This window comes from Anopheles bellator, chromosome 2 (genome assembly GCF_943735745.2).
Source record: "Anopheles bellator chromosome 2, idAnoBellAS_SP24_06.2, whole genome shotgun sequence".
NCBI classification, from domain to species: Eukaryota; Metazoa; Arthropoda; class Insecta; order Diptera; family Culicidae; genus Anopheles; species Anopheles bellator.
Window position 1 is genome coordinate 30,428,537 of NC_071286.1, and position 109,452 is coordinate 30,537,988.

At 49.5% G+C, this 109,452-nt stretch overlaps 3 protein-coding genes across 7 annotated transcripts; 2 read left to right on the forward strand and 1 right to left on the reverse strand.

Annotated features, from left to right (window-relative positions):
- The first annotated feature begins 1,154 nt into the window (after nucleotides 1–1,154).
- LOC131212346 (microtubule-associated protein Jupiter) lies at nucleotides 1,155–35,096 on the forward strand. 5 transcript variants are annotated; one of them, XM_058206178.1, is made up of 8 exons: nucleotides 1,155–1,247; nucleotides 2,993–3,190; nucleotides 28,189–28,322; nucleotides 29,195–29,230; nucleotides 30,544–30,825; nucleotides 31,793–31,810; nucleotides 33,847–33,966; nucleotides 34,552–35,096. In XM_058206178.1, exons 2-8 carry the CDS (start codon nucleotides 3,129–3,131, stop codon nucleotides 34,695–34,697), a joined length of 798 nt encoding a protein of 265 aa, XP_058062161.1. In that variant the 5' UTR covers nucleotides 1,155–1,247; nucleotides 2,993–3,128; the 3' UTR covers nucleotides 34,698–35,096. The 5 variants fall into 5 exon arrangements, with proteins under 5 accessions (XP_058062161.1, XP_058062162.1, XP_058062163.1 ...); XM_058206179.1 differs by lacking the exon at nucleotides 31,793–31,810; XM_058206180.1 differs by lacking the exon at nucleotides 29,195–29,230.
- A 2,372-nt stretch (nucleotides 35,097–37,468) lies between these two features.
- On the forward strand, nucleotides 37,469–39,574 carry LOC131209487 (D-aminoacyl-tRNA deacylase). Its single transcript, XM_058202567.1, has 3 exons — nucleotides 37,469–37,568; nucleotides 37,646–37,736; nucleotides 37,806–39,574. Exons 1-3 carry the CDS (start codon nucleotides 37,526–37,528, stop codon nucleotides 38,212–38,214), a joined length of 543 nt encoding a protein of 180 aa, XP_058058550.1. The 5' UTR covers nucleotides 37,469–37,525; the 3' UTR covers nucleotides 38,215–39,574.
- Nucleotides 39,575–46,132: 6,558 nt separating this feature from the next.
- Nucleotides 46,133–88,302, reverse strand: LOC131207357 (GATA zinc finger domain-containing protein 8). Its single transcript, XM_058199968.1, has 5 exons — nucleotides 88,291–88,302; nucleotides 85,228–85,787; nucleotides 48,648–49,527; nucleotides 46,527–47,097; nucleotides 46,133–46,236 (listed from the first exon to the last, which is right to left on the reverse strand). Exons 1-5 carry the CDS (start codon nucleotides 88,300–88,302, stop codon nucleotides 46,133–46,135), a joined length of 2,127 nt encoding a protein of 708 aa, XP_058055951.1.
- Between the last annotated feature and the right edge of the window lie 21,150 nt (nucleotides 88,303–109,452).

The following is a 109,452-nucleotide window of genomic DNA, read 5'->3' on the forward strand; positions in this document are numbered from 1 at the left end:
CCTGTTTGCTGCATATTCGTTGCTCCACCGAAAGATGTTCGCTCGCTTTCCAATACTCCATCGCCTGGCCATAAAATTGATGCACCAATGGAGCCGCCCAGTGTCAAGCGACCGAAAGGAGGGCAAACATAAGCCGAAAGCAAAACACAAAGCCGCGCGCCGGATGTTCGGCGACAGACGGCTTGAACCCCCCGGCCAACGGACGTCGGCCGATTTTGTTTGGATTCTTAGAAAAGGTTCTTCGTTCTTTAAGCTCTTGCTTGGTGGCGGCACTCTTCTTTCATCATGACGAAACGGTTTCTCTTACACTGCTCCAACTCCGGTGTTAATTGGAACCTGAGAGCAGAACCGTTGCCGGCTTCTTGCTCTCTCCGGTGAATTACACCAGCTCTCCTTTTCGATTTTCCTGGTCTAAAAGATCTGGAATTGATCATTCATAAAGTCGTCGGTCTCCGCAATGTTGTAATAATAATTGGTGATGGAATCAAATTGGTGTCCAGGTTTAGAAAAAAACAACTTCCAAATGTTCGATGCACTTCTGGTACTGGAGAAGAAAACTCTCAATTCTTGGAATCATTTTCCGAATCCCATCACGACGACGACGACCGGGTGCTCTCTGTGGGGTCAGCTGAGCTCTTCTCTCTTCGGTCTCGTTTCGCTCCACAATTTCCACGACCGGCCGGCCGGCTCTCGGAGGGCACTCACCACACAGCTGACGAGAGAATTTCCACGGAAAAGAGAGAGAGAGAGAGAAGCGGCCGCGCCAACACCATTTAGTACTTCTTCTTCACATTCCGACGGAGGTGCGTGAGTTACCCCCCTTTGGGGGGAGTCGGCCGAAGAGAGCTAGAGAGAGGATTTTCCCGTTGGATGGCGGATGGCTCTCTCGGGGTGCCCATCTCTTTCCATTTCACCAAACGGCGCTCCGAATCACGGCAGTTGTTGGATCCGTCGCCGCAGACCTGGAGCTCTGTTGGGGGGAAATCCAACCCATTCGGGGGACTCGGGACTCACGATCGCTCTCTCTCGCTCTCGGGCGGGCGGGCATCCGCCTGGTCTAGCGTGGCCCCGCCAGTCCGTTGGACGCCGTATAAAATGCCGCTGGCATCGTAAATAGTGTCTTAGTTCCGACTCCAGTTTCGTACCGTGCGCAGCTCCCGTACTCGTGGTTAGTGTCCCGCTCTCGCTCTGCTTCATTGCCGATTTCCATTTCGCTGCACATTTCGTTGCAATCTGTGTCCGTGTTCGTATGTGTGCGTACGTGGGTTTTTCGTGCAATTTTCCACGTTGGACTTTGGGACTGTTGGACTCGCGCGACAGTGTGTTTGGTATAGGATTCTAGAAGTTGGACGCCGGCACCGGAAAGTGCATAACAAGGACTTAGGGCTTACGGCAGACAGGATTAAGAATGGTCGCTGTTCTCGCGAGTGTGACGTGGTCGGGTCGACGGATTGGCCTGAAAACATAAAACGGAACAAAGTGCCACACACCACACATAAGTGATGTTCTTTTTGAGTGGTCGCCGTCTAACAACGGATTGACGCGACAGGCGATTTGTTGTGGGGAGCAATGAACTGCTGTGTGCCAGTGGACAATAGCTAGGGACGTCAATGGCAAATGGAGAATGGTAGTTAATGACGTGGAAAGCATGGCTAAATAAATTACGCGGAGAAGACTACTGGGCACATTTGATATGCGCGGCACTGATGATGATGAGGAGATACAAAATAATTCGATTGGGCTCAGGAGATAAAATACCCTCAGAGTGTAATGATGAGATTCAAGGGTTTCTATTTTCATTCCTTGAATGTTCGGAACGGAACGACATCAAAATGATACTTTTTTATCATCCAAACTTGCTTGCGGTTTAGACAATTCTCAGGTTTTGCAATTTTGCACAGCGAAGTCTAGAACTTTTGTGACCATGAAATCGTATCGATTTTCCACGAACGAGTCCCCAAACGGACTTGCTGGCACAGATAACCATGATGATGATGATGATGATGGTGGTGATGATGCTGTACATTCCACACACGTTGCTAATGCCTGTGGCCTCGGTGCCCTCTCTCGCACGCAGCATCCCTAACCTCTGCCAACACGGTTTGCCTTGTTTGAGGCTAACGCTCGAAAAGTCCTCGCGCAAAACTTGGTCAGCAGCGGCTGTTACGGCGAGAACGCTCTTTCCCAGCTGCTCCAGAATTCGCCCCAGCAGTGTTCCCGAGTGCGAGAGGTGGCATCTGGCTTTCTCGTTTTCGGCTTACAACACAAAGTTTTCGGACCGGTGGATCCATCCCCCCATTCTGAAGTCCTGCTCGGCGCATCATCAGGTTATTGGCTCTCCCGGTAGGGGGCGACACTTGTGTGCCATTTCATTGATCTCTTTCTCTCTCTCTCTGGGCGAGGAGTCTACATTCCGATGGTCTGGCTGGCTGGTTGGTCCTTTTCCCAGCATCCGCGAGCAGCGATGAGTCACTGCGGCATTCCTCGGGACATGCCAGGAGAAGACACTAATACCACCCTAACCCGTACCGTGATGCGACAACTCTGCGTGTGCGGTCCAGTAGACGGTGCTCCATCTCGTTCTGGTGTTTTGCCGATCGAAAGAGACCGAAGCCCATTGGGAGCCATTGGGGCAATCCTTTTTATGGTGAGACGCTGCGGCTCTGCTGCTCGGACGGTGCCGGTACTAATACCAGTGGACGTAACTTCGCCGTCACCAGGAAGCAATAGAGAATCGATTTTTTTTGCAATGCAACAGATTGGATTGTGGTAGAGGAAGTGGGTCCGTGGGATCCTTAACTCGCCACCTTAACTCCCACAAACATAAACACATGTGCCTAATCCATATCCAATACAAAGTGTGTTATCTAGCGTTTCGTTTTTTGTGTGGCCCTCATACAAAATTTATCAAAAATAGGTGTTTGACTTCGCTTTTTTAATCCATGCTTTTTATGTCCGCTTCTCCCCAATGTCCGTGTTGTCGCGCGCGCAGTTGTCGTGTTTGTAGTGCTGTTGTTGTTCCCTTGGCAAGAGGTTTTTGTTTTTGGTTTCCGTTCAGAAGTGAAGTGATTCTTGTGACAAAAAAACACAGCCGCGCACAGGCAAACTGCAGAACTGACAAAAACAAAATGGCCACATACGCAGCATTCAAGCACGTCGAGCTGTACAATGTTGGAAACACGAAGAAACGGTAAGTAGGGTTGGGTTGGCAATGTGCAAAAAGTGCCCAAAAGTTACCCAGCGATTCCCACGTCTCAATGGGCCACACAATGTTTTATGTTTATTTTTTCTGCATCTGCTGTGGTCATGTATAGTAAACACTGGGGGCCGTTTACTAGTCCATTCGGAAATCGCACAATGTCCGCGGGCAACTTATTGATGCCATAATTTGGCGTAACCCTTAAGGGGGAGCCGTCACATTGCTTCGAGCTTCGGTGCCGAAAAGTGGCGCAATAGGGATTGAGGCTCCGTTCGACTTGGTGTACGTCACTGGCGCCTGCGAGAAGCGGTCAGCTGACTGACCTTGAGGTCAATTTGATTTTTATGTTGATAAAGTGGCGCTATAGCCACCACCGCAGGTAGATCCTGGCCCGCTTGGCAAGAGACCGACTGGCTACCTGGCTGGACAATGATTGACTTCGTAATATTTTGGGAAGCTATTCCGGAATTGAAATGCGCTCCGGTTGGGGGCTGCCCGCGGCGCCCCACATTGTCGAATAAATTAATTTGTAATGCAGGGTCACCACCTTCGGGCGACTTTCCAAGAAATCGATCTCTACTACGCGCCCGCCAGAGAGAGAGAGAGAGAGCCACGGTCCCTGCATCCTGCTGCCGCCGCCTGGCCATGTTGGACCGAAGCCGAAGAATAATGTTGATTTTATTTATCTGGAACCATCGACGCAAGGACTCCCCGATAGAACGTCCGAGATTATTGCGGTGGAGGCCAGCGAGCCAGGCAGCCACAATGAAGAAGGAATGTAGGCCAAACGCGCGCGGAGGTAAAGGATTCGGCTGGGTTAAGGGCACAACCCGGGCTGGCCAGTTTGTGGGGTGCGTCAGCGTCCCCGGGGGCTGCGTGATGGGCTTTTGGGCGGAGTTGGGTGGTAGGCTTCAGTTTGGTCGATTTGGCCCATTCGAGCGTTTCCTTTTTATGTGCCCCCTTTCCGGCGGTGGTACCTCCTCGAGCCCCCAGGGTTAGCAGACGGCCGACAGCCATTTTCTCGGTGTTTTTATTTTATTTTATTTCATTTGGCTAGTCCAGCCCCGGTACGGCTTGCCAAGCATGGATTAACGCCGATCTAGATCGGTGTGGGTTCTGGGTGGGCACGATGAAGGGTGGTCACATCGCCAGTGGCTTTTTCCTGCGGACTGCTGCGGGTTGGAAAATCGGTGTCATGGTCAACGAGTCCAGTCGAGACACGAAATTCGAGTGCGCCACTTAACATCATCCTTTTAGTGGGCCCCGAACTTGGGCCCTCTGGCTCCGGGTACTGGGGCTTTCCTCTTGAGTCCTGGACTCGACCTGTAATTACACGCACATCGTGCCACGCAGCCAGAGCCCGGCCCGATTAGAGCTGATTACGTCTGCAGGGTTTAATGGAAGTACCTAATTCCGATTTCGAATCTTAAACGCTCCAACCAGAGACACATCGTAAAGTGTAAATTATTAATTTTCCAATCAGTGGCCACTTTCTCCGACTTTTCCGTGCGGGTGAAATGGGCTTTTGGGCAGGCTGGCCGGTGCCTGGATTTCGGTTTGTGGAACAACTAACTAAAACCCCATTGCTGTGCACGCGAAACTAATCGAGATGGCACGAATCGTCGACGGACGGCGCTGGTGGTGAAATAAACATAAAACTGTATTTTTTGTACGCGCACACGGTCCGGCCCGGCTCGGCCCGGCCGGTTGCTTCCGTTTGCTTTGCTATCCGATTTTTGATCGATCGGCTTCCGGGGGCTGACGGTGTTATATGTTTGCCAGCGCCCGATGCTCACGGTATGCTGCTCATCACGGTCAGTGGGTCTGCCCCAGCCCAGCCCCGGCTGCTTTTCTCCGCCGGACCCGTATTTTGGGCAGGTGGATCAGCTGAGCAAAGGCAAAGGAGGTAACCGGCACACAGCGTACAACAACATCTGACCATCCGGTGGTGAGCATCACGGCGATGATGATGATGATGATGATGGGGCTACAGGATAATCCTCGTGCAAGTGGAGAAAGTGGTGCAACTACAAAGGAAGATATGCGCATTTTTGCGCATAAACCGTGCTGCTGGCCGTAAGATCAGTTATTAGACAAGCGGTGCGCGGTGCGTGTATAAACGTGCGCACTTTCGCTGTTTAACTTCTTGGGCCCGGCTAAGGTCACGCTCTGTTTGCTCTCGAGCGATGCAGTTTACCGATGGCCACCCCCCCGATGGGCGAGACTAACATATTCACCCACCGAAGGTAACTCTTTTTCCATGTTTTCGGTGCACATTTTACACAGAACGAAGCAAAAAGTAATCGAGCTGAACGGGGCAGAGTCAATATTTGATAAAATTTCTATTAAAACGGAAAGCTTAGCAAGTGGCCAGCATCGTGGGACCGTCGTGCATCAAATTATGTTGACTATGCAGCTAGCGCTCCCGAGTTCCGGTCGGCTGTTTATCAATTAAATTGGAAGACCAGACACCGGCACACATTAATTAGTTTCCTACGGGCCGAGGGGCATTCAGTCGTCCTTTAAAGTTGTGCAAATCTTATTACGTGAAAATTGCGATGCGATTATTATTGCACAGTTTATGGCCGTTCTATGTTCTACGCCATTCATTCATCCGTCTTTGGTGGGGCGGGCACTATGCCTGGCGTAGCATAACGTTTTTTGCGTGGAAAGTGGTCGAGGTGTGCGTAATTCGATACCAATGTGTAACAAAACGCTAATGGGACGACGATTAACATAAAGTGGTGAAGGCAGAAAGGGCAGTAAGAAAGACGATAAAATGCACTTTTTATTTATTGTGTGAATTAAGACCGCATTTAGTTATGTTGCGTGAGTCCAGTAAGTAGCTGGGTTAAATGTTTGAAACTATGTCTATACGAATAGAATTGAGTCGATGATACTTGAATTCATGCTTAAGTGGCACTAAAGTTAATGTTTTAGCTTTTTGGGAGTTTCGGGTTTAATTTTTCGTCCAAAGTACTTTCTAACCAATGTGACTAACATTTCTTTTAATTCAAGTGCAATTCGAGAGCTTGAGTGACCGTGTGACAGAACTAGGAAAAGCTCGGCCAATGCTCTCTCTCTCTCTCTCTCCGTTTCCTAACGACGCATGAAGAATTGGGAACATACATTTCGTATTTCGTCAATTACGGATAATTACAAAAGTGAGCTCTACTATGGGGGCAGGTTGATCACCGGAAGTGGAAGATTTCCGTTTGGTCCGCCTCGCCTCCCGTGGCCACGTGGAACCGCGACTGCCGACGGTGTCGTTGACCACATCGCGTAGGTCTCCGATGACGACGGCGTCGGACGTAACCGGAGCCGATCAGAAACCGACAACCCCGGTGTGATCCGCGTGTGGGGTTGCTATGTCCACGCCGTCCATTAGCCCGGTGGTCACCACCGGGGCGGGAGAGCTTTCATCAAACAAAGCGACGAACCCCGTTAGAAATGGCGGCGCGAGCAAAAAAAACTTTATTTTGTCTCTGTCGGTGCACACGCGCTCCTTTTTTATGCTGTCCGCCAGTTTCGGTGGCAGACGAAACACAATGAGTAGATATTTTGGGGAGCGGAGAAACAAAAATAGGAACAACAACAACATTGCGCGGGCCTCTGTCTCACATTAACCGCCAGTCAGCTGATCAGGTCGCGCCGGGCTCCATGCAAATGGGGTTATGATTGTAACTGTCATACAGCTTAATGCGCGCGCGAGCATAACCGCAGCATTTTTGGGGCCGCGCCCTTCCACGAAACGGGTTTTTCGGCGCTGATGGCGTTGTGTTGTACGATGAATAATTAAAAACGTGCCTCGCGCTGCTGGGGTTTTACAATTAATTATGGTTGCTCTCGGCGATCTCCGGGGGTCCCCGGGGCCGCCAGCAAACGCTGATCGCTTATCGCGTGTTCCGTGCACGTGTTTCGATTTAATCATCACGAGAGAGAGAGAGAATGCCTATGCGCAGAATGCCCATATGTCACGGTGGCCTCTCATTTCGCGAGATCGTATCTCGCGTGTTGGCTCTTAAGACCGATATTAGGGACCACCGTGAGTTCGACAAACCGCGTTGGGCAAACTCTGGAGCTTGTAACGTTTCTTCTCTGCCTCTTTGGTTTTTCGGAAGATTAATTTCGGGGGGTCGCCAACGATTCCGCCAGCGAAGTGAAAGTGTGACCCAAACCATTTCTCATTTCGGTTTTTGTTTTTCGATTCGAAACTGTCAAAATAGTCCAAAATTATTGCACCAGAAAGCGGCCCTCTCGGGTGGGCATGCAAATCCACACCAAGCTGACTCCTCTTTCTTTCTCTTTCCAGGTAAGTGGTCGCTACACGAAAATGATCTCAACGATCGGTCACTTCCTTCCGGGACACGCCACAGTCCACAGCCCGCAGCCACCGGACAAATTACTCTCGTAGCTGTCAAAACTTCCACCAACATCTTCTCGATCGCTCCGGCCCCGAAAACGGGGAACCAAGAAGAGGTTCACCGCTTTCTTGATCGCGCTTTTATCGTATCCACCGGCGAGGACCACGGAGAGCCGAGCGACCGAGCTTGATGTGGGTTTTAACTGTCTGGTAACTGCTATTTCCTCACCTCGATGAAAAATGTGATCGTCGCGCCGCAGCGGAAGAGATAGCCTACCCCAAAGGGGTGCCCCCGGCCCGTTTATTGTGATGAGATGGCGTTAGTTTGTTTCTATTTTGTTCCTGCTGTAACCTTGTGTGGTTGGGCCTTCTCTTGGGAGCTGCCAGATCAGTGAAGGTCTGGGAAATGGCCCCGGGGAGGCTTCAGGTAGCGCGACAGTAGTGGAGCGGTTAGAAAACACGTGTGTGCCACACCGCCACCAGACGCAGACGGAAGTCCTTCGTCGTCCGTTCGCTTTTCTTGGTGGTGCTCTTTAATGTTTGGAAGGGTTTGGTGGAAGAAGTTTCTCCGTGTGACAGTTGGTGGCGAGGAAACGGTAAATTGGATGTGGAGTTTAGAGAAACGTTATGCATGGTTCTCTAGAACTTGTGACGGCGGCTTCCGGCTCTAATGGGTTACGACTGCCGCTGCTCTCGATGGGTGTTGCCTAGGGCTGATCTACATTTTATGGGGCAAGATCTGACTAGATAGCTTGGCATCTAGCTTAGCAAGAATTAGTTCCTTTGTAGAATGGTCCAAAACAACAGTACAAACAATACCATTGACCGTATTACAATACCCCTAATGATTTTTCCTGTGGAGGGTCGGATTGACTACCGTCCAATGTCTAAGTTTCATGTCCGGTTGCTTGGAAATCTATGAACCATACCTGATTGATAAATATGAACATTTTCCAAATTATCCAAACTATGACGTGCAGACATCAATTTGACAGTTGTTTGTGAGGTCCAAAATTATCTTGTTTCTGAACCATCTCATGTTTGAGGATGGATTTTGGTTCCTTTTTACTTCCAACTTAGACGGAAAAGACCAATTTTTTACCAAGAAAAATCGCTGAAATCGAGAGAAGACTTAAAGATTATCAATATTCAACTTCAGAACCAATCGATCTTCTGGGATGTTTGAAGTAGTTTTCACCGAGCGCATCTAGTTTCATAGACGTCTAGACGTGATCCCCGATATAGCATGCGATAAGGTTGTGGTGACTCCAAGAGAATAAACCAGACAATTTTATTCTCCCTCGAAAGACCTCCAAACTAGTAATTTGACTAGTAATTTGAAGATCACGATCTAGATGACGCCCTGGCCCTCCCAAAAAACGAAAAGTTCCGTTACAAGATCGCCCCGACCAGAATGCCGCCGTCAACTCGAGCGAATACTTCAAAGGATCGTGGTTCGGACCTCGTCCGAATTTAGAGTGAAATGCTCCCGCATAAGTCGTGACCCTCGCACAGACAGTTGTGACATGGCTGGCCGTGGCGTGTGCGCGAATCACTGTTGATGGCTAATTTAATTAAATTATCCCAACACGATCTACTTCTCGAACTTCTGAAAGGAGCTCCAGGGGAGTGGTTAGCTGGTGGTTGGTGGTTGGACCCTCAACAAAACTCACCATTGATCGATTCCGAAGGCGCGCGGTGGTCGGTACCGTTGCGTGCTGCGATGTAAGCTAAGTGGAAGCAGATCCGCTGCGAAACATAAAAGCATTGCTCGCCGGGCACGCAGTTGCCCCTAATTAGTCAAGTGATCTCTCGCCGGCCCCGTCTGACAGCCGGACAGACGGGCGGCCGACTGACAGCGAATTTCCATAACCTCAGCCAACCAACGCACATGCCCCACGTCGCACGATCTTGTATTTTTCATCTTCATCCAGGGAAGAATGGCGGCCACCGGCGGGTCTTTGGGTCGATCAATCATACGCGCATAACCCACTGACGACTGCGACTTTCACCCGTTCTCGGCTACAAAGCGACATTGGTACATTCAGCTCCTCATTCGGCGTGGGCTGATGAATGATGACAATGCTACTACTACACCCGGCCAGCAGCAGCGGAATGAGGGAAATTGAATTTTTGACAGTTTTCCTAAACGCTTGAAAAATGGTAGCGCGCGAAGAAGGTGGGCGACTCTTCACACCTTTCCGCCCGACACACCACCACTGGGCTGCCATTTTGCTGCCGGGTTTTTACCGCGCTGCTGCCTACCCCGTCCTTCACAGGGATCGGCGCGAACATGTTCATCGCCTTGTCGCGGTGGGCAGCAGAAAGTAATTCGAATATCGCGCCCATAGGAGTAGTAGAAAAACCAGACGCGCGCACTCACCGGTAATGAAGTTGGCTGTCGATTATCGGCCAAAGTGCTTTCGCCCGCAGTGCTGCACGGTGGACTGTGGCGAGGCAGAGGCAGAGAGAGAGCGAGAGATTAGAGCACGCAGTTTGTGCTAACATTAATCATAAGTTGCAAGCGCGCTGCCAGGTAATGCACTCTCGAGGGCGGCGGCGTGTGCAGTATTGGCACGACGCTGCTGCAACCACGAGGGCTAACGACGAGGAGGGCCCGACATGATCAAAACTACATTGAAACTTTCCACCTTAAAACACACCGGCGGCGTGCGCAGCCCCTGATCTGATCGCGCCCGCAGAGAAAGTCTGAGAGTTGGACAGTAAGAAATTATTATTTGGATTGCTTTCAGGTTGCACGGCCGGGCGGGGCCTGTACAAAATGAAACTAAACTGTCTCAATGTGTCCGTTCCGGGGGCCTTTGTAGGTTGCCTTGGGATTCGCTTGGGAGCGCTCGTGTAAAGGGCGGATCCACACGTCACCCGGGCACACCGGGGCGGGATCGATCAACTGCGATCGCCGTGGACGTGACTTTCGTAACGAAAGGCGAGTTTGATTAATTACGTTGGGATCCTTCTTAGGGCCCGAAACTTATCGGCCGATCGAACGAAGATTGGGGGGGACCCTGTGTGAGTCGCTTTGATTGGAAAATTATGAAAATCGTCCCCTTTTTCCCGATGCGCTGATTGTGTGAGGTGCAAGCATTTTTCACACGAAAGTCGTTAACATCGTCTGGTTGGTTTTTCATTTCTGTCTTCTCGGCCGCTCGGATTTATAATGGGGTTGACCAATTCATCGACGTCGATTAGGACACTTTCGCCGATTCCGCCCTGGGGAGATGTCTTAATTAACCGGAAACGATAGTCGATAGCCAATGGGGCCCGACGGTTCACGCTTCGGTGTGGAATTCGGTGCAGGTGATGAATGGCTCTGGTCCTAGCCTCAGCCCGTAGCGATAAAGCCTCCAGAATATCCAGCTCTGCCAAGACATAGTGCCGTTAGGATGCGCACGGCGGCGGTGGCACATTCATTGGTTTATCACCCAAACCTGATCTTCACGTAAATTTTTTCTTCACGGACATAAAAAACGTTCCCGATGAGGTGTGGAAAGTCCAATTGGCGCCCTGTGAAAACTCCTGCGCATGTGTGTGCATCGAAATGAAGCTGCAATAAAATGTTAATCATTTATTAATTTATTTATTGATCACCTTCTGCGGCACGCTATTCGAAGAAGGAATTCGGCCCCGGCAAAAGTCGAAGGTCATCGTTTTCCATCACCCTTGGAAACCGTTGCGCCCGGTAGCAAAAGCTGCAATCGTCGTCCTGCCAAGTGACGGCATTTATTTGCCGGCATGCGAACAACAGCGGACAAAACTGCCCAGTCAACGTCCCGATCTCGCTGCTCCGTATCTGCGCGCGCACCGTTAATTAATTGTCCTCTGAGGGCGCTTTTCGCCAGCATCACGTAGTAGCGGCGCACGCCTTGGCGTACGACGCTCGCGAATGCAATTAATTAAATCGGAAAATTTACATACTTCGTCGCCGACGAACGGACTGCAGCAGTTTTCGTATCGTAAAGTTTTATCTCGCGCACCGCGGCCTCCACGGCACGCTATCTGTAGGCATTGATCTTCGGCCGGGTCTTGGTCGTTTTGTTAGCGCTTTGGAGTCCGATGGTCCCCGAAGACGGGTCCGCGCTCTGTGCTCATCGCCTCCGGAGTGTAGTCTTATGGCACCATAAATTATATGCCACTTTGGTTGGTCTCCTAGCCTTCCCGATCTAGGGTTCCATCAATTGGCAGCCCAGTCTAACGTTACTAAATCGTCGTCCACAACCCGTGACGATGCCGGGAATCAAGTAGCGTTATAGCTCCCGATAGGGAGAGATAGAGCTGCAGCAGAGAGAGAGAGCGATCGAGAGTTCCCCTTTGGCCGAAGCAAGGGCTGGGGCACTTCCAATATCTGCATTCGCTGGACTAGAGCGCCCCATAAAAGTCGGTTAACCGATCATCAGTAATTCCTACCAACAGTAGTGTGATGACTAATCATCTGATAGCGGAACGATGCTTCCACGGGGAACGAGATCACCACTTGTGGTCACATTATCGCACACTGCAATTGTGTGTCCGGAATTAGCATTGGTCCTCTCCCTGATTTGTGTGGCGCGCGCGCGCGCGCCCGCGGTTTCTGTGGTTTTACTCGTGTCTGCGGTTACTGTCCAGGTCCCCAACCAGGTCGGGTGCCCGTCGATGGCAGGTTGGTGGCGGCTTTTGAAGCCGCCTTCTCCGTGTCCAACGTCATGTTTAATTCTGCTGCTTTTACCGTTCTTCAGCTACGTCCCAGGGCCTAGCGAGCAGTGCAGTGCCCTTATTGGTCGGACTCATTTACGGGGCTAGAAATTAATCTCCCAGTTTCCATCGGTATCACCTTAGCGCCAGTGTCCGTGGCCTACGAATCGGAAACGTCTAGACAAACGGGCTGGCGTTATTCCGGAGAACAAGAAAGCCTCTGCTATCGTCGTGTCTCGGGCGGGCATATCAGCAGCGGTGTTGTTACTGTCAGGAGAGACCGACCGACCAGACAGACCCAGCGAGCGGACCGCGTTTGTGTCGCACCAGTGGACAAGATAAATGGACGCCAGTCGAAGGATAACATTGAAATTCATTCGTCGGATTAGCCAGTATCAAATGTCGGTTGACAAACGTCGTGTCCGTTGCTGGCTCCGCTGCCTAATAAATGGAGCTCTCATGTTGTTGATATCTGGAGCGCCTGCAGCGATTGGAGTTCAATTAGGACACTCTATCAACAGTAGCCAGCCTGGGCTTTGAAGCTTTGAGTGGCCTTCGCGAAACTCTGCAAAAATCCAGAGTTCCCTCGAATTCGCGTAGTTGGTGCTATAAAATCCACATCCATCCAGGCATCGTTTCGGCGGCTCCACAGGCAAACCTGCAACCTGAAACCCGCTCGTTCAACGAACCTTGGCTAGTTTGTTTACCTTTTGTGTTTCGGGGGCTGGCTTCTTTACTGCAACGGTTCAGCGGGGGGGTGTACTGCCTGCTGAAGCCACATTAATCCGCTTACGTTTGGTTCTGGTGCGAGAAAACCGACAGGAATGAGCAGAGGGAAAACTACGCCGCCTCCAATCCGAGTGCTGAGTTTGGGTGCTTTGCCCGCAAATGAGCTATCGAACCCCAAAGTGTGACGAAACGTGTGAGGTTCTTGCTGGGCGGATCGCATGGCCTCGTGCGGAACTATACGCGGGCATGACTCGTGTGGTAATACGATTTCCGAGCCGTGCCCAATGCTGACCTTCCTGTGTCAGAAACTTTTGCCCATATGTTTTTGGGGGTATTTTGGGAGCTTAGTCCAGGCCGCGTCCCGGTCTGTTCCCAGGATTTCCAGGGCCACCGGACCCACTTCTCTCGGAAGTGATCCATTCCAGACCAACTCTCCTCCGGTGCGCTCTGATGCTTCGTTTGTCGAAGTCCCCTTACGTTCCCATGTTGTTGGGGTCCACTTTTCACACCCCACTTGCCCTCAGTTCGGCTCACCAGTTGTAACATAAATAGATTCCTGCATGGCCCCTCTGTGGCGCGATGCTCGGGATGCGATGAGACACCCAACATTACGATGCCGTCAACACTTTGTTGTGGCTCCGGCGATGAGGATCGAAAACGATTGTGAATTTTTCCGAGAACACCTTTCAAAAGGATTACGCGGGCTGTGATTTGTTTACTCACCCTCACCACCACCACCACCACCAGTGAGGGAACGTTCCCGGAAACCGTCGGGAACACGGTCTGTGGAATGTTTGCGGTGAGAAATGGGGCTAACAACATGTCATCGGAATGTTTTTAATGATCCCGGGATGGGATCGTTATGCGGCCAAAGTTCGACACGTGATCGCCGTAGTGTTGTTGGGTGGAGTTTATGCTCTACAGGCTTTGATTTGATTTCGAGGCAGCTCTTCGAATTACACCACTCACTGTCGCGGTGGGAACGGGTGTGCGTGGTTTATTTTAAACACGAAACCATAACACTTAATTATTTATATCACACCGCAGCATTGGGGATGAGTTATTGAGGCAATGGGCAACATAAATAAAAAGAGGCTCACTTTTGGTGGTTTATAATAATGGTGAGGGGTTCTTTGGATGCATCGATTGCGAAGCGGCTACTCAATGAAGACCAATCCAACGAAGAACGTTCGTGTCGTAGACCAAAGTACGAGTAACTAGTGAATGGTACCTTCTGGTGCTTCGAGTGCTAACCTCCAGCCAAGCCAAACCAGAGCCCGTAGAAGTTCATTGTCACGAAAATAATACGACTTGCTGCACCGCTTCCGCCGTAATCTGCGAAAACTTCCCAGGGAATTGCCGGATGGGAGGGGTCCGTCTTGGCGGCGTCCATGGCCGTGGCCGTCTGTTTGTGTGTGTTGGTCCACCGACGCCGGTCAATCGCCGGTCGGTCCGTAAATAACGCTCAAAAGTAAAATTACCATATGGCAGCATGCAACTCCTATGTCTGCTCTGCAGCGAGTCTCGCATGGCCGGGCCAGGCCGGGTGCCTTGCGATGCATCGCCGGCCGACCCGAGCCAACCCGATTAGGCCAACTTCCCTGCCTGACACGGACCGAGCACGCGCGCGCGCGCCTAGAGCGCGAGCGAGTGTTTAATGTTTGGCCGACGAACGGACTATAAATAAACGTGTCACGTGTGGGGCCCCGTGTGACAGGACAGGACTTCCCCTGACCGCCGTCGACTGCTGGGCCCGCGGACAGTGATGCCACATCTTAGTTTGTTGCAGCCCGCCGCTGTTTTCGGGGGGATGATCCGACTGCAGATGATTGGCCGCGGCTGATCCGGGTTTTCGGTTGATCCGGGTTCACCAATGAGAGCGAACTGGAGTTGGGTTTGAGTTTTGGAACGGGACCCAGTTTCTTATCGCACCTCTTCAATCCACCAGGTCCAGGCCGTAATGGCGGTGTGCCAGTCAACACCTTCTTTCCATCGGATCGGTGTTTCGGTGGCCCGTCCGTCCATCCGTCCGTCGTGGGGAACCGACCCGTGGGGGCTGGGGGTCGGCCGTTGCATCGCGGGTTGGCGTGTCGCTCGAAAATAGCTCTGGACTGTAGCGTGCGGACCTCTAGCTGGCTGGCTGGTTGTGGCCCCTTTTCGGGGTGTGTTGCGGCAGTCCAACCGCGGCCAGCCGGCGGACCAGGCCGATTGCATCAGACCAACTCCCGCCGAGAACGGCCGAGGGGCCGAGGTGCCGAGGCCTGCTGCTGCTGCAGTAGTTCATTGAACTGCGCACCACACGAACACGGGCGCGCCGCGTTCGGATAGTTCTATTCTATTTCTTTCACCACAACCGCAAACCGCTATGCTCCGGGGTGTTGTGGATGACTAAAACAACATGCGCGGGCGCGTATGTGTGTCTGTGTTGGCCTTTCGCCCGTTAATTTCCGGGTGGCGGCAGCCTTGTGAAGGTGGCGCATCAATCCCGACGGGGCCGCCCAGGCCTTGGCCGGAGTTCGAGCAAACATCGCGGAGGCTTATCGTTTATTGATGGCAGTTAGAATCTATTTAGATACGAAATTGCAGTGATAGTCAACGCCGGAACCTAGTACCGAGCTTGATTGGAGGCACCGTGTGCCGTTTAAGATGGGTAGTGATTAGGGTAAAAGTCGAACAAAACTATGTTGCAATAAGAAGGAAAGTAGATTTATTTATTTCAGTTTGTTGTAGCTTGTTGTAAAAGATATGAACCTTACAAAGCGATTCGAATCGACGATGTTCGTTTTTTTTTTATTCAATCCAAAAATCTGGATTCAATCAAATAAAATTAATTACGGTAGCCTGCTAATAGGCCGCCTCTCTTCCCGTAGGTTGGTGTGTAAATTCGCGGAAATGCGAAGATAAACATAATCTATTCTCGATAATCAGCCGTGATTATCAACCGATCAGACCCCCACGAAAGAGCGGGTCGGTCCCGGTCGATCATTGGTCACAGGCGAATTCACCGTAAAAGTCAAATCGCCACGGCCACGGCACCAAATCCTCCCCGTTCACATCCTGTGTGGCGAACACGAAAATCGATCGAAACGACACGGATGCTTGTCGAAAATTAGTCACTTCCCTTTGGCCTGCCTTTTTGGCCCACGTGGGCCCTGATGCGCAAGGGCTGAAGAAATCGCGCGAGGGAAACCCACACATTAATCTCCCACGGATTTTGGACTTTGGATCCCGTTTAATCCGTGAACAAATCATCCCATCGGGCGGCCAGCCAGAGCCACAGCTCTTCTCCGGGGTGGTCCTCGTTTTGGTTGGATTTCCCGTTGCGAAAGACCTTCGTCGACGTTAGAAAGGTCTCCCACAATCGCTCCACACGCAGGAGGGTATATATTAATAAAACGGAGAGATTGTAATTGCGGTTGGTTCTTGGCGGGCGGCGGCAGGGCATTATGTAATGGGGCGAGCACATGCTGCGTACCGGGGGGCACATAGGATCTGAAGTTTCGCCGGGGCTATCGGACTCCATCATACGGAGCTGTGGGCTAGAGCTGTCACTAATCAGCATCAATTAAAGCTAACCTCCAACGCTCTAACGATCGGCCGCGGCCAGCCAGTAAAAGCTTTACCTCATTGCCCACCGAGAGTCGAGTGTTGGTTGCCTCAGTTCTTCAGTTCTTCGTATCGGAGGGAGCCGGCAAAGAAAAGGGCGGAAACCAACGCCACACTTTGTGTCGCCTGCCGGGCCCAAGTATCCCATGGGAGATGGGGCTCCGTTGGTCGGCGCAAATCAAATCAAACGGAAAAAAGTGTGGAACCAAACCGCAGAAGTGCGCCCCTCGGGCGGGTTGTTAAAATTTAACAACCTTCGTCGAAGCCCTTCGGAACAAATCCCGCGCGAAGGACGCGACGCTCTTGGGAGGGGAAAAACTTGAAACAGATCGCGCGCCGATCGATCCGGAGCAGCGATCCGGCGCCGCCCTGCGAGAGAGTCACATTAAATTAAATCTAAGCCATTTGCAAGATGACGCCCGATTTGAGACGGCGTTGGGCAGAGGGTGCCTTGGGCTCCGCGTCGCGGCACCACCGCGATAGGGACTTCTGACCCCGCTGGGCCGGCGGCTGCGAGTAGACGATCAAACATTGTGATCTGCTTGATCTCTCTCTCTCTCTCTCTCTCGGATACACGTCAAGTCCGCCTGGTGCAAGCATCGTCTGGAATGTGCCGACGCCCCGAGCGCTCGTAATGGAGTATCAAATGGCCCATCGGCGCGCAGCGTTCCATGGCCCCCGGTGAGTTGGTCTGTTTGGTGAGTTACGCCTGTTGCGTTTATTGGCAAACGCGGCAATAAATAACGGGGTCGGCGAAGGGAGATGGCTGTGCGAATACTTTCAGCGAGCGTCATACACCCGAAACGCATTCTAACCAACATCAACTAGTGTTCCGGCCCGGGTCCCGGAAGTGTTTTGTCGTGTTCTAAAAACCCCAATGTTTCCTCCAATTCACCGTTGATTTCGGTCGTTTATTGGTTCCTGAACACGGCCCGGCCACCGCGTGTGTGAATGAGCCAAAAGCGAACGTCGTCAGCCGTCAGTCGTAGAACCCGTAAATCACCTACGGGAAGATTGCTTTACTGCAGAGACTGGTTGCCTCCTGCCGGTCACGCTTAGCTTAATGCTGCCATTTTCTTCGCAACAGCGAGCGCACCGATGATGATGATGATGGTGATGGAAATTGGATGATCTCTTTGGACGGGTCGGCTCAAGAGAAAGTCTCAAACCGTACGTTTTGGTCTGCTTTGTTGCCGAGACCGACTGGGCAAAAGCGGAGCGATTCCAGACAAATTTTAAGCGGAACACCGACCTGTGGGCGCTTCATCGGCCGCTCAGAAAGGATTAAAGAACGGGATGGTGTGCCGGTGGGGTACATGATTTAATTTTCCAGTTCCACGAGCAACCGTAACCATAAATCCTATCGAAAAGAAAAGCCGCGTGATGGTAGCGCATCTCAAACACAGTTAGCGTCAGCAACGCGTCCGACAACCGTGACAACCGTTCACCGCTCGCTTCACCAGGTTTGCGACTCCGCAAGCGCCATTATGGCCGACGTATTAGCGAATTAAATTTGGCTTTTTTCACCCGTTGCTCGTGCACTTTGTTAATGTGTTCCCCACATTTTACTAATGGTTCCCTGTTTTTGTCTACTTTTAGGTAAGTGGAAACACACACTCTCTCTCTCTCCCGCAAGACCCCACGGAAGGAGCTAGTAGAAGCTTAGCGGGACCCCATCATCCTGCCCCGAGGATTATCGATATAACGCCCGAGGAGCTTTTTTTGCGCTGGTTTCCATTCGTCAGAGGCCATTAGCATATATTGGACTGAGGAGGATGGCTGGGCACTGCTGGAACAATGAAATCATAAAACGACGTAAAGCTTCACACAGCAACGGCACGGTTCCTAGAGCGCAACTTCTATGCCGCCGTGTTCGTGAGCCGCCAGGATAAACATAAATCGCGTTTTGCGTTCTGCGGATCGTCGAAATGGCGAAAAAGCTCCCGGAGAAGCCCGCACGAAGCGCTCCGACCAACGAAAACAAGACCTCGCAGACAGTGTCGTCCCCTGCTTGTACCTTTACTTTTAGGGGGCCGGTTTGTTATATCGATCTTCGGAGGCGTGCTATAAAACTATTCCTTCCGACCGCAGCCCGCGTGTTATCTGGAGGCAACCACCTCGGCAGCCAGCGAACATTCCGATGAACTAATTCCTTGGGTAGTAGATACCCAAGGTGAAATACCTTCGCGGGCACCAGGTTTTGGCCAGCCGGTCGGCCCTACCGCACACGCCCGGAAGGTATCCTTTTTTCCATGGCGACAATCGTCAACAAATAAAGTGTGCATCTTCACTCTCGGTTCGCCCCAAAAACCGCTCTACGCTGGCTTTGCCTCTCGGGTCCAGGGAGTTTGTTTGGACGGAAGGCAAGTCGTTCGCGGTACAATTTCGCAACAGATAGCGTCGATGTTGTGGTGTAGTTTTATTTTGTTGTAACTACTCCAAACCGTACGAAGGAAGGCATCACCATTAGGGTAATAGGGACGGCCCTAAGCGCGATCAGGCAATGAATCAACTTTTGGAATTGGATCACGCGCCTCACGCCGAGGCACAGCCAAAACTCCCATTTCCAATTCCATCCGATGGCGTGGTGGGGTAGCATGTCGATGGCCCGTTTCGTGTTTAACCAGCGTAAAAAAATAACCACCCCACACGGGTGGCTAACATTCTCGGGGTTCTCGCCATACCAAATGTTGGTCACAGTTTGGTAAGCTTTGACCAAACTTACGTGACCCGTTTTTCCTTCCCAAAACAACATAGAGGCCGCACGCGTGTGGCGGCACTCAATTGAAAGCGATGCTGCTGCTGCTGCTGCTGCTGGAGCATAAACTGTGGGGACTAGCAAAAGGGGGTCTGCCCACCGGAAGGGACTACCTGTATCCGCACTCCGTGTGCCTTCCGATAAGCGGAAGAGGCGTTTCCCAGCTAACGGCGGGCGCCCACGGGAGATTACGGGAATTTAGATAAAACTAGTAATTTAGCCAAACCCGGGCTCCCGGGCCATGCAACCAGCCAATCGGAAACACGAAACTTCCCGAGCAGAGCAATCCCGAGAGCTGAAAATTGGAAAACAAATTAGTGACTCATCTTTCGGTCTACGGTGGCGTGGTGGAGCTGAAGAAATTGCCGCAAGTCGGAGGTCTAATAATCGACTTCAGTTTTATGGAGGCGTCTTTTTCCTGCGCCGTCTCTTACGTTATCTCCGCATTACATTCACTTACACGCCACGGTTGACGTGTGTTCCCGTTCTCCGTGGTTTGGGATAATTATAGAACTAATATTGTTTTTCCTGCGGGTTTTTTTTTTCGTTGACTCGCTTGGTGAAGAAGTAGTTGGGCTCTCGTTGCGGTCGAAAGTGTGGGTTCCTATATTAGGCAGCTGCCTTATTAGGCTACATTAGCCGATTGTCAACCGTCGGACCTCCGTCGTGTGTGTTTTAAGTTTGCGCAAAGTGAATAAGTACATGTGTGCGGAAATTTAACATTTCTTCTGAGTCACACACTATTATTCGGTTACGGACGATCTACGAACGAGTCGCAGTTACACATAAAAGTGTACATATTTTTGAATGTTTATTATCGATGTGTGGCGTAGCAATGTTGATTCGATGAACCATTTTCGTTTGACCTATTTCCAACTCAACGACAGCCTGTGTGCCATTATTGATATTAATTAATAATGGATTTCGGTCGAACTCGGGGACGGAGCTTTGCATTATTTTATCGATTCGTTTAACCCCCCGTGGAAATACTTTAGCATACTTTAGCATACGTTTTTTGCCCAGTGAAGCATAATTTTCAGCCACCTCCCTGTTATGCGCCGACTCGATTGGCGCTCTTTATTGCAGTACAGGTAAACACAATGCTGTAAACAGCCATGAAAATAATATTCGGAAGTCAATTGTGTACCCAACCCATGTTGGTGAGCATAAAAAATAGCTACGACCTCCACGGTCAAATCGTTCACGCAACATCCGGGAGCAGGTTTTTCGTATCCGATTCAGGGCTTCACATTTGCTGGGTACGGTTTTTCTTCTTCTGAAACGCCTATGTTTTGGATCGATGATTTTGGGCTCGGTTGCCGGCACCGAACACATTATTCCTGGCGGACTGGTTCCGGAACATAAAACGGCTTTTTAATCGTCCCACCTGCCAGCTGTGGGCAAGGTTATGGAAGATTCTTCTCCGTGGCGCCCGAGAGAAAGTGCAATCCGATTCCAGGCAAATGAATGCTAATTTTTCCTAAATCACCACTAAACGGGCAATAAATATTCCGCACTCAGCGCAGCATGTGATACGGTGGTGTAATCATTCCCGAGAAGCCCACGGAACGGCACAAAGAAGTGACAGAAACGAATCGATGATCGGTTTCCGTGTGGCGGGATCGAAATTGAATCTTTACACCGGAAAGTGGGGAAGAAAAAATTAACTGTCATTCTCAGTGCTAATGCCACGGAAGGCCCGCGGAACGTGAGCTCCCTCTCCGTCTCTGCCTCGCGGGGCCAAAACACACAAATCAAGATGTCGTGCGGCAGGCCGGGGTAGCATTTAGATGGCCATGCGTGTAGCGGTAGGACTCCTCAGCCCGGGATGGTTTAGTAGTGAGACATTTTCCGGGACTTGTCGTGCGCTCCTTCGCGATTGGGCCGCCCGGCCCGGCACCGATGTAGAGAGATAGATAAATCGAACGCGGCTCCCGCTGCTTTGCGGTGGGTGGCGAAACCAAGAGGGGGTTCCCCAGTGAGCCCCTACATAGTTGTTAGGTGGACGATTTATGACATGGGGCTAGATACAATTTCATATCCATTACCGCTAATGATCCAAATTACACTCTCGCGCAGCATAAATGCTGCTCAAACATGGGAACATGTTGAAAGTGCAACGGTGGCGGCGATCGGCGTCGTCGTCGTGCATGCGTTCAAATTATCGTTTGGAAACAAAAAATGGAGGGAAATAAATTAAACCGCGGACTCCTAGGGGGACGATTGGCGTCGTTTGGCCGCAGCGCAGCGCGTCGCAGAGTATTCCAAACATTCGAGTGAATTAATTCATGGGACCCCTGTTACCCTGGAACACACCCGGCCGGTGGGACGCAAGGAATGCGCGGCCATTTCGCCGTGGCGCGACCCCCAGAGAGACACGGAATGCTAAAGGCAGATTTGTCCGATGGAGGCTCGGGTGGCTCGAATTTCCTTCTCATCACCTTCCGATCACCACCACCGGAGAGCCGTGTGAAAGCGACCGGCCATGGGAAACGCGTGGCGCGCGTCTTCTCGGATGCGCGCGCTAATGAGTTGCATTGATTTTGTGAGCTCTCTGTGGCTGAATAACGAAAGCAAATTACCCTTCAATTTGCTGTGTTGTTGCTGGCGTAACTAAAGCGCGGTGGCTAAATTAATTCGCAAAGCAAACACCACCGCCGTGTGCAATTGCACCAGACAACGAGTGAGAGAGCAAGTAAGAAAGATTTTTTTTTTCATTTTTCCGGCCTCATCATCGGGGAGGGCCCAAGGTTTTCGACAAAGAAAGTCGCCGGGAAAACAACATACGGCATTGAAATTGTTTTCTAAAACCGCCGGCCCGAAGCATCACACGCGATTTGGTTGCGATCCCATGAATTTTCTTTCGGTTTTTTTCCACACCGTGGATTGACTAATTATGTGGTATGTGCTGCATTAGTTTCTCATTTTAAGCTGTGCAAATAGCGGAAAAGTTTTGGTTCGGCGTGAGATTTCTGCACGCAAATGGTTTCTGGTTTTCACTTCACTTCGACTAGGAATAAAGGTCTAGGTCCAAAAACTCTCGCCCGCTGCTGGCTCGCCGTACTGTGCCTTAGAGGCTGACCAGAACCAGAAGGCAGTGGGGATGCGATGTAAACTAATTCCACCTATCCGGAAGCAAAGCCCCGAGTTACTCCCGACGTCGGCGGAGTGTGAATAAATGAAGTAACTGTGCACTGTGACTAACCGGTGCGGCGTTTGCATTGCTGCATACCGATGAAGGAAGAACCATTCGCCTCTGGTGACCAGCGGACGGAGGGCAAAACAGCTTCCGAGGTCAGAATGTTCCACTGCGCCAAAGAAGCCGCCGCGCGTCAGGAACAATTGCAGCCGCCGCCGTTGTCGAGTATTGTGGAGACTTTTTATCTAAGTTAGCATATTTTTTTATGTTGACTCCGTCGTTGCTGATCGCATAACTCTTCTCGCTTTCTTCGAGCACGCCACCCCACGGTGGGTTGTCGGGTGGTGGAACCCCTCTTTTACCCAACAAATACCAACTCTCGGGAACTAACGGGACCGCGGACCGCCGGGCCGGCGATGGTGAATTTCTTCTTCGACCGCCACGCCACAGCGAGTGGGCCTTGTGCAATGCTCTGTGAAAGCTCTCTTCGCGGTGTGACGGAGTCCCAGAATGGTGGATAGAATCAAGGGCGGCGGGGGGAAGGCCATTCTGCTATCGGGCTGGCCTGGGTGTTGTGTGTTTGCTTTTCACTACGCGGACAATTGTTGCATTCCGCGGGAAGCGCCCGCTGAACATCGTTCTCATCATCCTGCTGACACCCCCACGAGGGGGAAGGCCAATCGAAGGGCGGAGTGGCACCCAGCGGGACCCGCGGGAGCAGCTGATGTGATGCAAGGCGGCGATGAGGAAGAATAGAAAATGTGGATTATTCTTTCGTTCGTTCGCTCGCGGATCATCTTCATATCGCTGCTCGGCACGCTTCATTCACTTCACTTGAGATCTCACCAAACACGAAAGATCTTGGCGTCTTGGCGTCTCATTCTCTCCCTCTCTCGCTCCCTCAATAAGATGGCGAGGCGAACTGAATTGTGGAACTAAATTTAATTTATTTTCTTCCCACACGCGCCCGTTGATCGAAGCACAATCGACGGCGGACGTGCGCTGTTACGGAGCTCAGGCCAGGACAACCAGCAGGCGGGTTGGCGCATGCAGCGTGTTGGTTCACTGACTTGCGCTCTCGGTTTACAAAAGTGTTAATATGCAACAGTGCAACGCGCGTTTATGATCGAGTTAATTGTCTCATATTCACGAACGGTCCGTCGTTTTTTTGCAAGCGGAGCATATTGGCGGGATGCTTTTCCCAACCACAGACACACGACACGGCAACGGTAGCTCATCTTTCGTCTCGGTTAGGCGTGAAATTATGTTATTGTGCTGCGCGTTTGGAACGACGACGGGCAATGATATGGCGCGCAGAGACATGTCGCGTTTTTCCCAGGTCTTTGTGGTGAAAAAGTTACATCAACGCCACGGTGCCTGCCAGGTTACGCGATCTCTGCCTGGGATTGGTGGGAAGAATCGTCCACTAGAAGCCGGGCGTAATCGATCGGGATCTGGCGAAGCCACCAGTGAAAGACGTTCCAGTTCCGATTCCGCAAACCGATGCGCGCTTCCCGAATTAAAACTGTACTTGCTCCGGTTCGCGATTCCCCGCGTTGCTGCGCTTTTGGCGTGCACTGCCGTTGTTGTTGGTGAAATTTCCACCCGTTCCAGCCGCTTGTTCCGGACTGGACCTGGGCCGGGATCGGTTTGCTTCCAATTTGTTCCGAATCTCGGCTCCGGTGTTGGTGGCCGCTAATTGAAGATGCTCGCGAGCGTGTGCGCGTTCGGCAGGTCCATTTCCAAATTCCTTCCCAAACTCCCGTTGGTTGCGATTATTTGTTTGGTGTTGGGGGTTGGCTGGCCACTGGTGAGTTATCCGTTTTGGTCCAGTGAGTCAGCAGGTGGTAGTGGGCAATAAAACTCCTTCAACCAGATCGGTAAACCGTTTTCTCTCCGGGGTCTTATCAAGCGAATAGAGTGGATTTGCGGCAGTCTTCTCCGACAACTCCCCCCGACTGTGGTTGGTTCAGTTTTCAATTACTACGAGCCATCCAAACATTTACGGGATAAAATTTGCATTTTAATCACTAACGAGGCTCGGCGAACCCAAAAGCTCCCGCGCTCCCGTAGCCCTTTCCAATTTCACTCGATCGTTACAAATTTGGCGCGTCGTCCACACGGGGCCGCACGAGAGGGGTGTCCATTTATGTGTCAGCCCCGGATCGGTCGCGGGAAAGGTGCCAACTAACTAAATTCCCGATTATTCGCGCCTAATCCGGGCGGTGGGTGAAGAATCCGGTCCGCTAACGACACACGAGGAACACGTGTTTGTTCGTAATCCCCGATCCCGAGAAGGGCCCACTGGTCGGTCTCTCTCTCGGTCGGGGTCGACCTGTTGTGGTCAATGTTTTGATCGAGTTCCGAGAGCTCTCCGGGGTGCGCACCGTAATTTATGTAAATTTTGTGAACCACGGACCGGGGTGCCCTTTCGATGGTGGACCCCAGCATGTCACCGGAGAGAAAGGGTTCCCGTCCTGCTGCTGCTGCTATGTTGTCCCTGCGCATTCCACATGTTCCGTTTTATCAGATCCCAACCGTTCGGCCGGCCGTGAACGACTATGGGAATCACGTTGACAACAACACAGTCCAACGCCAGGCGACCACGAAAAAGGGCGCAAACATAAATTGAGCCGTGAAAACGGATGGTCGCGCCACCAGGCAGCCCGTCGGCCAAAGTCAAGTGTCGGGTCTCGGGACTCGGCACTCTGATCGTTCTGATTTAACCGCCCGCGCGTTAATATCTCGAACGCCTGTTTTGCTTGCCTCGGAGGCTCGGACTTCAACATCTTCCCGAAGGGTGTCACATCTCAATTCCCTCCCCCACACTGGTGCCGTGTCTCTTCGGCCCGAGCGTGAGCAGCCCGCGCGAGGTGGCTGTGTTTTATGGCGCTGTTGTGGAATTTAAATCTCGTTAAAGAAATCGGGTGGCGAGGCGATGTGTGAATGTTCCACAGCCCATGGGCCAGTTCCCACTTGAGCCACTCGAGCCGCGCGCGCATCGTCGAATGGATAAATTCCGAAAGGACGCTTTCGTGGGGTTCGTTCGATTGAATGCCTGCCCTACGGCGCCGGCATCGTTTGGGTGCGAAGTGTAACCGGCTTCACGTTCAGACTGGTCTGGTTTTCTAACGGGGCCATCAATGAGCTTTATTGCTGTTAGTTAATCGTCGGGATCCGGATTTAATCGTTGGTTTAAACGTTATCGATTAAATCGACCATCAATGTCGCGCTGGCTGTTGGTTGGGAAGAATTGGATTGGATCGGGAAAAAGAGAAAATTATTAAACAAAGTCACAGGGGTAGATCGAATAGGCCATACGTCTCGTTATAGGCGCTCCGGTGTGGAGATCATGTCATGAGAATGGCGAATGTCAATTGATTGCATCCGGCCAGGATGAGTAATTAAGTGAGAATAAATGAACGTAAATGTGCAAAACTAAGTCCATCAACTCAGTAACAAGAAGAATCGAGAGCAGACAAGATTGGTGATCAGCCGAAAACAGAGAGACCAAAAAGTAAGACTATAAAACGGTGCAAGATTGTAAACCAAACAAACCCTAGCAATACAACTCCACAGTAATGACGAGGAAATGGCACAACCAGCAGCCGTCATTAGGTAGCGCTTCGCCTAGAAACGGGCCCCGTCGTCGTTTGCGCAACGATCCCACACCGAAGCGGAAGTGCAGTTTTATAACTCTTCTGTAACACACTTCTCACAATCGATCGATTCGCGGCGAGTATCGGCTCCAGCCCGTCCCAGGTATCCGGGAGTCCGGGTGTGAAAAGTGAAGCAACGACATCGCGGCCGGCCGGCCGTGAGAAGGTTCCCATTCCGATTTTCGCAGGCGACGATTCACCGGCTGGTGACCTCATTGGGTGCCTGCGGAGGGTCCAAATTTTCAGCACCCCTTCTCGCTGAGAGACCCACATATTTTCACGGATCATTCAGCGGGGACCAGACATCGATCGATCGATTTAGTTCACGGTCCCAGCCTCTTTCCGAGACGTGCTCGTCGTCTCGAAATTGATGAATGTGAGTCGGCAAATTCTCAAAACCCCGTCCTTCCCTTCAGGAGAGCCGGATCAACGAAACGTCCGCTCTAGTCCGGGCACTGGTGCGGGTCCAAAATTTCTCTCCACCGAATCGCCGGATCGGCCGGTGGTGAATCCACAGGGTTTCCTGCTGCAGGTGCGCACGTCCATCGAGAAGTCTCCGGAAACCTCTTTTCTCACGTCGATTACGTCGATGGCGCGAGGTCTCTGAATGAGGTTACAACCAACCCCCTCGTTACTGCGGGTCCGTCTGCTGCTGTGCGGGTCGTCGTCGTCTAGGTTCGGGTTCTGCTAGAATCGCCCCGTACCTGGGCTGGACGCGTCGAAACGTGTCTAGGACGGGTGACCTGCGTGGGCTTTTATCAGCACACGAAACCACCCTAAATGGCCGCCTCAAGGTCGCCGCCGTGGGCCGACACACTTAACCCAGACACCGAAGCCGCCTTTCGGCGCGCCCTGGACACGGGTGACAAATGGGCCACAAACATGGCCGTCGGTGGTCGCTGCTTGCTGTGGGTGCGTGACTCACTATTGTAATTATATTACGCCCCCGAAAAGAGAGGTGCCCTCTGGGTGCGCTTTGAGGACCTACATTTACCTGCCGTTGGCGCGGCGCTGGCTTACCGACTTCTGCCACGTTCGTAGAAACATCTGAATCACAAGCCTTGATTTCCGTTTCCTCTATCGCGGGTAATCCTGCTACGAAGCGGGGGGTGTCTTCTCGCCGAGGATTTTGCCTGGCCGTGAACACGTTGCGAACACGTGTGCCCGAGTCGGTCCTGGGGTTGTGGTGGACGTGGCCGAAAACCTAAAATGTAAATACTTGACCTGAAAATCGTCATTTCATTACCGGCGCTGCTGCTCACTCTGTTTGCGTTGCGGACCAACCACTTCATTGCGGTTCACGTCGAAGTGGTGGGACTCCTAGTTAGACCCTCGGCCTCCGCTTACCTGTCCCGCTGACTGTTTGGCGGTTGCCAGCCCACGGCACCAGCAAAACAACCAAACGCGAAGCAGTCACCACCTTGGTGGCCGCCTAGCAATTAGCAAGGCGACGCGCGGTCCGATCCTGCCTGCGTTCGCTAACTCCTGCCCTCTTTGGTAGACCTTTGAGGGGGTCCTTTACGATAAAAGTGCCGCTTTGATGTGTTTGTGTATTCGCTTGTGTCGCAGCCAACATGTCGAAGGGACATGAAAGAGAAAGAGAGAGCACAGGGCACGCAGCGCACACCAATATATCGACACCCCGACGGCCCAGGCCGAGTCAGCGTCGTCGTCCCCGAAGGCTGCGATATCCTTTTTACCGTTACGGCGCGCCATACCAACGAATCTAGTCAGCCTGGTCAGTCAGTCAGTCAGAGTGTGTAGTGAGGTTTGTTTGCAATTGATCGAAGCAACCTTAGCCAAGTCAGTCGGGACAGTCGAGAGACATTCTCCAGCAGAGGTTTAGGCAATTGGTCAGTGGGTCGGAAGAGACAGACGTGTTCAGGAAAATTCGAAGATCTTTCTTGGTGGATAACTAGCCTGCGGTCCGACTGGACAAAGTGACACTTCGCTGTAAGAAGCCCTCCGTGGAATCGTGCATCGTCTTCATATCGTACTGGTGAACTTCCTTAATTGATGTGTGCCCTGTTTTTACCCTTTTTGCAGAGTTCTGAAACCACCGGGCGGTGGCAGCAGTGATCTTTTCGGTTCGGACCTGGGAGCTACTCCGCGCACCATGAGCAAGAACCGCATGCAGTCGAACATCTTCGCAGCCCCATCATCTGGCGCCCAGAAGAATGGTAAGAGATCGATCAATGATTATAGCAATTTGCCTCGTGCCCTAGAGGACCACCGGAACCTCAAAAAGAGGTGCCATCATGGCCGATGATATGGTTGGCCGTTTAAAGCATCAGAATACGCCGTTGTTGTAGCAGCGAAAAGTGCGTTTGTAAGCCTTCCGGGGTTTTTGTTTTTCCGTGAGGTCCGTACGTGTGCGTGGTGTTCCCGGTTTTCCCTCCTGCAACGGGAGCATTATCCTCGGAGAGGGTGCGCATCCTGTTCGTCATTCATTACCCTACCAATACAAAGGTACACCGACACCCGGATCGACGATCGCATTCAGCGAGGGGTCTGCGCCGGGGCTTTCGAGGACGGCACTTGGCCACAGGAGGAAGGACCACGGTGTGTGCAGAGTACAAACGGCGGAATGTGTACCCCTTGTGTTTGTGCTGTGTGTGCGGATGGACGCATTTTGTTTACGGTGTGCGCTACCTTCGGGTGTGTGTGTTGGTTTGGTGCCCAGGTCTGGGGTGTCCTGGGTATAATTTTGCAAAGTTTTGTGGCCGTGTTTGTTGGATGTCATCAACACACGGAAGAATAGTATGGTTAGAAACGGTGTTTGAAAAACAAACTTTGTTTACGATGCCCAGGGGAATGCCCCCCGCGATTGGTAGCATAGCACCACAGATGGGAAGGACATCGAAAGAAACGAGCGAATAATTTCTAATGAAACGTGCCAACATTAACCTGCTGGGATAACGATATGACAAAAAAGGAAACAATGTTAACCGGTTACGGGTGGATAAACACTCTAACATTTCTCTTTGCTTCTTATCATCAACTCCCTGCTTCCATTTGATCCGATGGAACGAATAATGACCACGACATGCAGTCTTCCGCCAAGGAGTTCACCGATACTACCTGCTTGGTACACATTTTTGAACACTTTCTTGTTCTTTTCCTCTCCTTTAACGTTTTAAAATTCATCACTAGAGTCCGTTCGTTAGTTTTAATGCCTCCCAAGTACTCCGAATAATGCTTGCCAAATCGTGCTTGCTCGCTTCTCCGCCTTTTGTTGTGTTTATACATTTAGAAATAGTACCTGGCGACTGTTTTATAATGTTTCGTGTATATGTTTATTTCAGCTCGTAGCTGATGTTTTTGGCTATATTTTTTCTAAAGCGTTTACCCTGTTACATGTAGTTTCTCCAATTTTCATCTGTTTTTGTGACTTTTTCACAGTTTATTCTTTCCCTTTGCAACTCTAATGTAGTTGTAAAATGTACCAATCATTTGTCGTATTTGTTTATCGTACCAAATCAAGTGATTTTCTTTATTATATTAAGGGGTTTCTTTTTCTTCTATTTCCCCACAAGATGGTTGTTAATCTTTGTAAATCCATCATTGTTCCTCTCAAACGCCACTCTGTGGCTGTTTGGCCCCTCCAGTTTGTCTCGTTGGCATTATCTTGATCACACGTTTGAAGTAATAATCATCTTGTAAAAAAGGTGACAATTGTTTCGGCGAAAACAATGGCCAAATTGATGGTCGGGCGACGGCACCCATTCTGTGATGCCGATGGACCAATTTTCCGTCGGTGGGGTACGTCACGTTATTATTTGTCGTTAGCAGGCAATCTTACCATCCTGAGCAGATAATTTGGTTCCGCGGCCGCTGCTCCAGCCGGGGGTAACCTTATCTCTCTCGCCGGAGTCTTCAGCTTCGGTGAAGGTTATTTTCTCGTTTCCGTAATGTGGCCATAATTTTGTAGGTAACTCCTTCGATGTAACCTATTGGTGCGATCTGTCGTGAAAGGTCGGTTCGCGGTTCCTTTAACCAGGGCCGCTCAGGTAGAAAATTGGCACCAGTTAATGATATTTAGTTTACGTTTTTTGGTTTCAAACTGTTGTAGAGAGCGCTGTAGAGAAAGTACTTCCCACAGATATCCGTCCCGGCGATCGGTTTACGTTGCAAAATGGCCTAGATTTTTACTCCCAACCTTTTTCGATTGAATTGTTAGAAGTTGTTTCGCTTTTAGCGAGTGCCTTTGAGAAGATGAGCACGCTAGTTGTTCCCTCCGTTTTGTTAGTTGCTGCTGCCCCCGAATCGTTCACTCTTTTGGACGCATGAAGATATTTGATTTCGATTTCGTTTGTTAATCGTCAACCGAACGGACCCCGCGACAGAGACTAATACTAACAAGTGGTTTTCTTCTTCGCAACCTCCCGGGCGGAATGATAGGCTCAGAAACTCCACGCCGTACCGGCAACGGCGGGCAGGACTCGCACAACCGGCTGTTCGGTGAGCTGGACCGTCCGTTCACTCCGTCGAAGAACCACATGAAGAGCAATCTGCCGATCGGTGGCGATCACACCGATGGCCGCAAGCCGCAGCAGAACGGCAAATCGAACGGCGTGGCACACCAGAACGGCAACGGAACGGCCAACGGACATCACACCAATGGACACAGCAACGGCAACGGCCACATCTCGTCGGCCTCTTCAGACAACGGATCCAGCCACAGTAAGTGCACCCAGTAGTTGGCCACATTGTAGCGTAGAAGGCGCATCTCAGAAGACGCATCCGTTCTGAGGTGCCGTAAGGTTGTTGTTGTTCGCATCGTCCTTGTTCTTAAGGCCCTAATCCCCAAGGTGACCCCGTAACGACTGCGCTGGAGCATCGCCAGACACAGTGGTGACTTCAAATCACCGGCATCAGATCCAGTTGAGATCCATTTGTCGTTTATTTAGAATCATTTCCAATGAGTGTGACTCGAAAGAGAGTTTCACTTGGTCCATTCGTCCATGCAGTTTTGTGTGCGAAAATACACGAAACCTCGTGACCGTGAATTTCGGTACGGCCTCTCTCTCTCTCTCTCTCTCTCTCTCTCTCTCCCGGTGGTGGTTGTAAAAAGCGATACACAGATTTATGGCGCCCTGGCATATCGGTTCCGGTTCCCTTCACGGACTCCCCGGAATGTTGTGTCGATCCACAAAGGCGACGACAATTGCATGAAAGACCTGCCCGACCGCGTGGAACGGTTTCGGATCGATGAGAATGACACTGCCATCGTTACACTTCCCGATCGTCACCTTCGATTACGCGATCATTAGCCACGGCATGAGACACGACCGGCTGGGCCCGTGGGTTGGCCAATGTTCGCGCGGGAGTGACATTCAAGATTCGCGTGGAAGTGCTCCGGCGTGGAATGGCGTCGAATTTTGCTCTCCATCCGTGCGACGGCGCCATTCGTCGGCGGTGGCCATTGTTTTGCTGTTATGTTTCGCTTCCTAATTTACCTCCAACACACTACAGTCCTCCGTCGGGGGACTTTGGCTTTGGATGGGAGATGGCAGCTCCATCATCCCCATCCAGCTTGATCCATTAGGGCCCCTGGCGTAATCTCGAAACTCCAGTAGGAGCATGTAGTTGTTGTTCTCCGCCAGCGGGAAGGTTAATCGATTTCTTGTTCCGTTCTTCTTCCACGCAGTCTTCCTGAGGAGATTAAGTAAGTTTTGTGAACGCGGGAACAAACGGCACACACGGTTGTTCACTCGCTCACTACGGGCGGGAGTAGATTTTGTTGTTCAGCTTTTCCATCCACAAATCTTAGAGTTGTTGAATGCAAAAAATCATTACTTTTATGTCACGTCATTATTGTTGACAAAATTCTTTTCAAAATTCACAAATTTTGTTTTACTCTTTTGCCCTGATAACTTACGAGACTAGTGGTTTACATTTCACCATGGGCCGAGGACGATGCATGGAGTTGTCGTTACATCCAATAGAGCTTCTTCCCATACTCCCGTGCATCCTAGACAAATTAAGTCCATATTTTCCATCGAACATAATGCATGACCAGCACGCGGACAACCTTCGAAGCCAACCGGTGGCGATCAGTTTCCGAGAGCCTTTCATTTGGTGCGATCGTAACATCAAACAAAATTAACCTCATTCGCGAGCCGTGTCTTCATTCCTACCGCGTGATCCGGCGCAGCATAATTTCCCATTATTGGACAAATCGAAACACTAGACACAGTTCGCTAACCTCCCGCGAAGCTCCCGGCTCCCAGATAATCGCTGACATCAACCACCTACAAGTTCAATTCTTGTGCAACTTCTTTTCGAGCCCCAGTTCCGCTTGCTTGACGATCTTGACTGAGAGAAGCCGGAGAAGTCTCACTCCGTCTTCGTGAGAAGATCGCAGGTGGCAGGTTGATGACTCTATCCATGGAAGCGATTTCGCACAGCACCTTTAATTAGTTCTCGATCTTTAGAACACTTGAAGTCGCCTCTACGATGGAGAGCCTAGCCCAGTGCAAAAAAGTAGCCCCGGCTGTGCGGTGGATCAAACATTAAATTTTTTATGAACGAGGGATAAGCATTTCACACGATCCAATTTTTCCATCCAATTGATTTTTCACGACCCAAGAGTCAAACAATTGTTTTATTAGTGAAGTAAATTGAAAAATTCCACACCAACGATCAACGATCGTTGATCACCCCGAATCTTTCGCGCTGTACAGTTTCCTTTCGCGTTAATAATGTGCACCTCTGCTACATGTGATGTAAATTATCGGAACACATGATCGTGATCATCCCGCCTCGGAGCGTCATTGCATCGGATGCACCACTCTCATCCTTGCACGCACGTGTGTGCTCTCCAAACCAGCCCTGTCTTTCTAACCAGGGGAACCTGAATGTTTCGTTTCTTCCGGTAACTGCTTAACACCACGGCTCGATCCCTCCGGAATGCGCTTGTTGTCTACTGCTCGCCGGATGATTGGCCTGCCTGTGCCATGTCCGATCTGTGTTGCCCTCTTTTTCTTGCTACCTCCAAATGGCCCCGCGCGACCACATAATAAGGTAACGAGGATGCATCGCCGGATTCAGCCTATTCGTCGCAATCACAGTCATCGCAGCAGCAGCAGCAGCAACAGCAGCCACCCCAACAGCTGCACCTGCAACAGTCGATGGCCGGTCCCGGCGGTATCTGGGCCCCGTTCGACGGTGGCCTGGCCGTGCCGGTGTCGCCTCGGCGCCATCTGCAGCAGTTTTACCCGAGCGGCGAAACCCTGAATCCGACCTATGCGTCCAACATTAATCTGTGCATCAGTGACGATATCATTATCAGCGTGACGGAGCACGACGAGGACGATGCGGCCGGCGCATCGTCCTCGCAGCTACAGACCAGCTTCACCAACGCCAAAGGTAGCCCGAGAGAGAACACTCACGGCGAACGGCGAACTCACACTGGCCTTCTTCTTCTCACCTTCTTGAGTTCTTGTTCTGTGTTGATCGATTGGATTCAAATGTTGATTGGACGTTGTTTGTTTTAGACTTCTTTTACTGCATGTTTTGCAACATTCTCGTTGGTGTGTGACGTTTTGAGTTTGACTGGAAAATGTTCCATTTACTGCTTATGCTTTCGCATGCTCTCTTACGCTGTTACTCTGCTCGCTTTCTGCTTTCACTAACCCCCTGGTTCGAACGAACTTCAATGCTTTTCTTACAACACACCACCCACCACACACACATCTCTAGCATCGCCGCGATCACCTCGCTCGCCACGATTTGCGCAACGGAACCCAGTTACCGGCAACGGAGTCGAAGACTACGCCGACAAGCCACGGAAGGCCAGCTCGAGACGTGGAGCAGTAGGAGGTAAATTTGTGCACTAATTCTGTTTTCCCTCTGCGGGCACAGCGGTTTGTGGTGTTTGAGTGTTTGGAAGATTAATCACGCGCGCGCACAAGCAGCTTAACCGAAACTAAATGATCATCGACACTATCTCTAACTAACTAACGGCACCGCGCGTTCGGGCAATGGTTCATCATTTAATGGTTCAGCAAAGGGCACAATAATTCAATTCTTTGAACATAAAAAATAACGATCCTTACAAATGGTGCTTGTGAATAACTCTAATCCACATCAATCAACAGCGCGCTGCTAACTAAAGTTTTATACTTTCTTTAAAAGAACACCTTATTTTGATGTATCCCACCCAAGACAGGGGCCCAGTGTCCGGTTTGGCGTGAATGTTTAGATTAATGTGATGAAACACACCGACGTACAACTTTTAACCTTTGCTCCGTTTCGAAAGGATAAATGAGGTACCGGAAGGGACGAAAGAGACGTCCCATTCGGGAGTACTAGAAGCCGATTGTTTCCGACACCATTCCGACCTACTAGTAGTGAACGCGCGTCGTTAACATTTTCCTACGATTGTTTCGCTTCTCCGCTTCGCAGATGGCAATCCGATAACTGGGGAAGGATACAGCAAATCGAACGGTGCAGCCGAAATCAACACTACGGTGCCGTCGCTGAACAGTGGAGGACACGTGATCAACAAGAATCGCATCCCGCCCGGTGGCTTCTCGTCGGGACTTTGGTAAACAACGGACGGTATAGGAGAGGACGCCCCGGGGAACCGTGAATGTGTGATGTGTTGTCGCCGTTGTCACCGTCGTTTATCAATTTTTGTTTCCTTTCCAACTACGTTTTCGAATATTTTTTTTTAAAACCGAGCATCCTCCGGTGTCGTTAAAAAGCCGCCGCAGTAACCAAGAGCAATAATAATACTAGCACGACAGGTTTGAAGTCTATTCCATCAGACGCACTTCTCGTCCTTAAAATCGAGAACCTGATCGAGTCCGTCGAACAAGAGCGAGTTACCGGGGGAGCCGGATCGAGTTTTGTCCCCCAAAAAGAAATTACAGTTGGATAGGAAATGAAACCAGAAATGTAATATCGATATGTAATAACAATAGAGATCCCACTATGTGACACTACGACATACACCAGTAAGCGTGTAATCATTTGCATTTTCCCAGAGAAAATGGAAATAGTCCGTAGCCCAGAAAAACAGTAAGCCCCACTCAGTAAGCCCTTTCGATGTACTGACGACACCGCAATTAGAACCCTGCAAGTCTCTGGGAATGTCAGTCTTCTGGAATAGACAAACCGATTGCAATCGAGATGGAAATCGAACAGCGAAAGACAAGGCCCTCGAATCAAACGAACGATTTATGTGAAACGACAAACAACAAAAAGAACTTTGAAAATGTTGCAACATAACACAACACCGTACCGCAGATAGTTGGTGTGCATCAAACGATACGGATAGAGAGGGAGCACAAGTTTCGGAAGCAGCGTCACTGAAGGAGCAGGAAAGTCAATTTGTAAAAAGAGAAACAAACACAAAAATTAATAGGTTCTGAGTGCGGAAGCAAAACAAAAAAGAAACGAGATTTCCGGAAGCGAAACGAAACGAATGTTGTTGTTGGGTGGGTGGGTATTTAGGGAAAGGGAAGAAAAACGAAAGCTCTAACTAATGGCACTATATCTCCATGAAGTAAAACAATTCTTGGTATTAACGAACCCCTTATATAACCACACACGCAAGCAAGAATCGAGAATTGTTGCAAGTCAACCCGACAAAGCGTAGCAGCAGCAATCGGTATCGGTAAAGATCTAAAATAATCGTTAGACACAGCCCCCGGGCCGGCAACCGTGGGGCGGGGGGACCGGCATCAGAATGCGTAAAGGATGAAAGTTTATACACAAACACACGCATATTTATCAGAGTGGCAGGCAAAAGATGTAGTTATTGTGAAAAGTTGACTTTAGTAACGAAAGATTAGTGAAACAAAAAGAAAAACTATAAAAACATAGTAAAACCAAAAGAAGAAAAGAACGAAATGAAGCAACCACATTTCTAGCGGTAGAGACGAATTCATCCAGCGAATTCCGGCCAACCTCGTAAACGATACTCAAAGAGAGTTGGAGCAAGCGATTTCTCCACAAACTCCTCGTTTTTCGTTTCGAATTGAGCCCCGAACGAGCGCTGCGAGTCGCGCCTGAACGTAAGGATTGGTAAAAAAAACTTATCTATGATTGGCCTTAACACAACACCCCCCTCTGGTAGGAGTAGCACCCTTTTCTACTTCCAAAAAAAGCAAGTTTTGATAATTGTTTACGCATATTGTTTGCCATTCGAAAAGCATTATATTGAGTGTAGCGCGTCGTCCTAACGATTATTGTAGGTTTGGTAAGGCAACCCCCTTCAAAACACACACATGTGTGTGCTGCCTTTGCAGTGTCCTGTGGGAGAAGCTTTGCGGATCCGACCGAGTCCACCCGAGAGGGTGAAAGAGTACGAGAAAGAGATATATATAAAGAGCATGCAAGGCAGCAGCAGTTGAGACCACTACTGATGGTACTTCACACGTAACTGGACACGGTTTCGGGCGTATGCCCCTGTGCTCCTCGTCACAGGAGCGAGCACCCCGCTGCTGCCGGTTTGGTGATGAAATGTGCATTCGATTGCAACTCTGCTTGCTAGTATATAATTTTTATAAAATTATCAGCTATATAAAAGAATGGAAAGCATAGAATCCCCAGGAGAAGGCCCGAGGCGGACCGCGCGCGGTGGCCCGGACAGCAAACCGCGAATCGCGAGTCATCGCGCTTGCAGCGATGCACAAGATCGAATGGGAACAGTTTGTATTAATGCATAAAGTATGGAAACATCATTTAGAGTTGCCTTGTGTTTTTCTTTTGTTTTGTGTAGTATCGCGCGCTGTCTTTGCCTGTATACTCTTTTCACACACATAAAGTTTCTTCGTCCTCTTTTTTTGCGTTTCGGGTTTTTTCTCCCTACTGCACACGACTTGTGCTAACGTCCGATAAAGTTCTATTTGCATTTATGCAGCGGGAAGTGTGAGCTATAGATGGGAGGGTGCACGCGAAAGTAGTGTGCTGCAGGGCGTCGGAAATACTGTTGCAAGTTGCACTATTTAATGACAACAATAATGTGTGTATCTTCGTAACCGCAACTCCCTTGTACCACCCGTGGTAGCGAATTGAATTCTTTTGTCTCCTTTTGTAATAATACATTTTAATTTAATACACTATCGTGTTTCATTTATTGCCATCCGAACGTGCCATCCGAAAGTGATTTCGGCTCCGTCGCACAAATCCGAAATTAACGGTCGGTTCGAAATCCCCTTGTTCGTAGCTGGTGCTTGCGGTCCATTTTTGTTCAAAATTATAGCAGCATGTAAGCAAACGTCACAATTATGGTACCACACGCTGCCATAATTTTGACGCCGGCCCGAATGTCAAAAACGGCTGATCGCTGCGACGGCGCCAAAATGCCGGTTTGTTTGTGCCTGGAAAACGTGTGGTAATTGAGTGCTTGAAATTCGATGAAACTAAGCCAATGAAGGCAATCATTCAACGTGTAACATCGGCCAGCGTTACGGGTAAGTTGGTTTGAGGTCCGCCAATGTTCGCCAGCTCCTCTTCCGTTCGCCGATACGATTTCGTGCGCTGTTTTCAGTTTGCGATGAATGTGTTAGCAGCATCGGCCGAGGGCTGTGCGTTTTGGTGGGCATCTCGACGGACGATAACGCGAACGATGTGGACTGGCTGTAAGTATTCTAGTGAGTACGCATTACGCGGCACACGATGGACTAATGCAGTTTGTACAATCCTTCCAGAGCCCGCAAGCTGCTCAACATCCGGCTGTTCGAAGAGCCGGCCACAGGCAAACGGTGGATGCAGTCCGTGTCCGATCAACAGCTGGAAATCCTCTGCGTCAGCCAGTTCACATTATACCACCGGATGAAGGGAAATCGTCCCGACTTTAGTCGCGCCATGCAAGGACCCCAAGCGCAAGAACTGTACGGAACGCTGCTGCAGAAGTTGCGTGAGCAGTACACGGCGGACCGCATTAAGGACGGCGTGTTTGGGGCCATGATGCAGGTGCACATCCAGAACGATGGACCCGTCACGCTGGAGATTGAATCACCGCCGCAAACGGACCAAGAGCGACAGAAACTGCAGCGCTCGCAAGGACGCAAGGCGCAGGTGAAGGACTTGCAAACGGCACCGGCTGGTGGCGAGTGAGTCGTGCCGTGAAAAGCGACCTGAAACAGTGCCCCCGGTTTAACCACAGCTATTCTTTAGGACCCGGTTACTATCGGGCGAAACGTAAAGTAGCCTTCTTTGAAAGGGGAACTGAATTTGGTAGGATGGTTTGGTGCCTCGAACGTTCCTCAATCGTTGTGTTACTGAGCATCATGTTCAGTCGAAAAATAGGTCAGCAATCTTTTTATGAGGTACGAAAATGCAGCGCCTCCGTAAATTGGTAGGGAACAATATGAAACAAATCCATGATGCAGAACTTCAAATTAAGAACATCTCCAATTTGGCGTGTCAATTAGCCATCGGACCACACGAAAAGATGTTTACAATTTATGAGGAGCATAGGGATCTTGATAACAGCGAAGAGTTGACGGTTTTTGCTCTGAATACGTTTAGTTTTCGATTTTTAGTAACTGTTACGTATGGCCGCAGGCAATTTGTTGCAAACACGGCAAGACAAAGAATTATTTTGAAGTCGTTAATCTTACCTTCAGTGAGGATTAAAAAAATATGTATTTCTTGTGTTCTTATCGACCTCGTTTACACGTAGATCAGCTCGCGCACTCCGCGCTGGGTGAACTTCCGCTCCAGCCGATTTTGCCTCCTTTTAGCCGAAAAAGCCGTGAAAGAAGCCAAAGAAATAGGATGAACCACTATTGTTAATTCAATAGGTCCAAATTCTACTACCAAGGAAGTTCGGAAAAATGCCAATTATATAGTTGATTCCCTAAAAGATAGATATTTTAAAGTCAGAATAGGGCAAACGGATTCAATAAGAAAAGTACAAGAAAACAGAGTTCCACAAGGAGTTATACTATCGCCTATATTATTCACGATCAGTCTACAGTCCATTCCCAACACCTTCCTTCACTCAATTCCCAATAACATACAGACTTTTATGTATGCGGGCGATATAACTCTTGTCTCTACCCATAGAAAACATCTTCAAACAGCTCTCCTCTAGATCCAGAAATGGAATAGCTTAACAGGATATGAAATCTCAGCCTCCAAAAGTAAAATCATGTTTCTATGCGATAAAAAGACTTTCTCAAAAGAGGTAGACAACTAAAATGTAAAAATATCCAAACACGTCTAGTAACGAAAATTAAAACAATATGAACCAACCTATTTCGTATGTCAGGATGTGGGAAATACAGAGCAAATCGGAAAACCCTTGTTAGCATTCTCAACCAATCTATCATAATGCCGTCAAAAAAATGCCGGGTGCTTTCTGCACCACCTTGTCGTGTTCTCTACGTTTCCAGTGGATGAAACTAATTTGTACTGCTACTTTCGGCTCTTCTACTGCTCGTGCTGCACGTTCTACCTTTACTTAAGACCGGATTTAACCAAAAAATAAACCCTTCCGTACAAAATGCTACGGAGTATTCAAAAATAAACTACCTCAACGAGGTATTAAAATAAATAATTCACGCACTCTTGGATTTCCTTTATTTTTGATCCGCAAAATCTCGTATTATTACTATTAATTTGTTTGAGCTTGAAAATCATGTCCACTCTTCGAAACGGAACCGGAAAAAAATATCGACAAAAATTTCTGATTGATTGATTGAATTTCTGACTGATTTTCTGAGTTCGGTTCCAAAAATCCAGAAATCGAATAGGGGAGCATGATCAGGCTTACTGGCAGAGGTAGCGTAAAAGCTGGTCTCTTGCATGCACCAACCAAACAACATTACATACAAGCTTGCATGTCATTTTGTACACAAAATTTTGATGAAAATCTTGTAGGTAACATTGCATGCAGGTAAAAATATTGCATGTGGGGCGGTGTGCAACATGTGTGCCAGCGGCGTTCGGGAGACTCCAACGGTACCTCAAGCGAGGAACACGATTTTTCGAAGAGCTACCTCCGACCAGCTCATGCTAGCCTATTACTTTGGCCGGAATTTTGCAAACGAAAATTTTGTTCCCGAAATTTGTTCTGGAGGAAGAAAGCAAGTTTTTACCTTTTCTATTTAATACCATTTCGGACCGTTTTAAAGCAAACATGAAAGTGCAAATTACCATTATGTTCAAAATACGAGCTATTTTATTGAATGGGCACCATATTTACAGTAGAAACGCAGATTCTTTTCTATTGTACACATCACTCAAAACGTTTCCACGGCTCGCCAGCGGGTGAGGAATCTTTCCAACGGTGGTCGCTTGTCCTATAGAAATGGAAAATGAAAGAAAAAAAACACGAAAAGAATCGTTCAGTGAGCTATTCACTTTCTCGAACCAACAGGACATGGTTTTTACTTACCACGTTTCCGCCCGATACACAATATTGCAAGAGTTTTAGAGACCGCTTTGGCTAGAGTTTTATACATTTTAATAAAACAACGTTACAAAAACCATGCAGACTAGTTTCAATAATATTTTCTCGTATATTTCCACTCAAGTGTCAACTTCTGCCCCTATAAATCGTCGTTTGTTTTTTGCTCTCGTTATACCAAGCATTCGGCGTGCCCGGGCCTCGCTGCAACGGTCTAAAACAATCGACTAACTGTATCAAATCCCACATCGTGCTGGGCCGTGCGCGTGATAAATTCCTCATCTCTCATTTCTCGCTTACAACTTAGAAATCGCACAGAAGTTACTAAAATAAGAAGGCAAATCAATTCACTACTTAAAGTCTAGTCCAGGGAGTTAAAATTATTAAATTAAATAAAACCATCTACAATGTGTGGTTGTGTGTCCTTGGGGATGATCGCCATCTACCGTCGTAACTAAAATTACACCCTAAAGCGTGTGGTTTAACATGCTCCAACGATCACCTGAGCTGAGTGCTTCTCGTCCGCGTGCTCTGCGCGTTCCTTTTTTTTGCAATATTCAAATCCTTGTGTTACTTTATCTCTTACATTTTTCCACACCGTGTCACTTGTGTCGCGAGAGGGAGACATTCCCTAGCGCAAGTCAATTCCTTTGAGTAACTTTTATTAAGTGAGGGAAAAGTTAAAACCGAAACAGAAACGATAACATCACGCCACCCACCACCAGAGCGGCCTCAAAGGGACCGACTTTCGGTTCTTTTGCCTTCGCCCTTTGAGATAAAACTCTCCCTCCGCCGGAGACCGAGCTTTCCCGAGCTGCACAGCGCAAAGTTTATCCCTTTTTTAACCGTGTTCTATTTTTTTCTTTTACGAGCTCCGAACGCTCCACAAACTCCCACGGACCCTGGCCCGGATTTGAGCTTTATTTTTATTTCCGTTTGGACACAAGCGCTACCGGGCGTTTGTTGATCTAAAAAGTGGCCGGCCACCAACACGGGGTGGTATGAAAAGCGAGAATTAATGAAAATCACCCTTCGGGGAGGTGAAGAACACACTTCTCAACAACGACAACAACACACGGCGGCGGAGGCCCCTAATCTGGCGATCTCTGATTTTGAAGCGTTTTTCTTTAATTCTTCCATTACAGTGGTTGACAAAACAAAATGAAATCGCCTAGCACCTAGAGGGCCGACCGGGAAATGGATAAACAGACGGGTACCGAGAAGCGGAGTCCCGGCACAAGAATCAACTTTGCGTTCCACGAACACACAAATTGCGAATCGTTCATGCTCTCTCTCTCTCGCCCTCTCTCGCTGTGGCCGATTTCAGAGGGTATGTTTCTGGGAATCCGTTGGTATCCGTGCTCGGGTACAATTGCAAACATTGCTTAATCGCCCATCGAAATGAATCCATTTCGAGTAAAACAGCAGGACATCATGTTTTGAGCCCACGCAAGGAGCTGCAGACAGATTTATGAAACACATACGCCCTCGTCTATGGCAGCCGCTTTGTGACCAACGAGGTGGGCCAATAAGCAGTGTAGCTAACTATGATTCCAAATGCCAAATTAGAGTTCCATTAGTTATGCGATACTTTTGCAGCAATTGGACCTTTTTCTGGGGGTGGCCTCTAGACAAAAGGAGCATCAGGTGACCTTTAAACTAAGAGAGCAAAATTTACAACTCTTTTCGTCAACCTGAATTTAAGATAATTGAATATCAGTTGATTTTTGGAAACCCCGAAGAGATCTATTTTTGAAAGAATTACACCAAAATGACTTCTCTACCTAATAATGCCACTGAATTAAATTTTATATGCGACAAGAAACTAGCTACCTAGAAGCAAACGCTCATTAAAAGTTTTTAAATTAAACTAAAAAACGTTAAACGAATGAAACGATCCATGCTTCTCTACTTATTGATCGCTGTCGCCGATGCCGTGCTGAGTAAAAGAGGCACGCAGCGAACGGGAGGAGCGTGCACCCAAATGGGTCATAATGAAAATTAAAAATGCATTATGCTTTTCTGTGGGCCAGCATAAAAAAACGAACGGAGCAGAGGCATTGCAAATAGACAAAAAACGTACCAATTATCCCCGGTCCACCCAGCGCCCAGAGGACCTATCTGAAACGTTACCTCATCCTCAGCATCGAGCGGCGCTCGGTCTCTTCGGAGGATAAGTGTCTTCCGTACGCCGGAGCCGGAGCAAGTAAGGCACTCGGCCAGCGGCTACCGTAAACACCGTGCACCGGGAAAGGAAAGTGAAACGCAGACGGCAGACGCTAACGGCGCACGATGATAAAGTTTCACTCGTCAAACTATCGCTCCGGGGTGCATCATCATAATAATAAAGTTTTTCCGTCCGTTCGTTCGGCTCGCTCGCTCGGTTTATGTTGAAAAATGAAAAATCAAACAATCAATCCAAATGTTTGCACACCAGCAGCAGATTGATGTAACTTTTCACCCGGCCCTGGGTGGTGACGATGATGTTATAGCTTCCTCATTCTATGTAAGCAGTAATATAACTTGATCAAAGTAATCCTTGCCATTCGCCTTACTTAGCTCGCCTTTTTCTACCGCTCTCTACTCCGAGTTGGTGTGTATGTGTGTGTCGGTGTTCGGGTGTTTCGAGTGTTTACATTTGTTGTTAATTGTTTCGTTCAATATATAAGCTCATCATTTAGATTGATCAATTATACGCGCGCGCAACGAGATACTTCGGCTTCGGCCACCCCTTAACACGCTCGGTGTACGTACCGCGCGTGGTGCGAAAATAGTGTTCACTTTTGCTGCTATTTGATTAGTATTTTAAGTATTCTTTTCGTTTAAATAAATTCCTCTCTAGCAAGGCTGAAACGGGGGTCTGTTGCCGGTCTGTTTTTGGCGCGCCGGAATTTGTGATAGTATAGAATTGCCATCGCGCCCTGTAAATATATAATATGTATATCCATCTCTCTCTCTCTCTCTCAGACTCACTGTGTACCCAAATCTAGCATCTTTCTTCGTTTAATCCACGCTTTTTTGATTTTCCATTTCCCGCTTGGACACCAAACCAAAGGACATCTCATCAGTATCGTGTGTGTGGGGTGAAGGTGAAACAAACCGAACTGGAGTCGTAAATTCTCGTGTGCGGAGTAAAGTGCAGGTTCCTAGCAGCTATCTTCTTTGTAACCGTATTGTCAAAAACTTCAATTTCGTGTCCAGGACGCGCCGATAAAGTTAGTGCCGCGAGCCCGCTGGAGCCCGGAGTTTAGTTTTAGTGTTTCGACATTCGTTTCTCGCAACACGATACACTCCACGTCACTCCATTCACGGTGGCGCACCCCACACACGTGGGTACGCAAAACGGTCGGATCGAGAAGCCTTCGGAGAACCCCGGAAAGAACTTTATCTGAGGCATCGTCTCTCGTTGGCGGCAAGATTGTAGGGCCCGGCACCGTTTTGCACTGCCTTTTTCTCGGTACTGCACACAAACTGTACGACGAACACGATGGCGGCCGGTGCCACAGGTGCACCGGCCCGTGCGTGAGCTTCTTATCGGAGAGTGGAATGTTTTCTGCATAACTCAACTGTTCCGGTATACCACACGCGCCACTGGTGCAAAGGGTGATTTTATGCTTCACTTTGAGTGCTCGGTGTTTGCGTTGTTACTTTTGCGCCTCTTCTTTTTTCATCCTTCCGGTACACTTGTGCGCGCTGCTTCTTGAGGCCAGGCCCCTTGGGAGGCAGCACCAGCTCCCGGCACTAATAATAGTTGAAGGATACACAGTCCTTTCCGCTTTCGTTTCGCGGCTCCGTCGCTGGCGTGTTGGTGTTTTTTTTTTATCTCGTATGCTGCTACTCGTAACAGGGTTTGTTTTTGCGATTTAATCGTTAGACATTGAAAGATTTTTGTGTTTTATTTTTAGAAAAAGTAAATACCTTAGTCTCGTTGCTGCGCTTTCTTACGATATTTTGCTTCCGAGCGGAATAATGGTGACGGTAAGGCGAGTGAAGCCGCGGAATGGAATGTGTCTGTTGCAAGTAGCAATGTGCACTTTGATTGCACTATAGAACGGTTGTGGTGGGGCTACCGAGAGTATAGTAACTAAGTTGGCGGTGGTGCCGGTATTCCTTTTCCACCACAACACAGTACGAAGAACCATCACAGTAGACATAGTTTGATATTTCTCACGATGTGCCACGAAAAAAAGGATTAAAATTTAACAGACGAATGTGCGGATGAAACCGTTTCTTGAGCAAGACGTTCGATGTGAGTGGGGGTCGGCGCCTTTCGGTTGGTGCCTTCGTCGAAACAGTGAAAGCGTCTGTTTAAAATAAAACCTCAAACACTACCGGTGGATTTTGGGGTTCGTGCAATGGGGGCTGTTGAGTGGTGGTCTCTCCATGCTACTCGCGAAATTCACGGAAAGCTCGTCTTAAGCGCATTAGTTCGTTTTAAGTATGTCATTTTGTTAAGTTTGACCGCAGTCCTTTGCATTCGTTACCGACGTTGTGTAGGGTGTGTGAAATCTGCTTTCGCGTATGTGGAGAGTTGGTTACACTTCAAACGTAAAACCTTAAGTAACAAGGACGTCGTGGTATTGCCGTTGGTTACTAATCATTGCGCTTTCGCAAGTCGTTTGCACGAATTCCCAACAACGAACGTGTGTCGTGAGGACGGTATTGCAGTTTTCTTTAACGTTGCACTAAAGTTAACGGGGGGATTAAAATTTAAATAATGTACAAAAAATATTAAAACAAATTGATGTCCTACTTTACAACATAATAGTGCAGGAGCTGCGGTGTCCTTGCACGTGGACGTGGGTTTAAACCTATCTTCTTAAGCTTATGGATGTCTTTACAAAGAATGTTTTCTTCAAATCGATGGCAATTTGGGAGGCATCTCCTCGAACAGCATAGGATCGAGGATCACTGAGGAGCATCGAGGAAGGTGGAATAAATAGAACTGAACGGAGGGCGTTCGATATTGATGAAACAAATGAATGGCAAACGGTGGTTCGTCCAAAAGTACACAGAGCTGCTCATCTCGATTAACACAGAACTAGAAAAGGACAAAAATGATGAAACAAGTACAAAGAGACATCCGCAAACGGTGTGCGGGATTAGCGTAGCATCGTAGGTCCTCACCGAGCGGAGGGTCAGACATAGACCTAGCGTAAGCTTCTAACACCCTAACAGTATGGGAAAGGCAGCACTTTCATCATTCACATCGCCCGATTCCTCCGCTTTTTTTCGTTTGGTTCCTCCGGTTGTTTCAATTTTTAACTAGTCCCTGCCTTCCATTTAGCCACCGCTGCCGCCGTCGGTTCCATTTCGCCTTGCTTTACAAAACATTGGACCCTGGTACGCTACATACAAGTTCTACATTCCGTTCGTCCGTTCCGTTCCGTTCCGTTGATCCGTTTTCCGGCTTATCGTTTAAAGTACATTTCCGCTTGCATTTCCTCGCGGCCAGCTCCACGGCTCCTCTTACACAACGATTATCACATATTTGAGAATGGTTTTCCATCGGGTTTTGATTTGCCCGGGGGTTCTCGTGCGGCCCCCCGTTTCCGGTTCTGGTCACCTTACAGCTTGGTTTACCTACAACAACGAGGTGTCCTCCTCCGGGCGGCTGCTTCACACCCAGACACCGTGAGGGTTTTTGCTCGTCGGCACCGCGTTCTCTAGCTGCCGCGGGGAACCGATCATCCGTCGGGTGCTGCCGGGTTTGACGGAACCAACTACAAACATAGAAAGGCAACGGGAACGGTTAATGTCAGCGATTGTGAGGGCACTGAGTGCAGCGAGAAGGGGAGAAAGATGACAGCGATGAAGGCAACTCAGAGGGTGATTTAAATCAAAGAGGAAAATAATTAAAAAGAACTAAAACAAACGAACACCAAACCAAACTACATGAACAGTAACCGATATGAAATGATAAAGAAAAGGATAGAGGAGTGGGCGGAAATGAGGCGGATAAAATAGCAGCAAAAAAACAAAACAAATGGACGATTCTTACACTCGGACTCACCTTCCAGCAGGTGCCGGACCTCGTCGGCCGGCGGCACCACCGCCAGGCTTTGCAGGTTGACCTCCTTCATCTCGTGCACCAGCCGCTCGACCTGCTTCTTCTTGTCCGCGATGGCCGCCTCGAGCTGCGACACCTCGGTCCGCAGCTTGTCGTGCGCCTTGTTCGCCTGGTCCGCGCTCTGCACCGCCAGATCGATCTCCACCTGGAGCCTGTCAACTTCACACATTAGATGCCGTTCCAGCAATTGCTGTCGGTTCGGATCGTACTGTCGGCTATACTTGCGCTGCTCGACCAGTATCTCGTCCATCAGCAGCCGGATGCGGTTCTTGCACTGCAGCAGCTCCGTCTCGCTGTTGGCCAGCTTCGACCGCAGCAGCGTCAGCTCGGACTTGAGCGTTTTCTCCTGCTGCCGCACCAGCTCGCTCTCCTCCTCGACGTACTGGAACGCCTGCAGCTGTTCGCTCGTCTGCCGGTACAGGGCGTCCGTCTTGTTGATCTCCTGCGTGATCACGTCCAGCTGATCGAGCTGGTCGCGGCTACGGCCCTCCAGGTACAGTATCTCGGAATCGTACTGAAATGATCAGACGGAGAAAATTAGATCGACAGTCACTATCAACAGTCAGCCATCCCGATTCGGTGCGAAGCGACTAGCACCACCTGAACCGAGGAGCACCTGCAACGTCGGACCCTTCTCCCCGGAGTTCGCTATCAGCACAAAACGACGTTAAGTGCACGCCATTGGCACGCTAATCGGACCGCTGGTCTACGATAAGTGGGTGAAGTGGATTGGAAAAAAAGCTAAGCCATTTACAACACTACACACCGCAACCGCCGTCAACGGTTGGGTTGGTTTTGGGTTGGAGAGGCCAATAAAAACGAGGCAACGGAGCATAAGAGGGAAAACTTAAGGTGAGCCACTACACAAGAGTAAAATCATCGTCAAATCGGCATAACGAAGCGCTGGGGCTGGGACCACTTGACGAAGCGCCAGCCTCTTGGCGGGTCGTCGTAAGGGTCATTGTAGCGACCGCGATTATCGCTCTTCGGGAGAGAGTGAGAGATACCTCCACCGCTCGATGCGGAGGAAGTGTCCTGGTGAGGGCGGACAACAGCACGGTTTAGCTTTCATCTCCGCTGTGCAACCGAGGGATTGTTGCTAGACACGTATTTTATGATATTTTTTCAAAGCAAAGTAGTTGTCGTCGAAAGAAAGATTGGGGCAAAGATTCCTAAGAATCGGAAAACAAAAAAAATAGGAGTGCCGTTTGTTGACGATGGAAAAGTAATAAAAACAGGAACTCAGAATCAGAGCAAATAAGCATTAAGGTTTGGCAAATATGTTGCTTGCAAAAATGAAAATAGAAAAATGAAAATAGTGCAACCAGTCATGAAAAACACATCCATTGAATGTTGTAGAAACATCATACAACAAAATTTGTTTAATTGAAACGTAGCTATACTCAAGTGGACAACATACACGTATTAAGTTGAAAAAATGAAAAAAACATCGCAATAAAGCATTAAAAATACTATGAATACTGTAATACACTATTAAACAAACAACGACAACAATGACAGCAGCAACGTTTATCAAGCAACGCATACGCAAAACAGGTTAAAATAAATAGAAAAAAGAACATTTAAAAAACAGTTTACAAAGGACGACCGAACAAAGCCTGTAAAGCCTATAATGGATATAAAATAAATTAAGGCAAAACTAAACCTCCAAAATGTGGCTAAGTTAATCGGTTCTAAGCGAGCAAATGAATCACTAATTTTGTGCTACAATAACCGAAAAGGTTCATAGCTAATTTCCAACAACCAACCAAGCGGTCCGTACCCGTGAGTTCTTCAGCAAGCGTGGAGCCCTCCGACGCCGCTAACGAGAAAGGAGAAAAGATTAAGACTTTATGTTGATAGTATCGGGCAACGGCCACAAAACCGCCGGAAATCCGCCCCCCCGCAGCCAGATGCAAGGATCCGATAACTCGGGCTCGGATCGGAAGAGGAACCAGGGGGGCCAATAGAAACATAAACAGAGGGCGGTTACTACAAACTAGCTGAGCCCACCCCAAACCGTGGCCGTTAGGTAGGGCCGCGTGGGTAACCGAGGTAACCCACCTTCGAGATGTCCGCCTGCTGGGTATTGATTTTCTCGCGCTGTAACTTGATGAGCTGTATCAGTTCCCGGTAGCCGGTTACATGCTGTGGCAGGGTCTCGGAGGACCCACCGCCGTTCAGCAAATTGGTCTCCCCGGACGGACCCGGTTGGTCCAGTAGGGGCGGCGCCGCCCCTGACGGTGACGACGAGGATCCGGCACCGGGGTTGCTGCTGTCCTTGTCCAATTTCCTGCCCGTGCCGCTACCACCGATACCACTTCCGGCACTTCCGGTGCTACTGAGGCTGGTCAGGGTGTTGCAACCGCCGTTCGTGGAGTAGCTGCCGCCCTCGAGCAGCCGATGCGACAGGGGACTGTTGCGCGGTGGCGGTGGGTCACGGTACGGCGGTGGCACCAGGGCCCCGTTCGACGAGATGCCCACGATGGGCGAGTTGGTGGTGGGCCCACTCCCAGTGCTTGAACCGTTCAGCAACAGGTTGGCACCGCCGCCGCCAGTCGAGCTGCTGATGCTGCTGATGCTGCTCGTGTCCAGCTGATGATGCTGATTGTCCGCGCAACTAAGGCCGTGGTGATGGGGCTGCGGTGGGGTGTGATATCGCCCGAGTGTCCCGTGATGGTGGTCAGCCGACTTCATGGTAGCGCCGACGATAACGCTCGACCCGCCACTGGAGGGCGCCACCGGACCGCGCTCGTTGAGCCCACTGCTGAACACCAGGACCCCGTTCACCTTCCGATCCAGCGAACTCCTCAGGTCGGCCGCATTAAACTCCCCGACCACGTTGCTCCCGACATGCAGTGGTGGTGGCGGGGGGCCGCCCTGCGTCGCCGCCGGCGCCTGTGTCGGTGGCGTTCCGGTGGAGTTTCTGCCACTGCTGCCTCCGCTGACGGATGATGGATGGGATTTGGGTTTCTTGATTACGCTCGCGTAGGTCGCTTCCACGGGTTGTGGGTGGTGCTGTAGGTGATGGCCACTAGCAGGCGCCCCGCCGACGCCACTCCCGGCACTGGCTCCGCTGCTTCCGCCGATCCCGCTGCTCGTGCTCGTGTGGTTCGACGACGCGGAACTGGCACTCGAGGTGGAACTGGCACTGCTGCTGCTGCTGCTGCTGCTACTGTGGTCACTCGTCGTCCCGGTGGCCGTCGTCGTCGTCGTCGCCGCCGTCGACGCCGCCGTCGTCGCCGCTCCTTTCGTGGAGTTGGGCGAATGCCGGACGTTGTTGACATTGTTTAGCTTTTGTTGTTGCTGCTGCTGCTGTTGCTGAACGAGGGCCCTCACGATGCCCACGGTTTGGTGCTGCTGCTGCTGCTGCTGAGGGTGATGTTGTTTCTGCTGCTGTTGCGACTGTTGGTGTTGCAGCAGCACATGGTCCGGTGCCGTTGTCGTCGTCGGCCCCGTCGTCTTGCCTTTCGATGTCTCGTGAGACGATCTACGGGAGATAGTGAAACGGGGACAGTAATTAATTGTTTGTGATTGGTTTTCGGTGCGCAGTGAAACGGCCCAAGGGGGATTATGCGGCGGGTGCGGTAGTTCGGAGCAAATGGTGCATCCTGTTCCGGCCGGCGGCAAAAGCAATTACGGATACTACGGATGATATAGAGCGGCTTCGGGAGGGCCGCACGTGCCCAAGACACCGACGAGAAGCAGCAGTCCGTCTGTCCGGCGGTGGCAATAACAAGTCCCATCTACGAGTCCTTGTTATTGCCGTCGAAGCGTAATCGGGCATCCGGCATGATGCACCGAGAGTGGACACAGTCAGCACACAACAGGCAACGGAGAGGTGCTGCTTGCTGCATCGTTGCAGCCGGAGCATTCTGGATCCACAGACCGATTGCTTCGGTTAATTTAAAGTCCATTTGCTGGCCCTTTGTTGGTTTGCCATTTCATCACTTTTGCGTTCCATTCAGTGGTTTCTAATTGAACCGAAATGAACTGCTCGAAAGTGCTCGAAACTGCTCGAAATTTCTATTGCGATTGGGAGATCTGTCAAAGGTGATCCCTATTTGAAGCGAGCGTAGTTTCCTCCAACTTTTAACGCAAAAATCGTTAGATCTTCTGCTGTGGCAGTGATAAAACCACTAACACGGTGCACGTAAAAAGTTATTACGATCGACCCGCGTTGCATTGGGCGTCGGGCCGTCTCCCGACGCAATGCGCCCGTTAACAGCTCGTGTGTTTGCTCCAATTTGTCTCCCATCCACGACACGGCTCAAGCAAAAACCATGAGAGAACGAGAGAGAGGGTAGACATTTCCGGTGAGCGATTAAAGCGGAATTAAACAGCCCGGTGAGCAGCCCGCGGCCACGTGTTTTACGAGCCACGCGCGGCAGATTCCTGGACCCCTCCCAGCCACCGTTGGATTCCTGCTCGTCCCTGCCGGTAATAAATCCTTCGCTCTCTCGGATCCGCTTCGCCCGCTAAAGCGCCTGGAGTGGTTTTAGGTTAAGTAACACTCGAAGAAACAAGGTACAGCGCCCCAACCATCGGCGGGGACCACCGACAGGAAGTTGCTGGCACTGAAATGAGGTGTATGGGTGTGTGTGTGTGTTGGGCCGGTAAGACAGTGACACTCGAAAGCGTCAATTTGTTTACCGGGAAGCCGGCCGAAATAAATGGCGTCATGTAGGGGCAGCAGCACAAGAGGCTGGCCGCGTCAGTTTGACGTTTTTGGGTCGCTTCAAAAGTTTTCACGTTTCATTTGAATTGACGAAAAATTTAAGAGGTCTGCCTAAATAAACAAAATTGTAGGTATTATGCTACCGAAAACCCTCAATTAATCCAAGGTATACGTTTAGAAATCTAAGGTTTTCGTTAACAAGCCCAGAACTCTGGCTGCCTGCCCAAGAACAGTATTCCTCAAGAAATTGCCTACGAAACATTGACACATGTGATGGAAAATACCAAAAAGGACACATTTGGTTACCACGGCCAGAGGTGGCCATTTGGCACATTTTCTTGGAACAAAATAAAAGGTTTTTTAAATGAACAGCAAAAAAATAATTTTGTAATGCATTTTTCTTTTAAGAAACATATGCTTCCTCTTCCAACATCGATTCGTTCTGTAATATCTGTATCGATTCTGTATTGCTTTGTGCTGGTTTGCCCTTGCGTTTGAAACAAAATATGTATATTCAAGTATTAATTTGGTTTAAGTCTTAAGGTCGTAAAGAAAGATTTGGCATTAAACCATTAAAAAAACTCATTACCGAATCTTCTTATCTGGTGCTACACTCACAATTTTCTACGTGGGGCCACAAAACAAACATGGTTTTGGTCCTGGCCAAATTCGCATCACTTTCGCACCGGCCTAACATTCCTGCACTACCACGAACCAAGAGCATGTATAATGGGCAAAGGTGAAAAAGAGTATGCAAAACATCTACCCAACGCATCCTGCGCGTCCGACACATCGCCATAAATAATGCCACCGTCCAATGCACACAAGCAGAGCGGGGTGGGGTGCCGGGAATCGTCTGGAGCCCGCTGCCTAATGATGATGGACTTGTTCAAATTCGGCACCAGAAGACAAGAACCGTCGACGATCGTAGCAGAGCCACTGGGAACCAAAATCGTCGCGTCACTGTGCTCGGTATGTGTGCATTCCGGGCTGCCGGCGCCCATTTATCAAACGGATCGCCACCATCGCCAATTCATCACGTCCACGGAGCGAAACCTCCGTCGTCTGGCGAAGAGTTGGCCAGCCAACATCGAACGAAAACTTGAACCCGAACAAGTTCGAGGGTCGGAGGAAAGTGGCGCTACTTCGGGACGTGTAACATGATTTATCAATTTTCCACCATTTTCGAAAGTTGCCAAACCAAACGAGCCAATCATGTCGCGCGTGTGTTGGTTGGTGTTGTAACGAGGAAATTGAATCGACCTGTGATCTCACCGTCGAAAGGCGTCGCGTCAAAGGAAGCGAGTGACACACCGCGAATTTTCCGAGCACCTACCTCCGCATGAAATTACCGAGACACGGGCCACCGCATCCCCCGAGGGGTGGCATAAATTTCCCAAGGAATCGGAATGCCATCATGCCCCGCCGGCGGGAATGAGACCCGTGCGTACACGTAAATCATACCACGCGGAATGCGCTCCTCTTCAGTTCCTTTTTGGGGCGCACAAAATTCGGTCCCAAAGTCGGACACCTTGGCGCGCCCCTTCGGCAAGTTATGCATGTCCCGCCCGCGCGCTTATCATTCGCAAAATTCTTTAAAATATATATCGCTCCTCCATGTCCGGGGGTTGGTGGTCCGCGTTTTGGACACCTGCGGCGAAACCAGGGCAGGTGTCCTTACCAGCCGGCCTGGAAAATATTCCGGAAACGGAAGGTCGCGATGGGCCGCTTCGCGAATATTGGGCCCCAAAAACAAGGGACAGGTTTTTCCGGTAAAGTTTTCCATTCGCAGACCTGGCGTTGCGGGGCAGCGGGCTTCGAAAACATGATGTCACGGCGACACCTTTCGCGTATAATGCGATTAAAAACATTGGCACACCGCAACGGCACAGATTCAATTAACACCTTAATCGAATTACGGTGGGCTCCGGAGAGGTCCGGGCGAAACCGAACGGAACATGCATCGAACACACACGGTACCTGGTTTGTGGTTGGCGGTACAACGTGGCGCTGTGGTTGCCGACGCCGCCGCTAACGGAAGCAACGTGAGCGACCCCGGGTCGGTGTCCTCTGGTTGGTCCTGTCGGTCCTTCCCTTTGCAGTGCATAAAATCGGTTAGATTACACTGTCCCCGTCCCCGGGTGGGTGGCTCTAATAGCAGGTCAGGCCGCCAATCGACTGGCGTTCCGATCCGACACTGGGAACGCATCGTTACACGCCCATCGACGCGATGGAGGCGCCTGGTGTTTGTTGAGAGCTCGAGTGTGTCGCGGGACCGAAGTGGTTAAGGAATCGGTTCGCGAGGGTGCTTACGGACAGGCGGACGGAGGGCTAATCCTACGTAATCCGTACCCGATTCTAACCCGCCGGCTCGACAACAACATAATCGGTGGGGCATTAATGACTTACTTTTGCTGGACGAATATGAAACGGAAAACAACCAACGACGCTAATGTTGTGTTGTCGAGCGACTAATCTGCGCTGACGAAGCGCACCGATAACGTATCAGCGAGCGAGAGGGATGGAGAGAGAGAGAGGGGGGATGGATGAGTCCCGCGTGTGTGAGTGGCGACAAGCCAGCTAACAGTTATGAGCTTATGTGCGCTCCGTTTGGTTTTTATCGTATTTTTGAACCTTTTTTCGTCGCCCTCGATTCCGAAGAGCTTTGGGTTTGAAAACCAACAGACGTCGCGAGTTTTATGGGACAAAAATGGAAAAAATAAGTTACACAGCTCAAATTTACTGGTTATGCAAACATTTTGGGGACCATTTTCGAGCACTAAACGAGGACCAAAGATTCGGGATGTTTCGGGGTTTCGATATTCAGCGAAGCACCAATTGATGTTCACGATTATATTCGATCCCACGATAAAGCAATTTAAAGCTCTTTATGTAAAATATATGAACTAAATTAATTTAAATTTCCATTTGAGTTTTTTTCCATCACTTCATTTCAAGTTTTGAAACTCTAACCCATATTTAGAAGTTCAGATTATAATTCTTTGTCCTTTCACAAATAAAATCTTTAAAAATATAATATTTCAGACCGATTGTGTTTTTGTTTTTCTATTCTATTTTGTTTTTCAACTAAGTAAGTTGTGAAAGTTTTAGCATAATTTTACTAAGAAGTTGTTTACCATATTTCCTTTAATATTATAAAGGTCGATCGGTGACAATTGATGCTACTGATTTAAGCGAAGAAAAATGTAATTAAAAGAAAACTTCGACATGGCTTAAGATCAAGCAAAGCAAATCAAGCATTAATCGTTGCTCAATGAGAGCGCGAAGTAAAACTAGCACATTACGAAAAATCGGGCTGTGTGCTATTTTAAGTTAGTCCTGCAAGTTGCAAATTAGGCTACGTTGCCCGAGAACTGTCTTTTGTAATAAACAAACAAATAAATAAATAAAATAATGAAAACATTAAAATAAACACGAACTTCGAAGGGCAAAGCAAAGGTCTCCACTACCGTACGGTCGCCATTGATCAAACGACAATCCTGCACTGTGGAATGAAGCCCTTGTTTATGTGTGTTCACGTGGACTCAGACCAAAGGGTTTATGGGAGCTACTCACAAGCCACGCGCTCGTCACAACTCAACGCCCGTGCCGCGCCACGACAAATGCAAACCACGTCGCACCAACTTTAAAGTCGACCCGACCCGAACTGGATTATCCCTTTCCTGTTTGTGCGCCTTCCATCCCCGAAAGTGTGCCTCTCCGGACGGGCAGCGGATTACGAAGGAGCAGCGCGCCACGTCCGTCACGTGCGCGGATTTAAAGCTCGGCATAATGAAATACAAAAAACTGCCCCCGATAATGGCACTAATACAGCCGGGCGAAGCCAGCCAACTCTAAACTGCGGGTGCGGGTCCCATGAATGATTTATCGAAGCCATTTTCCGGCGGTTGGAGCGCTCGGGTGGCGGCGGAAAGCATAAATCCCGCCAAACGGTTTAATGATGTCGTGGCCACGCCACGGAGACGCAGACTCGAGCGCCCGAGAAAGGCGGGCCCCTTCACCATAAATCTGCACTCCAATCCAGCCGAGGGCAGCCGGGAGAGCGATGGCGCTAAGTGTTTATGCTTCACGTGGGGCCGGCGCCGCTAGTTGCTAGTGGCGGCGTCGGTCGGCGGCGTGGCACACGGTGAGAAGGAGAGGGGCTAATGCGAAAGGAATATGATTTTTGGTAAGCGCCAAAATTACGTGCGGCGGAAGGATTTCCACACTCTGCTTCGTCTTCTTCGGGAAAAGCGCCGAGTAACGGTTCGCCAGGATCTTGCGTATGGCGTTGCGGAGCGGGCGTGACTGGAGAGTAACGAGTTCCTGGCACAACATTCGCATTCAGTTGGTTGGGTGGGATTTAATATCATTTCAAGGTTGACTGATTGCCCGCCGGCGATAAGCCGATAATAACGGCGGAGGACCGGAACGGTTCAACCACGGAGCGGGGTGATGAATGGGTTCAAGGTCGCTGGCGCTGGCTGACTGCTAATGGTCAAACACATTACGCCCAGCAGAGAGCGCCAGGAGAGCTTTCCAAGCTGTGGGCTCACAAAAACTATATTTGAATAAAAGTGGAACAAACGTCGGAAAACATGCTCCACTGCTGCTCGCGGTTCGGTGAGCATAAAAGCGTACATAAATATGATTGCCATTAACAATATCCATTGCAATGCGCGGCATAAGGGACTCATTAAGGTTGTTCAATGGCGCAGGGTTCCCGGAAAAGCCACGTTTTTCGGGTGAATAATTAATACATCAAAAAGAGTTTTCGTGGGGCCCCTTTTTTGTTGGCCCATTTCATGTCTAACGACGGAATGAGCTGTGAAGAAACTAAAACTGGGCGCTGAACAATGGCGATGGTGAAGGTATTAATTCAGGATCCAGAGCACCTACTAGAAGCATTAATTCCATTCAGCTACGCATAACTGCGATTCGATAACCAAACCAGCATCCAGCAAAACGAGATGGAAGCTAAATTCTTAATCTAACCCAACAACCACCGCGGACAGTGAAAGTGCGTGTTTAATTGCACGAGGGAATGCCAGGCTGTTGTCCTGGCCCTCAGATTGGCGGAACAGCTTTGATGCGCCAACATTTCAGTATTGGCCACCGCCTGATTCAATCCCGTCGATTGGGTCGATTTTTAATCCAATTTTCGTACATCATCTATTCATATCCAGCCGGCCCGGGGGGCATGTGTCACCAAAAGGGCACGCCAGCCATGATCCTTTTCGGTCCAAAACGCGAACCCTTCCGTGTCTCGGCTCCAGCAGCGTCATCATACAGCCCCATTGACGTTGTTTCAAGCGAGTTAATAATGCAGCGAAACACGATGAACGGAGTTTTCCCAAAAAATTGTCGGCCTTTAAGTCCGTTTTCCTGGCACTCACCAAAGATCGATCATAACGAGCGTACATAAATGAAATTGGAACCCAGAAAAGTGACCCCCGGTAACCCGGGTTTTCGTGCTTTTGGGTTCCGGCAAAGAATCATGCGAATCAACGTCCGGGAGTGCGTATATTCAATTTATGGAACGTTCGCCGCCCACCAGCTTTGTTCACTTCCCGCCGCCATTGTTGTTGATAAAAAAATAATGAAAAATCCCACCGGAAGCCACCGGAGGACTGTGGCGCGAGCGTGAACAACTAACTTATGAAACAACATTCAACATACCGGCGGGCGGCCCCGCACCGCATCCCATTCTCTCGAGCATTCCCAAATCCCCTAAACAACGTCGACGCGAATCGTCGTCATCGCTGTGGCCGTATGGAGTGTTGCCTCGGTGCCTGGAAGAGTGCACAGGTACACGGGACAGGACACAATGGTTGGGTGGTTGGGAAATCTGGAACCAACAAACCCCAGAAAGAAAAAAAAAAACAAAAACAGTACTAACTTTTCCTTTACGGCACAGATTTTTGTGGCTCCAGCCGGAAAAAGATAAAAAACCAGAGGGACCTTCAACAAAAAAAGAGACTTGGACGGAAATTGAGATGACAACCATCATGGCGCAGCAAAAAGGATGTAAAAATAAAACCCCTTCCGAGCGCGCTCCGACCTCCGGGTTCGAAGGATAGTTTTATGCTTTAAAGAATTGACGACGGGAGGGACCACCATCCTGGGTAGACGGCCTGGGACGAAACTTTCGAAGGCCAATCCCAACCACCGGCGACTTTTTCACCGGCCCATTGATGGTCATTGTTAGTACACGCGCGCGCGCGACCGTTCGCAAGGACACAATACACACTGCTGCGCCATTTAGCTCCCAATCCGAGAGCGCTTTTCCGATGGTTTTTCCGTTCATCTCCGCCGTCGGCGATGATGATGATGCGGGGAGGGGGGATCCCTTTGGGAAGTACATCAACAATCCTCCGGCCGGCCGGCCGACGTCCACCCACCCACGCCCACTCTGCCAACTTTGGCGCCACACGCGGCAGATAAAACTTTTATTGCGCCACTCTAATTGTTTCGTGTCGACCCGACTCCTGACATTCATTTCCGCTTCCGCCCACAATGGGGTGCGGGCGAATGGCGATTTGTGTGTTTCCGGCTCGACACAAACACCACAAGCGACATACGGACAGGGACACGAACGACATACGCCTTCCCGTGTCTCGTGTCTCCTCTGGTGTGTGTTGGTTGTTTCTATTGGTGAAAAACAACGAAAACCTTGCCCATTGTGCCATCGGAAACAATGGAAAGCGAGGAAAGCGGGCTGTGGGCAGTGGGGATCACAAATCGCACTCGTGATGGACGACGTTGGGCAAAACTCGTGACGGAAATGCATCACTTTGCATAACGCATTTTATGATGCGCTTTAAGTGAATAAGGACTGAACTGCATCCTCAAGTTGGACCCACGATATTGTATTGCGTTTAATATTATGGAGAATAATGTATCGTCGAAAGAAGTTATAAATAAAAAGCAGAATAGAATAGCACCGGTCATAAGGATACCGCGCAAGCAACATAAACTATTTACAGCTTGCATCACCATTCAATTAATGAAAAGCGTGTTGATCAAGAATATAGGCCAATGGAAACTAAACTGGCCAACGTCGAGGAACAGTGCGAAAAAAGCACCCGCTGTACCATTGTGTCACGTTCACAGAATCACATTCAATCGTTCTCGCCGTTGGTGAGGTCCCGGTAGGTACATAAAAAAAACAGCAGCATACAGCCAATCGAAAGAAAGCCAGAGCCCAGAGAGCCCAGCTCTCGATCGTCACAATCGATTACACTGGTGTCAAATTAGATTTGATCATCATTTATCTTCGTTTCGCCGGTTTGTTTGCTTCGCTCGCGCGATTTTTCAAAGCGACACCGCCCCTATTTTTATGTTGATTTTACGCCCCGCGCGCGGAAATGGTGTTTCATTCATCGCCAGCAGCAGTGCAAAGTGGGTGGATTGGTTTCGCGATCCGCGTTTTTTTTTTCTCTAAAAGATAAGCCGTGCTTTTGTACGCCCCCCGTTTGTGGTGGGACATTAAAAGGCTGCGCCGTTTAAACGGCGGGTTATAGAACGAAATGCTCTCCAAAAAGCTGGACAGAGTTGTCGCTATGGCTGAAGTAACTTTTAAAATTTACTAGACATCATATTCATTACAAATCAAGGGCGATACTGTGAGACAGATGCAAGAAAGTGACATGAGTCAAAGGACATAGAGATTTTTTAAATTTCGACTCGTTCGAGGAAAACATCGTGAAATAGCATTATTCTTGTCCATTTAATTGTATATAGGATAAAACCAATGTTTGAATCAAAAGAACGGAATTCGGGGCCAATCTACATTATACAGTTAATGGAGTCAACACGATTTCAATCCAGAACACGTACATGCCCCCGTACTGTATGAGTCACTGTGGCGTGCTTTGCACCAATCCCTCTCCGCTTCGAAGTGCAAACTATTCGTTTACCGTTCCACAAACATCAACACCGAATCACGGGTCTTTGTTTAACGGTACCACCCACCCCCCAGCACTGCATTTATCTCCCAAACATCAAAAATGAAGCCACCCATACACACTTTGCATAAACGGCGGGGGTTGCATTTTGGGGCGTTCGTTGCAAAAGCACTGCGCGCTGATTGCCTTTCGTCCTTTTTTTTCGGGTTCTAATTGCACCGGCGAACCACCTGCCCCAGGGCTCCGCGATCGATGAGCTTGCCCGCGACAAGAAGTTGAGCCATTCCCCGGCCGTCTGATGAACATCGTTCCACTTTTTGTGTCCGAAATTCCATCAAACACTCTTCCGAAAGGGAAAACAATCATCCGGCTCCGAATGGACTGCAGGCGGAAACTAATGACTAACCTTCGCTACGAAAAACAATTGGCTTTTCGCGCTTGGTATGTTTCAATTAAAATATTCAGTTTTGATGTTGACACACAAAATTACCCAACGCGGTCCCGCCGCCAAATGACCAACCGGAGGACCAAAAATCTGATACCGGACCACGAACGCCCGCGTGTTGGGGATTGTGACCACCGTAAAAGCTCCAGTTCCAATATAAATATTTGCATTGGTCGCTTTTGGAGCCCCTATCTGGCCCGACATCTCGGTTGTCGAAATCTTTTTTCCAGTGGCCGAAAGAGTTGTGCCGAACTTAACGGCCACACAGGACTGCCACCGCACGGGACGACGCGCGGAGCAAACGGTGCAGGTCGTTTCGTGACTTTCTTCTGCCTTATTCGGCTGAGCAAACAAAAATATGCTCCAATGGGGCCAGCAAAATGGGCTGCCGGCGTAGAAAGGTGACGCGGCACCATTAGTGTTGTTGGTGGCCCTATTTCGAAGGGCGCACCACGAAGGACAACCGGCTGGCCGACCCTAGAGTCCGACCATTGCCCACCAGCGAGTCCTTTGCAAGGACGGAACTGGACGGAGACGGACACTCGTAAACATAATGATTTCATTGCCGTCATTTTCATTACGCCATTTCGGTTGCACCGAAACCAGATGCCGCGCCCTCCGATATAGCTCGGATCTCGGCGAGGCAAGCAGCATAAGCATAAATGCAAGAAAATCCGTACAATACGCTCTCCACGCAAGCACCACAGGATGAGGGCGAGCGACGGAATTTAGTAAGTTTAGATCAGAAATTGATGGGAGCTTCGGGGGGGTTCGTGGAGCAACGTGAAAACCAATTTCCCTCGGCCGTTTCCCGGGGCGGCCGTTGGTACATAAAATTACCCGGGTGGGTCGTTCACCGGTGGCCATGAAGTTACCATGCAAACGGCCAATTTTATTTTTGTCACTTACTTTAGCACCCCGTGTTGGCACCCCGGGGTCCCCTCCCTGGCCCGCCAGGGGATTTAAGTGATTCCACCGGGCCCCCGGGCTGGCTATCCAGACGTTTGTTTGCATGGCCAGTAAATGGTCAGCGAGGGGCATCCAGCTAAGTGTGTGTTTGTAACCTTAGGGAGTTTACGAAGATGATGCCAACAGGCCACAGGAGACGAACGGCATTTGGGTAGAAGCGCGGCGTGCGGTGGGGCTAAAAGTGACGCGAGCGACCATAATAAACAAACATTGCCGGAATGGAGCAGCAGATGTGGACGGGAAATCGGGATTCTTGGGGTCGGTGAATCGGGAAAACTCGGGCAAAGAAACCGAAAGTGTCATCGCAAAAATGGCTGACAAATGATCTTTGGCGGGGCTTTAAGGGGCAAACAGTTGTTAAGGGAAAGAAAAAGCCCCATGTGGCGAAAAAGCAACACCGAAACTTGTAAAACAAACAAAGACAAATTAATTGTCTCAAGACGAAGAGCTCGAAATAGAGAAAAGTCACAGGAAAAAAAACTCCCTTTGAAACTTCGATCAAATGAAAGATTTCGAGAAGATTGTGATTGTAGTGGATTCGGAGTCGAAGATTCGAACAACATTACGGGTAGATCAATCATTACAATAGTCGAAGACTTGCTACACATACCAACACTATAAATTGCGCTATTGCAAATAAATCCGAGTTTAATGAATCATTACGCCTTTCGGTTTGGCGTAATCGAATATATTGAACACTTAAAATAGAATTATGATCATCTGAATTGAATTACAGTACTTTGGAAATGTTCCAATATTGTCAATTCGACCGAAGATTTAATTGATTTTCAACAACAACATGTGTCCCAAATGTCTCGAAAATACTTTTCTAATTTTGTGGTTTATTACATACACCAACACACCTTCAAAGCTATTTGCCTCCTTTAGGACTCCATTAGACCCACAAAGCCTTTCATCTAATGAAGCGAAACTCTTTCCAGGAGCAGAAGGCAGGAGACAGAGGCCAAACCACAACACAGCACAACCACAACAACAAGCGGTGGCTGTGGGTTTTCCGGCGAAGAAGGAACCGGCCGGGAACATAACCTTAAACCCCGCGAGTCCTGTTTCGCATCGTTGCGGTTGACGGGATCCTGGGACCCTGCTCCCCGATATGATCTCAATTTTTCATTTGCCATCTTTAGTTGATCCTTCCATTCTGCGACGTCCACGGTGAGGGGAAAATCAAATTAGGATCGACGAGTTTTTCCCTTCCAAAGACAACTTCTTGTCACTGCTTGTGGTTTGCTACCGGCGCGCACACATACACACAGACTCGAAAAGTCAGGCTCAGTATTGATTGGGGCTTTTCTCTCGTTCTTCAAACGTCGTTAAACCGACTCGCTGCTGGCTCTCTTTGGTCCCTCCCCTTTGGGCGAGGAAGCAAAGTTGAAATCGCACCCCCCCATCCCACGGAAGCGTGGCCGGATTTTCCGCACCGGAATCGGCAAGGCACTTCCGGTCGAGAAATGATCGACAACCTCGCCACCACACGGCGGTTTACGATGATTGATGATTGATGGCCGGCGTCGGCTGCGGCTCAGAGGTTTGGGGTAATAAAATTATTGAAAGCTAAGTTCTTCGACGGGCCAATATCCGGCCCGTCGCGACCTTAACTTTCGGCCGCCACCCTCTCAGGGACACATTATTTGTTTTACCGGCATCCTTACTAGAGCACCGCGCCACGGCATTAGCACAGTGCCACTCACCGGTCGATCGATTTTACGATCACCAAGTTCGCTAATCTGCTCACTGGAGAGGGTCTTTTATGGTGCTGCGAATGGGGCGAAAGCACAATTTCAAAACAACAGTAAAATAAAATAAGGCAGAAGGTGCTTGTTCGGTACATGCGCCAGAAGCTGCCCGGGCCGTAAGGAGGGTATCATCAAATTTTCAAGCGGAGAAAATCTTATTTCAATCATGAGAAATTACTTCTCTCGATTGCTTTAGATAATGGTAAGGAACTAGGCAGCAGTGGTTAGTGTTATTATAATAAATGCGGTCATTATCCTTGATGAAGCAAGAAGCTCTTCAAACGCATTGTGTTGCCTAAAATCTCAATTACAAGACTAATAATAAATCTAAATTAAAAATAGAATAAAATAGAACCTTACGAAGGAATATTGTCTTTCTTAAGGAAGTGGGTCGTATGTTAAAACAAGTTTAAGTCTGGGTAAAATCGGAAAATGGGTTCCACATGAACTGAACATTATCTCTTCACCACTGGACCATTTACTTTGCCACGTTAACGATGATGATGGGTTAGTTTATTCTAGCGATAAAAGTATTGATGGCCAAATGGGGTGGCTGGTCCGATGGTGGGAATGAGCTTCACGCTGGATCCTTGATTTCCTGAAGAATATTTGTGGGAATTCCAGTTGTTTCAGATAGTAAGGACTGCTAAAACTTTTTGAAGGGAACGAGCCTTGCCATCAACATAATCTAAATTGCCGTTTGTTAATGAATTGTTGAAATTTCCATTTTCGACCATTTCCAGCGTAACTTCATTTCAAAACCTGAAACTGTCCTCACGTAGACACGATCCCTATCTCTGCAGATTTAAGCTGTAACCATCGTAACCAATTTAGGAAATCAACCAAACAGTAGTAAAATTTAACACCCAAATAGGCGTAGCAGTACCAGTGCCATTTACGGTGCTGCCGTTCGGAACTCTTCCCATTCAATCGGACGGTCGGAACAGTGCCCTAATCAACCGAAAATTAATTCAATAACCAGCATTACCGGCATTACTGGGGTGCGCATTCGGAAGACTTATTTACCACTCCCGCCTTGCCGCAGCGAGTGGGCGGCCCAGGCCAGCATGAATAATGGCGCACGAAACCGATTCATACATCCGGGAGAGTCCGGACCGCAGGAGACCCAAACCGCGAAGACCGGTTCGGGTGGGCGAAGCGCGAGCTGATAATGGTGAATCAAAACGTTAATTACAGGATACCAGTCACCCGTCATCGTTCGAGGTTCGTCCTTTTCAACACCCGCCGGCAGCGTGCACTACCGTCTTTGATCCCACAGTTCGGGAAACTGAATCGGGAAACTTAAGTGCGTAATACCGGATTGACGATGGGGCTGACGGTGAGACGGTGCGTCAAACAGCCTCGAGGGGTAGCTGCGCGAAATGGCAGATGAAGCGAAATGATGGCCGCCCATTTCATTGTTGATTTCATCAACAATCGAGTAGCATCGGTATCAATAGATCACGCCGCTAGTTGTCTTTTATTTGCCACTAATTTGCGTAATGTGTCTTGCGGGTGCTGGTTTACGGTTCAGCGGAGCAATCAATCGCGACTAATGACGTGAGGACAATATCGGATTAAAGCACATGTTTTAGAGTGATGAGGTGTTGCTTTGAACACCCTCAGGATACTAGGCTGTGAAGCATTGAGATTTGTTTGCAGATTTCGAGGAAAATTCCCATTTTCCCATTTTCATTTAAATCGCAATCCCCAAAATAAACTGCGTCCGTGAATCGGAAAGATTGATCCCAACAGTAGCATACGAGGAAATGATTGAACCGCAAAATTCGCACAGTGCCGAACTTTAATCAGAACAGCAACCACGGCCTCACATTAGAGCGCGGCCGATGGATGCATTTTTGGACTAGCAAACAGCCTGGGAACCCTGCCACCTCAATCAGTGGCCGGAACAACACGCACCGACGCGATTCTGATTCATTATTGAAAGCTGGACGTGGATGTCTGTGGCACGCGATTAATTTCGTGCCGGATTTTCCCAGTTCACAACCCTGCAGCCAAATTATGATTCGTCCCGAAAATACGTTAGCCACCTACGGCTTGGCGGGCTGGTAGTGACCACAAAACTGGGCCACGGGCCGGACCGATTGGCAGCTGGAAAATTAATTTCGCCATTCGGCCAAAGGCCCGGCACAGCGATAGCGAGCAACGCCACGTATCCCCGAAGGGACGAGAATTTAATTCTCGTCAATTAACTATTTCCTCATGTTTGGAGCCATTTTGTTCACGCGGGTAACGAGTGACGTAAGCCCAGAGCCCGCTTACAAGCTGACACTGGCGAAAGGTGATGGGCTTTTGCGTGTCAATCTAATAATAATTACCGCGTGGGCAAGGAGGAAACTATCTGCTTCTTTGACTGACTGGTAGCCTTCCCGGTGGTCGGTGGTCCTAATGAAGGGGTTTTGGTCCACCCCACACAAACACATCAGGATCATAATGAAGGGAACCACATTGACCAACGAAGCACGCCCGAAACGCGGTGGCCGCATATTCCCCAAATAATCCCCACCTAATTAGTAGTGCCGCCAACACACTACGCCACATGGAAAAGCATAAAGAAAAACACGGCGACATCATATTCGTCTGCGAACGGGGCGGAATAAGAATGAGCCACGGGAGGTGGGCCAGGACCTTTTGATGGAACGAGCGGTAAAAACAAATCAATAGATTTTATTGACTTCGAACCCTCCGGGCGGGCCACGCGGATCGAACATGTGGCTTTGTTTTGGTGTTCAACATTAAACGCGCGTCCTGTTGGCGTTTGGTGTCCGTGGCCTCCGGTTCGGGAGCATCGCAACAAAAAAAAACCCTCCGCCATAAGGCAGCCCACAGAGCCCAAAGGATTCACAGGGAAAGGGATTTATTTATAATCCAACCAGTACAGTAGTGGCCACTAACGGGAGGACTTCCGGTGGAAATAATAAACCTATGCTAATGTGAAGCAGACTCGCCAACATCACCCTAGCCCGGTCCGTCCGGGGTCCGGAATTTATGATCCTTTGTAATGAGTATTTTCAAAAAATCATTTTAATGATGGTAGAATGGCCACTAGAAAGGAGTTGAAGTGCTAAACTAAACCGAGCCTCACTGTAGTCGGTTGGGGTTTCCCTGTTGGCACAACAACTACTTATGCTCCACACAATCACAGACCGTGCCAGTAACACCGGCCGCGTGGAGCCAGAAGAAATCTGAAAGCCCCGAGAAGCCGAGCCAGGACAGGTGGCCCACACATACACGAGCACCGTTGGATGGTCGTTATTTGTAGGACTTAACTCCCGGAGGGTAACTTGTATCGAGAAGCCTTCACACGGGGGGTGCTGCTGCTTGGCCGGAAGTGGAGCGCCGGCCCACCGGTGGGCAGTAATGCTCATGATGATCAGAGGCAGATTGGGGTAGAGAGCCGGAAAATGATGATCCGGCAGGCCAGGGTGGTCTGGAGGCCACGCGTGGTATATGCTCTTTTCCGGTAGGACTATGTGTTTTCGACCACCAGGCGGGCGGGGAGCTACCTCCGTGACCGCCTTCGGCCATTTTGCAAAAAAACGCACAAAAAATAGCGAACCGAACAACGAAATTGTTATTTTAGTGGCAACAGTTTGAGTTTGGGTTGCTGGTGCGTTCCGTTCCGGCGATGGGCCTTCACCCCCAGGAGTGGTTTATTTAACGACATCGGATTACACTTTTTTACACATCTTCGTCCCAAGGTCCCCTCACAAGCGCGTGTAATGTGTTGCTAATAGTGACATAGAGAGGATCGGGAATTAGTGTCAATACCGAATGGTCTGTTTGTGAATTTTACACAAATAAGGAAACGTGCCGGCCTATAGTGAGTGAAAAATGGGTTTGCCAAATACGTTTAATTAAGCAAACAAGCTCATTAGCAAGCAAAATGATGCGGGCTCTCTCTTTGTTTTCGCTGTTCTCGCCACTATTGTTTCTTTTGATGTCAAAGGACAGAACGTTAGCTCCCGACCATGAGTTGAGTATTGTCGTTTAGTTCTTGTTCGCAGAAAATGGCGGCTAAATACTCATTATTGGTCCGATATAATACGATTCGATAACCTCTATTGCATATTTCATTGTCAACATGTACATAATTTAGTTTAAAAATGTAGTCTATGTAGTCTAATGTCAGTCTATGTAGCAGAACACAACCGCTCGGGGTCTGTCGGAGCAGTCGTATAAATTGTCGGATTAATATATTCGGGTTGTCGGATAAAGTACTTCCCGACCTTTGGTCGATTTGTAGAACTTTGGCGAACATTTACCGTTATCTGACAGGAGGCTCAACAAGATTCACACGAAGATTCGTTTTAATGGCCAAATGCATGTATTTATGTATGGTACCGAAAAGATTATCTGTTTATGTAGGGTCCTCTGTTTATGTCGTTATTTAATACGACCAACTCTTTCGTACCGATTAGTCACGTGCAGTGCGGAGAAAAATAAATGCTAATAAAAATAGATCGTAGAGGAAGGTTCCGCATGGTACGAGGGGTACCGGTTTCACAGGGTAATTAAATAAACCTTCCTCCCTAATTGCTTTCAGTTTTGATGCCTTCTTTCCGCGAATTTGCCTTAAGCTACCAAACTCAAACTCAGTGACCCCGGTTATGAATGGAATTTAAACGACACGCTTTGAACGCCACTTGCAAACGTTAACGACTCTCTGGGTTCATTACTGAAATGGCTCCATTTCGATTAACCGCTGCCGGTGCGCACCCAACAACAAAACACAATCGTAATGTTACCATCAAAACTCAACTCCAAACAAACAAACAAACAAACTCTTCCGACAACAAACATTCGGTCGGAAAGACAAAGTTATGATGCGATTATTGGCCCCACAACAACAGCTCGCGCCCTCCAGTCGATCGGCGAAAGCGCGTTTTTCCCGACGGGTCCCCAGACCACCCGACTGACTCCCGGCGGCCAGGCCAACCAAAGCAGTGGGGAAATTGAATAAATATTCTTTATGAGTTTGCAAAATTGAATTGCACTACCACGACACGGGACGGGAGAAGGCAAAGTTTTTCGCAACTCGATTCGACTCGACGAAACTTCGCGCCGGGCTCCGGTCACCCCAAACGTCAAAAGCCGCCGGCAGCACCACTGCGAAGATCCTTTCGCGCCACTTTCGGGAGAAATTAGTTTCCTAACTTGCCTCTCTCTCATTCCGGTGGCAGGCCACAGGGACACTCCAGAGAGTGAACTTTGCGCATTAGAATGTCTGGTCGGTGTAATGTGCGCGCCTCGCGAAACAACAGGACTTTAGTTTACTCCCGCTGTGCGACAGGCGCGACACAACCTCAAAGCCTCGTCGTGCTGGACATTCGCTGGCTGGTTGGCGTCAAAGTGCAAGTTTGGCCCCCAGGGGGAAACGCGCGATCTCTTCTCCTTTTGTCGCCTTCGGGGACACTTTGCGAGGTTTTTAAATAGATTTTAAATTGCGCAAGAAATTACTTGGCCCAAAGTTTGGTCGATGGTCACCTTTTTTTTCGGCCATCATCCGCCCACTGGTTCCGGCCAGAACATGGAAGTTTTACTTTTAATGTTTATCCCTCATCGTTCCCCGTTTGGCGATTGTTTTGCAGAGCTTTCGGTTCCGGTCCGGCGCGAACAAATTAAGCCGGGCGCATCGCCATTGCCAACCAGCGAACGACGGGGAATAAACTTGTGGTATGTAAAGTGGACACTTTGGCGAAAGTGACCTAGGAGGTCGTTAAAAATATGTTGGCTCCATTCCCTTGTGAAGAGGGTGCTCTATGGTAGTTGAAAAACGGTTGGCAGATGAAACGGAAACTTTCCAGAGCACCACGAACGTAAGCTTTTTGGAGCGAATGAACTGCTAAACTGATGTGCGCGGAACATCACGTTGGTGCCACGAGTTTTGGAGCGTATCGCCCGACAGGTTTCGCCCGAATTGTCACCACACAGCGCCCCATCCGGGGATGTGTGAAGTGGTGCAAAGGTATTCATTAAAAACGAGAACTCGGCCATGGTTGATCCCACCAATAGAAATCGTCTTCAACGCAGAACCGTCAGCCCCAAAAGCACCGTTTTATGTGCCAATGCTCTGGTTGGAAGCGCATCACGACGGCAAACGGCGATGACGGCAGCATATGAAAATGTCGCACAATGATTGCGATATCAGTGGCACACATCATCCGACCCGACCAACCGGTACAACCCAACCGAAGCATGAAAATCATAAAGCGAAACGCGGTGCACGCCGACCAGCATCGTGAACGACGGTGCCGCAAACGCAGAGATTGGGTTTCTGCTCCGCGAAAACTCAATATCTCCGAAACGCAAACTAACTCCTAGTAGTTGCTGCTTATGGGTAACGAACAGTCACTGGAACCAGTTTGTGGCACGTGCAAGATGTGCCAACAGGGCCGTGTTGCCACCCAGCACCACTTGACACCAAACGATGCACCACGAATATCGACACGAGATGCCTACATTAGCTTATCTGGTAGGTAATAAGGATACGAAAACGTTATTAAATGTTATGTTATTAAAACTTATATTGGGATAAAAAAGCTACTCTAAAAAAATGATATGAAAGCTGCTTCGGTTCGTAGATCATCCGCTTGCGCTGTACCGATTCATTGTCCTCTTTACGAAAGACATCAGTTCGAATCGTGTACAGTAAATCCGTTTGAACGGTCAAACTTAAAGTTGGCACTTAATACGGTTCTGTCCATTCTAATAATAACAAAAAAGCTTCCTTTTGAATACTATCGGCCAAAATTAACTATTATTGTTTCTAACAGAAAGTGGATGACTTCGTTCGGTCTTCAAAATATGTTTTAATCCATTCAATTTGAAGCCAATTGTAAACGTTGACAGCTTTAAACAGTTTAAACATTTGGGAACATCAATTAATTTTTTTCCATCATTCTAATGCTAGATAAAAAGTCGCATATTTCCAAATGAAAGATAAGATATTGTAAACTAACCAACGAAGAACGCGAAATAGCCATGAATATGGGTTTTGGGAGTTAGATTTAGACTAGGTTTGCATGACTTTCCATCCGACGTAGTCTACCGCCGAATCTGACCTTGTTTTCGAAAATGGTTGAATTCTATGTAGGCCAAATTGAAAAAATCATGATTTTTAACCATCAACAATCTGAAATGTTTCTTATTATTTTAGGCAAAAGTTCTCTGGAGTTGATGAGACTCAACAACAGAAAAGATTGCAAAAGCATTATGCTCCAGTGATACATAACTTGTGCAGGCCGTGTTGATTCGAAAGCTTACCAAATTTGATGAAGGGTTATAAGTTCATGAAGGAAAACATCTTTTTTGGTCAAGATTTCATTCAATAATCACGGATCATGCACGAATCCATAATGCGCGAGTTCCTCGAGGAAAATGGCATTAAGGTTTTAGACCCATATAAGTCAACAGTTGAGAACATGTGGGTATTGATGATCCTTGCAGTACAGTAGAAGATCCCTTGTAACTTAGCAGAAAAAACTCGAAACGAACGAAAACAATCTGGACAAGAATAATACATGAGAATCCTTAACTAAACAAAGCCGAAATATTATTTTACCCATACTCCTTAAACCACACACCGATAAAGGCTTTAAAAACGAACCTTTACGAACGGACATCACCCTCGTTGTTGTTCGAAGTTCCACTTCAGCAAAAAGCAAAGAGGTCATAATTTGTTATGAATTTTTCGTTACACAAAAGATAACACTGGCACATCATCAAAAACGAAAGCCACATCAATCGTCACCATCAAGTGGCCATTCGACTGCGCGAAGGCCACCGGGGCTGCGGTTGTCTGTGGAACTGAAAAATAAATATTCATTTCCGGAAGAACCGAACGCGAACCACACGAACCGGAGAGTCGTCTCTTCCGGTGCCGCGAAACCTTTGGTGAGTTTCGTTTTCCGTCGCGCGACGTCATTTTTCCTGCAACTCTACTCCACCCACACTGTAGCCATCGCTGTGAAACACTGGCACCGCCACCTCTGACTTTAATCTCCGCTTCGTCGGTTTCTGGTCTGAGCGTACCGGAAGCGGAAAGTGGTTGTGATGCAAAGTGGGACGCGCGCGTGTGCGCGTTACCTCGCGCTCAAACGAGACTTTCCGGATTGCTCTATTTCGGTCTGCGAAACCCCACGGGGGGCAGCACTCCATCCACAGGCCACGTGACCAGTCTCGTCATGGCCATCATTTAGTGGAGCCACCAAGGAAGGCGGCGGCAGCATAGGTGCGTCAAATCGTCCCCGGGCCGGGCGACAGCGAAATCACGGCAACGTCATGAGCGTCACATGCCACATGAAACCCTGTAAGGTGAGAGAGCACCTGACGTGGCTTCCGACGGCTGGCCGTCGACTGTCACGGGACAATCTCGTTGCCTTACATCACCACGAACGCTACGAAGTGGCGGTGGGTACATTACACTAATTTGGTTAGGCAGCGCCTCTCCACGTGTGTTGCGAGTCACGGCAAAGCCTTTCCTTTTTGCTTCTTGGCCACCAGCCATCCCCAGCGATTGTGGCGAGTTTCCCCTTTCGAAATGAGCAAAAGCCTTTTTGGTGCCTCGTAGCAGTGGCTCCGAGATGGAGGGACGACCGACCGACGACCAATTCTCCCACTGATGATTTATCGTGCGTACGTGCGTCCACCGCAAACAGCTTCTGACCTCCTCTGGCTTCGGACACACTCTGGGTTCATCTTATCGCCACAGCTTTCCTTGAACGTATCTCGCCTGACCACAGAGGGCAGCATAACACCGAATGGAGCACGCTCTTTGTGGGGAGAAGGACGATGACCATCCGGGAGAGAGCATTATGATTATTCGATTTGTCTTTTTCCTATGCCAGGACCATCGACCAGGGCCAATACTAATGAAGGGAACCGTGAAAATGGGACCCATTGGGGGGGGGGGGCCCCCCTCGCAATCGCAATGATAAATTGAACATCGCTTAATGGAGGCGACAAACACCCACAGAAGTGCCAAACGAAGGCTGCAGAATCGGCGAATCGAACTCGTTATCGCCAGATTGCCGAGCGATCGGAATTTAGTGAAGGAAAATGTCAAGCCAGAGTTCACGTTCGTTCTTTAATTTGTCCTCAATGGATTGGCTAACCTCGTGGGCGTCTCCGAGGTCAAAGATTGTGAATGAATGAAAGAATTACCGTATTTTTCCGTGTATAACGCGCACTTTTTTCCCAATTTTTTTAGCTCTAAAATCTGGGTGCGCGTTATACAAGGGTAGTAAACATTTTGTCTCCTCCAAGCATACAAATGTGCCCTTTTAGGTACATATTCTATAGTATTATTGAATAAATTATAAAATGAAACACTTGTTAGGAATATAATTATCCATACAATATCGTTTTTAAGTCATGGCAGGGAGTTAAAACAGAAGTTGTTGTGAAATCATTTAAAAAATGTGGCATCAGCATGGATCTGAAGATGTCGCAATTTATGAGGACTCTTCAGAGAGTGACAATGAGGAGTACATTGAACAGCAATTGGAGAATATCAATTTGTCAGACAGCAGTGAATCTGAGTTTGAAGATTATTCCGAAATATAAAATACTAGTATGTCTTTTGCAATGTATACGCATTTTATCTTTAGTCTACTTTAGAATATTTATAGAGTATTTAGAGTAATACATTATTATCATTTGATATTTGTTGGATATCACATATCTGAAAAATGTAAAGTAAAAAATTTGTTTTCCAATTTTGTTCTCGTAAAATATGGGTGCGCGTTATACACGGGTGCGCGTTATACACGGAAAAATACGGTAATAGCACACACTTTTTCCAGTTTTCCATTAGCGAGAGAAAAAATGGAATGCATTAAGCTTCACCAAATAGCTTCACCAACGATGGGCCTGTCAGAAGGTGGCGAATCTTCGGGCCGGCCTTTGTTCAAGATCGAGAGAGGCCCGCGGGCCTAATGTAGTCGGTCCGGCGGCCTCCATCATGAAGATAGATGTTGAAATAAAGCAGCTTCAAATAACCCGGGTGACAGTTATTTACAGCTTCCCATCAGCCACCGGCCACGATAAACTTATCTTGACTGACCTGCCTGGCGCGTGGCGACGCCGCGGTTGACGCCGCGTTGACAGAGCGAAAGGAAAACAAAACCCCCCCAGACACTGGCCGCACGACGGAAAAAGGATACGTCGTCACACTGACGACGTTGATAACGAAAATAGATAGGCAATTGTGTTGCTCTTCCGTGGCCCAGTCATTTAGATTTTACGAACCAACCTCCCCCGATAGCAGCCCATCCCATTTCCATGCTCCTGTTGCTGCTACTCTTGCTATTGCTTCACAAGCTGCTCGGACGCGAATGTTGCCAATTTAGGGGAACAGCGTCGAAAATGGTTTCTTCGTGGCTTATGTCGCCCGCGAAAGTTTGCTCAAAAGCACCAACCAACTCCTTGCCATCCTGGCACGAACGATCCTGCTGATACCGACGACTTTCTTCTCCCCAAAACCGGGCAACCGGCCGCGACCGGCTCGGGACGGAACAAAGTTGTGAACGCTTTTTAATGAGTTCTTGTTGTGATTTTCCGCAGCCAGCGGCCGTCTCCGCTCTCTCTCTCTCTCTGCGGACATCATCAAATTACTATTAGCAAAATCGGTCATCAACGCGACGTAAACGGACGGACTCGCTAAGACTGCAAATTAAGCCAAAGTTCCAAACCCGAAGCGTGGAGAAAGGATTTCAATTGATTTAACGCGTCGGTTGCCGCGTGGAAAAGGCGTAATTTCTGGCCACAACTTCACGGGCAACAGCAAGTTGGGTGAGAGAGTTCCGTGGTTCGCAGAACGAAGGTCACGTATATAGTGAGGGCTCCTACGCCTATGTTGGCCTCGGAAAGGCTTCACATGCTGGTCCGTCTCGTGCCACAAGAAAGTATTACACAGCAAGGGTAATATTTCACATTTTTCGCTCATTCTTTCGGCTCAACAATTAGCCTTACAAAGGGCCATACGTCACGGTGTTCCTGACGGGGGCGCATGTGACCTTCCTCGTAAGGATCCCCAACCCGACCAACGCGCGTCGTACGTCATTCCCCCTTTTGTGGGATTTGAAGTTTTGAGTGGAACAAAGTTTTCCTTCAAAACTGTGGGATGTGAACTGCGGTGCAGACGGGCGGTGCACCAGGAGCCACCGGTCCAAAACAATGTCCTTGAAAACCTGGTTGGTTGCTTGGAGGATAAATATGGCGCAAAAAATGGGCCCCGTGGCTTCGCCGGCGTCCTTGGGCAAAAGTGTGCCTGTGGCGAAGAATTAATTCTTTTGCCGAACACGCGCAACGGAGCGACATTCTTTGGCGGATGTAAATTTGGGCTTAACTTCTTAGCTGAAGTTTTGAGGATGATGACGGTGAAGCAATAACCTTTTGGCGTCGGCTTTGGCCAGTATGTTTATTCACAACTTCAACGGGTTAAGGGAGATTTTGAATCGATTTGAATAAAAACTTCACTTATCCTTTCTACGAATAATTAATGCAGTCTCGATACGAAGATAAGCAGTTTAGACCTAACCGAAATTAAGGGACATCTGAAACCTACGTGCCACTTAACAGCCCGATAGAACTGTTAAGCTATCATAGTATCGTTGAAAGTGGAGCCATACAGGATGATGATCAATTTAGGAACCAATGGCCACAGGGTGGCCTCAACCCAAAACTCATGCCCAATGAGCCGCGAGTCCAATAAAAAATGCAACACAAATTTAACAAGATTACTGCGATTCCCGAGGCCCCGTCCATACGTGGAACGTTTACGTGCCAGCTCATCGTCCGGAAGTCCGCCGCTTAACGTCACCCGTTCTCGTTCCGAACCCTTCGCTCAGCAGTGCCGAAAGCGGACACCGACACCGACGGCCGGAAAGCACCTCGTCGTGGTCGCGGTCATCATCGCAGCGGCAGTGGCTGGCTGGCTGAACATAAATATTTTCCGACAGCCGGTGATGCAAAAACTCTCCTTTCCGGCCGCCCGGAAGGTCGGTCTCTCGATGGAACATTTCCCACCACTCTTTCCGACCGGATGTGGACCGGGGTCTCTGGTCTGGTCTGGTGGCCGCCGCAGCCGACACGGCAGGACTCCGGAGTGATTTGCTGTCATCGTCATTAGGTCATCAGCAGCACCAGCAGTTTGGTCCGGTTGTTTGTCGGCCGGCCGAGGCAGGGTGAACTCGCTTCCGGTTGTTCGAGCGATGAAGGCAATTCGAGGCACTTTGGCCGTAAATAAAAGCTCTTTGGAACCCGCGAATGCCGGATCGGGTGCATGCTGGTGCAGTGGATGCAAATTGCTCCAGAACTTGTTCCAGGTCCCCGGCAATCACATAACAATAAAATTCGAACAGTGGCTCACCCCACAAACGGGCGCGCACAGTTACACAACATAAACATTTCCCTTCAAACCATGCATGAAAGTGCATTGCAGTGCAACGACGCGAACTGCAGTCACCGGTCATCGGCATTCCGCTGCATCACCGGGCAGATAATGGGCCAGTCGTGTGCTCGGCGGAATGCAAAAGCGGTCCACAGCGGCGATGAACTCTAAACTCGGCGCGGCGCCACACCAGCCAGCGGATGCTACAGACAGGTGAGCATCATCATCAGCATGGCCACGCGTCTAATGGTCGTGTCAGCCCTCATCAATCCACGGCACGCCGGACGGCAGAAGCAGCGGTGTCACTTCCCACCTCCTCCTCCTCCTCCTCCTCCTCCTCGGATCGATCCTTTGCCGTGGTTCCGTTTAATTGGTTACGTGGCCTAGTTGCGTGGACCTGAATGCAAACTACTGACTGGCGAGCGGCTTCTCATCAGGCATCAGGCACGTCGCCGTTGCTCGAGTGACGCTTTTGTGTGTGTCTCTGTGTTTCCTTTACTCTTCTTACAGCGCCCGACAACGTACTACAACAATGGTCCACCAACGCTTTTTGTTGTCCACCGTCAACCGAAAGCCGAAAAGAGAGAAAGAGTGAGAGGGGGGGTTTGTCGGGAACAATGGGTGCGAAATGTTCCGGAACTCGATTCACTCGGTTGTTGGATGATTGGAGTGACAAAAGGGGGAATGAACTAGGATAAAACGCGGAACAAAGAACGACCGTAACGACCAAGGATTAGCTAGAGTCACCCTAACACGCACACCTGGTCAAGGAACAATGGAACCGTTGTTTTAAGCCCGGTGTCGCACAAGTCAAAAGGAGACGTCAGCAAGAGGAAGTTGAACGTAAAGCACAGACGTTTTATTTTTTTGTTTTAGTCCAGAAACGGTTGACGATTGACAAAAGAAACTCGCTTAACTGTTTTTTGCAATAAGTGCAGCAAAAAAACATGAAAATTTCGCGGAAAGGTGAGTAACAGAAACATAAAGCAACGATTAAGGGATGCCAGACAACAATCAATCAATGAAACCATCAAAGTCAAAACAAACAACGCAGTAAACAAGAGGCAAAAGATAAAAAAAAAATTTGTAAAAAGATAGACAAAAAAGGAACAAATCATTAAGCATCATAAATGGCAAACAAATGGTAAACGAGTAATTAAACGAACGAGCAAAGTGCAAAAGTGATGCCGACAAATGAAAAATTAAAAAACAAACAAACCACTATCCAGTTATAAAAAATCCTAAAAAACAGAACAAATCGAGTGGATTAAAACAAAAAAAAAAGAACCGAAGTATCCGAAGCAAACCCGTGATGAAAAATGAAGCAGGCAAAGCAATACAAACACAGTAGAAACGAAAACTACAACGGCAAACGGCATTTATCCAATTAGTAACCATTGCAAGCGCTTTCAGCAACGTCCTCCCCGCCATCATTAGCCGCCACTCAGCCTGGTGCCGGGTATATCGAGATGTGGTTTTCATTGCCCCTGCCACGCTCAGCATCAAGTTTCATTTCATTCGTAGAACAACAACCTCGCGAACCGCGAACCGCGACAACATTGTTCCACTCTCTGTGGCGCGCCCTCCCTGCACCCCCGAGGAGTGCCAAAGAAAAACGGGAGCAAAAAAGGCGCTTCAATCTATGCTTTTCAGCTTCGGGTTCGGCGGTTCGGTTGGAGGTTTGGCCGCTGGGGTGTTTCTCGATGGTGCTTGAGCCAACGGTGGTTCGCTTTTTGTCCGTTTCATTTTCTTCTCCAATCAGTCGGACGAACACCTCCGACCGGTAAGCGGTTTTATCCGACGACTAGAGCTCCTCCTGCATATACCTGGCGAGTAGCCGCCCTGGAGAGGGTGGTGCGCTTTTCAGCGCGTCCGGTTTCCCCCCGGCGAACCGGACTTGAAGATCCCGCAACGGAACGGAAACGAAACGAATTCCGTTGTGGCGCGCTCGGCGTTAGCGTTTGCTTCTGCGTTCCGCCGGCTCTGAAGAACCGATTAAGCGGAATTCGGGAAACCGGGAACCCGGGAACGTAATTTGGCAAATCGAGTGGCGAAATCGCTGATGAAATAACAGCACCACCTACTCAGCGGTGCGCACGGTTGTTGAAGAAGGCGTCGTAGTGAAGGATGAAGCGTAAAAACAATAAAACACCCGACCCGGTTGCAGGGGAGCGGCGCAAAAAATCAACTCCCGGGCGGATTGGATCGATCCAATCTGCCCGGAGAGGTCGAAGTGTCCCGTCATCGTCAGACAACTTTTCGTCACAATCAAACACTGGTCTCTGGCATCAAGCGCCAAGTGTTTACCTTTTCAATTGCTTTCCGCTGCAGACCGCTTGAGTGACGAAAGCGCCATAACCGTGACCGCTCCTAACTCAACGTCAGTCCGAAAAGGCCCGAACGGTGTGAGTGTCTTCAGCAATTGCTGATCAAAGACCACCAGCCAGCTTCTGGCGAGAACGACGAGACCGAATTGGTGAGAAGGAAAGCCGAGAGAAACAGGACCGGAAAATTAACAACCATTTTCCTGACGAGCGTCCGGCTCGCCGTCGTCGTCGGCCGACACCAACCGCCGGATCCAGCCTTTAACGGGTTTGGTCGGGACCATCTGACAGTCCTGTCCTGGGGTGGTCTTGTGCAGCTGCCATACGGCGACGGTGTCAATCTTCTCCGTCAGGCCCGGCAGAACCGGTCAGATGAAAAATGGACGCCACAGTTCTTGGTGGCTGCGAAAGTGAAGAAGTGTTGTGGCTCCGGTTGGCAGCCTAGATCGTTTGACAGGTGAATCCATTTGTCAAATTCTGCTCGGTGCCCAGACGACGGAAAAAACACGCGGACTCGCGGACGTGTCATCGAAACACGTCAACCAACCCAATCGATGATCATCATTATCGTCCGTGGCGTCCGTGGTGGGTCCGAGACCCGTCAGGCGCAAGTGACGATTGACATCCGCTCACGGAGCCAGGAGGACCAAAGAGCCCGGGTCGCGGGTTGGATGATGACGCGCGGATGATTAAAATGTAATTATTGTTTAACAGGAAAATGTTGTTGAAGCGCGGCCGCCGCAGCGGGAGGCCTAGTGCCGTCGGTGATGCAGCTACCTCCGGCTGCTGCGCAACAGCTGGCCCCGCCCTGGCGATGGTGGGTCCAATTTTTGAACCCATTTCGCAACCACAAATTGGAGGCCATTTTTCCAGCAGGAAATAAAATGGAAATAAAATGAAATTAACGCCCGCTCGTCGGGCTGGGACCGGGGCCGGGCTCGGGCTGCTGCTAATTTCGTACCTCGGTGTTTCGTACTTTTTTGAGCACAATCGAATTTAACGCTGCAAATTGGCCATCATTTTGCGAATGTTTTTTTAGGAACCAGAAAGGAGATGTTTTAATGCGCGGAAAGGGTTACACATCGTCAACCATCTCTTTCGGGGGTCTCAATTGGTATCGCAATTTGGTGCGATAACTGAAAGGACCATTTCATTCATCAACGAATTAACAGCATGGATTAACGTGCCGTGGAGTGATGTGGTTACTAATTTCCGGGACTATTATATACGATCTGATTACGTGATTATTATATACGATCTGCGAATGTCCTTTTCTAACAAGTTTAATCCCATTCAAAGCAGTCTTCTCTCCTTTTCCTAGGAGTCACATCAAAGCAACTGCTGAAACTATCCGAACCGTTGTCCCATAAAATTCTAATTTTTGATATCATAAAATCATTTAAACCTCCAATAGTCTCGTCAATTGTTGACCGATGTGTGACGCCATCAAAGCAGTTGCGCCTGCGAAGACAACTGGCCCCAAAGTATTGGATATAATTTAAAGAAAAGCCTCTCGGAGCCCCATCACGCACCGGCTGATGGCATTAAAAGCCGTTGCGTCGTCCTCTAATTGCGTCGGCCGTCGGGGCCACCCCGATGATTAAACGAGGCTCCGGGGCGCACTGGCAAGCCGGGCCGGGCCGGGCAAGGCAAGGACGACAGCAGCAGCAAGCAAGGCAACCAAATTTAGTTAGCAAAAGAAAAGACTCACGAAAAGAAAACTCGGATCGTAATGACTGTCGGTCACGGGGCGGCTCCAAGCTCCCAAACTCTCCGCACGTCGTCGGAAAGGACCTCCGCTCCGTGGATCGATGAGATTTCTGTGGCCCGGCCGAGCAGCAGCCGAGATCCGCGCGTTAGCTCGTGCACATAAATCCGTTGATTCGATTAAAAGTTGGGACCGTAATTTGCCGAAATGCGTCACCCAGCGACCCACTTGTTTCAAGAAGTTCGTGCGCGCTACTTAGCAGCTGAATGGAGTAGTGCACCCCAATTCGTGCCCGTTTCTTTCGCGAGAAACCAAAGTGTCCAAGTGCCGACGACACCGATGGGGACCCGCCAATGTGAGACACTTCCCAACACTCTGTTGGAGGTACATTAAAAGTGATATCACCGCCGACAGACCGTCGGCCACATTACAGCAACTTTTCCCGTTACGGTTGCGGCGGCCCGAGCGAGAGGTGCTCCGGCTCTGGGAGGGAATTGCTCTGTTCACACCTTTTGCTTCCTCGAACCGCAATCGATAAAACTTCATGTAATCAAAGCAAATATCACTTCCCACCGGGCGGCGGTGGCCCACAGAAACCACCCGACCCGAGGCCGACCGGAGAGACGGAGAAAAGGCCGGATCGAAACACACCACGAAATCGAAAACGTAACACGCTCTTCTCGGAAAACGCCTTTTCCCGACCCGACCCGCCCCACGTCGATGAAGTAATCGTCGAGCGAGAAGTAATACTTTCGGGCGAGCGAAAGAGTTGCCCGACAGTCAGTCGGTCGCTCAGTCAGTCAGTCAGTCAGAATTTCCCCCAAATACGTAACACATCATAAGCGACCGTGGAGCGTGGCGGCCGAGTTCGGTACGATCCGATCGATAATCGCATGATTGCAGCGATTTTCTCACCGCCCACCGAATTCCGGCCATTTTCGGGGCCGAAGTTTTCACTCTCGTTCCGGGCTAGCTCCTCCGCTTTGGTCTCGTCTTTGTGGTCGGAAAAGCCTTTTTCCCACACATCAAACGGTGGTTCGTTCTGCTGCTCTGTCGGCCCATCTTTTCGTGTGGATCTTCGCCTTTTTTTGATAGAACCGCTTAAAGAATCGACAACCCGGTGGGCGACGCATATGGCAATCTTCCTGTTGTGGAGCATTAAAACCGCACTTAAAGGCAATCGAGTGAGAGAAAGAGAGAGGGACTCCTTACCCTCGACGATTCAGCAGATATTATTAAATGACAAGGATACCACAACACAGCACCAAGAAGGCAACACACGCGGGAAGGCACTTAGTCGCGATCGGGTAGAGAATGTCATTTTGAATATTTAACACACAACCGTGAAAAGCTGTTCGAACGGTCCGAACGTTGGGTAGGTCCCACGGCGACAGACAGCGGCACCGGAAGTGGCATACGATACGACCGGGTGACTCGCTCTCTGTAGGTTGTCACACACCGGAAGGGCCAGCTAACGAGCGAACGGCAGTGCGCTAACGGAATAAGAGTGAAGAAATCCGGTCCGGAAACAATGGGGGGCCTCGGGCTGCTAAGATTATCGGCAGGATTGTTGCCGGAAGCCGGAAGGATATCTCATAAAGTGATGCGAAGAAGCGCAGCACCGAGGTTGATAAAATTCTCGGCAGCCCGCGGGAGAAATGCGTAATCAGCATCGCGGAAGGGGGCCCGGCCATCGTTTCCGTTGCTGGCCCACCGCCCGGGGACAAGGACACTACAAGCAGCGGAAGCTCGAGTCCCGAAGAAACCAAATCGGGCGATTGAAGCGAAAGAAGCGATAAGCGAAGAGGACCCCCGCGTACCGTGTAGCGGCCGATCCGGACGTAGACTTATGCTTTAATGAGTGCGTGATAAAATATGAACGAGGAGAAAAGGGACACTTTGGCAGCGAATTCCCGTGCGCCCGAGGACCTCGTTGGCGGTGACCATCTTGCGAGAATCAGACGTCACCGAGTTGCCGTTGAAAAATTCATCCACAGTTCCACAGAAGGAGGCCTTTCTCGGCCAGCGTATCCGGCGTATCCTTATCACCCCCCTTGGGGTGGGATCATCAATCGGGTCGATAGGTCACTGTCTTTCCACTCGTGACCGTCGCTGACCTTTCTCACGCTGCCTTTCTTATACTGCCTTCCGGGCCGACGACGGTCGACCGAGTCCTTTTTCTCCGGTTCTCCTGGAAGAGCGGAAAACTCGGACCAAATTGATTGCCTTTTATTTACGCTTCACCGATCACGCTAGTGATAGCGGAAATCAAGCAAGAAAAAACACCGGACGCGGAAGGCCGGTTAGGTCCAACAGGAGGAGCGAACGAACGGGACAGACAGGAAGTGAACGATTTGGCTGGTTTAGGGACGACCGGCCCGGTTTTTAGTTAAAGTGTTTAAAACTTTTCTCGTTTACCGTAATGTGCCACACTCGGCCACACGGCAGCCTTCCGTGGCCAGCCTGGAGGACCACCGGATGTGGTTGTGTGGCGCGCTTCGGATGATGAATAAGTTGAGAGATAAAGATTTACACACTTCAGCGGGGCCATTATCGCTCATCGGGATGCTGGGATTAGATGATGGCGACCGGCCTGCCTGCCTGTCTGGCTGACGGTCGGTCGGTCGGTCGGTTGGAAGTTTTCCCGAGCCCATGGGAAAACCCGGGAAGAGAGTTCATCAATCAGTAACCCCGAACGAAGTTTTAATTTAAACCTTTTCCACCGGAAGCCCTTCGCGCGGACGACCGGGGATCATAAAATATGCTTCTTTAATTTGCCAAATTTCATTTTGGGTTAAATTTGGGCGGAACTTGAGCAAACGGTTGACTGACGCGAGAAATGGGTTTAATGCTGGCTGGCAGCGGTGTGGGCACTCGTGGTGGACCACAATTGATGCTACAGTTTCAATATGAGATTCAATATATTAGTCGATAATTTGAGTAAATTAGACATTCAATTTCAAGTAGATTAGTTTTAGAGCGAATTAGAATGCCAGAACTGCTCGATGATCAGCGCACCTAAAAAACAACTTCAATAAATTGGATAAAATGTTGGTGGCTTAATTCAAAAAGAATAGTTGCAGGATCCATAAACGTGTCAACAAATATTGTCGAACCCGAATCCTTATTAAAATTAGATAAAGTAACACGAAACAGTGATTGCATGATCGAGTGCAAAATAGATCTGAAACTATTTACGTTGATCGACGTCGAGTAAACCCCCTAAGGTCCCGATCAGAGAACTCGGATGGCAGATTACTATGTAACCACACGCCATAGTCCTAATCAATCAGAAACATTCACGAACCCTTCGTGTGGTCGGCGCCACGCTCGGCAAGCCGCCATCACACACTTGATGTTAATTAAAAATGATGAAGCATCTCAACGAGCTGATATACGTTTTTCGCACCCATCACTTCGATTGGATGTGGCTGAGCCAGCAGGAGGCGAAGGCTGCGCCCTACACTAGCCGATGCTGACAGGGAATCGTTAACGATTTTGACGTGACCACGCGTGGCAAGTGTTGATACGCAGGAGCACTCTCGAGAATGAGTGTTTTTTGTTTCGCCACCGAGCGAGCGAGGAATCGTGTCGATACTGTGATTTGGAAGCCGACCGAAATCTGTTCCAAAGGATCCACCGCTTTATCACCGTCCCCGTCGGCCGGGATGGGCGCGCAAAAGTGATGAAACTGAAAGTGGGCCCGATTTTATTATGCTGATGAAGCGATGGCATCCTGCTTGAAATGCTGTTTGCAGTGTGTATTTATGTCCGTAATTGCTACGGGCCACATCGATCGTTTTTGATTAAAAGTACATCAAATTACGGAGCAGTTACGACACTTTTACGACTGACTGTCGCACCACCATGGGGGACGTTAATGGTGATTGGACAAAGTACAATAAAATCCAATAAAGCTAATCAATTTCTGTTGTGCGACTTGACCACTAAAACTAGCACCACTAGCACACTTAGGACGAGCCGAAGTCGTGCACATCATAAACGTTCATGCCCAATAAAAGGGGGCCCACAGTTCGTGCGGAGACTTTTGGGCACAGATTTAGGCAATGGGCACGGGAATGGGGGGCTTATAAAACTCCAAATCTCCAGCAGCTCGCAGCAACCGATCGGTGTAATGGAAATAAATGGATGATGGAAATAACTTTATTCCTTCGCACAACGTGACGTGGCTTCTTCCGGTGGTGATGATGGTGTGTGATGGCCCCTCTCAGTCTCTCTTTCTCTCTCTCCCTCTCGGTCGAAACACTTTCTTGCCGATTGTTCATCATAATTTACCCCAGACACTCTCAGCGCCACCCTGTTGCTGCTGGGATTCAGGAGCGATTTACGCCGTGCCTGCACGGCACGCCGTTTTTCTTCCGGCGCACGATAAATCTCCCGAGCAAATCGCTGCCTAAACCATTTGCTGAGCGGGTTGGCTCACAGGGGCACCGTTACAGGCGTTTGAAATTAAAGCTCAGTAGGAGGCACGCAGCATCCATCGCCAACCCCCACACACCACGGGGGTGATCTTTCATCGCTGCCATTCACACACATAGTCAGCGCGTTCGAGGAAAGAAAATTGCCAAAAATATACTTCTTCCACACAGAACCACTCGTTAATAAGTGTGTAGGCACATTCGGGGAGTATCCGTTTTGAGTTTTGGGTGGAACAACACATTTGGGGGTCGTATAAATATAGGCCCCGGTATAGGTCGTATAAGTATAGTATGGAGGTCATGCGATCATAGGAGTACAGTAATGGTTGGAAATTGTTGTCAAATCACTAGCTAACAATAACAATGTCCTGGCTATTAGTGCTCAATTAGTCCCGGGCTCTACGATCAATTACAATGACAAGACAAGCCTGGAAAAACCCACTGACTCAAGTAATTAACGAAGACCAATGGTTTGAAATGATGGAACTGTCCAAATGGATACGGAAGTTTATAAAAATCCTGAAAAAATCTCACATTTGAACTCATCGTTTCCAGGGGACGATGTAACGCCCCGTAATTTGTTTTCGATTCAAAAGTCACGTGTCTTTAACATTTAATGATATTTAATTATTGATTAAAATTAAATTAAACGGTTGAATAAAATGAACCGCCAATAATTCAATACAAAAACTGGGCAAGAAAATGCCACTTCTTAAAAAAAGGATAACGCCAGTCACCATCGATGATTGTTAATCGAAGATAGAGTTCACCTTGTATTTGGATGTTACTTATTAGGACCTTTCTTGTGACGGTTTCAGTCTAAACTCGTTCATAAAGAAATCAAAATAATAATCATAACGAAGAGTCCTTTCATGCAAAGGTCTACGTCGAACGGCGTCAACGAAGTAAATCATGGCGACATTGGCTCCGATCTTCAACTTTTAACTCTCCAGTGTTCGTTACGGGACGGTTACACAGGCAAGTTTATCTCTCTGTGCCCGCGCCTTGACCTTTAAGTTTCATCCGCCACCGTGTGCTCCTTAAAGTCCGTCCAGCCCTACTTCTGGAAACCTTTTCTTGAGCCGACTCGGAATCAACGCAACCCAACGCGCGAGAGATCGGTTTAATTGAATGATGCCAGCGTCTTACCAGAATACGGACGTCCATGCAGAGCCCATCGCTTGTTCGTTGTATCGTTCACCAGAGCATTCGGTGCTCGGGGACCACAGTTCCCGGCGGTGGTCAGTGCTGAACCACTGCGCTGCGTTTACGCTTTGATACGCTCCCTATCTCTCTCTCTCTCACACCCATCCAATGACCACCGCGATACATAAAACATAGTGCAACGGAGAAATCGAAAAGCCCATCTCGGGACCGGCCGAAAACCCATCCTCTCCGAAAGGCCGACCGGTCACGGGACTCCAAAGCAGGATAAAAAGGAACGAGGAGTAACAACAAAAAATATGACCAGCGGCCAGGGTCGAAGGGCCACCAACATAATGTGCGTCCCAAGCACACAGACACATACGGAAAACAACATAAAATAGATAAACTGAACACTCAAAGCGAGACGTAGGATGTGGAAGGCGAAGGGCCAAAGCACGTCGTAGTTGGAATAGTTGGACCCGGGCCAACCAATAAGGAAGTACCGTGCCGCAACATAGGACGCAGTGAGAGAGAAAGCCCTTCCAGTGTAACCGAAGGTACGGGTACTCACCCGGACGAATTGAGACTTTTTCTCGTTTCTTTCCCGCGCTCCAGCAACCCCGCCGCCGCCACCGCCGACACACCCTTGCCGTTGGTGCCGCCAGCACCATTCAATTCCGTTTGCTTCGTCACGGTGGCCGTGGCGTAGATGGAAGAAGGAAGAAGAAGAAGGACGCCGTTCGTCGGTTGATGGGGTTGCTGTTGCTGCTGCAGGTGTTGCTGGTGATGGTGTTGGTTGCTGCTGATGGTGCTGTTTTTGAGATTGTTTTGATGAAGCTTGCCGGTGATACCCGCTTGCCTTTCGTCCACGTTCTGGTGGTATGCGTGGTGATGGTGGACACCGTTGTTGTTTAACCCGTTACCGTTGATGTGCGGGTGGTGGGCACTGATAACGCCCGGAGGGATAATGTTGTTGTTATTGTTGTTAACCCCATTGGGACTCGTCGGGGAGGCTGCGAGCCCGTTGTTGGTGGTGGTATTGCTGCTGTTGCTGGTGATGATCTGATTGCCATTGTTGGTGTACCCGCCATTTGCGGCGATATGGTTGTTGTTCAGTTGATTCAACTTCAGCTGTTGCTGGCGTAGAAGCTGTTGTTGGGATTGCGAAACCTGCGTCGCCTGCTGCGTTGGTTGCGTGGGGATCGTCGCTGCCCCCGGCGGTTGATCCTTTTTCGCCTGCTGCTGCTGATCGGATCGCTGGAGGATGAACTGAACGTCGCTGGAGTACTCGCCCCATTTCATCAGGATCTTGAGCGGGTTCTCGTGCGGTGCCAGCAACCGCTCGTTATTACGCCACCGTTCGATGAGCGTGAAGCGGCCGGTTTTGCCGGTGGCGTGTGCCAAAGCAAAGACGACATCCTGAAAGAGAAAGAAAAATGTATTAATAAAACACGAACCCCGAAAGTGAAGAAGCAGAGCGCGATCGAGGGCAAAGGATTCGAACTCGAGCTCTACGCGACGGTTGGCAGTGAATTAGACCTGGTCCTCTAAGGAACTCCAAAGTCTCCTCCATAATGAGAACAAATGATGGGCTTGACACAGAGAGGGAGAAAGCAAAAAAATAACTTATGCCGTAGAAGCAATCGTGACACGCGCACAGGGCGTGATATTTGGCGTGTTCCCACAGACACCATGGTCGTGTGCACGCTTTTTGCAACGGTAATGCGTTTCGATGCTGAGAGCAAGGGACCACGAAAAAGGAAACAACGGGATGATAGGCATCATGAGTGAGGCGATTTCATTTCGCACTTAGAGGGCTGGCTCTTCCCATGCGCTGCCAGCCCGCGTGTCGTTATCATTCGTTCGTTCCACTTTTTGTCCGGTCACCCCATCCGGAAGAGACCGGATGTTGGTTTGCGCTTTCTCCCGGCTACCCCCCGTGGGGCGATGTGTGCGTTCGCAGCTTTTGGCACTTTTGACGACAGTCAGTGAGTGACACAGCGCACACGGGGGAAATGGCCTCTGGCACGTGTTTCGTTCCGCCCATACACAGTTTGATCTGTGCTTTCCGTGTGCTGTGGTCTCAGGCCGCCTCTGTCTGCCGACCGCCGGGAAAGCTCCCCGTCGGTTTGTGTTTTTTAGTGATGGCTGGGAAAAATCGTATATAAATATTTACTGCACAAATAGAGCAGTTTCCCCCTCATATTGAGCCGGTATCATCCGAAGGCTAGATATTCATCGACTGTCGACGGGTGGCATTACACACTTTGATCGAGTTTTATTTCCATCACATTCCGGGGTTGGGTCGTCGTCGTAATCATATTTTGATGATTTGGAATAAATCACTCAGAAGCCGCTTTGGGGTTTAGGGGAAAAAAAACTGATCGCCAACCAACTGAAAATCCGAACGTCAATCGGCTTTTATGAACCCCCTTTTCGGTGGGCGAACGAAAGACACAAATATGCTGCCCGCCAGAAGCGCAGCGCAAAATGGAAGCGCGGCGTCGTTTCGGGGATCAGCGTCGCTGGCAACCAGTTGTCCGTTCCATTTAATGCATTTAATCCACTCCCCACACAGCCTGCGGGAGAGAGTGAGGGGACACAATTTACATGTGCAAAACAACCATTTTGGCGGGCGAGCTTTTTAGATTTTCTCTCCGATTATGCAACTCTATCGGTGTCCCCGACGGAGCGATCTTTTTGGTGGATCCGTTTTCTTTTTTTCGGCTGTCATCGTGCATTCCAACATCGTTACCCGTTATTCCTTGGTCCGCTGCTCCATCACCCCGATGGATGCAAATTGAATTCATTGCTATGCAAATCAAATCCTGCTACCCACGCACAGGAAAGGACCCGGAGCGTCACCCGAAACCGTTCCCGATCGATGATGCTGTGAGCAACAGGTTGATGGTGTTTTTGTGCAAAACCATCATTTCCATGTTGAATTTCCTGGCAGAGATTTGATGTGGATCTACATAGTGGGGTGAAAGTATCCCCTGAAAGGGTTTTACTACTAAAAATGCACAGGAAGCGAACACAATTCAATTAGCTTGCCATACACATTTTTAAGCTCTTTCTGACCGTTACATAGGTGATATGATTAGTTATCGATCGATAGTCAAAACCTGTGTGTGTCAATTTCTTTAGTCGCTGACCCATATTTGAACGGTTGTATCAGTACATCGTATCAAATCGGTTGTATCAGTTGTATCAAATCGTACATCGAATATTAAGTTCAAAAATCGACATCGACAATCAACCACGTGTGTTGGATACGGTCTTAACAGTAGAAGCCAACAACAGATGGCGCATCAAGCTTGAAATGAAATTCGTTAATAGTTTATTTAACAAAAGTTACTAATGCTGTCATACATAATGCGCAGAATAACTTATGATCATATAATCCATATAGGACAGCATCAATGAAATAATGATCAACAATAATAATACAATTATTGCCTCAAACTAAATTATATTTCAAAACTCTTCTCGGCGGATTCGTGTGGATTCACGAGCATTACGACGTCTGGTGGTCATCGACCGATAGTGTCGACAACCCAAACCTAGACGGAACAATCGAAAGGTGTTAGACCGTCACCAGTAAACATACAGAGAGTTCCACGAAGCCTCGAAGGTAGAGAAAGTTTGGGTGGGTCTTGGAAAAGTTGCCGCCCAATATGGCGGATGTCGGCAGGGGCCTGGCTGGTGATGCCGACGTGACATACTTTGCTAAGCATTCGGCGGAACTAATTTATCCATCGAGGATGCGCGCCGTCGGCGAAGGAATCGCGTGCGTGCTCCAGGAGCACCAGGAAAAGCGAAGCCAACGTCACAGAGTCCCGTTCCCGTTCTCGCTACGTACCTGGCATGTGGTGACTTCCGTGACTCCGCACACGATTCGTTGGATTCCTTCGACCCATACCTTCAGCTCCATCGCACCGCAGGGGCGGCCCGCTGATGCCTTTCGGCAAGAGCCGGAACGCGCCACCAACGTCTCCTGCTGCTGCCACTAACGATGTTGACGGCGACTTCGGATGGCGTCCGGCCACACGGCTCAACGATCGATCGACCGCTCGAGTGAACGGCGGAATCCTAAAGTCCCGGACTTCCGGTCGCCCGATAGCGCAGCTCACTAGGCTAGGCTTACCAACCCGTGTCCCGTGTCCCGCGTCCCGCGTCCCGCGTCCCGCGTCCCGCGTCCCGCGCCTGTCTCTCTGTCCTTGGGGAGCCACCACCTTCACGGACCGGCAACGACCCGCAGCTCGCTCGCGGCGGCTAAATATTTGCCGTCGTCGTCGTGTCCTTCCGCTTCGGATGGCACGACCACCATCACGTTCGCTCCGTGCACTGTTGGGTCATCTACTTCCTCCACCGGCTCGGTATCACTGGCTCCACCACCGGAACACGGCCGCCGGGTCCATCGGAGCGCGTTCTCATGTCAGCAACCGCGAAGGATGCGCGCGCGATACGTCTGCCGCCAGCCACGGCACGTCTCCACGATCCAAGTCTCTCGATGACGCTCGGCCCTATATTAATCCGCGTTCAGAACCTGTAAGAAAAGCGAACAAGAAGACCGAAGTGAGTATCATCATGGTACCTCCACCCAATCTATCAGACACACACTGGACGAGGGAGATCAGACCGGGGACCCAGAGACCGGAGCGGAACCAAAAAAAGACCTGGTAATCAATTTCGTTACGCCGCACCTTTTTGGGAGGAGCCCACGTCGCGCGAGCCCTGCTTTCAGGACGCGTTGCCTTCTACGAATCCGTGTCATGTCTTTTTGTGGTTCGCGTCAAAAAAAAAAGACGCCGGAAAGCCAAGAAACGACCGAAAAAACACCAAATATGAAATTGAAAAAATCGTGATCCTCCCAGGGATTAGCAGGGCCCGCGCGGACGTCCTCGAAGCTTCGAAGGTCTTCACGTTTTGTTGGTCTCCCAATTCCTTGGGGGGGCCGCCTTTTTCTCACTCACACTCCGTCTTTGGACCATATTCTCGAGCATATCCGGAGAATGTTGGTGAGAGATCGTTAAATGCGGCAACCCAACGGACCGGCCACGGACCACGGAGAAGCCCTCGAAACGAACGGCCAAGGCCAAAGTGATTATATGATGCACCGCCCCCTGTTCCCAAGGCACGGCTCTGAGACCCTGGCCTCTTTACGCACGGATAAAGATACACCACGCCAGACTCAGACCAATAATTGGAACTTCGAGGGATGCTACGCTCAGACTCAAAACCGAAACACACGAAACGTTGGGGAAAACAATTCCAATCGTCATCATCCGCTGGCAAGAAGCGACCAACATTATCGTCATTTGCATCCCACCATCGGGTACGGTGCAAATGCACATTAAAATCGTAGCCCACAACAGGGAACGAAGGTGTAAGGCGGAACCCTCGCGGGAGCCCGGCATCCGCCCAGCAGTCAACACCCATGACACGTGGAGGGCACTGAAACGAATGAAGGAACGTCTTTCCGTTGCGATTAGAGTGCGCGGCGTTCCAGCCATGCCAAACCCGATTGTTTCCCATGTTCCAGTTTTCTCGACCAGATAATTTCCCTCCAACGGCGGCGGCGGTGGCCTTTTTCCTATGAGGAGACAGCGCGCAGTCATCGTCATCATCGTCGTCGGTCACCTTGCCACCGGGAGAAGAAAAACGGGACCCACAGGGTGGAGGGTGGCCCACCACACTGAATGCAGCCCGTGACGTCGCTGTCGGCGCTTGCGACAACGGATTTAAGTGAGGCGAGAGCCCCGGCTAACGGAGGGGTTTGTTTGCGATAATTACACATACACGCAGGCTAGAGAGATACCTTGGTGGGGCGGAGACACCTGCCGCTGGGCGGTTTCCGGCACACACAGCTACGGCCCACTTGACGCGGAACGGAATCCAACATTTGGAGAGAAATGCGCCGCGGCGAACAAACAGAGAGAAGTAGAATGCGCCCCAAGCCACGGAGGCCATCATCCGAGCGCGGAGGTACGTAATTCCCGCTGCGAATTCTAGCGACAGTACCGAACTGAAGCACTTGGACTTGGCGGAAAAGGGAATAGGGTTCCGGGAACTGAGCCAGAGCCTGAAGACACAGTGTGCACTGGTTTCCACGGAGGCTTCCAACCGTCATTACACCCCGCGGGGCGATACCGTTGTCAGGGGCGTACGCGCAAAGGGCTGCAATTTTAATTCTAGCGATGGCTTTCCTTGAGCCCATGGACCGTGAGATAAGAAACTGCTACGGCTCGATCCAATTTAGTGCCATTAGTTCTGCACCCTTGCAGAAATTCATGTTTGGCGCAATCGTTAAGGTCAGTGCAGGTGCTAAAGAAAGGCTCAAGAGAATGTGGCCTCGGAGTAATACGTGTTTATTTGAGGCAAATTACTTTTCCGCAACCAAAGTGAGGAATCTTTCCTATTCGATCAGATTTATGATTTAGATCTCGATCTAGCACGTTTTTGGAAGGAATCGCCATTGATGTTGAGTTTGGCCATTACGAAAGATAGTTTATAATTGGCTAACGCTTGGTGGTCCTTTTTGCCTACCACAAGTTAATGTTATTCTATCTTGCAATTTGCGCGTTTTCAAACTACCTATTTTCTGATAATATTTTACTTGAAAAAGTTTGCAAAGTTTGAATGATAATTAATATTTGTGTTTCCACCTTAAGAGCTCAGAAAATTCCTGTGTTCAGACATCATCGAAACGTGTAAAGGATGAGCTTGATGAGGTTCTATTCGTCTGCTACTTGCAGGATAAAATCGTTGAAACATTCGGACCATGTCTGATGCCTCAACTAAAAACCAACCGTTCCATAAACTCCCATAACTAATCGTTGAAATTGATTAAAAGTCTGAATCCCTTAAAATTTAATTTTAAAACGTCACCATGGCACCTTCAAAATTCAATAACGCACTCTGTCCCAGCTTGTCCTCTACAGTCCCGTTCGCAAGCTGTCTACTTAGCGGTGCCCGTAATTAGCTGCCCTGGCCACGATTAGCTCCCAATTTTGTACGCGGTCGTACGCAGCGAATCTGCCGCTCTCCTGGAACGAGCCGAAGTTGCTCGTTCATCTCGTAGCATCATTACCGTAGGCGAACCAAACGACCAATTAACCATACACACCTCACCCACTCTGGCGGAACATTAACCCATATGGTGACAACAGCACCCCGGAGAGGAAAGGGAACTTAATTTTCCAATTAATTGTCTACGACGTGTCGCGGGTCGGCTGGAATGCTGCTCCTCCTCGGCACGTCGCGGACCAAAATGCAAAAACCGACTCAAACCGTGCGAGAGCTTCAATTAGCGACCGGAGTGTCGTGAGTTGACTCGCAACCCGCGTTCGAGCTCGCGAGATGTCATTTGAGTTTTCCTTTTCCTTCGCCGGCACGCACATCACATACAATGTCAATCTGCGACGGGCGGCCACGTTCAGGCTTTTCGAGGGTGCGCCCGACGAAGGCCAGAATTAATTCTGATTCCTGTGTGCTGACATGTGTGGCCGTGAGATTTATTATGCAGTCTCCGGTAACCGGTACCAGTATCGGTATGAATACCGATGCCATGTTTGTGGATTCCAAACAGGGCATCATCGGGATCTTAGTACCGAGGCGACAGCTTGCAGCGACTCCTGACCCAAGAATTCCTTTGTTCTCGCGTCTCAAGATGCTGCCGAGCCCGCAGTCTGGAGGCTCCCATCTTGAGGGGTGTCAGTCCATAAATGGAACCAACACCACATCAGAGGTGGGCTCGGTGGCTTCTTTAAGGGCGCTGAGGATACTGAAGAAGTGGTCTGCATGCAAATTTCAGAAAGCCCATCAGACGAAAGTAGGTTATAAATTCGCATCTAACGAAACCCGTAGTCGGGTGTCGGGTAATTGGCAGGCATACATTTTGCATTACCCTCCGACCGACAGACATCCATCACAACCGGAAGCGGAACGGGCGACGCGTCACAGCATCGAACAGGAAGTGTCGGAAGCCCTGGAGTTGCCAAATAAAATCAAACCAAGAGCGAACCCGGGCATCGAGCGAAAGGTGTCAATGAGGGAGCGCGCCCGCGGATCGTAGCAGATTGATTTCAATCGATTCCCAGTAGTTATGAAACAACGAGCGTGACCGACGAGACGAGCTTTCCCCAGGCGGCTCGACATGGCCTCCGAAAGCCATGGGAAAAACATCGATCGATCAAGCGGATCGTGGGCCGTGGACAAAACAGCAGCAGCCAACACCATCCAATGGATCAATGCCTGTCGATAGGGGAGGGAGAGCTCCACTTTCTGAAATATTGGTCCCAATTTGTAACGGCATTAGGAGGCTTCTCCGCCCAGCTTGGGTGTGTGCGTGCGTGACTTGAACCTCCTGCAACATAAATCGTTGCCCGTGTTATAGGGTGTCTGGTCCCGCCGGGTCGGAACATTTGAAACACGTCGTCGTCGTCGTCGTCGTAAGCACGGCGTCTTGAGAAAGCTGCGGGGCCAGCGGGCGGTGGTACCCTGCGGGGTACACGCATGATTGGGTAAGCTCCTGCGGGCCTCGAAGTAACCGAGGGATTAAGCTTGGTCTGGGGCCGGGGTCTTCGAATCGATTTGAAAAACGGAAGCAATCGAGAAATCTGGTGCCGTGTCTCTGGAGTGCCAAACATGCGCATGATTAATTTATGTGATTATGTGATCGAACAAACTCTCTCTCTCGCTCTCTCTCTGTCGTGGCACTCCTGGAATCTGCTTAAATTTTTGTTTCCATTTCGGGTGAGCTGGAAATGAATTTTGTGGTTACACAAACCACTTACTAGCATCCTTCAGTTCGATCGACACGTCGCACGCCGAAAAACATGGCCGATGACAGGGTGGGAAAGTACAAACTGAAAACCCGTTACAACCGGTGGGATGGCAATTCCAATCCGACTCCACTTATGGCACCCCGGAACAGCTGGGATCTAATTGAAAATTGTCCCCCCGGGGCGGGCACTGAATGCTCGATGAGGTTCCTGAGCACGACATGTCTGAGGTCGCCCGCCAGAGACCAGACACAAAGTTGTGGACCAATCACAGGGTGCGCCGTTCGAGTGAGGTCGGAGAAAACCATTCCCCAAAAGCTTCCGGTAATGTAAGGACCCGTTGTTCTTTGCACAACGTCGTCCCAAATGTGTTTTCCCAAGAATCGGATCTGCATTCGGCGCAGAAGCCAGATAATGGAAACAGTGGGACTCTTCTTGGGTCAAATATGATCGCCGAAGATAGGAGTCAATTTCTGGCCCATCGTCTGCTCGAAATTCCGTCCATTCGAATCCTTTCTGAACGCCTTGTCTGTATGTATGTGAAAAGGATCCCTAATGTGTCCTGAGCGCAACAACGATGATAAGACCCCGTTCGGTTGACATCGCTTTGTTAGAATTTCTTCAACAGCCCAAAAAACGACCCGAGATGCGCCAAGAATATAATATGCCACCACCAGCGCTTCGGCCGGTTCTTGGGCGACATTTGTGGAATGTTGCGACGTGGTAAGATGGTGCTACTCAGCGCACCACTGGAGCATAGAATAATCATCCGGAAACGGAAACCGCCAGCAACATTATGTTCAGGAGGGAACACCACCGAAAAGACGTCAGTCAAAAGGCGTAACAGGCCACAATCCCCAAAATAGCCCATCCCGTTTTGCACATTCTTCCGCGTCGCTCTCTGACATCTGGCCGAGGAGTCTAGGAAGAGCTTGCCGAAAAACTCGCAGCCGGACCCCGGTGTCGTGCTGCCTAAAAACCCTCGTCAAACTTTCATGCCAAAAGCGAAGTCGCCATTTGTCGTCCAGCTCCCGCGTTCTCTCTCTCGAGTGTAAAGTGTCCCCAACACTGGCGCGGTCGTGAAATTGCACCATCTCGCACCGAAGCGTGAGGTTTTTATGGGGTTGCAAAAGCATAAAAAGCTTGAGCACGTCACCCGTCGGATACATTTCACGGGACGAGATGAAAAATAACTACTACGGCGCACCGGTTAGTGTGTATCGGCCAGGGGCGGCCACCGAGAGATCTGGGTTTGACGTGGAATTTCGATTCTGATACCTCTCGCTGCCTGGTGGTTCTGCTTCGGAAAAGTTGCGACTCGGCGGGCACCGAAACAGATTTATCCGGGGACACGTCCGGGAGCTTATTTGGGTCCGTTTCAAGGACCCGTAACACTGTGACACTTCTGAGGGCATTGTGCAATCCCATCCCAGAGGTGGCCAAGAAGATTGGCGATCGGGACGCAAAGAGCTTCTAAGTCCAATAGAAAAAAAAGTTTGAGAGTGACAAACACGGAAAGCCACACAGGGTCCGGGGTTTGATGCAGTTATTCTACAAAGTGTTGTCCGCGCGGAAAATCGTCGCGGAACATTCTTGTGCAACCCACGGTGATTGATAGTAAGCATCCTGCATTGGCTTGGCTCCTTGGCTCGATTGCCCCTCGGAAGAAGGAATCAATTTTATCGTTTCGATAACTTTTCGCCATTCCAATCCGGGCACCCGGCCGTTGTTACTCCGTTTCAGGGTAGTTACTTGTGCAGTTTTACGCCCTGTTGCTTTTCGATGGCCAAAAGTTTTTCCTTCTTCGTCGGTGTGTGATCGACGTTCGGCTGGGGTTGGCTTGCAAATGAAACCATAACTCCCCGTGCGGTGAGACGCGATTCGGTCTCCGATCGACTCCGGCGAGAGAATGCCCCTGCCGACTGACTGGCGGTGAGCCGATAGAGCCGAGAAGCCGCAAGAACAAGTTTTCTTTTATTGAGTTTCAGTGACTTTCACAAACAGCATGCTTCCGATGCTACCAAACTACGGGGGTTGGGATACCAACTCGTTCTGAGACGTTTAATGTCGGTGATGGAAAGCGAACCGTTAATCGTCATCAACGCATACACGGGGAGTATAGCTGGTTTGAGAGATGCTTCGAACAGATTTTACTTTCTTTTTGTTATGAAACGTTTTGACCCATGAAACGGTTCGTATGGAGTTCATCAACAATAATATTAACACGATTAACACGTTGAAGGAGCACTTCAACAGGTACTTCACAATTTGCCTATTGATTGAAGGTTGTGCTTGGAAAAGGGAACAGGAAATTTCTCATGATCTGATCTGATGAATTTGTATTTGTATTTGTATTTCCAGCTTGACGAGCGTAAGACTTAATCAAGCGTAGGTAACTTAGAATCTATTACAAACATTTATCTTATATAATGCACTGGACAGGGGCGAGTTTGAACATAAATTAAGACATACAAACATCGATCACTGACAAGCGGAGACGCTGGCGATAACTGGATACAGAATTGTGGTAGTCAAAATATTTGTAGTTGGCATTAAACTGTCTGATAGCGAACGTCAGCGGCTCGAACATCCCAGATCTGGTTTTCCGGAGCGCGACTTCGAGACCCGGAATAGAACGCAGCGAGCGAGCCGGGGCTGCCAGATGTAGTTGGCGTAGTAACGACGGGGAATCGATCGTGTTGTTCAAAACTCCAGCAACGAAACAGCACTGTGCAGTGGCCCGCCTGGAGCATAATGGTTCAAGGCCCAACAGCAGACAGCGCGTGTTATAGTTCGGAATAGAGTCTCTAGTATACCAAGGTAATCGAAGAATGGCGTAGCGGGTGAAGCTGCGCTGTATACGTTCCAGGCGGGACATGTATGTATTAAGATAAGGACTCCAAACAACACAGGCGTACTCGAGGACCGAACGGACAATACCGCAGTACACAGATTTGAGACAGACAGGATCGCGGAAATCGCGGGTCATACGGACTACCAGCCCTAATAGTCGGTTAGATCTAGAAATGAGGGAATCTAAGTGGTCGTTAAATGTAAGTTTATCGTCAAGAATAATACCAAGAATTTATATACTAATCTCTTCTAGACATTATGCATTTAACATTAAAGTAATAATCAACAATAAGTTCCGCAAAAAGAAGTCTTTATGATTGTTTCAAAGCATAGCTGAACAGCGCCTTCGTCCCGCCACCATTGAAGGATTCCTAACTCACGAAATTCAATCGGTATTCGGTATCGATTTATCTTCAAAGTTTTGATGACCAAAGGAATCACGGAGACTGGAGTCCAGTCGTGAGCAGGATTAACCTTCACCTCCAGTGCTTGACTAAGCCTCGACTTGAGAAGCCATTAAAACGATCACTTGAGAAATCTCCAATAACTTAGAATCAGCCGTAGATTAGCCCCGTAAGCTGCTAATAGACGTGCTTCGCGTCCATCACGCGTGATCCGCGACTGATCAGATTACGGCGTCCGCGAAGTAAAACTCACGAAGTTCAACTCCCAGCACACGGTCAGAGGGGCCATGGGTAGAGGGACGGAGTTTCCTCCCAACAAGGAATTAGCCAGAACACCCTACACACATCGTTTCGAGTTCCCCATCAAACGAGCGGCTCCACGGGGCAACGATAACCCAAGGCATGCCTCGACGGCCGACAGCATCCCTTCTGGCCGTCAGATGTTACGCCTCGCCCGCGTTGAAGTGTGTGCGATTTTATTTCATAACACCATCGCTCGCTGTGCTGCCAACTGCTGGACCTCGCTGGAGCAGCAACAGGTCTCGGGCTGCAGCAGCAAAAATCTAAATCCATGCAATCCCACCAAGATAAGCACAGACCGCGGTGGGCCACACAGCATTGCGAACTGTGATTTGTAGGGACAACAAATAGCAAGACAACCACCAACACGTGCGACAGGCTGGGGCTGTGGTTGACATATGGATCCCGGGGACTAGCTTCAGGTCGAGGCGCAACGCGCACGATTTCATTCGCGCTTCATCCACAAGACGTGAGATGAAATCTTTTTGCACCGTGACGAAGCGAACTTCGAACGCGAGCTGCCCGAGCCGGTTGCCGCTGACGATGGAGGACACCACACATATGGCGCAACAGCAAGACGTGGTGGTCACAAGCTTTTTTTTTCTCTATCTGTCCCATTGGCTTCTTGGGCTTTCGGAGTCGGAGAACGTACGGCATAAAACCATACACACATCTGGATTACGAGCAGCACCAGGGCCATAAACAACAGAGGAACCCGGAACCGGTGGTGGAAAAGCCGAACGCGGCGCACTTTTCCCGCTGAACCCTAACACACATTCGGTCATCGAGAAAAAGATGGACACATAAATCTTCGCCTCGAACTCGGACTGAAACGATGTTGGCACACGACTGGTCACTGTAATCCGGATCATAGCTCGATGATGAACTCGCCTACCTAATCATAGACCTGAAGGAGAGCTAGCTGGTGGCACAGTGAGCCGTACCGGAAGCCCGGTGCCAACTTACAAAAATATCAAGCCCTGCCCAACAACGCTGGCGATATATTATTTCAGGCGCACTGTTCTTCACCCGTAGTTCCGGTTGCTTTTGCAGCCTGTAGAGCCACTTTTAGCCGAATCTCTGGACGTTCCACTTTTCGGCCGACTCCATGACGTGGGGTCTAGAATGCAAGGCAGACCGCGCGGGTCGAAAGCTCGTGTGATCCCACGTGGTCCCAAGTCAGCATGGTAGCCGCATCCGCTTGAAACTTTTCATCCGGCCAAACGACACCGGAAGAGGTCGGTAGCCACGTGGAGCCAATGCGATATTTCACCATTTGGCCCGAGTTGACTTCGGGTGATCCCCCGTTTTGGCTAACCAGACACAGCAGCAGTAATGGGATGTGGTGTCTGCACGCGATCTAGCCTGTTCCGGGTTTCCCATAACTCACACCGGTTCGCTTGGGACAACCGGCAGGATGTTATTCCAAGAGAAAAATAGCTTCCCAGCCGTCGCTATGTGGGTCGCCGGTGGTCATTCCAAGCCCGTTTAAAAAAGGCCAGACGAACAGTCCTCTTGGACAACCCTTGGATTGCACCTTGGATGACCTACCCACTACGGTGGGTCCCCGAATGATTAGTATTCTAATTTTAAAACATAGCATCCAGAGCGTAGCATATGGCTACGCGAGAACTCGGGGTGCTGTAAAACGGACCGCTGCCTCGTATTTCTTTCGGGTTTGTTTTCCGGCACCATTTGACCATTGGCCACAAAGTTCATTTGGCGTTGGTGTGGAAAGTGAAATAAGTCGGTGGCTTAGCATAAATCTTGTTTTAACGATTTATGGAGATAGGTTGGCGCCATATATTGAGTCGTTAAAACCCAAGTTGTCCCTCTCCCGGGCCTTACGACCGTCGGGGGTCATATCTTCCTTACCCCGGGAGGGTCCCCCCGTTAGAGCACCGTGTCATCTGGTTTATGTTTTCCTCCCCTTTTCTCTCGAGCCGGCTGGCGCGTTGTTTGGCGAAATTACCGAATGTAATCACAACCGTCCGTCGTCGTCGTAGTTACGACTCTGCTCCATTCGCCCGTCGTGCCGGGGAACGGAATGAAAAAAGAGAACCCCCGGTTAGGTGGATGCAGAGCGTAAAATTATCTATTAAGTCGGGGCTCCGCTTTTCTCTAGGCCCTCTCTCCAAAAACCCGGTGCTAGGCGAATTCACCGAGGTTTTTTTGGGATGAAGCCAGCAGCGTTATCAACTCTGCGGAAATGTTTGCTTAATTCATTTAATGCATTTATCCTGGCGCTCCTAATCCACTCACGACCGCAATCATTCAACACAACCGGGTCGCAGCCAGTCGGGTGCCGTTGTGGACCACCGGAAAACTCCATCGCGGACTTCATTTGAACGTCCGGGGGACAGCAGAGTTTGCATTGTGATTTTTTTTTTACTTTTTTGGTTTCAAAAGTTTTTCGAACAAAAACCACAATCGGCCAGAGCATTTGGATTTATGTTCTGGACGCTGCGGTGAATTAAGGGACGCCGGCGGACAATGCTGGCACAGTGAATGTGAATACATAATCCGGACACGGCCACGGCGCAGTAATTTATTCTGCTTGAAGCGTGGGCTCTCCCTGTCCAACAATGGCCATTTGTTCACCTTCTTTAAGAAACGCAATCAATACTTTTATTTGGTGGGAACATCATAAAGTAGATAAAACTTTTCTATTGCCATGCAAATGGCGGTCCTTGGGGGTCTACCAAACGATTGAGCCAGAAGTTTTAATTAATGAAGAGCGACAAGGTTAGGGCCAAAGTTCGAGTAACTTGCTGGAATTGGAGGTCACAAAGCCGCCTCACATTTTGGTGTGATTTTATTGTGCGAAATGGCGCGAAAAGCCTTCCTTTTGGGGTCGCGTAACCCATTCGCGGTATGTTATATAATTCACGATTCGCGGAGTGCTTCGTCAACATCGCCCAGTTACCGAATGATATCCAAACAAAAGGAATACTGACAAAAAAAGTGGCCCATTTACAGTCCTCGTCGCCCGTCACTGTTGATTCGGCACCCCGTACATACGGAAGGTCCAAGGTCCGGAGCATAAAAGAGGATTTTCCAACATTGTGCAGTATGCATATTTGATACAGTTCGCCAAACATACGGCCACCGGGCGGCGGTGTGAAGGAACATAGCTCTCCCAACCTTGCGAAGGATGTGTATGAATGGACCGCAACATGGAGCATAACTCGGGCTCGCATTCGTCGCTCAGGCTCCCGGATGGACTCTTCCACGTTGACGAGACGACGGAGTGATAATTGATTCCGCATACAGCGAAATAGTCACACACAGCACATTGCAACATAGACACTCTGTCGACCGGGTGGTCGGCTGGAAGAAAACTTGCTCAGCAGATGAAGTGGCCACATGAAAACCACACGCGTCTATCCCCCTAACCCGAACCCTGTCCGGCCGCCGAAGCAGATGTTCATAAACTTCTCATACCCAACACTGTAAGCCCGATAGTGTGGCGGTCTGCCCGATTTTCCGAGAAGAGTGCAACAGTCGACAGCCCCCGTTTGACACCCGTGGAGAAATTTGACTCCATAAAATACTGGCACGGGGCGGCTTCACAGAGGATGGATGGCAGAGCAGCAGCAGAAGGCTGGTTTATCTGCCATGCGGAGAGCGAGCCGCCCGACCAGTGTCCTCCCCGCCAAAAGGGTAAACGATATGCTCGATAGGCTTAAGAAAAGTGCCACGCCAGCATGGACGTGGGACAAACTTTCGGTGCTTTCGGAGCCTGCTGCTTCTGCTCCTGATAAGTTGTTGCTGGCTACATGCCCTCTCTCTCTCTCTCTCTCTCTCTCTCGTATGGTGAAGGAACCTAAAAGGGCCTGTTGCAGAAATCACTCAGCCAGCATAACAGGGTAACCCCAGACACTAGTGGCTTGGAGGTTATTTCCGAAAAAAGTATACGCAAAACTTAATCATCGCCCGGCCAGGCACGCTCGGTGGGTTGTCTGTCTGTTGATACCGTATTTTTCCCTCTCTTTTTCATGGATCCATGGATGGCAGAATGTGGATGCATGTCGTTGGAGCAATGTTTATGTAACCATCGCTTCAATGATGGAACAAGAAGGATTAATACATGATTTTTTTAATTCGACGGTTAAGGCTTGGCACAACCACGAGCACACGAGGGACTACCAAGGGATCTCTTCCCGCTCAGGTTGCAATTTTCTAAATTGAAATAATTCAAATCTGGCGTATATGTTAGTGACCATGAATTACGAGCGCCTTTTTTGTGGTTCGGAAAGTTTTCAATAACTCTATCAAATATATTTCGTTGAAGCACACTTTTGAGTTTCTTATGCGACTGCGAAGCGTTTTATAATATCGTGAACTAAAAGCTGCTAGCAACTTCAAAAGAACTTTGCTTAGAAGTGTCTTAGCAGTATTCTTAGCTTAGAAGTTAGAAGTATTAGAGGAAATGAAGATTGAAATTAATGAAGTTGCGATTTTTTTTTGATTTCCCGGTTCAAAGCCAAGCCAAGTTGTGATAGAGAAATTATTGCAATTCTGAAGAAAATGATACAATTGACATAATGAAAGAAAAGGATACAGACTTCAAAGCTTGACCAACATGTTGGACTTTTCGTAAAATCAAATAGCAAGAGAAAGAATTGAACAAAGCCCTATCTGTATAAAGCATCGCCAGAACTTAGGCACATTGTTGGACCAAAGCTGGATTGTAACACCACCAATTTAGTTGAGAAGCGCGCGTTTGTTGAAGGCTCTTACGATCTTAAAGAAAGATTCCGATGGTAGCGAAGGGATAACTAAAGCTCTTATCCTCTTTAGCTTTTAACTAAGGGTTATAGATTCTTAAATCCTCGATTACTCTTCCTTAAAACTCTATCTTAACCCTATTGGGAACCAAACCAATTTAAATTGAGTAGTTTCTTGTCTTTCAATCTGTACAAACCCCACGAAGCGTCACAGAAAAAATTATAACCAGCTCGGTGGTCATCGACTGTAACAAACAAGCTTGCTTTACATCCCATTTCCTAGCTTTATTGGTGCTGATTCCCAAACATCGGTCTGAAGATCCCCTCAACCACAATGTTACGACAGCCTCCCTCAGCCAAGCAAGAGGACATGTTCCACATCTGGTTGCACCACCAGCACCGTCACTCCGAAAGACAGGGCAGCAGTAGTCCCCGGTGAGATGGCACAAAAGTAGAACCACGACTCTTTCTTGAGTGATTACGATGATGATAATGATGATGACCGGTCCGCCCTGTTCCGCCCCGCACACGGGCCCGTACAGGATTTGGTGACAATCTTTAAATGAGAAAGGATACCCTGTCGGACCCTTTGGAGCGAGCTTTGGAGGGTGGCCATTGTTTCCCATGTGCCCTCCCGCCCCGATGAGCATGAATTGCGAGCATAATGCGCTGCCATGTGGTGGGAAGAGATGTGCAGCACGCAGATTCGCACCGACACGTGACAAGCGCGGGCCAGAGGAATAGCGGGGCTCACGGGCCCCCCAGTAATGAGGGTGATGTGCACTAAAAAGAAATTACGGGAAAATGAAACGCACCGGCGTCGGTTACACCTCATTTCGCCAGAAGTCACTCCCCTAGGCCGGGAAGGCAGGAACACGCCGGGAAGCGCGCCTCGGCCTACATCGTCGCGGTCGTCGTCGAAATGGAGGTGAGCAGAAGCGCAAATCTTCGAGTCACTCGCGCCCGCCGTCGACACATTCGGATCTTGGGCGTGTTTTGGGTGGGCTCAGAGCAATGGGAATGATGGGATGTAAAACGGGGTTAGTGAACGGCACCATGTGTGCTGACTTGCTAGAGCCATCGTTGGCCCCCGAATCTAGGTCACATAGGTACGCTTCGCTCCCACCCAGACAGAAGGGTTCGCGAGTTGGCGAGAGGGCGTTTGCATAAACTCGGCCAGAAAGCTCGGCGGCGGCGGCGCCGGCGGCCCTTCTCAGGAACGTTCGTAACAGGTGGAAAACTTTTATGTCCCGCAACCCGCTCCAGGACCCGCGCTTTCCAGGAGATTTTGTTTCCGAAAGTGACAAAAGGCATATGAGGTGAGAGAGCGCCACCTGATGAACGTTTAATGTTCGCCATTTGAGGTTCACCCTTCGAAGCCACCTTCGGGGAGGCAGCAGCAAGGGTAGCCTCTGTCTTGGCGCCACGGTGTCTGCGGTGGCATGATGGCATACAAATGACACACGAAGAAAGTGAACACCTTTGTTCCGGGGTGGAAGAAACATTGTTGCTTCCACAAAGGCCTCCCCACATCTATCAACCCAGGCACAAGGAACCAGGAGTCTGGGTGTCGTTCGCATACGAGACTTGCCAGGACCCGATGTGGGTGTGGAAGCTCAAACAAAAATATATTCCCAGAACACAAAGCAACAATTAAAGAGCTTTAAAGTTTGTCCAAATCTTGCGAGGATCAAGTCAAAGGATCGCGCGTTTCGGTGAATGCAAAACCAGTGCGAGAGTTCCAGTCGGAGCCGGAGGCACTAAACAACGAGCTCGGATAATGAGGTATGATTAGAGCAAACAAATGGAAAGTTTCCAAGAATCAGAATTTGACTCCCCAACCCCGTTATGGACCCGGTCGGTACCTTTCAAGATGTGGAAGCCTTCCACGCTCCAACTCCAGAGCCGTAAACCAGCAGCTCGGGTTCCACAGGCCCAAGTTTTGTCAAACGCCGTCCCTGCGGGCTGCTGGCTTACCATTCGGCAGAGATAGCGAGTGAAAAGTCTGCCCAAGATGGTGCCCACAATGGCAGGGAGGTGGCAGTGAGAAGCCATTACGGAAAATGCAACACCGGTGTGGAAAACTGTTCCCTTTGTCGCCCCACGTAGTTTGCCCGTCCTGGTGGACTCATTAGGCGATGGACAGAAAATGGGAAGCCCGACGGGCGAAGAGACTGTGGCTAATAACCTAGCCCCAGCCGCCAGCAGTGGAGTAGGATTTAAGTGGGGACGCTTGAAGAAAGCTGTTCCCGGACCAGGTATAACGATTGCGCTCTGAAGGATCCGCCTGTCGTTTCCTTCGGCTTGTGTTGAAGAAAAAAAAACTTGCACTCGACTCGGTGCAGTTGCTTGTAAAATTGGAGCCATCTTGCGCAAACCGGGCCGACACCGAATGATGGACGACTTGGGGAGTTCTTCGTTTGCCGAGCGGACATTGCTTAGTGGAACAACAGCAACCATCCCGCCCTTTATCGTACTAATTGCCCGTTGAAAGGATAGAGGTGTCCGGGGACAAACGAAGCTTGTTAGGTCGATCCGGTGTATGTTGTCGATTTGTGATTGTGGTCGACAAAGGTGTCACCATCTTTTAGCGTCATTACTGTCATTCGAAGCGGTTCAACTAGATGAAGAGACAAACGATCAGGTATGTTCCAATTGTAGCAATGACGATTGGGCCAAGTGCATCCTTCATTCGTCACCTGAGCACTGTTCATGATTCTAGGTTGTCGTTCAATTCACACTAATAGGACATTGTAAGAAAAGCTCACAAAATTGTCAGCCCTCTCCATTAGCTTGCAATCCGTTGATGGACTACAGACTAGAATTTCACTAGAGCTTAATTTCGCTAGAGTCGACAGCACCAAGGTTAGGTTGGTTCCATCGCAATAACATACACAACTAGGTCGAACTATACTAATAGTTGTTTATTACTGGACTCCCTTGAGAACAGAAAGCAAATTTACATGCGATATCTGCGTTTGGACTGTTGATTATCCTGACTGTCCATTCCGGCAATTCCTAACGTAACTTATGGCTTCAGGTCAATCGATAAGGCAGAGGGACTGATGCTGTGATAAAGTTACCATTTCGCTGGGCAGTCACCGAACTAGAGGACCTATTCATCTCAATTTATCGCATTCGCAATAGTGTATTGCCAGTATTAGATTTTAAACGTACGACCAGCTATCGAAGCCAATCCTCAAGTGCTGTGATTCATTCATTCATCGAAGTCAAGTCTGTGCTGTGATTCATTTTTCAATTTTATCCACCTCACCACGCCAAAGCCTCACCGAAGCTTTATGTTGTTTATGCCAAAGAAAGCCAACTTTCAAAACATGCTAACTCGAACTTATCGGCCAACATCTCCATTCCCGTTGGTGGCTTGAACTCCCGACAAGCCACCACCAACCGGCCACAAATTATTGTTGCGATTCTAGCGAAACTGAACGAGTCCTGGTAGCATTTTGGTGTGCCGCATTGGAAGTAAACGATATGATGAATGGCCCCCGGTAGCGTTCTGACAAAAATATCTGCATCAAGCACCTCCTCCGCACGCACGCACGGTGCCGTCGAAAAGGCCGCGGCCGAAACAGCATTAAAAAGCCATTTATGTTCCGAAACACCGTTAACAATCGCAAACGACTTCGTGGCGCGCGCTTTCGATAAAGCCGTTCACGGACCGCAAGCAAGCAAAGGCAGGCCGGCGACCAAGAAGCCAGCCACCGGAGGAATGGAGTTCTAACGCAACGAAACAATAGAGAACACGAACAACCGAACTTCTGTTGCTCTTTAAGCTACCTGCCAAAAAGCAGCCCAAAAAGAATGTCTGCGGCACCACAAATAATATTCCCAAAAAAAAACGCGAGGCCAACAACAACCGGCACACCTCCGCGTGTGTTGGGAGCGTTTTCGGAAATAATTTCCCTTCGAACGGGAGGTGTTTTCCACTGCACCCCCCCACAGACACACAGTATGGTAATTTCCGAGCCCCGAGCAGAAGTTCCTAAAAGTGGCGTGCTGAGGCTTGAGGTCTGCATTAGCGTCGTCGTGTGACCTATTGGCCGGCCGGTGGCTTCTGCTGCGGAATTCTTGTGAAGGATTTGTGGTTTATGATCCCCGAGGCACAAAGCCTCACCTTCTTCTGCCGGTCACGCAAAACGTTGCGGCAAAAGGCAAAAAGCAAAAAGGAAAAACATAAATGCCTCATTAGTTAGGAATTTTTTCGACTTCAAAGTCTTGCGAAGCGAACCAGCTGTAGGCAGGCGGCCACGTGGGAAGACCTGGCGCCGCCGCCGCAAGTCGGGATTAACCTGAGCCGCAACCTCACGCACCTTTGGCGGCGTAATTTTTCCGCCAGCAGCGCCGTTCTAAGAAAGTTCTGCGCTCCACATTCTGCATTCTAATTGCGCGTCTTAGTGGCCGCGTCCGAGCAACACAATCGCAGCCGTACAGCCGGCGGCGAGCCCAACACACAACGGTGAACAACGGTGGAGAGAAAATTTAATTAAATGTTCGTGAAAGTTTTCACGATCAATTTAATTCGTTCAATTCCTTCTTTTGCTTTACGGCCCACCCCAAAAAGGAGGGTCAATGGGAACGCGAAGCGCAAAACAATCCTCTATGTTCTCAGACGAAAAGAACCATCGTTTGTTGAGCAAACAGGACGGATAGGAACGTCCCAAAAAATGGGAGATCAGCCAGGTGAACTAAAGCGACTAAGCATGAAACGAGCTAAATGAGCTTTAAATGCTAACATAAGCAAACAGGCTGTGTAGATGCGGCTTTTAAATAAATATGTTTACCACCTTATGTGATAAACATACTCTCATATTTCAATTCCTTTCTTATCACGGCGGCGACCTGCTCCACCACAATGTAGCCCCCGTTTTGCGCAACAGCACCCGGCAAAGCAAGATAATGAATTCGACCACCACAATTTATGCTCTCCGCAACACGCAGCACAAATACTGACGACGCATGGAACGGAAAAACGCTCACACATCTGCATTTTCGGTATGCATAATGAAAGTATCGCCGCCTTATCGCGGACATCGGACGGAATGTGGCAACATATCCTTCCGTTTTAGCAATTACACAAGTTTCCCCGAAGAGCTCACGGCTCAACAAGCGGACCGGCCGGCCGGCGGACTGAATATTCAATTTGGGAAGCGTGTTACGTGAATTGGTGAACCGATCGGGGCGTCGTTTCGGACCATTTCCGTCCGCTTGTCAGAGCTTCACTTTCGATGTTCTCGATCGTGTTTCTCGGTCCGCCGCTGCCGGCACTTTTTGGCTGGGTGGGTGGGTCTCTGATAGATGGGTGCACCACAGCATACGAAGGAATGTTTTTATTAGTCTAATTTTGTTTTATCACAAGAGGGTTCCCACACACGGACCGTACCCGATCCCAGGAATAATTTGTAGCAGCTCAGCTTCCCATCTCATCGAATTTCCGATTACGCTGACGAACGGATGCCGGGCCGGGTCGTTTCGGGGGAAGCAGAAGAATGATGAGTTTTGCCGAAAGTCGAAATCGCTAGCCTTTCTTGGCTGTTGCAGGGGTCAAGTGGGCATATTTTTTGCCGGCCTCTCTAGTTCCGGACCGTTCAGCATAAAAGATGCTCATCGCCTTAAGTGGACCCCCGAACGGTATGCCGGCGGCTCCATCCGAGGGAAACCCGAGCGGAAAGAACCTTTATCGTTTTCGGGGTCCGCCGTGTGTGCCGAAGGTCAGCCGATAGCCGGAAGACCACCTTTTCGGTCGAGCCAAGAGTTGCTACGAGGGCGAAAATCAAACCCAACATCGTGACGATGGTGTGATAAATGCCGTCTGCCAGATGAATCACCAGCACATAATCGGCTATTTGCATTCAAGCTCACCGGGCTCACCTTCTTCCAATTAATGCGGCCCAGCACAGCCCGGTACTAATGTTTCTAAATATTATGCTCGATGGCGAATCGGATCCTACGGAAACCCAAAAACGAAGGATAAGGTGTAAATCTCTTCGCTTTACGAGCGGTTTATCACCTCTACCGTGAAGCGGAGCTTCGGAAACACGAGAAGGCCATCCAAAACCACACGAAAAAAGGATTGCAATAACGTATGCTAACGTCATCATCAGCGCCGCCGTCGCCTTCACTGCTTACAGCTGGATCGAAGGAAGAAAATTCTCCGTCCGCGCACGGTCCTGCGATTGCGGGCGAAAGAAAGTTCGAGGATCTGTCCCCACTACATCACACCACCCGGTAAGCTAGGCTCTGCGACGCTCTATTCGATATGAGAAAAAATGCTCGGCTTTAAGGGTGCGGGCGTGGGAAGTTAGACGAACTCCGACGTGTGCGGCACTCTCCAGAAAACTTGGGCGAAGATTTGGACGTTGATCGAATCCCGAGGCTCATCAGCCAAGGTGGGCACGGATGGAGTAATTAGAGCGATAAGGAAAGTTTCGACGAAAGTTCCCAATAATTGGATCCAGTTTTGCGAGGAGACGATTACGTAGTACCGGCGTAGTACCTGGTGCCTTCGCTCGCTTTTAGGAGCGATAGATAATTATCACATCTCGGCGTGCACTCGAGACGAGTCACCATTAATGAACACGCAGGACGGAGATGCATCTTTTGCCGATTAATATTGAATAACAATAAGGATTTGCTTAGAGCATTCAAATTAAGCGCTAAGATATTCACCGTTGATCAGTCGTGCAAAGTATCGGACGAAAGCCGCTACACTAATGGCGATATATAAATTAACTTCCCTGGTTGGTATACTCCGTCCGGAAGATCGTAAACTACGGCACCCTCTTTGTAGGACCAGCCACCAGGCTAGCCACGTTTTTGCTGGAAGGGCGCACAATCTACGAACGCCAACGAGGCACTCAGAAGATTGCGTCCTGCGGAGTCGCTAAAATATTCATAGGAAAACGTTTCGTCATCAATCGCCCAGCATAGCAACCTTACGCCGGACCCGGCAACCGGAAACCCGGCTCGAGAAGGTACAGAATCCTATTTTAATTATAACGACAATCGATCCAAGGTTCGATCGTAGCACGGACCGTGTTGAGGGCACGACGACAAGGAGGAAGCCGGGCGCCATGGCGTAGGCTGATAATAATTCTGACATTCATACGTTACACGAACCTCTCGCTCTCTCTCTATCTTGGGTGGTAACATAACCTCCTAGTGACGTGAATTTCGGGTCCTGGCGGCTTGAGGAGCAGTGCCTAAAAGAAGTGTAGAACCCTAGCTCGGCTCCACGGAACAAATAGGCGATCGAACGCCCACAAAGCCCATTGTGTGTTGAGATGCAGCGCTACACTGCAACATCCACCGTACATCATCATCATCATCATCGTCATCGTCACGGTGAGCGCGCATCATCGAGTGGTGCTGCGTCGGGTATATGGAAATGTGCTTTAGTGAGAATAATGGTATACAAAAGAGAAGGTATTACCATCATAATGCACCCGCCCTTCGGTGCGCTGGGTTGCAATGATAAGTTATCTGAACAGAGCAGACCAGCGCCAAGAGCATCAAAATTACGGAAGACCCCGCCGTGTTTTTCCTGAAAACGATCCGCGCCACTTTTACGATGGTCATAGGAATCATAGAGGACAATTTATGGAAATTTTCGCAGTTCTTCGCTGAGCATCACTTAATTTTAGTTGCATGCCAAGCACTTAGCATCTTTACTGCAGTTACCAAAAACACCCCATAGAACAGTGCATCCGAATAATGAACTGCCCTCGGCGAACCCGCTCCACGATGCCCGTATAATATGCTCGCGAAACCCAATGTGACCGGGAAAGGTGGATTCAAACGTTTTTCCACCCTATTTTACATAAAACGCTAGCAGCCTCATTGCTGCGGCATCATGCAGGGTTAATGAGACAAGACCCCGTGTATCTTGAAGACCATCCTTCGGGAAGCATCAGCAGCAGCATAAGCGAACCGCCTGGGAGCTTGCCATCGGCACCGGTTCGAAAGGCAACATGAGGACAGCTCTCGCGCGGAT

Bases quoted from the DNA above. Each gene is read 5' to 3' on its own strand.
- LOC131207357 (XM_058199968.1), bottom strand. The intron at 47,098-48,647 runs GTGGGTTACCTC...TGATCATTTCAG, and splicing joins AGCAGGCGGACATCTCGAAG to TACGATTCCGAGATACTGTA. The intron at 46,237-46,526 runs GTGAGTCCGAGT...CTATGTTTGTAG, and splicing joins GGTCCGGCACCTGCTGGAAG to TTGGTTCCGTCAAACCCGGC.
- LOC131209487 (XM_058202567.1), top strand. From the start codon at position 37,526: ATGAAGGCAATCATTCAACGTGTAACATCGGCCAGCGTTACGG. The intron at 37,569-37,645 runs GTAAGTTGGTTT...CGCTGTTTTCAG, and splicing joins AACATCGGCCAGCGTTACGG to TTTGCGATGAATGTGTTAGC. The intron at 37,737-37,805 runs GTAAGTATTCTA...CAATCCTTCCAG, and splicing joins GCGAACGATGTGGACTGGCT to AGCCCGCAAGCTGCTCAACA.
- LOC131212346 (XM_058206178.1), top strand. From the start codon at position 3,129: ATGGCCACATACGCAGCATTCAAGCACGTCGAGCTGTACAATGTTGGA. The intron at 3,191-28,188 runs GTAAGTAGGGTT...CCCTTTTTGCAG, and splicing joins GTTGGAAACACGAAGAAACG to AGTTCTGAAACCACCGGGCG. The intron at 33,967-34,551 runs GTAAATTTGTGC...TCCGCTTCGCAG, and splicing joins GAGACGTGGAGCAGTAGGAG to ATGGCAATCCGATAACTGGG.